Raw genomic sequence first — 144,179 nt, forward strand, 5'->3', positions numbered from 1 at the left:
CGCATTTTGATAACACAGACAACAATGCAGTGAGAAGGATATACATTATACAAAGCCCCTCTCACAGAAAGTTCTGAAGCTTTGAAAATCATCCTTCCACTCGTATGTACTCGCAGTGTAATGTACAAGAACTCGAGCTTTTGTTTTCACATATATGTATGAATGCATTCACGCGTGCATACACGCATATGTACTCGCACTGTATTGCAACACTTTTGTTTTCACATCTGTTTCGTTTCTGTACATTTATAATTGTTCTGAAGCTGTCTGATGCCGTTTAATTTGTTTGAATGTGTGTTGTCCGTCTCAGTCATACCGTTGCCCAATGAGACTGGCAGCTTCACTGCTGCTGTTTCATGAGTGGAAATTAACGCATCTTTTCAGAAGATCTGAGAGCAGCAAACTGTGCAAAAAAAAAAGGATTACAGGTAGGAGTTGCAGTTGCCTATTAGAAGTAGTCCATATATACGCCAAAGAACGAAAAAAAAACGATTGTGTAGACTGTACAAGCGAAACAAGATTTGTTCATTTAATGATTGTACAATAGAGCAGTCTGGAAAGAAGCAATGTTACCTAAAATGACCACAAAAACACAGGCAAACAAATTTTATCTTAGAATGTACTTCAGACGAAAGCAAAATCGCGTACAAAAACCGACCGTACTACCCGCTTTGAGAGCACCTGCTCTCGAATGGCACCTACTGTGCACGCACGCCGTGCCAGATGGTCTGCAATCTCATTCCCTATCGGGCTGGAGTGACCCCTCACATGGAACGAAACAGTGACAGCCTGCCGGAGAGGAGAGAAAAAAGGTGACGCAGCTGATCAATTTCCTCATCCCGAGTGCGCAGGGAGCTAAAAGCACTCAGAAGCGACAAGCAATCAGTGTAGATATGAATGGGCCGGAGTGAAGTGTAGCCAATAAATGAAGAAAAACCTCCTTCAAGGATACTAGCTCTGCGCCAAAAGCGCTTCTTGCCTTCGTAAGCCGAAACCGCTTGGCCACCACAAATTAACCCGTGTGCGTGAAGTCCACGAAGGCCCCACCAACGGAAAGGGATGAAAATGCGCCAACTGAATAAATGTGCAAGCCCGGCACACGAAATTGCTGAAATGCCTGAACCATAGAAAGAAGCTGAAAATAACAGACAGTTCTGTCTGCGGGGTGGCTTCTCCACGGATCGTACGTCAGCTGCACCTGGTAGGGAAAAAAGGCAGATTGTGATAAGAAACATCCTGCCGCATGACAAGCAGCAAGTGCCGCTGTTGCATAGCAGTTAACGTCTCCCGTACGGGAATCGTACCAGTCAGTGCGTTGGGCACCTAGAAACGAACTGCCTGTACAGCCTCCGTTACTGCCAACAATGGAATGCGCTGGACAGATGTATACTTAGCCTGCAAATAGGGGGAATCCGGCGTCCACGCTGGAGAAGCATACGTTATTTAAAAGTCGCGACACCATAACGACTTAGGAGGCTATGTAAATAAACTAAAAAAAAAACGACATTTCGGCTGTGACACGTTCGCAGGACCGCCAAGCAGGCCTTCTGGACATAGAAGACAATATGAACATCCGCATCCGACGAAAAATTGTGGTAACATTACTGGGCATGTCAGGATAAATGTGCGGACAAGTTTAAAAGTGTTGGTTATATTTTAATCACTGCGTATCAAGTTTCAATTATCAGAATTTGTGCCGTAGCCATAGGATGTGCGCCAAACACCAGGAGGGTTTGTGGCAGCTTCTGCGCATTTAAAGAGCTATGATTTGCATTAAGAACTATGACAAAACTTGGGCAGTCTTTATTTCAGGTCGCATAAACATTGTGTCCTGTTTTTTTTTTGCAGTGGCTCCACAGAAGAAATGTGTTTCATGTTACTAGAAGTGTTTTAATATCGGGTAGTGCGGTGGGCGTTTCCGGACGAAAGCTATGCCATTTGAAAGTGCAACCTTGAATGAGCCTGTGCCGTAAAATACCTCAATAAAACATACTCTTTTCTAAAGAATTGTTTTGAATGTTTATGTTTCATTGCTCTTTCTCTCTTGCATTGTGTTGTTTGGAGTGTTCAGGCATGCGTACGGATGTGGTGTTAAGCACTATCAATGAAAAAACGGAGTTCGTTTCACACTTTTTTTGCATTCATCTTGCACTTTATAAGTCAGGAGCAAAATAGACTTGCTTTCAAAGCGCTATTTGGGTCTGAGTTTTTCTCCCTTTCATTTTTCTTTACCACAATAGAGTCAGGCAACAACAGCAGACGGCAGGCTGCGAAGGCTGCCCGAAAATTGGTTAAAGGTTGACTACTGGATGTTGAAAGTAAGTTCAGAAAATAGCATACACCTAGGTTCGTAGAAAATAGCCGGTCTAGTTATTGTTATCGTTCGCGCTGAATTCGCAAATGCCTATGCAGGACTGTTGGGTAATCTACGAGAGTAGCTTTTCCCCGGAATTACTGGTTTAGGGAGGTTTTTTCTATAAACCTCTTATTTCAGAATTCCTCCATGTTTTGGCCGGGTGGCTGAACCTTGGGACAGACAGACAGACATAAGGGACATAAAGCTAAAGGGCTATAATATAAAATAAAAGCCCACCCCGTACCACATACCTATCACGGGTGACGCCAATTAAAAATAAACAAACTGGACCGAAAAAGAATAGGTTTAAGGAGCCCAAGAAAGACTATTATCTTAAAAAAATCTGCTGACACTTTTTTTTTTATTTTGGCCGCACGTCATGCATTTGGGAAATCTCTCCGTCAGAGGCAGCGGGACGACTGGGATGGTCGGGTATTCAGGAGCGGCAAGAGCCTGCAATGACGATTGTCCAGTTTAGCCTTGCCGCCTTCATCACTTGTGAGTGAAAAGCACATGGCGTATGCCGGACAACACAAAAGCCATAACTTGCCAACTGTGCGCACTGCTGTTGTAAATTATTCTCTCCACGCGGTAAAAAACGAGTTGTTATAGAAAGAATGGTTGGGTGGCGGTGTCCGATTTTGACGGGACAAAATGCCCAGAGGACTCAAGTAATTTGTCGTTAGAGCAACGCGGTATAGGGCAACTACAGTCAAACCTTGTTTTGGCACAGTCAATGTTTCTTGTATTTGCAGTTAACGACAACGTTGGCACCTATTTGAAATTAATAAAATGAAAGGCTCAAAATTATGGACTAGTGAATGGCAGGCCACGGTAAGGGGCAAAACTATTATTTAAGGTTCTACGAACGCTTCAACCACTATGCTCATTTTTCGATTTTTTGATTCAAGTTCATCACACCACCAGTTTAAGCGAACCTGAATCCGGATGCTATCGTACATGCAGCAAATGGTAAGCGGGTGCGTGACAATATTACACATGAAAACGAACTGTTTTATAAAAATCTGTGCTCAAATGCAAAGTTATGTTGAAATAAACTGAAGAACTATCAACTGCCATAAAATTGTAACATTCACTGAATGGCATCATTGTGCCTACTTTTGTCATGACTAAAATTTTGTCTTTTCACGTGAAGGAATCTTGCACAAATTATTTGTTCTACAGCTCCCTCAACTCGTCTCCGTGATGTCTTTAAAGCAAATCTGTGCTGTAAAATCATACCACCCGACTGAGCCTCTAGAGCCGGTTGTGTCGGCTGAAGTATCGCGCCACGTACGGCATACATCTCCGGGGTCGAGAGCTTTCAGCAGCGCCATTGTCCGCGCTGCTCGCCCTGCGTGGTTCTCAAACTTCGACACTGTTAGCGCCGCTTCCATACGGCATGCGGGAGCCCTCCATCAGGCTGTTGAGGCGTGTCTGCACGCACGAACAATCGGTCTCACGTTCCTCAGCTCGTGACTTCAGTTGACTCGCTTTTGAGCTGCCGCATCCTGGAAAAGCGTCCGTGTATATGACCCCCTGGATGCTGCTAAACACACGTCGTGTCCTCTTTCCCGGTATTGTGCATTCACAGGAAGGGGTGCATTTGCAAAATTTTTATGCATTCTATTTCTACGGCCTCCGTAAAATGCACCACTTTACACGTGGTGCCGTGTGAAGTGATGTAATGTTAGAGTGTGAAAGTTATCAGAAATGAGCGCTTTAATTGACAGTGAGGTGCCAAAACGTGGTGCTTTATGTGTCTTGAACTGAATGTGATCTCAAATATACCATTTTTTTTGCATCTTCGATATATATTACACCTAAATATGATAAATTGAGTTATTGATTAAGGAAGCGCTTGGTGGTAGAAAAAAAAAACAGCTGGGAGTTCATATTTGAAGCAACAGCATCTGTAGACTAGTTGAAGGCGGAACCATAACATTAAAATGCCACACTGTTTTCTGCGTAACTGGGGATCAAGAGTGGGCGGAGTCCTGCGAATGGTCATTTATGGTGTGGTTACACGATGTCATGCTTATGTTATATTAACCTGCTTACACAGGTATACGGCTGTGCACTTTCAAGCGGAATGTACAGGGAAATAATTAGGTTCCCATGATTGTTGTTTTAACACTTGGGTTCGGGATAATCAGCTCACCTACGCCAACAAATTTGGCGACCTGGGCTATGCGGGGCCTGCTAATCAGCACCATTCTTCGTTTAGTCATTAGTCAGTGCGGCTGCAGTAAATGTAGCCTAGATTAGTTCACTTACTACATCCTGTATAGCTTGGAAATATTGCGAGATATGTTATGTTTATGGGAAGTCCACCATGCGCTGATCGACGCAAGAAAACAAATGCACCTGTCAATAGCAGTTCCCCGTGTACCAGGCCTTTTCTCTGCGGAGTTTGGGGTTAAGATTATCGCAAGACATCTTATGTTGTTACTTTGTTCATTGAAGCATGCTATGTTGCATATTATAATCATGTTAGAAGCTTTCCGCGAGCCTACCTAAGAATCCGTTTTATGTTTTTTTTTAATTTCTAAGACGCACCCTTCAGATACCAAAGATGTATCGGCAAAGGTGAAACGTGCGAATACACTGGTTCCTTATTTAGTTAAAATAGCCACAGGTACAATAGCACCCAGCCATAAAAATCTGGAGTGCATCAGCCGGTACACTAGACATCGGTACAAAGACGACAGCAGAAATATACAAAGTAAACTAGGCTTCACAGTGGAAAGCTCGCACAGTAGTAATACAACTACGATAAATATTTTCGCGGATATTTCTTCCTGGTGAAGGCAGAATTCTGGCGAGTGCAACAATATTCACTCTTAGAAGTAAACAACGCCATGACATCCACGCTGTATTATCACATTGTTGAATCATATATGCAGAAGCAAAGGAAATGATGCAAATTCGGCTTGGCAATGCCTAAAATGATATTGCTTGAAAGTGTTTCTTTTTCGCGACATATTAAAGGCCATGACGTAAGAAATAACCTGTACTGCGCAGAGATGAAGCCCTCCATACCCTACTGCATTCACCGACCTGCAATGTGCTTACTGCGAGGAGATTGCAACAAAATACTGCTCTGACAATCGAAAATGAGGAGATAAAATATATGGTCTATAGTTACCAGTTTTAAAATCAATGCAAGCGAACTCTGGAGAAGTGAAGTGCGTTTAAAGCTGAAGAAATGCGTTGGTGGCAGAAACTCCGTTGACTGCTGGGTAAGGAGAACAATAGCTTATGTTCTAACCACAACGGAAATAGTAACAAAATATGTTGTGCAACATATTTATTTTTTCAATTTTATGGCCCATAGTCTATGGCGACCCTCAAAAAGTAGGGAAGTCCAGTAGAAGAAAGAACTTTTGTTTTGTTATTCGTAAACGTGCGCTACATTATAAAAAAAAACGCCACTTTTAAAATATCATTTGTCATTATATCCAGAACACATTTTTGTGCAGGATATAGGCCAAGTCTTCAGCGTTTCTGAACTTATATAAAGGAAATCTGACGCTTCCTAAAGAAAACCGTTCGTGCAGTCCGATAAACACAGAAGTTTGATAAGTACTTCGTCATGTACGCCGCTTTGTTTCTAATGTTTCTCTGCATACCATGGCTTGTTGACAGTCGAAGTAAGTTGATCTTTCTAAAAACTTGCCTCAGATCGTTTTAGTAAAAATTTACAGCGTTTCCTCAAATTAAGGGTATAGCGCATGCCACCAAGAAAAAAAATGTGCATATTCAAGTGCATAGAAGGTGACGGAGGTAATTTAGGGTGGATGGCCATACACACAAGACTCCTTATGTCATATATATATATATATATATATGACTATTTTGGGGGTGCAGCTTTGATGAGAAGTGAAGTGCACACTTCGATCGATTGTTAACCAATTTGGCGTAGCTACAAGATTCTACTTTTTGTAGTTCAGTTCTGGTTGTTCATACGTATATTTTCCAGCGTATATTTTCCGGAAAAGAAAGAAAAAACTTTTTTCTTTCTTTTCCGGTCTTAACGTTCAACGAGCGCTGGAATTACGTCATTAAGGCCATGTAGCGGCTGTTGTAGCTTTTCTTTCAGTTGCAGCAATGAAGGCTTTTCGATAGCAACTTTAAAACTAAAGTCACAAAAACAAGCCAGAAACGAAACGCGTATCTGGTGCGACGAGCAAATTACGCAGTGCCGCTCCGTGCAGGGTGATAACTACAGCGCTCGCAGTGCTTCCAGACGCGAAGGAAAGAGCGAAAGCGTTTATCGAAAGTGTTGCAGGGCCCTTTAAGCCTTTTCTGAGTTGAGGACTCCCTTTACTGCATTCCGTTTTTAACGCACGTTCATTTAACATTCTTTATTGCGGCAGCGATCCATGTAAATATGGTGTACTTTGCTTCCTGCTGGAGAGCAAATAGGGCTGCTAGTAACCGTCAATAAGTGTTTTAAGCAAAGCTTTTTAAAGCAAAGCTTTTAAAACAAAGCTCTCTACCTCTACGAGCCAACGGTTTCGTCTTGTACGCCACAATAAAGTCCCAATCAGCCTAACTAAAACTACTGGAACCGCCAGGAACCAAACCTGGGCCTTAAGAGAAGGTAGCGAGAGCCCATCGTCTTAGCGACTAAGTTACGCCCATACGTGGAGACGGGGAGACAGACGCTGGTTTTGATTCAGCGGCAGGTGAGGGAGAGGGAGCTGTCTGCCCAGAGGGAGCTGTCTGTCGCGAATCCCAGGTAACGGCTGGTAGAATCTCTGGTTTTACTCTTTGTAGAGGCACGTGTGTGAATTCAGGTGACGTCGCATGGGCGATTGTTGGGGGTGTCGTTTGCGGCTTTTCTTCCCAACCAAGTTCACAGCGCGAATTGGAGCTAATTTTTGTTTGGAACATGTAAGGTTTATTTTGTTTGTCCATCACTTCATATAATTTAGCGATGTTAGGACCAGGCTTGCTGGTCGTCGAGACTGCGACTCCTTACTCCGCCATAAAATAATACGCAGTGAAGAAATACATTTTTTCCGGCGGGAGCAGGGAATGGGACCTCAAATCTTTAAATATATTTTGCGCTGTTCGCCCATAATTACGAAGCCTTCTTTAATTACCAGCGCTTGGGCTCTGCGATAGGATTACCGTTCAAAATAAAACAAATTCAATTTCAAAGGTGGGCTTCTCACGAGGTGCACGTTTACGTGTGTTCGGTACTTTTTCTTGTTTTTTTTGCGTACACTTTTTGCTAACGCCACCCGACCAAGGTGGAGCTCACACAGCTCTGCTGGTAAAACAGGAACAGGCGTGTCTGCGCCATATTGGTAAAATCTGCAGTGTGTGGGGGTTCAGATGGATGGAATATGAAAAAATGAATCCAGATAATAATGCTCAGACACATAGCATTCGGCTTAGCCGGTATGGCATTATTATATCTCTTCTTCTTTGGCGCTCTTTGCCCATAGTCGGCCTTGCGCCAATAAAGCCCAACCATCATCATCATCAGCATTATTATATCTCGCTTTCAGTATCCCAGCCCTGAACCCTGAACGGCAGGGTTGTCCGACCATCCGCCAACTGCCCCGAAGGCTCCGCTCCCGGGATCGCAATCGCGCACCGGCGCGAGACCAGACACTCGCGTTCGGTCTCCCGAAACTTTTCGCTGTCCGAATAAGCTGAGCGCCCCAAGCCGGTATCGGGCGGTGGCTCCTGAACCCGCGCGGCAGCCGCACCGCGTGCGACGCACTCGCGCCCTAGCGCCTCGGAAACGGCCTCCTCGTCGGTGCTCGGCCGACAACACGGCGTCGCCTCACACAGATTTTGTACCGCCGCTCCCCGCCGCGGCAACTGCTGGGCGCTTTCGCGCTTTTTCATTAGCTTGAGCTCCCTAATGTTTTGTCTAATGTTATCCCTAATGTTTTCTAAATCCTTAATGTTTTCCCAAACAGCCCTGAGCTCCGCTTCTATCTTTCTACTGAGCAATCTTTGCTAGCCATGATTAGCTGTACAAAATGAATCTGTACAACCTGTACAATAAATCTGTACAATAAAGCTGTACAAACAAAATAACATTTTAAGCTAATGCATGCCCTAACCTAACGGCAGCGATCGCGCACGGGTGAAGGCAAAAGGGACTCACCCCATGACGCGCTGCGACCGATGCCGTCTTCTTTCCGGTAGACTCCATTCGCTGCTGCTTCTCACCGCACGATCCCAGCTGATGATCGATGATGATGATTGCTATTGTTTTCCCGTTTGTAGCGGGGTGATGACATGTCATCTTACCAAAAACACTAATATAGCTATGTTTATACTCTTGGTTTAATACTAGCGCTGCTTACGCCAGGCACAGAAAGCTTAGTAGGCCCAAAATTCTTTTTTGTTCTGTAACAGGTGGTAACTGTCCTAGGCAATATTCCCCTCTCTTGCTTTTCGTCCACCAGCATTCTAATCTTCTTTTCGTCCCCTCGACAGCCTTGAAGTTAACTTCCTCTGTGCTACCCTTAAATCCTAGGTTTTCTGGAAGCCCAATATTCCCTTCATGTAGATTTGGATGGATACCCTCGCATTCTAACACTATGTGCCGCATAGTTTCTGTTTCTTTTCCGAAGACCACGCATACCCCATTATTTTGTAATACTTCCCTAGAAAACTCTTAGTTTGCAGGCAACCTGATCTAGCCTAAGAAAGCAAAGCACTGCCCTGGGAATTATCGTAGAAATTTTCCTTTCTGATGTTCAATTTCTCAGCCCTGATATCTCTAACGACGTTTTAGCTTCCATTTTTTCTCTCCATTTATTCGTTTCAATCTGCCTTGTCTCTTTTTTGATTACCTTGGCTCTTTTGGATTCTCCACCGTTCTTTCCGTATTTCATCGTTAGCCTTCGAGTCTTCCGTAACAACTGCGTGTCCACGCTTTTCAAGTATAGGTACCTAAAAACCTTAGCTGCCCACCTTTATTGAATTATTGCTCTCAACCTCATCTCAAAACATATTTTACTCTGTGCTTCTCGAACTCCAAACGACGCCCAGCGCATATCTACCTGTACTGATTCGTTAGTTGTTTTTCCATGCACGCCTAAGGGGAAACATCCTACCGTTCTCTGGTTTACTTCAAGGCCTGATAAAACGCCTGACTGTAAGCACAGCACAGCATTCGCAAATGTGAGACCCGGAACCATTATTTCTTTCCACATTCCTCTCATTACTTCATATTTGGTATAGTACCCCTACAGTGCCCTATGCTTCATTATAGCTGCGTTTCGCTTTCCCTAACCCTTAAGTTGCTCCTCGTTAGTCCTTAAGTAGTTATCCCCTTCGTTTATACACACTCCCATGTATATATATATTCCTTCCCTCTGGGTAATTCGCCTTGCTGAATCGACACTGTGTCAGTGGTAGCGTCATTGAAAACCCTTATTCCTGATTTTTCTGCACTAAAATTTAATCCGAGGTCGGTGGCTCCCCGGCCGCTAATATTTATTAGCCGTTGCATATCGGTCTGGTTATCCGCTAAAAGAACACTGTCGTCTGCGTATGAAATTCTCGGAATACGCTGTTTACCACTTCGTCTTGCAGCATACGGGTTAGGTTAAACCCTACTTGACTTTCTTCCAGTTTCTTTTCTAACCCTGGCATGTAAAGCACGAACACTATTGAGCTGAAAGGGCATCTCTGTTTCAGTCCCCGATGGATGTTGACCTGCTGGGTGCATTTCGGTCCTTCCCATGTAAGGTGCACTGTATTGTCTTTATAGATTACTATAAGGAGCTGTATTAACTCGTCATCTAATCCCGGGAGTTTCAGCATTTTTCACAGTAGTTCTCTGTTCGCTCTGTTCGGTAGCGTCCAGTCAGTGTCCTAAGTCACACTTGTGATGCGCTGCTTCCCCAGTAGTCGCTCTGACGCCGGCCTTGTGCCGACACCTCCGTTGCTCCTGCTCGTCCCCTGAGAACTCGCCGTCCCGCTGTCTGCTTGGGCTTCTGGTATACTGTCTTCCCCCCGCTGCGGATGCGCATCTTACTTGTTTTTGAGTAGTCGCCCTCCTTGTCGTCGTGACTCGCAGATCCTTGCCGTTTGTGCCAGGAAGTGATAGTTTCGATGGGATTCTTCCTGTTTTGATGCCTCGCCGATGTTGTGGCGACAGACAGCAGCCTTGTTGATGATGTGCGTCGGTGCCTGATGGTGCGGCTCTGCTGACACGACGGCGATAGTTGGTCAGGGTTTTTATAACTGCATATTTAAACAGAAGGCATATACAGAATATTTACAGACTGAAGATAGAGTTAACGAAGTCAGAAATAAAGTGGGTGTCTTGGCCAGCTAAAACTTTGTGCACGCGGCACGCCCGCCGGCGGCGGACTCTGGCCTAAGACTACCGAGGTGGTGAGATCCTCCCTAGCCGAACGTGGCTATCCCGTCAATACGCCCACCGTGCAGAGCACTTGAAACCCTGAGGATCCGACCACGAGACCTCGCGTCTCGTGATTTTAATGGGTCACTTATTCTCCACCCCCGATATACAGGCTAATAAGCATCCCCTGGCGATCTGATTTGTTGGATTACCACATCCAGGCTTAACCTGCGGTGGGGCAAAACCTGCGGTGGGGCAACGCCCCCGTAACCCTGAAACGATGGTCCCTCTCTCTCTCTCTCTCTCTCCAAAAAAGATCAAAAGCAAACAAAGCAAATACAACAAACACTCAGGAACCCAACGAAACATGCGCAAGTGCCAGGGACAAGCTTCTACGAGCGCGGCCTGCGTTGCCTGTTCCCACGCTTCTCGTCCATGGCCGGACAGCCACTCTACGTCAGCTGGAACCCGTAACAGTCTATGTTAACGAAAGGCGGCACGCATCCAAGTCTGTCCGCTGTTGACAGGCGATGCCCCTTTAATTGAACCCCGCGCCAGAATCAACGCATACAGAACACAGGATGTGGCGGCCGCCGCAGGCGTCGCATCTTACGCACCCACCCGGGGCGCGTATTCCCAAACAATATCCCGTAGGGACCCAGGCCAACCACACCCCCTTCAAATGGTGACGTCACAGCGTGACGTCACTTTCTGTTCGTGCGCGACTTTATCCAACGTGGATTTTTTTTTCTCTCTCGTGTTGGGCGGCGGCCGCTGGTTTCGCCCCGTGCGCGAGGCTGGGGCTGCGGAGCTGGGGAGCTGACGCAAAGGCCCAACCACATGCGGCGTACTTTCGGAGTTTTCTCGCGTGGCGACGCGAGCTGACGCGCGAGCAACGCCGATGTCTACTCTCGCCAGATATCGGCGTCGACGCAGCGCGAGAGAGCAGCGGAAAGCTGGCAGCAGCGGTCGGGTTTCACGTCCTTTTCGTGCTTTGGGGTCATTCCTTTCAGCTGAAGAGAAACAATTTCTTTTAAAGACAATAGTCTTTCTTGGGCTACTTAAACCCTTAAATTTTGGTCTGTCTGTCTGTAACTCGATTCAGCCACCCGGCCAAAGTAAAATGCTTACTGCGCAAGTCTTATATACTCACAGCCAAATGTAAACGTCTAAGCCTGGTTTATATGTTCAACTTGTCAATTTCGTTGAACAAGAACAAGACATTGCGCAAATATCAGACAGGAAATTAGTACAGAAGGGATATTTACAGTGTTCCTTTATTAAAAAATTCCTGGATGTTCGGCTTTTCGATAGCGAATGATATTCTACATATACTGCAGAACAACGCGTACTGCCTGCTGTTGCCTGCGCCACCTCCTGGCGGCATATGAGAAATCACGCGGCAACAACAAAGAAAGCGAGTACGGCCACGCGGTTCTATAAACCTTGTAGTCGGCCGCATCGATTCACGCGCGTCTCCGACGTACTGCAGCCCTGGCATCGAGGAACCCGGCCTGTAGCAGTGTAACGCGGTAAATTCAAATCGCCTTGAGCAAACCTTTAGTGTGTTTACCTTGGGATGAGTGCGACGGAACAGGAACAGCATGAGAGGTGAGCGGGAAGGCGAAGGGGACCATTTCTTTGGCAAATGTCTACAAAGACTATCGTCTTTTGGCGACATTTGCAACGAAAGGAGCGGATACGCGGCCAATTTTTTAACTTGCGGTTATCGGCTGCCTTGAGACAAATTGCAAGCTATTTCTGTTCGAAAGCGCTCATTCATTTGTGGCTTGTTTGGATTTCATCGGGGAGATCGGGTATTTGCGATAGCTTTTTTGAGTTAAATATGGGAGCTCTGGCTACGTCGCTTGTAGTATTAGCATGATGGTGCTTGGGCTTGGCTGCAAGGTTGGTGCGTGACGACCAAGCCTTATCAACGATAGAATGCTAGCGGCGCATGCCATTCCATTCGTAGCTACCGCGGCTGGCGTGGGGAAGACCGAGGTTTTGCGATAGCTTTTCATGACTCAAATAAGAGGGCTGTGGTTACATCGCTTTTAGTAATAGCATAAAAGCCCTCGGATCCAAGATGGGTGCGTAAGAAACAAGCGTTACCACGGCTCAAATCTCTCAAACATGACCAAAGCAAATCACTCGACAATATTCGTTGGTAGCCTATGTTAGGGTACGAAATTCTTGGCACTCGCATCTTCCCCTGGCGTAGTTGAGCGGTTGCACGCTTGCATGCTGGCGTTTTGTTTTGAAAGTTCATGGTTCGAATCTTGGCAAAACCTCGTTTTTTTTGCAGTGAGGGTTTTACCGGCTTTCCTTTTTTAAGGCAAACAAAGGGGGCAGGGTGCCTTGCCGTTTAACCCACAAAAGACGTTCGACGGTAGCCTCAGTATCAAGGCATCCCAAAATTTGCTTTGCTCACACTTTGAATTCATGAAGCTGCAGTCGGTACATAACATCAAGGTTAAATCAAGTAGCAGGTAAAGTTGTGCTAAGTGCGTCTTCGTTCATAATCTTATTTTGTTCAGATTTGACGGTAATGACACAATTATAAAAACGGATCAACACGCACGCTGATGTTAACAGCAGATGAGCGACGGACGTACGCGTGTGCTTTCGACCGATTGAGAGCAAGCGTTCTGCGCTTCGGTACGGAATCCAAAAGACCACTCAAGATCGAAAAAACATTTTCGTCTTCACTGTAATTATCGGGAGTGTTCGCTTTCAGGAACGTAAACAATGACTACATGTACGTAAAAAAGCGTCCGCCTGCGCGCGCACTTAGAGCACCGTGCCTAGCGCTAGCTTAACTAGGAACAGGATGGAAGACAAGCGTCTGCAGGCTCGCAAGAGAGTGCGGAGAGTGAGAAGCGAGAACAGGTATGCAAAGGTATACTTTGTGCTTGAAGCTTCCCAGCGCGTACGTCATGCTCGCGCACGGAGCGAAACCATCGACCGCCGCGAAGCAGCGCGACCACAAAAGACCAAAACAAATTTTTGTCTTTACTTTAATGAGATTGCTTTCCTGAACGTATAGGTACGAGAAGTTTAAAGTCCTAACTACATGGACGCGTAATCACGCGTCGCGCGAGCGTCGCCGTCGTTCGGCGGCAAAGCGCAGACACGGGCACCTTCAATCGCGATTGAAGTGAATCGCGATCGAGTTTTCGAACGCACTCGACGCACTGATGCTGCTATTGGCGGTGAGATCTTTGAGTGGCGCCTCCTGGCTCTGACGTCGGCTTAGGGATTCGCGCCGCTGTCGTCTGCTACACTCCGCTTGTGAGGGGCAACAGTGCCTGGGCTAGAAATCACCCGCTTCGTTGCTGTAGTGCGTTAAAAAGCGTATTTCTAGCGACACAGTTATTTTGCCAGCTTCTGACGCATCTGAATAATTTGAAGCTGTATCCCCCACAAGTTTGCAACACACGAAGAGATAGAGAACAACTTTCTTCAGAGTATCGGTCAGAAGATCGTGTGTAACTCGTCCTTTCTTGCTTATTCGCGAGGATCAGCGATCAGAGCTTCTCGATAAGTATTCAAAATGCGTAGGCTTCCCTGCAGTATTTTTGAGATGCTCCTATGAAGACTCAACAGTCTGATACTACGTACCAAGCAGCGGCCTCTACACGCTCATCGCACAGCAGGAAATAAAGCGGCTTTCTTCTGTTTAGTATCGGATTAATGTTTCTTGCTTTTTTTTTTCTGCCCAACGCAATAATTTTTCTGCGCCGTCATCAACTTCTTATTACGAGGTTTCGGGATGTTTGGGAGCCTCACAAAGGTCGTGTGGATATTTCGTTCATTTTGTATGGCATACATTCCCTTCTTCACAAATTGGCTTTCATTACGGCTGCGTGCCGTAATGAAAGGTGCATATCCGCAGCGTGCTTTGTTTATTCACATGCAAATACAATGAGAAGGTTTGTGCTACGCCACCGCGATCGCGCCCTAAACAACGTGGTCCACAGTACTCGAAGGCGGCTTTTGTGCTCCGAATTTATATCGTAATTATATCGTTATCATAACGAACTGACTCTCAACTCTAACAATGATGACATGATTACGGTGTTGAAGGCATGATATACTCGCTAACTAACGTAATAAATAGTATACCTGCATATATTACAAGACTCGAATCCGAAGAATTCCAAGTAGCTCTTTATTGCTTTTCAACCCTTCCAGGCGCGAAGAACAAATCCTATTCTACTCGGGATGATTACTTTTACTCTCTTGTCCTGGACTGAGGACCCGGCCCACTAACCAGATCGATTTAATTGTTAAACAAAGTTTTCCCCTCCTCCGCTTACTCCTCCTCCTCCTCTTGAGTGCAGTTTTCTTGTAACGCATATCCGAATATCGAGAAGATATGGCTGTGCAAAATGTTCCGAAATATCCCTCCAGGTCTTAAACATATATGTGTTACTATAAATTTAACGAAGACGTGACTCGTTTTGCTCAATAAACCTCCATAATGGTTAGATGCCTGGTATAGAATCAGCACGCGCGTATATACACACTGGGTTATTTGGAACTCAACCCACAGTTTTTGCAGTCTATAGTGCATGTCGGCAAACTTTCATGCCTTGACAACGTAAAGTGATGTGACAAAACGCGTTCGAGCGTTCGGCAAGGTTGGGAATCGTGATGCCTTCTGCCAAAGCCGACAGCCCTGAAGGCCTAGAATTTGTTTGGGTCTTCCATTTTCGCTGTTGTCGGTTATTAGCAGCTGACTGTTCCTTTTGTTCGAATGCTTACATGAGAAGCTGACGCCTAGCTCCGGCTCTTCGCGCTCCGCACAGGACCGGCTTCGCAAGAAATGGGGTGGCGCCGGCAATGTTTCTCCCGTAGCGGTATCCAAAACTATACTTTGACACCATGAACTAGTGTATGCGATTTTAAGCCTAGCTATTATTATGATAAGAAGTTACCCACACGCCAATTCTGGTGCGGACAAGCATCAGACGTTGACCGAGCGCAGAGAAACAGCCGGGAGAGCGATCCTGAGTGAAGCAGACGACAAATGCGAGAATCCCTAAGCTGACGTCACGGAGGCGCGCTTCGCAGCGCCGCCTGTGTTCGCTCTCACCGCCAATACGGCACGTTTCAATCGCGATCGAGAAATGGCACCGGTTGCATTCGTGTACGCCAGATGGCGCTAACAATGTACTTGCGGCCGGCGTCTGGTAACTACGCGCGGCCGTAGGTATACGTAACTATGTAAATGTTACCGCACGCTCGTTTGGGTCGAGTTATTTGACACAATTTGTGGCGTTAGTTGAAGTTGTCACCTCCTGTGCCATTACTTAGCGGGGACGAGAGTATCGCCGCTTTCGTTCGATCGCGCTTGGAAGCGTCGATCGCGCTTGAGAAACCAGGATTGAGTTCCAGCGGGATCGAGCTCGATCGCGATTGAAACTGCCGTGTCACAGAGGCATGAGACCGGCGATGTCACGCTATAGTGTACTAGTATAGTCACGCGCTAGCCGCCGCGTCGTTGCGCTGCTGGACACGTTTGTATTGAACATGCCATTACTTGAAGTCATTTATGAGCAGGTATTCTCGATTGTTGAACTGCACTTAACAAGACCTTAGCCTTATAAAAAATATTTGCGGGCAAATGTTGACATCCTGCGAAATGTATTTCAAGTCATTAACGTCAAATCTGAACAAAATAAGATAGGATAATGAATGAAGACGCACTTAGCACAACTTTTCTTGCTACTTGATTTAGCCTTGATGTTATGTACCGACTGCAGCTTCATGAATTCAAAGTGTGAGCAAAGCAAATTTCGGGCTGCCTTGATACTGAGGTTACCGTCGAACGTCACTTGTAGGTTAAACGGCAAGGCACTCTGGCCCCCTTTGTTTGCCTTGCAAAAAAAAAGGAAAGCCGGTGAAACCCTAACTGCAAAAAAAAAAAAAAAACGAGGTTTTGCCAAGATTCGAACCATGGACTTTCAAAACAAAACGCCAGCACACAAGCGTGCAACCGCTCGACCACGCCAGGGGAAGACGCGAGTGCCAAGAATTTCGTACCCTAACAGAGGCTGCCAACGAATATTGCCGAGTGATTTGCTTTGGCCATGTTTGAGAGATTTGAGCCGTGGTAACGCTTGTTTCTTACGCACCCATCTTGAATCCGAGGGCAGTTATGCTATTACTACAAGCGATGTAACCACAGCCCCCTTATTTGAGTCAAGAAAAGCTATCGTAAACCCTCGGTCTTTCCTACGCAAGCCACGGTAGCAACGAATGGAATGGCATGCGCCGCTAACATTCTGACGTTGGTAAGGCTTGGTCCTCACGCACCAATCTTGCAGCCAAGCCCCATCAAGCTAATACTACCAGCGACATAGCCAGTGCTCCCTTATTTAACTCAAAAAAGCTATCGCAAATACCCGATCTCCCCGATGAAAACCAAACAAGCCACAAATGAATGAGCGCTTTCGAACAGAAATAGCTTGCAATTTGTCTCAAGGCAGCCGATAACCGCAAGTTAAAAAGAAATTGATTCTCATTTGCTGAAAGGAATGACCCCAAAGCACGAGAAGGACGTGAAACCCGACCGCTGCTGCCCGCTTTCCGCTGCTTTCTCGCGCTGCGTCGACGCCGATACCTGGCGAGCGTAGACATTGGTGTTGCTCGCGCGTCAGCTCGCGTCGCCACGCGAGAAAACGCCGAAAGTACGCTGCATGTGGTTGCGCCTTTAACTTCCACTAAATGTGCATCAGCTCCCCAGCGCCGCAGCCCCAGCCTCGCGCATGGAGCGAAACCATCGGCCGCCGCCCAAAACGAGAGAGAAAAAAAATCCACGTCGCATGAAGTCCCGCAGGAAGAGAAAGTGACGTCACGCTGTGGCGTCGCCGTTTAAAGGGGTGTGGTCGGCCTGGGCCCCTACGGGATATGCTTTGGGAATGCGCCCCCGGGGCTGCTACACGAACACCTTCGCACGCCCCACTGCGCGTGTTGACGGGTCAACAAGGGAGAACTATCGCCATAAACCGGCCACTGTCCAACTACAGCTGACAGCTCCAAGCTCTGCTGTCTCCGCTAGCGCGACGTACTGAATGGATTTAGAACCGCCCATTCCGCTAAACACCCACGCAGGTGGCCCCGGAGGCGATGGCCACCGCGTCCCCGAAGAGGTAAGGGAGCCGGCGGACTAACGTTTTCCCACAGTCGCAACCGCCTTGAGAAGGTGACTGCAATGAAGTGAATAATTCCCTGTTCCCGAGACCATACCCACCGTGCGCCCGACAAGTTTAGCGTCGGTAGCGCATGGATACCTTACAAGGGGGTGCACATCTTTGTTGGTGATTTTGCTCAGTCGCCCGTAGTCAACGCAGAACCTTAATGTCCCGTCTTGGTTCTTCACGAGAACGACCGAACAGCCCATGGGCTTTTCGATGGCTTTATAATGCCTTCACTGAGCATGCCTTCGACTTGTGTCCGGATGGCTTCCCGCTCGTGTGAAGAGACGCGGTGCGGTGGCTGTCGGTTAGTTCGGGATCCATCTTCGATTATTATTCGCTGCTTCGCTAGAGATGTCTGAGGTAATTTTGAGTTCGACTAAAAACACTCGCTGTAGCGTTGCCGCAAAGCCAACAATTTGTTTAATTTTTCTTGTGGTAGCGCCGGGTTTACGTTGAAGGAACGCGGAAGCTTGAAGGCATCTTCGGGTGCGCGTGGAAAGTCAGCGACGGCGATCACGTCACTGGATTCATGCGTTTTCTTGAGGAGCGCAATTACAGCGTCCTCGTTTAAATGCTCGTAGTCCTCGGTAAAATCAGTGACCAAGACGTGACGTTTACTTTGCCTAAAGTGCTCAATGCCTCTGGCGATGGAGGCACCCCGGTCGAGAGCAAACTTTGGTCACTCTCTACGATAGCGACGACGACAGGGACAGCATCTTCATAGTAGGCGATGATCATCACGTTTTTGCGGGGTGGCAGGGCGACATGATCGGGGTTCAGTTGCGTCATCCAGTGTTCGGGGTTCGGGGTTCAGTCCCCCCCCCCGAACCCCGAACCCAGTGTTCGGGGTTCAGTTCCGCCATCATGGAGAGGCCGGAGGAAAAAGTTATTGACTTGGTCTGCAGATCAAATATTGCGCCGTTGTCCGTCAAAAAGTCCATTCTGAGAATTACGTCCCGGGAGCAGGCAGGCAAAATGACGAACGCAGTAGGGAACGCGGCGGTACGCAGGGTACACAAACACACACGCACACACACACACGCACGCACACACACGCACACAAACACACTCACACACACACACCCACATCCACACCCACACACACACACACACACACACACACACACACACTCACACACACGCACGCACACTCGCACACACACACACTCACACACACACACACACGCACGCATACGCACACGCACACACACACACACACACACACACACAATACAGGGTCTTTTGAGCTGCAAAAACAAAAGCACCGCGAAAATGTGTTCATGGGATAATGCATTACCACTGTTCATTTTCAGAGCAATTTCACCCACCCCATTTTTGTGGCCTGAAACGTCGCGCTGGACCTTGCCGAGGATATTTTCCCATGTGGGGCTTTGATGCTGCAAGTGGAATATGCGTACAATTTATATACGGTGGATGCAAAGGAAACCGTAATCGATTCCCTACCTGTTCTGACTGCCTAAGAACATGCACAGGTAAGTAATACGTTTATGAATGGAATAAAGCGAGACAAAAACATTCGCAGATGATCACCCAATGAGCCGCTACCTACTGAGACAGCTGTGGACGTAATTCTAAGCAATTAGAACTGGGTAGGCTGTGCTGTAGGGGCATTAAAACAATGATAAAAAATGAAGAAAGCACGCAGTAACGCGTGGGACTTGAAGGTAGCGAAGCTTTACGCAACCTTCATGACCATCAAGACAATTGACATCCACGATTGCAGCCGATTTGCTTATTCTTCGCTGCCGCAATGACGTTTACTCCATTATTGTTGCTATAAGTGTAATCTTTCTTCATTTTTTTGAAGTGATATTCATTGCAGATCACCCTGGAGGGGTGCACGCTATGACATCTCTTCCTCGTTCCGAGCAAGCGTTTCCACGATTACGGTGAACCCTGGAGTTTATGTTTGCTAATCTTGGCCAATCTCTTTAAATTGGTATGCTTGGCTTGAAATACGTGTGCTGGTGACCCTGGGCGTTCTCCGCGAAGCACGCACACACGAGTGCTCTTTCTTGTTGTTGTTGTGTATGTATTTATTAATCATAATTACACTCCGCGCCTTGACCTTTGTCATCGCTCGAGTGGGAGATAGGGTAAGGGAGTTGGAGGAAGGGGGGGGGGGCAGTGAGTATCCCGACTAAATGTGGCCCTGCACGGTGGCTTCACGAACATATACCAGAAGAGAGTCGAGGACCATCTTCCTGTGTTATGTAGGCCCCTCGGGATGGGTCCACTCCCGCAGCGTTTGTGGCCTGACTTGGGGAAAGGCGCGGTTTCTCTGGTCCTTCAAGGCAGGGCAGCTCCATAGCGGATGGTCAGAGTCAGCGACGTGGCTGTCAGGTGATCCGCACTGTTTGCAGGTACCGTTGCCGGGGTGTAGACGTAAGCGTGCCATGATGTGTGGCGTTAGGGCAGTGTTCGTCTGAATACGTCGGAGTGTGACGGTTGCCCACCGGTTATAACCGGATGGGATAGGGTCATCTTCTTCAGGTAGACGAAGTCGAAACGCTGCACGTCGCTGAGCACGTGCTTTGGTAATAGCTTCCTCGTAGTCATACTCTTGGTCATTCCCTTCCTGTTCCAACTCGTCGGCCGGCAACCCGAGAGATGGAGGTGACGACGCTTGGAGAGCGGCGAAGACGTTCGTCGGTCGCGACGGAGGTTTCTGGCAATTATTAGGGTTGGAAAGCATCTCCTGTGCTGCCTTGTGGGCCTCCTCGTTGCCCGGTATCCCGTTATGGCCAGGGACCGAGCGAATCCTAATTGTGTGGCCCATTTGTCGAATGTCTCTTGGGACTGCACTAATTCTTGCAACCGTCCGACTGCGCGTATTATTTTTTGCGCATTCTCTCACGGCTTCCTTGGAGGCCGTACAGATCAGAAAAGTGGTTGGTGCCTCACTGGGGCTTGTGGTAGCAATTCTGTGCGCTTCTTCCGTCGCTAATAGTAAGGCCCTCAGTTCCGCTTCCTTCACACATGGGGTACCACGGAGAGCCTTGGCTTCATTATGTTGGTCATGTCGCAGCATCACGCTATGGCGACCTGATCATCTTGAAGAGCTGCGTCAGTGTAAATCTTGCGCACTCCTTCATCCTCATCTGTACTCTGGAGCTCTTTGAGGTGTGTCATTGCTGCTCGTTGGCGGCGTGTCGGATGTGCTGTGCTTGTGGTTTTGGGCATGGGCCGGTGATCCATGGAAACCGCCTGAACCATGGAAACAAATAGCCATCGTTGAGCGCTCTTTCTCGGTTTTAAAGTCGATAGTCTTTCTTGGGCTATTTGAAAGGAAAAATTTTGGTCTTTCTGTCTGTATGTCTGTCTGTCTGTTTGTCAATCGATTCAGCAAGCCGGCCGAAGGAACACAGATACTGCGCAATAGTCATATATACTCACAATCAAATCGAAACATCTAAGTCCGGTGTTAATGTTCATACTTGTCAACACTGTTGAACAAGAAGACGACATTATGCAAATATAAAACAGAAAATCAATACATGAGTGATATTTGCAGTGTTCCTTTGTCAAGAAAATTACGGATGCCTGGTTTTTGCTATAGAAATAAAATACTACATGAACTGTCAAAAATCTCGCCTGCTGTTTCCCGCGCTACCTGCCGGAATTAAAAAAATCAAATGGCAACAGCAACGAAAGGTTCCACTAGATAGGTTTCGCGTTCCGCTTGGAACACTCATGGAGTAAAGCAACGTGGTTCAATCGACGTTGTAGTCGCGTGCCTCGATTCACGCGCGTCTCCGCCGTACGTCCACGCTGGCATCGAGGCACCCGACTTGGAGCAGTGCAACGCGGTAAATTTAAAATGACTTGAACAAAGCTGTAGCATGTTATCTTGCAAAAAACGAGAAGGGAGAGCAACAGCATGAGATGTGAGCGGGAAAGCGAAGGGATGCATTTACTTGCCAGAGGCGGAAGTCGACTATCGTTTGGCGTCGACATTTCAAACGAAAGGGAGGACTTGCCACCAGGTGGCCGACCTGTGCGGACTCGGGTTCGCTACGCTCCTGCTTCGGAAGCTCTATGAACCTACCGCAGCGTGCCAGCCGCCCAGATCCTGCCCCACGACCTTCTTCTAGACGTCCGCTTTCACGTCATACCATTCAAGGTGCGCCCCGATCACCCACACCCAAGATTCGACCCGATTCTTGTGGGACCACGTTTTCGCCGGACGCTAAGCCTAACGCTACCTGGAAAGACCCCGGCTCGCTAGCAGCGGCGGCGTCTGCCGGGCCAGCTGCGCTCGCCTAACACCGCATCGCCCCGCGTGGCCTGGCGCGCTCGCTCGCCTCCCCGACAAGCGCAGCCATGGCGTCCGCTATGGAATGCGTCGTAGAAGGCCAGGCCATCGACCCCGCCGTCCTCGTCGAGCCGGTCTGGGTACGCATCCGCCGAAAACAGCTCGTGCACCAAGACCACCCCACCCCCAACTCCCCCACCACGCAAAGCCCCAACGTCACTAGCGGCGGTGCGCCGCCGCCACGTCGCTGCAAACGCCAGCCCGCCCCAAAGCCCCCGCAACCAGCTGAGCCCCTTCCTGCAGACGACATCAAGATCATACTCCGCCCTCAAGGAGGCCTGGCGCTCCACACCATCTCTGCACCATACCTCGCTGACCTAATCCACGAACAGGCGCAGGTACCCCGTACGCCGGAAGACCAATTCCGAATACACCACCGTTACAAATTCATCATACTCAGCACCCCTTCGGAGGAAAGAGCCCATAAATACCTTGCCCTCTCCTCCCTACGCTATCAAGACTCAACGTATCCCCTGGCCAACCATATACCTCCCCCCGCCAACACCACCGTCGGCGTGCTCTTTGACCTACCGCCCTCTGAAAGCCGGACACCATCCTTCGCAGTCTTGTGGACTACAACCCGGCTATGAAATTTTTCTCGACGTCAAACGCCTGCACAACACTCACCTTGTTCAAATACGTTTCAACGGCGCCCTCGTTCCTTACTGGGTACGCTACAGAGCCGCTCTCCTCCGCTGCTACCCCTTCAAACGCAAGTCTGAAGCATGTTTCAACTGCTGGACCCCCGGACACAGGAGAGACGTTTGCCCAAACCTGCCACCTACCCAACGCTGCACTACTTGCGGCACCACCAACCCAGTCGAACAGCACCCCTGCAAACGGTCATGCATTCTCTGCGGAGAAGGCCACAGCACAGGAACAACAGGCTGCGCCAAAAGGTTCCAGCCGCGACACACCCAGAAACCACCCCCAGACCGGAATTCTCAGTCGGACCGAGCCAGAAACTCCCCAACTGAATCCGGCACGGCACCCCTTACCCCTCCCCACTCATGGAAGACCTACAGCGAAGTCAACACGTCAGGAGCAGGACCCAACAGCGGCTGCGCTTCAACTCTGGTGAGCTCCCGGGGTCTGCTCCCTCCCTAAACCATCCCTCACGCGAACACAACTACCACACCCACCGTCCCCTCACAATATGAAGCATATCGGTGCTTCCTATATCGGTGCTTCCAACTCTATCTAAAATATTCGAAGGCGTAATCCATGAGCGACTCACTTCTTTTTTTGACAAGCACCAAATAATAGCAACCAACCAATACGGCTTCCAAAAGCATAGGTCAACTGAGCAAGCTCTTGCATATATCAAGGAAAAGATAATCGTAAATATGGAAAACAGAAAATACACACTCGGTCTTTTCTTAGATATTCAAAAGGCATTTGATTCAATACATTTTGATTTGCTGTTAAAAAAAGTATCTAGCTGTGGAATTCGTGGGATCGCATTACAAATTCTGGAAAACTACTTGCATGATCGATATCAAATAGTTGGCATCAATGACATATTATCTGCCGAAATGAAATTGAAACAAGGTGTCCCACAAGGATCCTTACTTGGCCCGTTATTATTTCTTGTGTACATAAATGATATTGTTAAAATACCAGGTTCTTCTGATATTATTATGTATGCAGATGACACGAATATTTTTTTCTCATCAAACAGTTTAACATTCCTGGAATCTATTGTAAAGGAATATCTGGTGCATCTTTCAAACTGGTTACAACAAAACAAGCTGCGAATAAATGCCACAAAGACAGTCTATATAATTTTCTGCCCAATCAATAAGCCCTTAAACGAAGATATCAATCTCAAATACGGAGGTCATCTTATTGCACGGGTACATGAGCAAAAGTTCCTTGGTGTTTGGTTCCAAGAACAGTTAAACTGGTCAGTACACGTAAATAATTTAGTTGCGGCTCTGGCACGAACAGTTGGATGCCTTTATAAAATATCACACTTAGTACCGCTATGGCTAAAAAGAAACATGTATTATTCTCTATTCTATTCAAAACTAACCTACGGAATCTTGGTGTGGGGAACAACCTCACGAAATAATTACAATAAGCTTGTGGTCCTGCAAAAAAAGATATTACGGTGTTTCGAAAATTTTCAAGGGAAATTCCAAGACCTGCCAATTTCACCTTTGTTTTCAAAACACTCAATACTTAGAGCTTACCAGCTGTATTACTTTAGACTCCTGCAGATGGTACACAAAAACAAGTTATATGTAGATGGTGACGCAGAAAACCGTCATTACTGTGTACGGCGTCCAATAAGACGTACACCTAAAACTAGGACTAATTACGGCAAACAATCGGCCACTTATCAAGTACCACATGTTTTGAACATCCTAGCGGATAATTTAAATTTTAGCACCAGTGCAACCGTATTTAAGACTGAAACCAAGGTGATGTTTATAGAAAAGAAAGTGAGATATGACAATCACTAGGCTTGTCTCACTCTAAAGAATTTAAACTGTACTGTGTGAAGACGTGAGTTTTTCATAGACATGAGGAACAATCAGTAAGGAAACATTTCGTGTTGTATTGTATCTGCTGGCAACAGGTATTGAATAAAAAAGTTCTATGTATATTGTATAACTTGTGATTCTCATTATAGGAAATGTACGATTTTTTGTATTTTTCTTGATTTTCTTATTTTTTTTCTCTGTATTGCTGGATCTTATTGCTAAGCACGCATATTTGATTTGAACATGTCCTCTACTGTGAACTCCTCTATTGTGGACTCCAGAGGGTCAGGAGCCCTCGTCAGGCACTCAGTGCCTTTAGCTCCTGCCCCTTCAGCAGGGATTGTAACAACGTCTGCTGAAAAATAAAGTCTTCTTCTTCTTCTTCTTCTTCTTCTTCATCAAGTAAATCCAATCACTTCGAGCACAGGTCACCCGCCTTCGACAAGAAAACGCACTACTCCACCAGGAGCAACACAGCCAATCCCAACCCCCTCCACTCCCCCACCACCAGCCCAACCTCGACCCAACCACGGTCCCCCCCCAAACGCCACCTGTCAAACGCAAAGCCCCTTCGCCAGAAGAGGGTTACGACAAGTCAGACAAAATCCTCCCCCCCATCTAGTACAAGCTCTTGAGACACAACGACAAGAGTACCTAAACCTCCACCAAACCATCTTAGCCAACCAGGCAGCAATGCAAGAATCAATTACTGCCCTCCATACGGAACTCCTTACATGCATGAAGGAACTACCACCTTCCAAATTCGCCCCATCACTCTCTGACTCCACCCACACCGCCTCTCTCCCTGACGAAGATGACTTGGAAGAAGATATATCAAGCCTGCCACATTTGGCAATGGAATTGCAGGTGCTTCGCCCACAAAAGAGCAGTCCTACATACCTTCTTATCCACCCTGCGCACGCCTCCGGTAGTAATCGCGCTCCAAGAAACAGGCCCTTCTACTAAAGTCAAACTCTCTGGGTTTCAATCATTTCCATCACCCGATTTCCCATCTATCGCCACTCTGGTTCACCGCAACCTCCGCACAGCTATTATCACCCTTCCCACCTCTCCTATTCCACATGCGCTAATCGCCGTTTATCCACCCAAACCCCCACAGACCATTCTGTACATCCTCAATATTTATAGCGCCCCCAAAGAACACTCACACAACTTGCATCACCTCTTCAAAACAGCCCTCCACGTCGCCAACAAAAAACCCCTCCTCTTGCTAGGCGACCTTAATGCACCGCACACCGCCTGGCGATATGGCCACACCACCCGCAAAGGGCGCCTACTTTGGGAAGCAATCCAATCCCTCCGTCCCGTCCTCGAAACCGACCCCTCACACCCCCACCCGCATCGGCAACAGCGCCCAACGAGACACCATCGCAGATATATCACTCACCAGCCACCTCCCACACACCACCTGGCTACCCACCCCCAACAACCTCGGAAGCGACCACTACATCATCCAAACGACACTTCAGCTTTCTCATCGGCTATCATCTCCGATCACCCCTCACCACGTCACGGACTGGGACGCTTTTCGCGCCGAATGTCCCGAACTGCCACCTCCAGAAACCTTTTCTGAGTCGGAGTTAAACGGCTGGCTCGCAAAAATAATCCGCGTCAAGACTTCTCATGACACCGCCGTCGACCCTGAAATACCCCCTGCCCTTGCCGACACCCGCATGACGCACCTCTTGGAAGCATATCGTAGCATCGAGCGTAGGTGGCGCACCCGCAAACACAGACGTGTCCTGCGCCGCAAGCTTGCGCACCTCCAAACACAAATTCAAGAACACGCAGCAGCACTCACCCGAGCTCACTGGTACCAAATATGCGACGATATGCGCGGTGGACTCTCCATGAAGCGCACGTGGGTGCTACTACGACATTTACTCGACCCCACCACTACCAAAGAATACACATCACCCCGTATTCATTCCCTTATCCACACGTACCCTGGTACCGCAGCCCAGCTGCTCTCCGAACTCCGGTCCCAATACTTCCCCCTCCGTACCACCTGTACTCCTACGGGTACATACGCGGGCTTACCGAACACCACCCTCGACGCTGACATTACCATCGCAGAGATCGAACATGCCATCACAGAACTTCGGCGCCAAACAGCCCCTGGAGCAGATAACATAACTAATAACCATCCTGAACCTGTTCAACCACCACTGGCGATCTGGCACCCTCCCTACTTCCTGGCGCCATGCCGACATCTCCCTGATATCGAAGCCCAATAAACCCGTCAAAATCGAACACCTCTGACCGATATCCCTCACCTCATGTCTAGAAAAACTTCTTGAACACATTATCACAAGCCGCCTCACAACCTAGTTAGAAGATCATGACCTTCTCCCACGCAACCTCACTGGCTTCCGCCCCGGCCTCTCCACTCAGGACACCAACCTTCAATTGCACAATGACCTACTTCTTTCCCCATCCAAGAGTGACAGTGCAGCCATCCTAGCCCTCGACGTGCACAAAGCATTCGATAACGTCTCTCACGCAGCCATCCTAAGGTCCTAAGTTCCTAAATATAATGGAAAGAAATGCTACCCAAACAGCCAAATTAATTCGCAGAATCACAAATCATCATCAAGGCGTGCAATAAAACGAAAAGGTCCGCATTCTACAGGCGTTCGTTTTAAGTCGACTCCTGTACTCTCTCCCTTACCTTCGCTTGACTAGGCAAGATATTTAATGGGTCGATGTACTTATTAGGCGAACGCATAAACGTGCACTTGGCCTCATCCCCGGCACATCCACTGCCCGCCTCGAAGGATTAGGCCTCCAAAATAGAGTCAGCGAACTTATCGAGGCCCACTTAACGATCCAGTACGAAAGACTATCACGATCATCCGCAGGGAGACACATACTCCAAGAGTTAGCTATTGGACACCGCACAAACTACACACACCTCTATCCTATACAACCACACATCCACGCAAGGCTAATAATAAAACCACTACCACGCAACATGCACCCCGAACATCACATAGCCAGGAGAAAAAAACGGGCTGAAGCGCTCCACAAAATACACAGCAATAACCCAAGTACCATCTATGTGGACGCAGCAGAATACAGGCACCATGATGCATACGCAGTCGCTATAACGGACCTCTCTAAAAGACTTCTAAACTCGGCAACTATACGAACCACCCGCCCAGAAACGGCGGAAGAGGCGGCCATAGCCTTAGCCTTAATACGGAATCTCACCCCGAAGACAATCATTTCTGATTCAAAGACTGCAATTCAAAATTTCGCCACTGGCAGATTATCGCGAGTGGCACTCAGAATTATGGGAAAATGTGCACCCATATCCCCAGGCCAGACAATTCACTTGACCTGGGCACCCGCATATTCCGGCCTCGAGGGAAACGAGACAGCCCACGAACACGCCCGAGGGCTCACGATCCGGGCAGAGCCTAATCTCTATCCCTATCACGGGACGCGGTCTGCGAGGGATCGCCTGGTCACATTTAATGATATCACCACACACTACCGCCTCTCCCGCCGGATCTACCCACCGGCGGACCAGCAATTAAATAACCGCAAAGCTCACATTTGGCGTTTGCTACAAACGCTTTCCCCAACCCAGCCCGTCTTACCCACGTACACCCAAGTCTCTACCCCACTGCAGCCTGCCACCTGTGCGGTGAACACGCCACCCTATCTCATATAATATGGGCATGCCCCCAGGATCCGTTCCCACTAATCACCACTGAGGAGCACTGGGAGGCCGCGCTCCGCAGCTCCGATCCGGACCTTCAGGTCCGGCTAATCGACAGGGCTGAGGAGGTCGCTGGTGAGTGGATGCCACCGGCTACAAGCGCGACCTGAATGGCATTAACCGAAATAAAGTTTTTCTGTCTGTCTGTTACTACTATGTCGCCTCCTTTCTCAGTAACCGAACAGCAACCCTTCGCCTAGGGCCCCTTACCTCAGACCCCTTCCCCCTACCACCAGTCGGCACCCCTCAGGGTTCGGTTATATCCCCCCTTCTCTTTAACCTTGCTATGATCCCCGTGGCCACCGCCCTACACACCATCCCCAACCTGCACACTTCTGTATACGCCGATGACATCACGCTCTGGATGACCAGTGGCAGTGACGTTCACATCGAAGAGACGCTGCAGCTAGGAACAGAAACTGTGAGTACAGTCGCCCGCACAATCGGTCTATCATGTTCACCGCGCAAATCAGAACTTATCATTCTACATCCCACCCATTCACGCACACCCACTGCGCCCCCCCTCACCGTCTGGATTGACAACACACGAGTGCCTATCGTCCCCTCCATACGTATACTTGGTATGACTATACAAGCTAACCGCGGTAATACGCTCACCTTTCAACGACTCCGCTCACACACACTTCAGACTATAGGACTCCTCAGGCGTATTGCATCTCGGCACCATGGCCTCACGGAGCCCGAGCGACTTCGGCTGCTCCATGCTTTCGTAATTAGCAGGTTCACGTACCACCTCCCATACTGCAGGCTCACCGTAAGAGACAAAGCCAAATCGGACTGCCTTCTCCGCAAAGTCTATAGGGCTGCTCTTTTGCTTCCACCAAATGCCCCCACCGACCGCCTCCTTCAGCTTGGCGTACATCACCATGTCTGAACTCATCGAAGCCCACCGCACGGCCCAAATCCACCGACTGGCCCGCACCCACACTGGGCGTTCCATACTCCCTCGACTTTCCATCTGAACCCCTATCCTCCCCCCATCCTCCGACCCCATTCCCCGAGAATTTCGCCAAATCGTAAGAATTAAGCCACTACCTCGCAACTGCCACGCCACATTACATGCGACCAGACGTGCTGCACGCGCAGCGAACCTGCAACGCCCGCACCCCCCTCACCTCATACCATCTACGTAGACGCTGCTAGCTATCCCTCCTGAGCTGCATTCTCTATATTAGTGCTCTCCGAGGATAGCAAACCTCAGGATTCCCTCACTATCCTCACGAGTTCAGCCACAGCGGCGGAGGAGGCGGCCATATCCCTCGCCCTAGTCCAAGACCCCTGTCCAGACACCATCCTTTCAGATTCACAATCCGCAATCAGAGATTTCCAAGCTGGCGGGATATCGAAAATTTCCCTCCAAATTCTACCCCGAAAACCACGTCGCCACCCCGTGGTCTTGTTGTGGGTCCCCGCCAATACGGGAATAGGTGCCAACGAGGCGGCCAACCGAGAAGCTCGAGCTATGACTACCCGAGCAGGCCCTTCGTTGGAGACCAACCACGGCCTTCCCAGCTCCCGGGACATCCTCATTTCGTACCGGGAAATCACAAAACATTACCGCCTCCTCCGCCGCCACTATCTCCCCCCGCACCCCGGCCTCACACAGGAGGAGGCCAGAACCTGGCGCCTCCTCCAAACGCACTCCTTCCGCTGCAGAGCCTCCCTCTCACACTCACACCCTTCCCTGTTCCCCTCCCCACTCTGCCCACTCTGCGGCGCCCGGGACTCTCAACTACAGTCTCTCTGTGACTGCCTGCGCTCCCCTTTTCCCCCCTTTCCCCACACCCACCCACTGGGAGCAGGCCCTGCGGAGCTCGACCCTGGAGACCCAGACCACGCTCGTCTTCAGGGCCCAACAGGTCGCGGAGACCCTCTGGGCCCCCGCCACCTCCTCCCCCTGACCCAGCCGTTAAATAAAGTGGTTCTCTCTCTCTCTCTCTCTCTCTCTCTCTCTCTCTCTCTCTCAAACGAAAGGAGCAGATACGCAGCCAATTTTTTAAACTGCCTTGCGGTGTGAAGTGCGTTGTTGCCTGCTTCATAGCTGATTCGACGTCCTCATAGAAGCTGTGTACGGTTTCGTCATCATAGCTTTTTGTTGGCGCATAGGCCTGTACTATCTTTCACCTGTATCGCTCGTTTTACTTGTTCACAACAGCCCCTGCTGTCTCGCTAATTCTGAAAACGCCTGCATGCTTTCTGATATTTCTCTGTGGATCAAAAATCTGACACCTTGTTCTTCTCTTCGGGTACACTGTACCACAGAATACGCCCGCTAGTCAGCTCCATTAAGCGTTCTCCTGCCCTTTTAAACCAATATAATATCCCACTTGATATCCCAGAGCTGCTCTAGTATTACAGCTAATCTTCCCTTACTCGACAACGTACGTGCTTTGAACGTGGCCAGGGTCAAGTTACAATGGCGGCCTGTTCGAACCCAGAGAGTTTTACCACCTTCGGCTGCATCGCTGTTCGCTACACTGGCAAGGTCGAACCATGCTAGGAAGGTTCTTAGGTACATGAACAGAACTCCGTCACCAGAGAAGGATCTGGCCACCCTGGTGTAGTAGTTGGTCGCCACGTACCATGACTAGCCAACTGAACTGTCGGCCCTCAGTCCCCAGCAGCTGTAGATCACATGTGCACGGCGGCGGTAAGAAAGGGATGCAGCGACATTGTAAATACATACTTCTATGTAAGGCACTATTGCTTCGGTATTTAGAGTATTGTTCGCTCACAGTAGTGTATTGAAAAATTCACGAGTGTTGTGATAGTATAAAAACTGTGATTTTTTCGTTATGCTTTTTTGTGAATAGTTTGTGCACAATGTGCGTTCGACCCGCATGACTACAAGTGAATTAGTTATACCACCGTTTTTAATTTTTCTGTTACATGTAACTGCAAGTGTGCATGTTGTGCTAGTGTTTCTTGTATATTTTTACCCGCAGGATATTCCCATTGGGAGCAGAAGGGGCCCTATTTAGGCCTCAAGCCTCTAGCTTCTTCTCAGATTTCTGTAAACGAATTAACAAAGAAAGAAAGAAACAAGGAAAGAGGAAAGAAATAAAGAAGGGCAACTTTTCTTATAAAGGGCCTATTTGTATAAAATATTTTGAACACATAATATTCTAAATTTTCACATGACTCATGCCGTGCTTTCTTGGTTTATTAAGAGGAAATCTTGTTGGTGCATTCAAGTATGTTTTTTGTCGATTCTTGTATTACTTTGTTACTCAATCTACAATTAAGAAGCCAAGTTTAGGCAGAACACAGGCTACGGGAGCACAAACTTTCAAATAGAATTATAGAGATCACAGAGAAATAAAAGGTAATAAAACGGTCATGAAGATGGGTGCCTTTGCAAGTGCTAAGAGGCCGAAATAAGGAGCTATTGTAATGGACAAGCAATGCTGGCATTTACATTGTGGCTGTCTGGCTCTCTTCTCGTTTTCTAGGGCGCCCGAAAACAAAAGGCCGCTGCAAGCATTTGCATCACAGGCCCCCTCCAATCACTCCGCACGGCCAAAGGGACTAATGAATTGACAGTTTTGACTCACATCCGCAAGCGTGTTTTCCCAGGTTTCTTTTTGTGAAGCTTCGAGCAAGTTAAATAATAAAATAACATGGCGATGCCGTCAAATTCTTGTGGATGAAATGTTTTCGTAAATTTTGCTCTTACAGTATCGCAATAGTGAAGATAGTGCCGTCTATGCTGCAGCGACGAAAGCAGCGTGAGCAAGTAAGTGTAACACAACCATTGAGTAAAAGGCATAAGAGCCCACTGGTACCACTTGAGCAAAGCGGCTAGAAAACAGCAAAATAAGAGAAAGAATGCGAAAGGGGAAAAAGTAGAAGGATGGTGAAAATGATTTCAAACAAAACACAAGAAAAGATATGGAGGAGAGTCTAGGGAAAATGTAAATAAAGGTGAAAGTAGCAAAGGAAGGATTTAACGATGAAGGAAGAGTAGGTGAGGCAGAATAATACAACATACATTACGAAGCCAGTAGTTTCAGAGAGAGGAGGTAACACAACAATAAGTTACACGACCTTCTGAAATGCAACGTAGCCGTTTGCACAGAAACTTGCAAGAAGAATACAAGGTGGATGCGGCAGCTCCCGCCGAAAGTAGCAGCGGAGTCCCTCAATGTTTTCCTGGTCACAAAAATCCGGCTGCGGCTTCATACAGGAACAAAAGCTGCCGCTGGGGTCGCCGCTGCTAGCGAGGGGGCATTACCTTCCCGCGCCACCCGCGCGCATAGCGCACCGCTGATGCGGATGCACGTTTGAGGCAGTTGTTGATAACGCATGGAATATTCCGCTATCACTAATAAAATGTAGATTGACATACAATGTAGTTTGGTGGATTCGCGTGTGAAAAAGTTTCCTTCGCTTACCTTTGTTTGGATAACAACGTTTCGATGGAGAAAGTCATGCCTACACAACAATTATGAAATTGTTGTCGCAGTAGTTTTTTATTTCGTGCAAGGCGGAGTAAGACAGTGCTTTTTTTAAGCGAAGGTTATTTACTTGGGTTCGTAAAACTGGCGAAACCTGAAATTAGGATCTCGTAAACAGAAAGTGAGCAGCGTTTCAGCAGCGATGCCGATCGCACGAGTTATATACAATCCGACCGTCTACGCCGCCGGTGTTCGCCGCGACTGCGGTACCAAAAATAAAGCTATAGGTTTCCCGTGCTTACAGTTTATTGTAGTTCACTTCAACCCTGGGCGCTTATCGCATATAGTGTCAGGAAAATTTCAAAACGGGAGTGATAACCTTTGCGTTACCTGAATACAGGCTGATCTCTCAGGATCTAACCCAGCTTGACTTGGAGTTCGTAGCTACCTTCTGTTAATTTCCATGGAACCTCATCAGGGTAATGCTACATAGGCACTGCACGAGCAAAAGTGCGTCACTCGTGGACATTCCGGAAGCTGTGATCATTCCGGACACTCAAGGTCATTCCGAAAGCTCCGATGTCAGAATACGTTGCCCTACCACAGAGGTCTCCCCCTCGGGGGCAAATCCCACAACAAATTCTATGTGCATGCTTCATATTTAACAGGGCGTGTTGCTACGACCGACTATGTTCGCAAAGGGTAGTGCAATGAAGACAGCACCGGAAACACGGGATCTACTGAAACGAAGCCGTGGTTTTATTATGGGCGTTTATTTTGCTGCCGGGAATAGATGAGGGGGTAGGCGTTTATGATGACGAAAGGTGATTAATCTCAAAAATACGCACACGTCTTTATGAGCGTGATGATACTGCTCCCAGTGACGCCGAAACTGCTAGCAGCTATTTATTGCTATTTATTGTTTGCAAAAAGAAACATTCGGAGGCTGACATTGCTTCCCACGCCCGATTACAAGGTAAGAAACTACACAGTTGTAATACCACATGAATAAACGTATGAAAAATATTAACATAAAGCACATATGTGACAAAATCAGGGAATACTTTTTTGACAATCTAAATTGTTGAAGTTCTCGCACTTCGAGAGAAAAAATGGCTTAAAACACTGAAATCCCAGATAATTTAATCAGAGCTGTTCACGCCAGAGAAAAACCAAAATTTGCATGCTACAAACACGTATGCAAAACCTACATGGGAGATGTACAACTCGCAAACAATAGAAACGAGAAAAAGAATAATAAAGCTGGTACAGTAAAAACAAACGCTACAGTATTATCGACATTGGCGTACAAACACTACGCTGTACATATAAATGAAGCCCATCTTGGAATGTAAGTCGATTTCTACTGCTCCTCAATTCATCCAAAGTTTGAGAACCATGTTTTGAATCGAGTGGTCGCCATAATTTGTTCTAGTAGGACATAGTGTCCAATAATCAGTTCGGCTCGTGTTGTAGGAATGCTGTTTAAAAGTTAGGTTGGACATAGTACAAATAGTGAATGTTTGCGTTATTCGTTCAGCAACCCACGCCTTCCATAAACGGTAATTATAATAATTGTTCGTGTTTACTAAACCACACGATTTGAACAAAGATCTAGTTGGCTGGTCTGCTGCAACGTTGTGTACAAATTGAACAGCTTTATTTGCAACCTAGATATTTTAGGAATATTTGTTACCATTTTCCGGCCCCAAACAAGAAACAAGGCGTCAGTAAAATATGCTGTTTGGCTAGTTGGTGCATATTGCTTCAAGAAAAAGAGATCTACAAACTAAGGCAGAAAAAACAAAGAATGACGAGACAGGTGCGCATCTGTCTCGTCGTTCTTCGTTTTTTCTGTATTCGTTTGTAGCGCTCCTTTTATTGTAGAAAACAATAGTTTACACACGACAGGTGGAGCAAATAATAAATGACTAGCTTTGTATTCTTCCGAAATAGGTCAGTATTTGTGGAAAGCTGTATGGTTATTCTCCACAGTTTGTTGACAACTTGGTCAACGTGCAATTCCCAAAGCATGTGTTCGGTAAAAATACTCCTAAGGTTTTGAAGCTGGCTACAATCTCTACAGGGTGCACTTATTTAAAACAAGTATTGGTTTTATTGACATATTTACCTTTTGCACAAAAAATAATTGCCTTAGATTTTTCAGCGTTATTCAAGAACCCATTGCAACAAGCCCATACGGCTAATTTTCGAAGGACCTTATTACGTCGTTGGAGTAATGTCTCGCTAGCCTCTTCTGCGATAAACATAAGATCAGAGCAGGCTGTCGCGACTCATGAATTAGGGGCAACGTGTGAGCAAATTGATAAGAGCGTCTTATCCAACACCTAATAGAAAATGGCGACTATCTTAGCTCACAGACAGCGTCAGCGGACCCAATGAATTTGTAGTTTAGCGTGTATAAGTGACTAATTATCAATGTCCAAAAGACTAAACAGGCCTATTATGTATGTCCAAAAAGAGGAAGACTAAACAGGCCTACCGAACTGATAATAATTGTAGAGAATGGTATATACCGTAGCGAGCGCTGTCTGCCGGTCCTCTGCGAAGTAGGACAGCTTCGTAAAACCTGAACTTGCTTATTTATAAATTGCGTGTACGCCACACTCTGCAAACCACCGCCGAGGTTCTGCCTGTCGTTTCGTGGTTTCTATAAACAATGCTGTCCCATCGGAAAAGTCAAAGTTCCCCTCTCTCCAGCACCACCCTCGAAAGGGGGACACGCCTTGGGCGCACTACAAGACGGCATACCCCCAACAAACACACACACACACACAATGCCCGTGCCGCTTCGGCAAAACGCAGGAAATAGGTAAAAAAGGAGGACACACTGCAGCAGCTTTACCTTACACCGTGTTCAACGCCGCGGCATCGTTCGCTCTATTCTTTGTAGTTTAAGGACCTGGACCTCGTGCGAGCCCTTCCGCCGCCACAATACACATAATGTCGCTGGATGCGTTGTTGTTGTTGTTGTTGTTGTTGTTGTTGGAGGAAAACTTTATTGACACACACAGAAAAAAAGAACCCCAAAGACTGGGGTTCTGAAGGGTAAAATAATTGCCTATACAGATGGGAGGACCTGACGAATGTGAGCCACCAGAGCGCGCCACCAGGACGCTCGGTGTGGTCCCTCCGGCGGCGCGAGCCAGTATTAGAGAGAAGAGGGAGGAGGTAAAAGGAATTTAAGATGAGTTGAGTGTGATGGTTGCGAAGGAGAACAGTCCCAAAGAACATGCGGCGTGTTGGGAAAGCTAGAACACTTACAGCACCGTGCAGGGCTGCGATGGCCTTCTAATCGATGCAGTATGTGTGGGGTTGGAAGGCTGTCTGTTTGCGCTTGCCGGATAAGACAAGCATCTGCCCGGGGTAAGAGGTGAGATGAAGATGGTAGAGTCTGCCTATTGCTGACTAACTCGTGCACAGTCTGGCGTCGATGTAGACGGGCTTGTCGCGCCTGCGTGGGTGGGTGGAAAGGGGTTGGCCAGGGCGTCTCTGAGTCTCCCGGTTGGGACGGAGCACGGGAGAGCTGATGCGCCAGCTCGTTGCCCGGGACGCCTGCGTGACCACGAACCCAGTGCAGCACGTACCTAGTACCAGTATGTTTGGCCAGGTGAAAGTGAAGTGCACGAATCATAATCAGATATATACTCAACAGTAGATTACAGTCATGCATCAATCAAAAATAGAGAAAACCTCGGAATATAATAGAACTGTTTTCATAGCATTTATAGCTTCAAAAAAAAAGTTTGATTCAGTAGACGTCACAGCATTACAGGAAGCATTAAATGACTAGATAATAGATAAGACGGATACAAGAATCTTGATTGCCATAAATAATCAATTTATGTGCCGCATATTTTTCCACAAGGAAAAGCGGAAGTTCCGCATCAGAAAGGAAGTAAGATAGGGGGATACATCTCGGCCATTTTATTCACAGTGTGACTGGAAGAAGGCAGGATTGCAGATAAACTGGAAGTAGTTGAGTTGTTTGAGGACGTCACAGTCTTGGTCAGGGAATGTAGACAATGCCTGCCAAATATTTTCGAGGAACCACAGAGAGAAAGCGTGGCAGGCGCGTTCAAAATAAATAGAAATAAATCTCAAGTGATGGTCAATAAACATGCTGGAAGTTCCCCTTTCTTGAGAGGTAACAAAATGCATGAACTAGTAGACGAATATACCTCGGGCGCGTTGGCAGTGCTGATCCCAACCACCAGTTTAATACTTCTAAACCAGGTTTTCACAAGAGAAGTAAAAGAATATGCACGAAGTGTTCTATTCGTGGAATTGTGCCTTTGACTCAGGTTCTGCAGCTGCCGTCTAGCTATAACTTCTGGATGATTGTGTTCATCATTTCGCTTTCGCTGAACGGCACGCATAGACAGCTCAGTCGACGCGCAATTGATTGCGAGAGTGAAGCACTGAAGGGCCAAGCGCCGATAAAAGAGCCGGTAAACTCTCGCATAGTTGCATTGTTACTTTGAGGTGAAGCGCATGCGCAGATGGCCCAGCTGGCGTGAGCGATGAAGGGCAGGCTAATTAACTGTTTTACGCTCACCGAGTCACGTGGTGCCACAGAGGCGAGGCTCCGAGTAAGCGAAGCGAAAATAATGGCGTAGCTTGTCCGCCGGCGGGTGAAGGTCACTTGCGACGCGATTAATGACATTTAAAGATGTAGCGTAGTAGGGATTTCTTCTAAAAATCTGGCGTAGAGCAAGTGTGGCTTGAGACGAACTCAGGAAGAACTCCTGAATAATGAAAAATAGGCTACCTCGACAACTGAAAGGTGTAGTATACGACCAATGTTTATTGCCGGTGCGGACATATATGGAGGAAACGCGGCATCTTTCCAAACACCTGGAAATAAAGCTTAGGTCGGCGCAACGCTACACGCAAGGACGGATGACAGCAGTAACGCTTACGGAAAGGAAAAGGAAGTCATGTACTCGTGATCACACTCGAGCAAAAGATACCATTGCTCAAATTAAGAAAAAGTTCACTTGGTCTGGCAATGTGGTGAGACAAAATGACAACCGGTGGACCGACAGGATAACCCAGTGGATATCGAGAGACAGGATTAGAAGTATGAGAAGTCCGTTAACTCGTTAGAAGGTGAATTAGGAAAACTTGGGGACAGAGATTGGAGTCGAGCAGCGCTGCAGAGGAATGGTTGGAAGTCATTGGGAGAGAGACAGAGAGAATGGGGGGCCTGCGTCCGACAGCGTACTTTAATAGGGTAATGACGATGACGGTAGTAGATGTTGTGTAGTTTCATTAAACGTTCGCACAGCAGACGGTCGCAACGGTTCTCCTTTTAAATGCCAGGCTGATCACTGACCCCAGCTTCCCAACTAGGCTAGGTAACTCTGTAGAGTGCAACACGACCCCGGACTTAACATTTGTCTGGAACAGCCAGAATGCTACATGGGTTAACCTGCAGGAGATTCCGGACAGTGACCACGTAATACTCGAAAACAACGATAGAAGTAACTACTGCCAACCCCGGTACCAGGAAGCACAAAATCAAAGACTGGACGCCTTCAGAAGAAGACGCAGAGATGTGAAGCGGGAGGTCAATAATTTCACCGAACTAAAGCGTCAAAGCGGTCACGAAAGAAATTGAAGCACCGGCGGAGTACGAAGCGATGGACAATAAATGAGCGCACCTGCTAGAAGCCAAAAACGCGCCCAGAAAGAAATGGGCAACGCAGAAGCTCAATAGGAGCCTTCGCAAGAAAAGCGTGCCCCTTAACAAGCAAATAGAACATTATGCCGGGGAACTTAACCAGCAGAAGTGGAATGAAATATGCACACAACTGGACGGCCGTATGAGGGCGGGGGGGGGGAGATGGAATCTCCGCAATTGTCTCATCGACGGAACGCAAACCAAGAGCAATGAACAGATATCGATTGAGAGGATCCTACACCAACAGCGCGAGAAAGGGATAACAGACGACGACATCCTACAAGAACTAGCGAATACCTACCCCCCCCCCCCTTGGTACAGGCGGAGAAGAAGTCTACCCGGAGTACAAGGGTGAAGCGAACCCCGGACTGGACGAGCCGATCTCGGAACAAGAGGTCTGGGAGGCCGTGCAAAAGCTAAATTGAAGATCGGCTCCGGGACCCGATGGGATCACCAACAAGGTCCTCCACAACCTGGATGCTAATTAAGTAAGAACGCTGACGAAAGTGGTCAACCAGGCCTGGGTAACCGGAGACGTTCCTGATGAATGGAAAGCGGCGTCAGTGATACTGATCCCCAAACGAGGCAAACCTCTGGGCCCCAACAACATGAGGCCCATATCGCTTACGTCCTGCACTGGAAAGGTACTTGAGTACGTCGTACAAAACAGAGTATCGAACTACATCGAGAAACACGAGATCTTCAAGCACAACATGTTGGGTTTCCGGCCGGGGTTATCGACCCAGGACGTGATGCTAATGGTGCGCCACCAGATTCTGAACAATTACTCCAAATACGTCAGAGGCGTCCTAGCACTCGACTTAACCAAGGCATTCGACACTGTTAAGCACAAATTCACCCTTGAAGCCACTTCATAAGAGAACATGGGGACGAAATTCCAAGAGATCGAAAAGCAACGATCGAGATCGGACTTCTCCAATCAAGAAAATTCAAGCTGGGGCCGCAAGAAACACCGCGGGGAGCCGTCGTGTCTCCCTTGCTATTTAACCTCACCATGAAAGGACTGTCAGACAGACTAAGTACAATTAAAGGAATCAACCACGCCATTTACGCAGGTGACATCTCGGTATGGGGTCTTGGAGGATCGGAAGCAGGAACCGAACACGCCCTGCATACTGCCCTGAAGACAACGGAGAGCTACTTCTGTGACTCGGGTCTCAAGCTGTCACCGGCGAAATCGGAACTGCTCCTGTACAGATCTAACAGGAAGGGCGGTAGAGGTCAACCACCCCCTAATCAAGCAAATAAACCCGCCATCGCAGAACAAGTGGCGATTGCCCTGGGTATGGCCGACCCGTCGAGACCGAACATCTACTCGGACTCAGGGGCAGCAATCCGTGCGTTCCTAAAAGGAACAATAGCCAAGGAAGCAGAGCGAATAATTAACAACAGAAGCGAGGACGACTATCACTACATTACATGGTTCCCTGCCCACATGGGACATGAAATACACGAGAACATCCCCAAAGCCAACGAGATGGCCCACGACTGCACGCGTAATATCACCCGCCCCGGCAGCGTATGACCCTTAATGACCAGTGACTGGGAAGAGTATAGGGATACACTACAAACTTTCAACGAGCTCATGGGACACTACAAGCTAGAGAGAAAGAAATACCCAGCCCCGCGCGCCAAGCTTCAGCGATCACATTCTACTGCCTTTAGAATGCTCAAAACAGGCACATTCCCCTCGAGAAGCGTATTTAGCCACTTCGCACACGACATCCAACCACACTGCACAAAATGTAGTAGCACCACATGCTCCTTAAACCGCATGCTCTGGCAATGCCCTGCGTTACACCGAGCTGACTTTATAACAGAAGAAGAGTGGGAGGAAGCCCTACAAAGTGAAGAGTACGCGACTCCATTCCGGGCTGTCCAGATTGCTTGCGAGAGAGCGGAGGAACAAGTATTTCCGCCCCCTGCGCAAGTGCGGCCTGCGTCCGCAGGACGCAGTCTCTAAGACTGCCACGAATTTTCTGGACCTCAATAAAGTTCTGTGTCTGTCTGTCTGTCTGTCTGTCTGTCTGTCTGTCTGTCTGTCTGTCTGTCTGTCTGTCTGTCTGTCCGTCCGTCCGTCCGTCCGTCCGTCCGTCCGTCTGTCTGCCTGTCTGTCTGTCTGTCATAAATATATCATGTAGATGTCTCATGGACGGTCAGATTGCGCCCAATGACTTTTAGTGAAAACCAAGCCCAAATTACAAAAAAAAAGAACGCAAAGCAGGCAATTTGTCGTATCACGGTAAGCATAGCTCTTGGAGTACTAAACGTTGCTTCAGCCGAATTGATAAGACATGTTTATATCTTGCTCCGTGGACATGTTTCCCGTAACTTGTATTGCTTGCTTTCTTGGAGCGCCTAGGAATGTGATGTGAAGGCTAAATGTGAAGGCTGGGGCGTTGAAGTAGCATGGCTAGGCTAGGCGGAATAATTGAAAAGAAGGTGTTTACTTGCCCATGGCAGTACACGAACGACTACGCCGGCGGCGGGGACAAAAGAACCATAGTGTTTCTCACTAACTCACCTAGAGTGGAATCTGGCGCTAGCGTCAACGTGATTCGGCGAGGGTGCTCTACACCTCCATGAGTGCCGCCATAGTATGTAGTTCGGCCGGAAGTTCGGCGTGGCATGGCCGGCAACGACTTTGTGGCTACGCAAATTGAGTTTTTGTTTGAAAAAAATTGCTGCCAAAAGTGCCGCTGTTAACAAATTTTACTTTGTATAAAATTCTGTGTTCCAGTGCTGAAACTAAGAACTGAATTTGAGGGTTAGAAAGAAAAGGAAAACAAGAGTCCTGCATATCTCTCACGCCGCCAGGTACAGCGGGTGTTCCAGGATATATTTTAAAATTATTACATACTCCAAACTGGATGAAGTTTTCTTTGGTTTCTTGTAATATTAAGGTGATAAAAATATTTAGGTTATCCTAAACTGTGTTCTTGCTTCCTCTCAATACAGTATCATTATCGTATGCTACGTGTTTTGGCAGGCGAACCTAGAGTTCACTCTAGCGAAGCAGATGCAACATAGAGATACAAGAATGATGCAATCACGTCGTATTTATTTGCTTTGTCCAGGCAGATATAAATAAACCTAGAGGCGGAGCCTATTACCGCAAGTAAGACGTCAAGCACGCGCGAAAACATCATGAAATTTCATGAATGCGTTAAATGGCAAATAAATACTGGCTTGTCGAGTATCTATGTGTGTTGCCTGATTGCGCCTGCCCAAGGCAGTGGAGTAAGTACTTCAAGGAGTAAGTAAACGCAGCGGCGGCGACGAGCGATGCCAAAATCGTAACTGAATGTGTGCAGAAAACGGATAGTGTGGGCTAGCGTAGCTTATTTTGTGGCTGTAGTGTGGGCGGCGGTGGCAAGCGGTATGATGCGGTATATAACAGGCCGCTGGGACCCTCGCTCGCTTTTTGCTGGCCAGAAGCAGCCCAGAAGCGAGCGGCAGCGGCGATTCAGTGAACTGTGGTGACGACGACAGACGACATTGGCGGCACTATATTAATTTTTTTTGCTTGTCGCTATACTCTGCTGATGTACCTTTTGAGTTACGTTTTCGGCGTCGCTTGTCGCCGTCATTGCATGTGGTCACCCCTTCATCATAAGAAACTCGCCGCTAACGCGAGCACATGCGTTAAGTGCTAATCACGCTGTTATTTAGACATATTGTCACGAAGACAAGGACGACGCAGGTGTCTTGAAGGAGAAACAAGTTTATTGGAGCGAACTTGTGCTCCCCTAACAACTCAAAAGAATACAGAGGCGGCGAAGCAGCGTTCAACAAAGTGACTTCGTCGGCGAGCGCCGCGGAATAGAATGCCGCGGCGTCTGCTGTGCAGGCTTTTATCTTTCGGCGCGAGTGTTTCTAGAACCGTCGATTCACATCCAGAACATTGTAGATCACAGAAGATTATTCTGGTTCGTATAACGGACCAGACTAGTTCGTATAACGGACCAGCTGCTGGTCCGTTATACGAACTCGAGCGAGCTGGCGGGCCTCCTCCGCACGCTGAAGGCATCCTTGGACGTCGGCGTTGAGGTCGAAGTCTTCTACATGCGGAAGCATGGCGTCGAGCATCGTAGTCGGCCGTCTTCCGTAGACAAGCTCGAACGGTGTCATCTGCGTAGTTTCCTGCGTCGCTGTATTGTACGCAAACGTGACATATGGGAGGGCTTCGTCCCAAGTCTTATGTTCAACGTCGAGGTACATGGACAGCATATCCGCAATCGTCTTGTTCAGACGTTCCGTTAGTCCGTTCGTTTGGGGGTGGTACGCCGTCGTTCTTCGGTGATCCGTGTTGTTGTAACGTAAGATTCCTTGCATCAGCTCCGCGGTAAAGGCCGCTCCGCGGTCTGTGATTAGGACTTCAGGGGCTCCATGTCGCAGCACAACCTGGTGGTTTATAAAGAACTTGGCGACTTCTTGTGCAGTCCCCCTCGGAAGAGCGGCGGTCTCTGCGTAGCGCGTCATGTAGATTGTCGCAACGACAATCCACTTGTTCTCTGATCGTGACGTAGGAAACGGGCCTAGAAGGTCCATTCCAATCTGTTGAAAGGGCCTCGACGGGACGGCGATCGGTTGCAGAAGTGCGGCGGGTCTTGTCTGCGGCGTTTTTCGTCGCTGGCAGTCCCGGCAACTCCGAACGTAGTGGGTGACGTCAGATGTATGGCGGGGCCAGAAGTACTTCGCCTCAATTTTTGCAATAGTGCGAGCTGTGCCGAGGTGTCCGGAAGACGGGTCGTCGTGGGACGCTTCCAAAATTTCGTCACGAAGGTCTGCGGGGACGACAAGTAGATAATTCGTTCTCGTTACGGGGCTGAAATTCTTGTTCACGAGGAGGGAGTTTTTGAGGCTCAATGCTGGTAAGTTCCGCTTGAACGCTTTAGGCACGGCGACGTTTCGTCCTTCGAGGTAGTCGATCATTACGAGCAAGTCGGGGTCGGCACGCTGCTGGGCGGCAAGGTCGCTCTCCGTAACAACTCTGAATAACGCGCTGTCTTCATCGGAGTCTTGTGGTGGTGGGTCGACAGGGGCGCGGGACAAGCAGTCGGCGTCCGAGTGTTTCCTGCCGGATTTGTAGGCGATTGTAACGTCGAACTCTTGCAGGCGCAAACTTCACCGCCCAAGACGGGAGGAGGGGTCCTCCAAATTGGCGAGCCAACACAGCGCATGGTGGTCTGTCACAACCTTGAATGGTCTACATAGAGATTGAATGGTCTACATACACGTATGGGCGAAATTTTGAAATGGCCCATATGATTGCCAGTCACTCTTTTTCGGAGGCAGAGTAGTTTTTCTCCTCCTTCGACAGACCACGGCTTGCATAGGCGATTACCTCTTCGCACCCGCTTTGCTTTTGGACGAGGACGGCCCCCAAACCTATATCGCTGGCGTCCGTGTGCATTTCTGTTTCGGGGTTTTCGTCGAAATGAGCGAGCACGGGCGGGTTTTGCAGGCGCTGTTTCAGATCGCAGAATGCTTTTTCTTGTGCGTTTTCCCAGGCGAAAGGGGTGCCATCTTTTGTCAGGCACGTGAGTGGCTCTGCGATGCGTGCGAAGCTTGCGACGAAGCGCCGGTAGTATGCGCACAGTCCGAGAAATCTTCGCACGCTCTTTTTGTCTTTCGGTCTTGGGAAGTTCGCTATGGCTGATGTTTTCGCCGGGTCAGGCAAGACTCCCGCGGCGTTAACGACGTGTCCCAAAAACTTGAGTTCCTCGTAGGCGAAGCGGCACTTTTCGGGCTTCAGCGTTAACCCCGACGTACGGATGGCCTCGAGTACAGACTCCAACCTTGCAAGGTGTTCGTCGAAAGTCCGGGCGAATACCACAACGTCGTCGAGGTATACGAGGCAGGTGTGCCACTTCAGGCCAGCTAGTACAGTGTCCATGACTCTTTGAAACGTTTCTGGCGCCGTGCACAGCCCAAACGGCATCACCTTGAACTAGTATAGGCCGTCCGGGGTGATAAATGCGGTCTTCTCTCGGTCTCTCTCGTCCACCTCAGCCGATCGCACGGCCGATCACACCTACCGTCGCTGCCCGTACAGGAGACTCGGACTGCGTGGTTTCTCCGTCGACGCCCCACGTCGCCCTACCCATGCCAGTCGCCCAACCGCCGTAGCAGTGCTGATTTCGCACCTGGAAGGTCCCCCAGCCCACGCGGAGGAAACTAAAAGCAGCAACTTCTGGAGGTAAAGTTGCACGATCGAGGAAAAATGAAAACCCTCCAACGACGCAACGACTCACGGAAGAGAGTGATTCACGACATGCCAACATCCCGACGACCCGACCTAACCGTGCATGACGAGACTCCCGAACACGACGACAACTACACGGCGCGACGCGTACCCGACCTGACCGAGACGTCCGCTGAGAAGACGACGACAACGACGACGCGCAGTGCCCGACCGTCAACACACACAAGCCGAGATGCGACGCCCCGACGAACCCGGAACTCGAGGAAGGCGGCATCCGACGTCAAGGTGTCCATCAACGGCTTTGACGTAGTCGCCCTCGCAGACACGGGAGCTGACTACTCGGTAATGAGCGGACCATTTGCGTCTAAGCTGAAGAACGTTATGACCAGATGGGACGGTCCGCACATACGCACAGCCGGAGGCCCCCTCGTGACGCCAAGTGGAACGTGCACATCGCGCGTCACCATAGACGGCACAACGTACCCAGCGGCGTTCTTCATTTTGCCTTACTGCTCCAGCGACGTAATTCTCGGAATGCACTTTTTGACGGACAACGGCGCAATAATAGATCTGCAGACGGAGTCGATAACTTTTTCCTCCGATCACTCCATGAAGCCGGAATCGAACCCCGTACACCGTGCAGCTGTAAGGATCGCCGATGACCACATCACCCTGCTACCCCGCACCACCACCAGATGTCACGAAGACAAGGACGACACAGTTGTCTTGAAGGAGAAACAAGTTTATTGGAGGGAACTTGTGCTCCCCTAACAACTCAAAAGAATACAGAGGCGGCGAAGCAGCGTTCAACAAAGTGACTTCGTCGGCGAGCGTCGCGGAATAGAATGCCGCGGCGTCTGCTGTGCAGGCTTTTATCTTTCGGCGCGAGTGTTTCTGGAACCGTCGATTCACATCCAGAACATTGTAGATCACAGAAGATTATTCTGGGCTAGCGGCGTTAGGGCGAAGCACTCTGCTTATCTGAATGAGATAGCCCGTGCGGCATAAAAATAAAGAATGGAACACGCGCTTCGCATGGGACACAGATAACAGAGCCGGGCGCAGCCGGGCATTAAAAACAAACAATAAATAAACAAACCCGTACATGGTTCGCGGCAATATCTGTGATAGCCATTGAATGCCAGAAAGTGGCACCCCGAAAACGGAAAAGCATAACGAAAACAGAACTAACAAGCACTTCCGAGCCGAGAAGCCTAATCCATAGCCCTTTGTACTAGCCACTTTCTGCCAATCCGATTCGCACACTACCCATAATTCCCATGTCGGCGTGCGATCGCAGCGACACTTTCCGCTCTAGGTGATATTAAGAAACTCTATGAAAAGAACAACCGAACAAGTGCGTCCCCGACCTCACTTAGGCCTGGAGCTGCACCGGCGAAAAGGACGGGAAGGTGGCGCTACTGATAAGCTAGTTATAGTGGCATAGGCTGGTGCTCACAGTGAAGCTGTGCAAAAATAGTGCTTTTGTAGTGCCAGAAGCACCTGAGGCCGTTCACTACAGATTGTATGGCCTGCTCCCGAAATTAACTTCTTCAGCAGGAACATTTCTCACAGTTTCAGACGAGGTCAATTCGAAGCTGGTATAAAGGGTTCCAGAATATCGCCATAAGTAGTTTTTTTTTTAACTTAGACGTCCTAAGCGCGCGTTTCCCAGCAGGCCACTCCAGTTATCCGGCGCCTGAAATGTGTTTAACATGCACAGCCTTCGCAGTGGAATATATTTTGACGTTATTGAACTAAGGCCTGCCGGTAAGATAAAAAATTGTTGGCGTGTAGATCTTACACAAATCTTAAACAAGAAACATTCGAGTAAAATCTAATATTCTTCTCGACTTTTCTGTCCGTGATTATCTTCTGGTATTTCTTTCATCCGTATGTAAAAGAATATTAACCAAGGTTTCTGCAGTATCCTCAAGTTCCATGCGAGCACTTGCTACTACCCTAGGTAGACTGTGAAGGAAAGTGAGAGAAAGAGAGAGGAAACGTTTATTGAAACAACAGGGACGGGGTAGGGGAGAAAAATAGTTAGGAGCTATGGGCGGCCATCCTATTCCGGTAGGCCGCGTTCCGCGGCTGCCATCCTCGCCCGAGAGGTCAGGGCCTCCTGGTGTTCAAGCTGGAAGGAAACGAAAAAATTGTGCCAAGACTTTATTGTTAGCACCAGTTCAAAATTGCTTACTTGGAGTGTCCTATTCCTATATGACAACATGAGAGCAAACAAAGTGTGCCTTGAACCTTACTTTCTTTGACAATGCATAATGCATGCGTTCTAAACATGCTTTGACACTTTAAAAAACAACCCGATGCTTGAAAACAGAGAAGCGTATCGCGAACAATAAAACCTGAGAGCTGTTTTGAAGTATTGTGTTTAGGGGTACGTTCTGGCCCAGGGTCGTGAAATACTAAGCACGCAATGAATATTACGTTCGTTCGATTTTTGCGTACTACATAAATTTTAGTAACAGGTTAACATAAAACACAATTGTTTGGCGGAACTATAATAAAAACGAAGATAATGAATGCAGTCTACTATTTTCGCTAAGGAAGAATGTGTATGACAGCAGCATTTTACCGGTACTCACGTACGGGGCAGAAACTTGGAGGCTCACTAGGACTGTTCAACTTAAATTGAGGACGACTAAGCGAGAAACGGAATGGAAGACGATAGGAGTAACATTAAGCGACGAGAAGAGAGCGGAGTGGGTCAGGGAGCAAGCGCGTGTTAAGGACATACTAGTAGAAATTAAGAAGAAGAAATGAGCGTGGTCTGGGCTTGTAATGCGAAGGCAACATAAGTGACGGTCATTAAGGGTAACACAATGAATTGCTAGAGAAAGCGTGGCAGGGAACGGCAGGAAGTTAGATGGGCAGATGAGATCAATAATTTCGCGGGGATAAATTGGTTGCAGTTAGCACAGGACCAGAATTATATCAGATTGATGGTAGAGGCCTTTGCCCAGCAGTGGGCGTAGATAGGCTGGTGGTGGTGATGATGATGATGATAAAAACAATTATAGCAGGCTTATGCACCCTTGGAGAATAATACAATCTGCAACGAAGCTCTTTCTACGATTAGCTTTTTGGGATGTCACGAAAACGGCCCACACATGGGCGGTGCAGTTTCAAATCTCGTGCCTAATAATCCCCTACAAATTGTGACTTGGCGCCGCATGCAGCTGTTCCACGCAACAGGGAAAGTGGTCAACCCGTTTTCGAGAGTGTGCATTGTAAAAGTTTGGATGAGTTGCATTGACATTGTTTTTTATCCTTTTCATAAAGCTCTCTGCAGTCACTAATCTGAGCCACACTGCTTAGACTTGTCTTAACGCTGGTGTGTACGCAGACGCTCAAGGCGTAAATGAGCGTCTTGGACTCGGACTCATGAATATGTAGGTACTAAGGTCCCGCTGCCAGAGAAAAGTTCCGGCATCACGGCAACAGTGCTTAGTAGGTTTGCTGTATCAGGCTTCCTTCCTTTATGTGCTCGAGCTCGACGTAGTGGGGAGCAGACATGTTGAAATGAATATCTCTGTGTACAAAAGTTACGACATGCTTACGTAACTATGAGATATCTGGCATTTTTGTTTTCATTATGACGGAAACCATACACGTCACTATAAAAGGAATGGTGGGAGAGGCGGTGATGCAGGGGAAATATATCACCGCAAGAGTGAACTATTTTCTAGCGTTAGAATAAGATGAACAGATTTGATGATGAGGTTTCACGTGCAGACGCTAAAGAGGCGATAAGGCGTGCTATAGTGGAGGGTTCTGGATAAATATTCACCGCCTGGGAATCTTTAACGTAGAACAAACTGAGTATTGATGAAACCGAAGAAGCGCCAGAAATTACAAGGACAGTTATCCATTCCCCGTGATGTGGTGACTTCGAATGCATCAGTGTGCAAGTACCTAACATGTAGTCTCATTATTAGGACAATTCTTTTGCTTTTACCCAATGTTCTGCTCTCGGAAAGTATTAAAAGGCATGTTCCTGCGTTCGCCTTGGAGAGCAAGAAGGAAATCTAATGGCAACGTACTTTTCTAGTTTTTTAACTGACGTGAGCCTCATTACAATAACCAAATGGGAACGGCGCATTAATTAGGACCAGGTTGGATTACGTGGAGTTACAGTACTGTGAATTTTTTTGGAAACGCGTGCTTGCCTCGGTTCTAATTTAGTTGAGGCACCCACACAATCCAACAATCTTTCTGCTTCAACCACTTAATCGGGGCATTTATTAACTTGAGTGTTTTATCCGGGTCGTCAGAATTTTTGAGTGCCATCCGTCTGCAGTTTTGAGTGCTATCTGTGCTTGAAACCAGAGATTTTTTACCCTACTAGCTATATAATGCTTTCGATTTAGGTATATAGCCCTGTACTTAGGCAGTCTTAAAGCTACGAAAAAAGTTTACATCCTCTGAACTGCTGAAAGAAGAAGGCGCCATGTGCTTCTTTTAAGTATGAGGGGAATGTTTCATGTATCTCTCGCTAACATCTTCTTCTTATGAAAAATGTTAGTAGGCTTAAAACCGCAGAGCCAGAAGGCATGTGTATTCCCAGAAAGCAAAGTTAATATATGAAACGCAATGCTGTACACAGCCTTGTACACGTTACAGAAAATAAGTAACCGATTACAATTACAATTATTTCCTTTTAATTGATTATAGTGGTCAGATGCAGCCCCCAAAAGTAATTGAGCAATTACAGAAATGTAATGGATTACTTTAGCGTTATTTTCTTCCATAATTTTATTTTCGTAAGATAATAAAACAGGTTTACTAGAACTACAACGAAGTAATGTGGCTGGCTTGGTAGAGAGAAGGCTGGAGGCTTACTGTGGCTGCTGTAATATAGTGGTACACATTGTCAACTTTCTACAGGAGTTGTTTTTCAAAGTTGTCGCGGCTGATTCCTCCCCGTTTCCTCGTTAAGAGTTCAACTGCTACAGTGTCCACTCTATCAATTCCCACGTTGGAAAGAAGGGCGGTATTATAACGTAGGAACACCTTGCACACCAGCTCGTAGTAGGGCGGTGGTTCCATCCTAGTGTCCATGTCCTTTATCAAGCGTCGCGCTCCGTTGTTGCCGCTTTTGCCCGAGGCGCACCGTGGCGGGACCGCGCCTGCGTGCAGTGTGTGGAGGATTGTGAGTTTGGTGTAATGGGGGGGTGAGCTGCGGTGACATCTGACAGGTCGGGGGGTCCTTAAAGAGCGGTCACATATTTTTCGACAAGGGAACTGCCTTAGAAGGCTGGTTGCAATTTGGTTTGGGAAAAAAAACGGAATTTATTAACGGTAGTCAATTACATAAAAAATAATTGAATTACGCAGAACATTACAGTTTCAAAAAGTAATCAATTTTATTACAAAATTACAAGAAAATGCAATTGATTACAAGTAGTCGATTACTTTTAACGAGTTATGTACAACGCTGGGTGTGCCGCAAAGGTTTTGCTCAATTTTTGCGTGAGTATTATTTTACAAGTCACATCGTTGTGCGATTGGTTGAAGCACTGAAAACAACTTGTTCGGCCGGTTTTGCGAAAACTTTTATGGCCCTTGAAGCATTCCCACTGGTACTTGCAGAGTTGCGCTACACTTACCGTTCTCTGTAGCACGGTAAGTATAATGCTTATAATTGTGAAGTAATTATCAGCCATCGCCACACAAGCAGAAATCGGCCCCGTATCTGCTTGCTTCACTAAGAATATTGTTGAAGGACCATAGTCTTCTGCCGCCCCTTATATATAAGTCCTCGAATCTCCCCGTCCACCGGTAAAGCTCTTCAACAACCATTTTCGACGTGACATAATATTTGCAATGGAGGTTTGTTTAACGAGAATTCAATTTTACCGCGTTCGCTCTGCTGGCGTGCCATGTGTTGGTAACTCCCGGACATTGCAACGTTTGGCTTCCGTGCGGTACTGTTTAGGATTATAGTTTTCAAGGTGAAAATACTTTTGAAGCATGAATGTATATATTGGGTGAAAGAGTCACTGGCTGTCCGCATGTACTTAAGCTGCGCCAAAGTACACGCCTTGCCGTCTGGGGTAACGCAGGGGTGTAAGGCCAGAGAATATTTCACGGTCACACTGGCACCGCTGGCACCTTCAGTGTCAACATCACATTCCTCGCCATCACATTCCTTGTGAAGTACTAGGCATGCTTCAGTAGTCTGGCGTTCTTTTGGCCGCGTTCAAAGGCGTGGTCGGGAGACATTCGAAACAGGGTTGCAGGTAAGAACGCCGGAGCGAACCATCAAAGATAGTGCTGGCGATACGGGTGGCACCACCCGTCAGAGGCTTTGGGAAACACACGGAGTTGCGAGTCCAGGGCCACTGCCAGAGGGCACCGTTACATTCTAGGAGTGCCCCGCTGTTCGCATTTGTACAGTGACTAGTATTTCATTTTCTGTCGCAACAATCAAGCACCGATGCCGTTTTTCATAAAGGAACAACGCAAATATCACCTATGGATTGATAATGGAGGACCTGAATGCTAAAGCAGGCAAGAAGAAGACTTAGAACAAGGCAGTTGGCAACTATGGTCTGGGTTGTAGAAATATCAAAGGGGACTTATTTTTTTGAGTTCGGAGAACGAAATAATTGGAGCATCATGAATACTTTCTTCTGTAAACGGGAAAGGTGGAAGTGGACGTGGCCGAATGGGTAGTAAAAAAATGAAATAGACTTCATACTATGCGACAAACGTGGCGTCGTGCTGGATGTGGAACGGCCCGGAAGGGTGAGGTGTAGTGACCACCGTATGGTAAGATTTCGAATTAGGCTAGATTTGAGGAGGAGCCGTAACAAGCTAGTACAAAAGAAGCAGATCAATAATCTAACCGTAAGACGGGAAGTTGGAGAATTCAGTAGAGTGCCGCAGAACCGATATTCAGCTCTAACCGAGGAAGCAGAGTTTACGACACAGGAAGCCAGCGACAGTCTTACACGCATTATCCCGGAGGGTGCAGTAGATGTCTCAGGTCCGATGGCTTGACAAGATAATGGTAAAATTTCCCAGGAAACGAAATATTTAATTTGGAAACAGCCAAGCATCACAATCTCCACCCCAGCCGAGAGAATAGAACTACCGGGGCTTTTGCAGTTAATCAATACGCGTAAGGCAGCTGACATACGGAAGTACATCATGGAGAGGATCGAGCATGCTGTAAAGAAAGGTTGCAGCCTGAAAGCAGAGAGGAGGTGCCTACCGATGAAGAAAAATAAGATGTATGCACTTAAAGACAAGACTTAGTCTGGCTTTAGTATTGCTGTCTATTTGTAACTGGGACGTACGTCTCGCTAACTCGTCTCGTCCCAATACATGTTCGTCTTCGTCTTATACGCCCTTCTCCAGCGCCTGTCTCATTTCTGCGACGCGCATTCCGAAGACTAGCCACTATAACACCACAACAGGCGTTCGCGACAGGACCTCTTTGCTACTATCTAAAAAAAGCGAAAGCCTAGAATTCGGGAGTAGCGGAGCAAATTCGAGACAACGAGATGGAGAAGCCAATGACTGCCGGAAGTCCCTTCGCTACTTCTAGCATGCTGGAGAGATAAGAACCATCAAGAAGGATTGTTGAGAATGTGCAGCGTCTCAGAGCGGGAGCAACTGGTTAAAATTTGCACTGAGCGTCGATTGAAAGGTGCCGAACTAAGTTTGTGGTTAGCGTGAGCGTCAAGAGCTCTCAGCAGTACGAACTGCCAAATTGAAGGCACGCTTTCATGCCTTAGATGAGGAATACGCCAGACTCACTCAAGAATCTGACGCTTTAGAGCAAGAATATGCTGCGCTACGAAAACAATTGTGAAATCTGCAGCTTGCATTAACGCAGAAAACAAAAGAAGGCGGATGATTGTTTTGCAAAAACAGGTTGTGTTTCGGCGCCACGGTGCTGCCTAACCTAATGTTGAGTATGGTGTAGCCTTAACTACCAAACGCTCAGATGCAGAAACAAGCTGTGGCATTTTCGAGCTTTTGTTTAACAGAACCTCACAACATGCTCCTGGAATGTTGACTTCTGTGCAAGGTTCGACCATTCCGCAGCAAGATGTTGGCGACGAAAGAGGCAGGTACAGGGTCTTTTCTGACAGCCACAAAATTAAAACGGCATCCTCTATAAATGGAGAATACACTTTTCAACCAGGGTGCCTCGCCGAAGGGCTTCAGTGTAATGCCCAGGACCAAGCTGCAGACCACAGCACTGCATATGAATTCGACAACGCTCGTGATTTTAGGAGAAACCTGTTATTCTCGGGGGTTCGAATCACACAGAAACAGGAAAGGACGGCAGTGAATTACATTTTGTAAGGCCCGTGGAAAGGGATCAAGACAGGTCGAAGTACCGGTTCCAAGACGCCAGAAAAAGTCAAAGACCTCCAGAGTGTTTGGAAGAAGTGTAGGAGTCTGCGGGGAGCAGTAGGGCCATCGGAAACATGTGATGCTGAAGCTAGGCTTAGCTGCAGTAGAAACAGTGAGCTCGTTAGAGCAGAAGGCTACTCCTTGCAATCTCCTATCAGTTCGTTTCTGTGGCAAGTAACAAATATAGTCCCAGAATGCGAAAAAGACCCGACATGATTCACGGAAAAGCGCCCTCTACACTAGGAAGTAAGTCAATGTTGGGCCACCTGAATGTGCGCATAATAAGTGATTCCAACTTACTAGATCGACTTCTAAACCGCAATTCTCACCGGTCGCTTAATTGGAATTACAGGAAAAAACTTCTGGTTCATACCGGATGCTTTTGCCGTCGTTTAAACTTAATGCTATGTGTAAATTTTTTTGTGAACCAACCGCGTGGAGGACTTCATTCACAGGACTGCCCGTAATGGACATTGTTTTCCGGCATTGATCTAGAAGTGTGTGTGAGTGTTCGTCTGTGTTCCCACGACTTTTCCTCATCGCGTGTTTTTTTACAAGTGTGTTGTGTATCCCCAACAACTTTCTTAAGGGGGGAGCCTTGTGATGAGGTAGAGGACAGTGGTGCTGTGTGCGTCAGAGGCGTACATGACAGGGAAGTTTTTGAGATGAGATAGCTGAACGGGAGCAATCGCCCTCTGCGTATATGCCGGGTAGGTGCTGCCTCAGAGGGACTGGCAGAATAGCCCGAAGAATAAGAGTGACGCGAGCAGAAGAAGAGCACCAGTAGATCATGGCCTGTGACGGAGCAGATTGTGTATGCGGAGGAGAAGGGCGTCTGAGGGCTGCCCGAAAGATGCGGTAGCCTTGGTCTGCCGAGGCCGCTGTCGAGGGCGCCCGGAGACCAAGCCAGGCTGGAGGGCCAGGTGTGTCTACTAGCTTGCAGTCGACGAAATCGCCGGCATCGACTGGGCGACGTGTTGTTTCCCGTGCCGATCTACTAACAGCCACTGAAGACCGGAACTGTTTTAAAGGCTCAGCATCGAATGCGCCAGGACACGTCGGACATTTTATCTATAACGGGCGTGTCTTCAAACGGAACTGGGAAGTGTTATTTCTTTTACGCACTTACAGAGCTCAGGGTCCTAGTGACTGACTTTAGTGTCGCCGTCTATTTGTAACTGTGACGTACGTCTCGCTAACTCGTCTCGTCTCGATAAATGTTTGTTTTCATCATATACGCCGTCCTCAACTGCTTGCCTCGTTTCTGCGATGCGAATTCCGAGGACTTGCCACCAATAACACCGGACCTTCATAAATTGTGAGAAAGCATTGGACTCGGTAGAAACCTCACCAGTAATTCAGACATCGCTGAATCAGGACGTCGAGGAACATTACGTAAGAATATTAGAGGATATCTACAATGAGTGAACAGCTACCATTGCCCTTCTTAAGGAGAGCAGTAAATACCTTCAAGGAAGGGCATCATACAAGGAGACTATCGCTCTAATGTTATTCTAAGCCTGTTTGGAAGAAGTATTCAGGACATTGGATTGGGAACAGGTGGGAGTAATTGTTAATCGATGACACCTCAGTAACCTCAGATTTGTTTATGACGTTGCCTTGGTAAGTAACTCGGTGTTTCAATTGTACAGCATGCTTAGCACACTGGACCGGCAGAGTGGAACCGAGGACGTGAAAATAATTATGCAGAAAACTAAAGGAATGCTCTCCAACCGAGGGAGAGCACATGGGTTTGAGATAAGTGGCGAGGCAGTGGATGTGGTACGGGAATGTATCTACTTAGTCCAAGTTGTGACCCCGGATCCCAATGATGATGTAGAGATAATTAGAAGGATAAGAATAGAGTGGAGTTCATTCGGCAGGCATTCTCAGATAATGAATAGCAGCCTACCATTGTCCCCGAAGAAAAAAGTGTATGACACCTGCATATTACCGGTCCTCACCTGCTGCACTGAAACTTGAAGGATCACCAAGAGGGTTAAACTTAAATTGAGAAGGACTCAGCGAGCAGTGGAAAAGAAAATGATAGGTGTATCATTGAGGGACAAGAAGAGAGCGGAGTAGGTCAGGGAACAAACGCGTGTTAAGGACACACTAGTAGAAATTAAGAAAAAGAAATGGGTGTGGGCAGGGAATGTGATGCGAAGGCAAGATAACAGTTGGTCATTAAGAGTAACAGACTGAATCTGTAGAGAAGGCAAGTGCGGCAATGGGTGGTAGAAAGTTAGATGAGCAGATGAGATTAAGAAGTTTACGGGAATAAATTTGTCGCAGTTAGCATAGGACCGGGATAATTCGAGAAGTATGGGAGGGCCTTTGGCTTGCAGTGGCCGTAGATAGGCTGATGGTGATGATTGATGGTTTGCCTCAAAGATGTGGCATGTTTTGTTTTGGTCAAGAATGTTGACAAATATAAGCATTGGCACTAGATTTAGATGTTAAGAACTGGTTGACTTATTCAACATCTGTTCTACTTTGGCGGGGCGGCTGAATCGAGTGACAGACAGAGAGACATACGGACCGACAAATATTTACGCGTTCAAGTAACCCAAGAAAAGCCATCTTCTTTGAAAACGTCTGATCGCATTGGGTACATAAAGCGCAAATTTATATCGCTTGATAGGGTTCCCAATTAACGTCTTACACCCCATAAGAATCGCAATCTGTTTATTAAGAACGGTAGTCTTTTTTTGGGGCTAGTTTGACGCGGAAAGTTCGGTCGGTCTGTATGTCAGTTTGTCTGTATGTCTGTACCTCGAGAAGCCGTCCAAGCGAAGTTATTTCAGAGGTTGAACGATACGGTTATATAGCCGCAGCTATTTTTAAACCTCGAAGTTCACTGGCAATGTTCACACTTGTCAACATTGTTGAGCGGAAACAAAACATTACGCACATCTGAGGCAAAACACGAATGCATAAGTGACGTTTGCAGTGTTCCTTTAAGAAAAAAACATGCATGCTTGATTTTATGATACCAAAGGAAGCAGTACAGCCAGTGTATCAAAATTGCCCATGCAATTACCCGTGGAAAAAACCGCAACACCGACTGCACCATGGCGGTACCGCGGGCGGCACCAGCTAGTGGCCTTGGGTACACACGATTCCATGGTAAGGGCCAGGTGACGCCAGCAGTCAGTCCCCACTCTTCGCCGGTAATTTTCACGCTTCGTATTGTACTCATATTAGTACTCAGATTGTACTGAGTCATGAATCAGTAATACATAGTGCACTAGTGGCGCGTGGAACGCGCGTGGAGGAGGGTCTTAGCGTGGGGCAGTAAAACTCAGTAAAAGTGAATTGATTTACCTGGCAAGGGCGGCAGACGGACTATCATCTTTAAATGACGTTAGCCTTGAAGTGAGCGGATGCGTGTGCGGGTTTTGCAATGATTCTTGTTCACATACGCACCTTCTACAAAATATTAGAAATTCCCGCTTCCCTGTGTTCTGTCTTCGACAAGGTATGGTTTCTAAAATCATCCCATAACATGCCTACGGCTCTTTAACAAGTCCAGTTAATTTCGAAAGAATCAAATTTTTTTATGACGGGCAAACGTGAAAAAGTCCGTAATTCTTCTTATTGTATATAGTGAAGCAGCGAGTGGAGGGAAGTTCTAAAGGCTTAATACTGGCTACATACGGCCACGCGAAAGTACTCCATGGCGTGTAGTCTCCGCGCGCCCTGGAGAGCTTGCTTACAACTAGTTTTCAGCATTCCTGACCTATCAATAGTGTCACTTGGAGACTTCGTTTTCAGGATATCGTCAAAGAACATACACACCATAAACACCAAAAGTATTCCGCAGCTCCGTAAGGTGACGGTTCACCATGCAAAACTTTCACCGAATTTTCAAACCAGCTTCCGTCGCGAAACAATTGTTCGTCAGCAGAGGGTACATGTCCGGTGTCTAATCTTGGTATTGTAACGGTTGCGATAGTGCAAACTGGAGGTAGTTCAAGCTGCAGCAAGAGCCTGCCCGTTTGTTCGCCGTGCTTAATTTTTGTTCCCTTGCATCTGATTGTAAGGCGTACTTCCGTCGGTAACCACGCCTCACAGCACACAGCTGCCGCTGAGGTAGTCCGCTTAGGTACCAGCATACATTCTGTCACAAAAACATATTCGGGACGTGAATGTCTTGTACCGTGCAACAATCCGGACAATCACTGGGCTCCGTAAACATACCCGCATTGATATCTTCGAACAGGTCGCTCAATTACCGCCACTCACCAGCATAGTGGAGGAAACGCAACTTGTATACCTGTGACACGCGGAACCCTAGATCTCCTTTAAACTAAACCGCTTTGTCCACGTCAAAAGACATTTTGTGGAAAGGAGTGGCGCTCCTGACACACACCAACCCTTGGTTTCCGTTAAGTAGCTTCCGTTACTGACACATCAATAGAGTGGCGCTGGCAGTTCTGTTGAAAAAGCATGTAAAATAGCAAACATAAAGTGTGGCTATTAGGTCTTCTTTATTATTTTAAAGAGTAACCGGGCGTTTTATTGTTGTTCAGAAAACATAAATGGGTAATTTCAGATATTTGTGTTAAACAGCAATGATGTAGTGCTTTTTTAGCCTATGTTCCGTGCCTAATCTGGCAACAGTGGGCAGATGTTTACAAAAAAAAAAAAAAACATTGCGATTGGGCTTGTTTGGTGCAATTTTTTTTATTGAAATGTGAACATTTTATGAAAGTATTATGAAATCGCATTTGGTCTCATTAAGTTCTGAGAAGCTCACGATTTGCAAGCGGCTGCTTACGAGGCTGCACGGCTAGCTGCTCATTTTCTTCCGGAAGAGGAGATGGCCGAACAACCCTTACGGGAAATGCCCGCTGCGGTGAAGGAGATTCTCCTTTGTCGTGTGTAACCGAGGCGAACCCCCTTTCGGTAGCAGTCCTTCTCTGCAAAGGCCTTTTAGGCACCCGTGTGTCAGGGGTAATAGGCACCAGCAATGCCTTGGCCTCACACCACAAGGCCAAACACTAGACGATGGAATCTGCAAAAACAGGGAAATCGACCCTACGTTAATACCCCCTTCAATCCCACCCTGGGATCGTCGAGCCACCGGTATCGTGCGTCGGAAACCAATCCCCCTGCAGTCATTGACTTCGGGACCTCCTCCTGTATATACCCTTTGTATGTTGTTTTTTTGTGATAAATAAACCACCATCGAATCGAAGACAAAACACGGCTGTACGGGAACGATATATACGCAAACTTAAGCGAGACAAATGTCCTGATAAATTAGACATCTTCACGGATGCCTCACTTGACGATGAGCAAGCGGCCATTGCCTGGGTATGCCCTGAACACCCTGCCCTCAATGGCCGCCGCCAAATTGCCCACACCTATGGCCTCGGCAAAGAAGCTAAACTCCTTGGAATACTCGGGGTGGTTCAACAACTGCAACGCTCTGCAACAACTAACGTCACCCAGTTCAGACTAATTACGGACTCTCATCAGTGTTACACAAGCTCAAGAAGGCCTGCACTCACAATGCAACTGCCAATCACATCATAGCACTAATACAAATCCTCCAGTAACAAAGCACGATTGTTCGACTTGCGTGGACATATGGTCACACGGTTGGAGCAGATGGAAATCAGCAAGCCCACAACGCGGCAAGGGAGTGCCTCCTAACCTCTCCGCCCATGATTTCCGCTCCTCCGCCGGCGCCTACTCCAGTAACATTGTATTTGCAGCGCCAACGCTTGCAACTAGAAAGCCGTAAGCAGCTCCAAGACATTACCCCTCAGGGCTTCCTGCCTGCTGGAACCCCGTCAGACAGTAACAAAAAATGTTTTTTAACAAGGCCTACGCAAACGCGGCATATACCCCAGACGTAATCGGAAAATGGTATAACGGCACCACTTCCTTTACATCGGCATCCACGTGTACCTTCTGTGGGTAGGCTACAACACTTAACCTGCATCATTTAATCTGGCGCTGTACGGCATTCCATAAGGGCAGAGCCGCTCTTCTTGATAAATGGCCACTGCCATCTGAAGGTCACGCGCACCTATAGCTACTCCGGAGTAACGCATCCTTACTCGGAACAATAGTCCAATACGCACTACAGAGTGGTCTAGGCGAAGCAGTATAGAGCGAGCCTGACCACGTGTTTTTTTCGGCGGCACAGAAGAACGAAGACGCCCACAAAAGGACCTATGATCCCACAATGAACTTTAGCGGTATCCCCCTTCATGCCCTCCCTACTTACCTCCTCCCCCCCCCCCCACAAAGCGCTTCGTGCCTCCTTTAAATAAATCATATCATTCATTCATTCATTCATTCATTAATTCTTTCAATCTCTGTAAAAAACAAGAGAGAGAAAAGTACCCAGTGCTGTAATTGCGTCGTATTTCTAAAATTGTCTTCATTCTTGTAAAATTCAATCATTCTTTTTTTTCTGATTCTATGATTAAGAGGCTTCAGCCGCCGCTGGCATTACCATTACACATACGCTTTTAAATTAAATGTGCGTTCGTACCCTGGTAAGTTGCATGCGAAAATTACTCCCGTATGCATACGATGAAGCCATTCTGTGTCCGCTTATTACCATCCTCATAATCAATTGTGCGTCGTTTTCTTGCCTTTTCTTTTCTTCTGCTTTCCCTTTGTAAGCCCAACATAATCGCTATTGGTGCAAAAATACTTTGCTACTTTTGTATGTAGTCAAAGCAAGTTGCCCGTGGAAGCCTTAATGCACGTGTCTCACACATGTATTTAAGTTGCAGACTGCGACGGTTTAACTAGGTCCACCTTTTGGTATCCTAAGAAAAGGATCGGTAAAGGTGCAGGGGAAGCGTGCTGTATCCACTTCATATTATTCGTGCTCGAATGCAAGAGCCAACGCACTGAGTTTGTTTTTATTCATTTATTCTTTTCAACCAGTAGCCATCATAAACGAAGCATATTAGAAATATTTCCGCCGATTTATTTATAAATTTGGTATAGTTACCCCGCTATATGAAACTCTAGCTTTCAAAGGAGGGACAGGACTTACACTCCACAACAGCAGTTCGCTAGCTGTTGAAAACCGCGAACAAAGCTTTTGCGAGTGATGTTAGGAAAGCCGAAGCGAAGAAAAACAATGGCTGATCCTTCGCACCGCATCCTGGCTTCGTAGAAAACAGTTGCGGCCATGTGGTTGTTTCCCTTTGGTAGCATATAATGGAAGTGTCACAGGTAAAAGACGCATCGAGCTACATTGGACTGAAAAAAAAAAATGTCTCTTCATGAGCGTAAACAACGCGCCACTGTGAGAAATGCAGCCAGTTTTAATATATGATTTGTTGATGTATCAACAACGCACATTTTTTTTTCACAGAATACGCCTCTCCGGTTATATATTGGGCATCTCTCTACTTTGCGTTCAAAATTAGCTCTTGACTTTGTTTGGACGCATACATCTCGGCCATACAGCGTTATGCACACCGCCTACTTTGTGATTTTGCTCTGCGTACCATGGCTTGTGGACAGTTGGCGTAAGACGTTCTTTCACAAACGATTTCAGACAGAACTCCAATTTGAAATTCCTACAGAGAGAATTGTGTACTGGGTTAGAAAAAAGTGCTTTTGTTAATTATGCGGGTACTCTGCGGAGGGAGACTAAAAACAAAAGAATTTATTAAAAGCAACCAGTATGACAAGTCATTATTTCAAGATTTTCTAATATTTTGTGGACATTTTTCACCGATATAGCGTTAACGCGGTAATCGGTTACCTATCGAGTTTCATTTTTTAGTACAGTTTGTTCTTGTTCTTTTAAGACTTTTGTTTTGTGTTCCGCAGAACCTAAAAGTTTGGCGTATTTTCACGAAACGACCTTGGAAATAACTGATATAAGAACAGTAGTATCACGACCGGCTCTACGTCCTTAGGCCGAGTTGTTCTGGCATTTATGACGCATTTGGAATGTGCGCTGGTTATGAGCCGCCAGACCTATAGAGCCGATTCGGCAAGGTAGCCGCTTGAGTCAGCCCGGCCGGAGCAAGCGGAACGCGCAGCTTTTTCTGTCAGAATAGGCGGAAATGTGGCCTACAGGATCAGACTTCTATACAGAGCAGTAATCTCGTTCTGACGACCTGCACAGATGTGGCAAGAGTGAGGAGGCCTGTCTGAGGACTGGAATTGAAGGAGATAGACTTCTGTAGGTATAAGTCTGGGCCTCGCTGAGCAGAACAGGATGTTCTCTGATAAGTGCGGTGGGGAGCGTAATTGCCTTCATTAAATCAGAGTTGCTCAGGGAGCACTTCAGATAGGGGAAGCCAATACACTTGGAGCGTGTGGCGTACGGAGCCGTATCGTACGAGAAGGCATGTTTCTTCCTCATTGCCACTTACCTCAACGTGCCCTGGGGTACCAGAAACGTCGCACTAATTCCAGTTGACGCATCGTGAAGGCGCAAATTCGAGCATACAAAATTTAACTACAAAATTTAACTTAGTTAATACAAAATTTAACTATATTACTTGAGAGAAAGAAACCAGCTTTTTGTACAAACTCAAATCATGCGCCTAATGACGAAGAGAAAAATATGATAATATGGAGGATATACTGAAAATTGGGGACAAATTCTTAAGAAACGCGTACGCGAGCGACCCTGAAGCAGAAAATAACATTAAAATTGCTCGCTTCACAGGACAGTCATAGTAACTGCAGAGGAGGTGGAAATTACGCTGAAATGAATGAAAAAGGCAACGCCATTGAGACGACGGCAATACAGCTGATTTATTATCATATGGTGAAAAATTGTTCGAAAAAGGTCCCGTTTTTGTAACTCTGCTTAAGAACTTTAGCGGTCCCAGAGGCCCAAAAAATGTGAACTTATTTCATGCTCGGAAAAGCTGTCGAAACTTTAATAATTACAGGCCGATAAGTGTTTTATTTGGTACTGGGAAGCGGTTGCAACTGTGTTCCTTAACCGTGGGAACAACGCCTTAAAATCCTGAAAAACTAGACTCCAAGGCTAAAGACCATATTCATGCCATTATATACATAAATGAAATTCTATCACGTTTTCTAAAACTGTATTATGCCATTTATATTTACGGAAAAGGTGTTGGACTGAGTGCCCACCAATGCAGGGTTCGACAGGCAGGGACAGGGAACAATAGCCTCGTTTGAGAATATTTACTACGGATGCACTGGACGATAATCCTTTCGGCGAGGAGGAACAAGTCTCTAACAAAAACAGGTGTCACACAAGGTGACACAGCATCTGTGAAAATATTTACAGGCTCTAAGGAAGAGGTATATCGGAAGCCGAATTTGGGAGAATGGATTTATTATGGGATTTAACGCAACTCAGCGATATCTGAGCCATGAGGCGCTCGCCGTAGTGGAAAATACCAATGAATTACGAGCACCTGGGGATTTTTAGAGCGCCGAAATATCAACAAAAGGGCGTTTTCGCTTTCCGCCCCCATCTGAAATGCAGCCACGGCGGCCGGGATCAAACCCGCGTTCTTGGCCGGAGCAGCATAACGCCATAGAAACTGGTTCACCACTGCAGGTCTAATTGGCGAAAATCACGCCTCGGGAAAATGGGGAACACAAGGCCAACTGAGGCTTACAGATGTCATCGTGTTGTTAGGTCAGTTCGGTACAAATTGCAGAATATGCCTTGATGACTTTTTTAAGAATTGTAGGTGCAACGTTACAAACAGGATGAAGAAATCACAAGTTAACCTTAATAAAACTGCAAAGAGACGGACTTTCAAAACACGCAACTACAGAATTGGAAATTTAACCGAATATATTTACCTTGGTCAAGTAAACAGTGTAAGTGCGAATCATTGAAAGGAAATCAACCGCACAATAAATATCGGGTGGACTGCATTTGGTCAATGCTAGATTTTTTGCAGTAAGCTTCCTTTTTTAACTTACAAGACTGGAGTGCTGTGTATAGCTCACAGGGAAGAAACGCAAAGCCTCAAGAAGGCACTTTAAAGAAAACTTCCATCAGCCTAACCGGATATGCAACACAGAATGCTACGGGTAACACTTAAAAATGAGAAAACAGCTGGATTGTTTAGGGAAAAAAACTGAGAGGGAGATATATTATAGTTTAAATTAAGCGGAGAAAGTGGGGCCGGGCAGGATATATAACGTGAATGAAAGACAACAGTATTGTGTGTTCAACGGGACGGTTACTAAAAGACAGCAAATTAACCGGTACAACAACAAATGCTCGATAGATGGATGGATGGAGAAATATTGGTGGTAAAAATTTAAGTTGAATAGTTTGCGGCTGGATTCACTAGAAATCTCCAGGAGAGGGCATCGTCCTGGTGTGCACATACGGCTGATAGTATTGAATATTGGTGCCCGTTATATTGATTCGCTATAGGGTCTTGGAATGGGTTATTGAGACTTTGGCGACATGAGTCTCGAGAATAAGTGAATACAAAAAAGTGTGCTGAAGACGTGCAGGAGACCTATGGGGAGTGTGTGTCACGGTATTATGTGGCATTGGTACCAGCCTGAAGCTCAACATAAGTTGAATATATTCAAATAGGCCTTCAAGGAGACGTTGCTCATTAATAGGGTACGAAATAGAGCACGAGCGCATTAATAGAGCACGATTAATAGAGCGTGAACGCGCCGCCAGCGAGCTTGGCCTCAGCAATAATTATGATCAAGTACTGGCGAAAAGATGAAGCATTACTTAACAAGATACCAAATGATATTATATACAAGACGCAATGAGTGAAATACGTTAAAACTGACGATTACAGTGCTTACAATACTGCCGCGAATGATGCATTCTATTTGTTTACTTCTGTGTTCTGTTTTTACTGTCCGGCGGCGCCCGGCTGTGTTATCGGCGTTTAGAGCGAAGTCCCTGCATCCTTTTTATTCTTTTGTACACCGCATAAGCTACCTTGTTTGATAAATAGAGTGTTTCGCCCTGACGTCACTTGAATAGAATAATCTTCGTTGATCTCCAGGGTTCTCGATGTGATTCGGCAGTTCATGTAAGAACCACGCAGAAAGATAAATGTTCGCAGGGTAGATGTCACGGCATTTGTTTCGTTTATGGACTGCTGACTGCTTCGTCAACGCTTCTCTAATATTTAGTTCTTAGCGGAGCGCAAGTTCGCTCCAAAAAAATTTACTTCTTTAGGAAACTGCGTCGTCTTTGGCTAAGTGACCTCTGGTGGAGGTGCGGGGTACCTGTACGATAAACCATCTCTAAATCGCCAACCAAACAAAACTCGCGCCAGTCGCGGCAGCAAGGCCTACAACCCGAGTTCGGTCTACTTCTGAAAAAAGTAAAAGTAAAAAAAGAAGATGTCGCGACAGGCACCATGACCAACGAAACCACTGCACCATCTTTCTGCAGCAGCCTCGGGAGCCACTATCATTTCAAGTATCGCCTGGTGAAGACCCCGAAGACTGGCCGTAGCAGGCGAAAAGCGTCCGGAAATTTAACAGGTGGGATGGTGAGGAAAAACTCCGGTATGTGTTTTTATACCTTGAAGATGGGCTCATTTGGTTCGAAAACAGCTTGAGCGCCCTTACCACCTGGGAACTGTTTAACAGGGGACCTTCACGACGGTCGTAAGAAAAAAACGACCTGAACATTTCCTTTAAACGCATGCACAAAACCTAGCGAAGCGTAGTCATTTTTTTTGAGAGATAAAACAATTACTTTGCCGTGCTGATCCGGAGATGAGCGAAGAGAAGAAACTGCGGTATCTCATGTGCGGAGTTGGCCAAAAACTCTTCGCTGGCAACGTTGGCAGGCTACCGAAAATCGTCGATGAAGTTTTTTCAGAGGCCACCATTTTTGAGATGTTTGACATCCGGTCAAGGCACTATAACCATAAATTCGCTCTTTCGGTGCGCATCCCGTCGATGCAGCTCATGTACCAACTGACACATTCCAGCGAACGATCCACGCCGTTGCGCGTGAAGAACTGCGGAAACGTTTTCGAAACACACCGCAACTTCGTCACCTCCCTCACTGAAGCTATACACGAATAAGTGCTACAGACACTAGGGTCTTCAACGTCGAAAGGACTACCCAGCGAGCCGCAAGCCCTGGCGTGGTTGTCCGCCGCCCCCGCCCGCCGGGTGCTCGTAGGGCAGGAGCCGTCCTACAGCCACCCACAGTAGCCCGCCCCACTTCTGCGGTGCAACACTGCAGCCCAAGTTAGACCGACGTGTGGCGAACACCCAGCCATCATCTGCTGTACGACCACCGCGGTGTGCTACCACTGCTGTTCACTGTGCTACCACTATGTAGAAGTGACTCGGAATGCGAGCTTTCATCACCGACGCACCTGGCGCATTGCCCGGACAATACCAGAACGATATCGATGAATACCTATCCGAGACCCGCCGACTCCCGCTGCGGTTCAACCGTTCGCCGTCGTCCTATCCATGCCAATAACCCAGCCGCTCCAGCAACCCTGAATCCGCACGTAGATGGTTCCACAGCCCACGTAGAGGAAACTGAGAGCAGCAGCTTCTGAGGTGAAGTTGCACTACGGCGAAAGAACAACAACCCTCTAGCGAAGCAACGCCGCACCGACGACCAACATTCAGGACGTGACCACAGCCCGACGCACTGCTCCAACCCAGGCGTAATCTCCGAACATGGAGAAGGCCGCACGGATTCATGCAAACTTGACGCGACGAAGCCCGCCCTGAAGAAAACGAGGACTCGTAGCGACCGATCGTCAACGCGCCTCAGCCTTGAAACGATGCTCGATGCACCCGAAATTAGAAGACCAGAACGATCCATGTTCGGCTACCTGTCGACGGCCTCGACGTAGTCGCACTAGTTAAACATTGGAGCCGACTATTCATTGATGATTCTAGAGGTGTTGTTTGAGGAATTAAGTACATGAAATGGGATGTCATTGGCTTAGTGGGGTTAGGAGGACAGGTGAGGCCTTTACGGTACTGAAAAATTGACACGTCCTATGTTGCCGTGGTCTAGAACACAGAAGAGAACTGGGAGTGGGATTTCTAGTCAATAAAAGCATAGCTGGCAACATAAAAGAACATTATAGCATTAACGAAATGGCAGCAGGTCATGTAATTAGGCTCAATAAAAGGCACAAGCTCAAGGAGGTACAGTGGTACGCGCCCAAATCCAGCCACGATGACCAGGTAGTGGAACGCTTCTAGGAAGATGCGGAATCGGCAATGGCTAAAGTAAAAACACAGTATACCGTAGTTATGGCGGACTACAATGCTAAAGTAGGCAAGAATCAGGCTGGAGACAAGGCAGTTGGGAACTATGTTCTGGGCTGTAGAAATAGCAGGGGACACCTACAAGTCGAGTTCGCAGAACGGAATAACCTACGTATAATGAATACCTCTTTCTGCAAACGGGAAAGCTGGAAGTGGACCTGGAGGAGCCCGAATGGGGAGCACAAAAATGAAATAGACTTCATATTATGCGATATCCCTGGCGTCGTGAAGGATGTGGAAGTGCTCGGAAGGGTAAGCTGTAGTGACAACTGTATGGTTAGATCCCGAATTAGGCTAGATTTGAGAAGGGACCGTAATAAGCTAGTACGAAAGGAGCCGATTAACGAGCGAACCGTAAGACGTAGAGTAGAAGAATTCAGGATCACGCTGGAGAACCGATATTCAGCTCTTACCGAGGAAGCAGAGTTTACGACTCAAGAAGCCAGCGACAGCCTTACACGCATTATCACGGAGTGTGCAGTAGAAGTCGGGGGCACGGTGGCTAGACAGGATACTGTTAATGTTTCCCAGGAGACGAAAGATCTAATTAGGAAACGGCAAACTATGAGAATCTCTACCGCAACTGACAGAATAGAACTAGCCGAGCTCTCGAAGTTAATCAATAAGCGTAAGCCAGCTGACATACGGAAGTATATTATGGAGAGGATCGAATACGTTGTAAAGAACGGAGGTAGCCTGAAAGCAGTGAAGAGACGTCTTGGCGTGGGGAAAAATCAGATGTATGCACTTAAGGACAAGCAAGGCAATGTCATCACAAATAGTGATAAAATAGTCACAGTGGCTGAGGAGTTCTGTAGCGATCTGCACAGTAGCCGGGACATACAGGATAATGCCGAACGAGACAGTAGTTCAGAGGAGATAGACATCCCACCAGTAACGACCAAAGAAGTAGGGAGGGCTTTGAAAGAAATGAAAAGGGGGCAAAGAACCTGGTGAGGATCAGATAACAGGAGACCTCTTGAAGGATGGCGGAGAAATTATACTTGAAAAAGCGGCAAACCTGTATACGCAATGCCTAATGACCGCAATGGTACCGGAATCTTGGAAGAACGCGAACATCATCCTAATCCATTAGAGATGTGTCATGAAGAACTTGAAAAATTACAGGCCGATCAGCTTACTGTCAGTCGTCTACAAGGTACGTACCAAGGTCATCGCTAAGAGAATTTCTGCAACCTTAGATTTCAGTCAACCTAAAGAACAAGCAGGGCTACATAAAGGCTCTTCAAAAATGGACCATATTCACACTATCAATCAGGTGATAGAGAAGTGCGCTGTGCATACTGAACCCCTATATATAGCATTCATAGATTATGAGAAAGCATTGGACTCGGTCGAAAGCTCAGGAGTCATTCAGGCATTACGGAACCAGGTGTAAATGAGCGTTACGTAAGAATAGTAGAGGATATCTACAATGGGTCCACAGCTACCATCACCCTCGATAAGGAGAGCAGTCAACTACCTATAGGGCAGGGCGTCGGACCAGGAGACACAATCTCTCCAATGTTATTCACAGCATGTTTACAAGAAGTATGCAGAACGTTGGCTGGGGAACAGGTGGGAGTAAGGGTTAATGGTGAATACCTCAGTAACCTCAGATTTGCTGATGACATTGCCTTGCTAAGTAACTCGGGGGACGAATTGCAATGGATGCTTTCCGCACTGGACAAACAGACTAGAACCGTGGGCCTGAAAATAATATGCAGATAACCAAAGTAATTATCAATAACCTCGAGGCAACACAGCGGTTTGAAATAGGTGGCGAGGCAGTGGAAGTGGCAAGCGAACATATCTACTTAGGCCAAGTTGTGACCCGGGATCCCAACCATGAGGCAGAGATGATTAGAAGGACAAGAATGGGGGGGCGGGCATACGGAAAACATTCTGAGATAATGAATGGCAGCCTACCTTTGTCCCTGAAGAAAAAAGTGTATGACAGCTGCATCTTACCGGTACTCACCTACTGGGAAGAAACTTGGAGACACACTAAGAGGGTTCAACTTAAATTGAGAACGCCTCAGCGGGCAATGGAGCGGAACATGATAGGTGTAACATGAAGGGGCAAGAAGAGAGCGGAGCGGGTCAGGGAACAAACGCGTATTAAGGACATATTGGTAGAATTTAAAAAGAGTAAATGGATGTGCGCAGGGCATGTAATCCGAAGGCACGATAACCTTGGTCATTAAGGGTAACAGAGTGGATCCCTAGAAAAGGCAAGCGTTGCAGGGGGCGTGAGAAAGTTAGATGGGCAGGTGAGATCAAGACGTTTGTGGGGATAAATTGGTCGCAGTTAGCACAGGACCGGAGTAATTGGAGATTAATGTAAGAGGCCTTTGCCCTGCAGTGAGCGTAGATAGTCTGATGATGATGATGATGATGATGATGATGATGATGATGATGGTCATTTACCGCTCGTCGCCTGCTGTTCGACCGTAGCCTATTTTCCCAAGATGAAATTTTTAAAGCGGAATTTTCTAAGCGGTAGTGCGCACCCAGTTTTGTTGTCCACGGCGCAAGCAAAAGACGCTCCGCGGTCGCCGCGAGGCACGCGCTCACGAGCGCTCGGCATTTTCTCGCAGATTTTTTTTTTGCTAAAGCCTTTGCGTGCGCTGGGGACGCACTCACCAGCGCTCACCAATTTATTGGTAATTTAATTATTCATTGGCAATTTATTGGTAATTTATTGGCAATGTTTAACACGTTACACGCCGCACACGTTACGCGCTACACATTACGGCCAGCTACAGCAGCTCCGCGGTTCAAAAATGCCAGGTATGTAATTTATTTTTCAAGTGTTTTTTTTTGTCGTTTGCAGGTTTCCTCTGCGTCCCAGAGGATCCTTAGCGTATAGCTATATCGCGAGTGCCCCCTCCCCCATTTCAACCCCAGGACAGCCCGCAAGTTTTGAAGCGTTTCAGGAATGACCTCCTGAGAAACCCGCAGGATGCGAACCGACACGAACGTACTTTCAAAGCCAAAAAAAGAAAAGAAACGCGATAGCCTCCAACAGCTCCTCTGCCGGTGCTTCCCTGACTGCTTTTACGATGCATAATGCGTATTTACGAAGTCGCCCGCAAATGTGGGCAACAGAGAAAGGTCCACAGATCACTCGTCGCTCATTTTGCTGCGCTTAAATCTGCATATAAAAGGATCGCCAAGCCGAGAAAGCCCCTCACATGCTCCGTACCAAGCAATCCCGCGACCGGCGGCCTCCAACATGGCGTCGCGTGCTCGTTTCGTTTTTCTTCCGGTAGTTGGCGGCACTTTTGCATAAGGTCTATAGAAGCGGCAACGCGCACTCGAGTCCCATTTTGGGCACTGCAGTTGTTCATGTAAGTTAGTTTCGCTCAAAAAACGTAGCAGCGCTTTCGTCGCCTTCTTCGAAGTCAATGGTGGAGACCGATGCCCTAAGATAGTCTCTACATTATATGGTTGATTGTCCAATCTGTGGAGTGCGGTGGCAAGGACGCTTCTCTCCTTCGAGTTATTTGGCACAGCGACATATCTCAGGCCCTATTGTCCCTTCCGTCGCACAGGGGTCACAGTGGGCGCTGCTGGCCATCTGGATGAGGAAAGAGTAGGCTTTCGTGAAGGCCACTCCCAACGACAGTCTACGAAAAAAGGACGACTGGAGTCGATACAGCCCATACCGAAGACGGAGCTGGAGAACAGAATCTTGGATATAGAGACAGAGATTTGAATGTCGGGTGTGTTTCATTGCTTCATGGTAATTGTACATGCAAAGGAACCAAGCGTCTTCGCGGCATCGGTCCTTAAGAGCGGAAGCAGGATGGTGCCTTCGCTCTCGTGGCCTGTACGGGGAGCGTCTTCCGCCAATAACTTGCCAGTGATTCCGCAGTGACCTGTAAGCCACGGGAATAATATGTGATGGCCGTCTCTGATGGCGTGATGGAATTTTTCGGTAATATCAATTACCAGTTGATGCAAGGGGACGTAGCACAGGGCTGCGCGTAGAACAGTCCTGGAGTGAGAGGTGCCAGTAACGCCAGGTTCACACGGTAGGCGAAATTCGGTAATATCTTTAAATAATGACGTCATTTAACGTTTCACCCAACCTAACTGCGTGAAACGCCATTTTTTTACGTCCACAGCTCACGATATGGCTGTTAGGTCGGTAGTCTGTTATGTCGATAGTCTGACGCAAGGTTCCGTAGTTGGTCCTTTTCCTTTTCTTATCAATATAAATGATCTGCCTTCTGAAAATTATTCTCACACATTTGTTTGCCGGCAATGGCGTTCTTTTTTGAGAAATAACTTGTAATGAGGAAATAGCCGCCCTCGAAGCAGACCTTAATACAATTTTTGTCTGGTGTATTAATTGGTCAATACAACTAAACACTAGCAAATGTAAATTCATGAGAGTGTCGAGGACTTGTAACGCTCTGTTTTCTTACTTCCTTAATAACGTTTCTTTAGATACTGTTAACAGTTATAAACATTTACGTGTTGATATAACCTCCAATCTTGCCTGAGGTTTTCACATTGATTATGTCACCAAAAACGCTAACAGGATGTTGGATTATTTGCGCCGTAATTTTTCTAAAGCCCCTCCCTCATTAAAAAAACTTTTATATAAAGCACTAATTCGTCCGAAACTGGAATACGCCGCCTCCGTTTGGGATCCAGCCCAACATGACCAAATAAATTCACTTGAAATGATCCAAAACAACTCGGTCCGTTTTGTACTTACTAACTATAATCGAAGAGCCAGCCTAACAGCAATGAAATTTAGTCTTAACCTTCCATCTTTAGCATCTAGACGCAAAATCTTTCGCCTCAGCCTGTTTCATAAAATATTTCACCATCCAATCCTACGTGATGAGCTCATTAATTTTGCCTCCACAGTATACATATCCTCATTTAGATCCCGTTCATAAAGTAGCAGTGTGATCATGCCGAACCAACAGTTTCTTTCATTCATATATACCTCGTATATCCATTGAATTGAAGCACCTTCCCGCACTTACGGCCACTATCTAAGATCACGATTATTTAGGAACGCCTTAGCTAACATTGCATAAGCTAGAAAATCTTTTGTATCTTATAATTCACTATTCCTGTTCTGTTTCTGTTTATTAGCTAACATTGTATAGGCAAGGAAATGTTTTGTACCGTATAATGCGCTACTTCTGTTCTGTTTCTGTTTATTCCCTCCTAAATAAATAAATAAATAAATAAATAAATAAATAAATAAATAAATAAATAAATAATAAAAAATAAACTAAGTAAGTAAATAAATAAATATCAGGAAGCTTCCTTACGAGCAGGGCTGCGCGTAGGGCAGCCTTGGAGTCAGAGAAGATATCCCAGTTTTGAGGACTAGCTTGGATAAGGTCATCAAGAGCTCCACGACTGTCTGCAAGTTCTGCAGCTGTCGAGCTCGTGGCATGGGCAACACGAAATCTAGTCGTGGTAAAATCTGCTGGTACATCCACCGCACCTGCCTACATGCATGACATTAGTGGGCCATCCATGTATATAGATTTCCGGTCATTGTAACGTTCATGCAGTAACAGCATCATAATATGTTGAAGGGCCAATAATTTATGATTGGACTTGCGCAAAACAAACGGGGACGAGGAAGGAACGACAAGGACGAGCGCACTCGTCCCCGTTTGTTTTGCGCAAGTCCAATCATGAATCGTTCCCAACTAGGCCGGCTTGCTGTGAGGCCAATAATAGTAAGTAGGCTTTTTTTTCAATGCCCGGAACGCAGAAACGAACCTTAGGTTGTGCCAGGCTCCAGAACCTCGGTGTAACCGCAGGGGCGTATATTGACAGTATTTCAGCCCTGTGCATTCTGATTATGTCTGAAAATGTAGATTATGGCCGACCCTGAGAGAACTGCGCTAGATAGTGAGATGGCAGCCTTGTGAAGACCTTCATGTACAGGTGTAGTGTTGCAGTAGCTACATAAGTTGTAATTGGATGTTCCTGAGCGATGCCAGCGCGACAGAACGTATTATGCGAGCAGCAAAATTGCCTACTGCGCTAGCCTGCGCTTGCACATTTCGACGAGTTCGCCGAAAAAGAAATGCACAAAGGTGCCAGTGACGTTGGCTTGGGTGCGGTCCTCGTCCGAAAGCAGAACGGCAGCGAAAACTGATTACCTTACGCAGCCGCGGCCCGATAAAATTAGAAAGGAACTACTCGGCCTCCGAAAAAGAGGACCTCCGAGATTTCATATTCAGAAAGCAGGGCGTCCAGCGCCCCATCGCGGTTCCCCGGTAACGAGGATAATCCGCGTCCTCCGAGGGGCCCAGCGGGAGGTATCTGTCCGCCAGCTTTTGAAGTAGGGCTGCTTCCGATGCTCCCCTTCTTTTTGAACAAGCCTGTAAATCTAAACAAGCCTGTAAATCGCCAATCTTTGATTGCATTTAGTTTGCGAGTCATCAAGCAGTTGTTTCAGGAGGTTCCACTTTCCCTCAACACGCTTCTGGCCGTCAAACGAAGAACATATTTCGTTCCACTGCTGTTTGGACAGTTCCTAAGAGGAAGCCTTAATCTCTCGACTAAGCTCCGCGATCCTCTTTTGAAGCCTGCGATTCAGCCTCTGCGTTTTCCAACGGGCAAGGACGGATTTCTTAGCCTCTAAGAGGTGCGCAAGATGCGCGTCTATCCTTTCCACCTTCAGATCTGTTTTGACAGCCTTGGTCGCAGCTCTGGCATCCTCCTTGAGCCTTACCAAGAGGCTGTCAAGGCAGTCATACTCCTCTAGGTCCCCTTTCCGCAATGTCTGGAAGGCATCCAAGTCAGAGGCTTCAAACTCCCTAGGTAGAGCCGCGTTTACGTCTAGGATGGATGCGAAGAAGTCCTTAGATATCTACAGGATCGGGAAGCAGGCGATCACAAGGGAAAAATTATTCGATAATACCAAAGGGAGTGCATTGCTTTTTGAAGCCTGATCGGGTTGCTTGCGGACCAAAACGCTTATCCGCGAGCCGGTACAGGAAGAACTATGCGCAGGCTGCGAAAATGAGCCGGATACAATGCCACGTATTGTAATGGAGTGCAAAAGTATCCGTCCAGTCCTCAGTGATGGAGCCATCCAGCTTCCGAAAGCCCTTGGCTTTAAGGTTAGCGGAAGAGTGAACTGGACAGCAGTAGAGGTTAGTAAAAGAAGGTTAGAATGTTGGTGGGAGAACAGCAGAGAACAATCTGGGAAGACATGCGAACAAAAAAGTCATACTAGCACAAAAATTTCGTAAAAGTATTTTCTTTTTATTTTCACATTATTTTTCATTTATTTTGTATTTTTTTGGCGAGGTGATTGTACAGTGGCGTTGCGACTAAGGTCGCTGTGCAATGCCACCCCGTTACAAAGGAGAAGCCACTAAGCATTATCATCATCGGGTGATTGAGATAATAAAATGATCGCTGCCTAGATTTCCCTGCAAATTCTGCCACTTGGCACCAGTTACGTTCTTGACGAACGCCAAATCCGGAGTTGTATCGCGTTGGACCGACGAGCCCGTGGGCTTTGGGTAATTCGGGTCCGTGAGAAGCAGCAAAGAGCAGTCCTTGACTGCCTGTAGTAGGTTAAAACCCTTAGCAGATGGTTTAGTGTAGCCCCAGGCGTCCTGCGGAGCGTTAAAATCCCCTGCCTCTACGAGAGGGCAAACGTTTGCCAGCGCAACCGCATTTCTCAAAATCGAGGCATGTGCCTGAGGGTGGTCGCCGGCGAGCGGTATATATTTCAAATAAATGCACTATTCCTGAGCAAGTTAAAGGGGGTGATTTCCACCAACATCCTTCTTCCCTGTTTTTGCCTATCTGTAATTTATGTACCTGTGCGAGCATTTCCTTGCGAACGAGGTTGCCAAATCTCGCTTACCCTCCTCGCGCTCCGTGATGACCCGGTAGCCTGTGAAGGACAGCGCCTCTCCAAGAGTTTCCTGTAGTAGAACTACGTGCGGTTTGATCACATGTGATGCGACAAACTGGTGCAGCCGAGCTCTGCACCTCCTAAAACCGGCCTAGTTACACTGCCACATGACCAACTCGTTAACATATAATATTGCGCGCCATGGGCGTTGCCCTGGTTTAGCCACTCGATAGGAGCGTTTGCTTCTACCGCGCCTGCTAGCGACTGTGCCTTAGTCGGAATTTTCGATGGCGTGCGTGGTGAAGCCAACGGCGCCTGTATGCTCTCCACTGTGGACACCCTTTTAAGGAGTGATATGTTACTTTCCACCAGCTGTTTAATCGACTGCTGGATGCTTCCTAGGACTTTGTTACCAGACTCGGTTTCCATAGAGTCCCATTTCCCTTGCGGGGTCGGGGCCCTAGTTTACCTGAGGGCGCTTAAGCCTCAACCAAAGGAGGCATCTGCTGTTCCACCTGCGGAAACTGCAACTTTCGGAATTACTCAGTCAGCCCTCATTTTCTGAAGCTGCGATTTCAAGCGGGCATTTTTTGGACGAGTTTAGCTACCCTGGCGTGTTCCCTATGCTCTGGCAATGCTACCTGCGTTTCCTTTGGTGGTTCCTCTGGCTTCGGCTTGCCTCGATCCGCCCAGGTAGGTCAATTCTGGACCAGTTCCCGAGAACGAGAGCGTCCCCTGGAGTGGGAGCACCTCCGGTAGAGGCTGCTCCGGCAGCCATCTGGCTTGACGCAGCGCCCCTGCCCGGGAACACTTGCCAAGCTGTAGTCACGTGAGTGGGCGTCGTGGGCCAGCTGTTACTGAGTCATTCTGGCGTGCTTCTGGCGCACTCTTCTGCGTCGAACGAGGTACAAAACATCAAAGCGTTGTTTGTGCAGTGTGTCCGGCGTGGGGTGCGGGCCCCCACAAAAACCACATTTGGTGAACACGGGTGGTCCTCCGTCGGGGAAACGAGCCCACACCCCCGGCACACCTCCTTGCTGATATTGGGGCAAACGTCAGCCCTGTGACCGAGGCCCCCGCAACCGTAGCACACGTCAGTCTGTCGCCCGCAGAGCGTCCAGCGCAGCATGCTGGCACCACACATTACCTAGGTTGGCACCTTCATGCCATCGAGGAGTACTACTACCGTAGTGGTCGTCTTGATTCGTTTAGCCTTTAGAGCCTTCAGATTCCGTTGGTTGACGACCATCGAATGGAGCTGAGCTGCACGAATATCGGTGTCCACTCCATGACTGACACCCTTGAACGTATTGTCTTGGCCGCCATGTAATCAGCCACCTTGAACGATCCTTCACCTAACCGAACCTGGTGGATTTCTGGGTAGGCCGGCGCGTTCCTCTTCGCCGCCGTTGAAACGACGAGAATGCTCTGAGCAACATTAGCGCAAACGATGTCACCCTCGGTTTCCGCCGGTGCCAGAGCCGCTGCCACGGCCAGAGCCTGTGCTAGCCAAATTCTACTGACTTTTAAATGCAGAGCATTTCTTAGCCTCGCCTCTTCCTGCGTCGGACGGCGTCCACAGCTCCGCGTCCGCAGCAGGTGCGCCTCTCCTCCTTCCCTCCTCTCAACAGCAGCTGGCGCGCGCATGCATCGTAGTCAGCCCGTTCGCTCCGTCGCGGTCTCGGCGTAACAGGTGCGTGATAGCAGCGCGGTGGGGCATGGAAGGGCGCGCGCTCTCCCCATCGTACTGCTGTCCCTCTACTGCGCGCGCTCCAAATATAAAGCGGCTAGCGGTCACTCGTGCTTCAGTCACTGCGTTGCTCCTTCCTTCCTTGGTTGACGCTCGCTCCACCCTAACGTTACTTTACTCTCCTCTCTCTACCCCAAACCAACACCAACGCAACGACCCAACTACCCACCCTAACGCGACTTTACGCGGCGTTAACGACCCCCAATGCTCTGCATTTACTCGTGTTCCCCTCGCGGGAAGGCGCGGGAATTTTTTTTAATGTATCGGCCGTCCCTCGGCCTGACGATGATGCGTATGTGGTCCCTCGGCCACGCAGGGAGCCTCGATGTGGCTGCGATGCACCTAGCCACGCCTAGTGGGGCTGCCGCTCGGCGGACACCTTACACGCCTTCGTGTGGTACACCACCCGGCGAAGCCGGGGTCTCCGGGCGCACCTTCTTACTTATGGACACCGCCGTAGTCCAGCCAGGGCTGTTCACTTCTTCGAGGGAGATTTCTTCTCCCTCCACCATCTCAACTTCGGGCATGGCGCCTCACTTCACCGGGTTTGGCTTGAGCCTACCTATTCCTCGCTTCCGGCGTCGTCGAGCCCGTTAGGGTTAGCAGAGTCACGGCATGCTCCGACAGAAAAGTTCACACAGTTCGGTAAATGGACCACTCACCGAAAGAAGACCGGTATCGATGTAATCCTCACACCATGCCACACCAATGATGCACACTTTAGCGACAAAAACCACAAATTTCCGACCATAGACATTTACAGAAGTGCGAGCCGATATTTTCCGGCCGCACCTGTCGGCGCCCCATGGCGCCTTCTTGTGATGCGAGATGTCCACTTTTCGTAAAAGCTTTATTATTCTGCCTGATTGAGATACCGTTAGGTTTCTAAGCTGCCTTTAGAAGCATTGAATCAGTTCAATTCTCTGTATTTCCTGCCCCTTGGAGACAAAGTTTGACTGCAGAATATACAGCTTGAGACCATCGAAGTTTTCGTTGGGCTTGTTAAAATGTTTCGGAAATGCTATGGCGGACATGTTATAAGTGGCGGCCCGTTGTCCATTCAGGCTTAAGTTCATAGGCTGGCTCATTTCTCCGACGTACTGCTTGTGGCAGAATGAATATTCTAGCACATACACAAGGTTAGAAAAATACCACGTGAAACTTTGAATAATCTTGTGAACATATTGACTTGCAGAATAACAATGCAGTCCGTCCTCTGATGTTTCAAAGTCTTGCATCTAGGACGGAGCCAGGGCCGTATGACTGGTTGGTGGGAATCGCCAACTTTGTCATGCACTAAAATATCTTTTAGATTTTCGTTTCTTCTGTAGGTGACTCTTGGGGCTCCCGAGAACGTCTTTTTAAGTCGGTTGCTATTGGCGTGGATGTGGTAGTGTCTTCGCAGGACATTCATTGTTAGGGAGCGCGTTTGAGAATTTGGTTATTAGGGCTGGTGGCTGGGCGCCTTCGTTTAGACGCTGTTGCTTGAGCACTTCGTCCGTTTCTGTCTTGGATGCTCCTTCGTAAGCCAAATCCAGCGGGCTGACCGGGTGATTCCTGCTTGCTAGGGTGGATTTAGTTCATTACGATGTTTTGTATAGTCTCCGTTATTACTGCATACTCTTCTTAGTCATGTATCCTGTCCTAAAAAGATAAATTGTTTGCAGTGTCGTGGGTGATGGCTAGTGTGGTCTAGGTACTGCTGCCTGCCCATTCGTTTCCTATACACCGTTTTCCTGGCTAGAGGTGGGCACCGCCATTTGCTTTTTCAGACCAGACGGTAGCGCCGTCTATGATGCGACCGCCGAAACCGCCGCGCTGGGCTGTTAAGTGCTCCGTTCTCTCCGTGTGTCTACTCGGTACCCGTGCATTACCGAGTGAACCGTAGTAGTTTTACGTTAAGTTAGTGGTTGCAGTGCTTGTGTCTGTGTGTGTTCTGTTTTGTTTACACCATCTGCGGACAGATTTCAGGTCCTAATTTGCTACCCAGAGCAGATGATGCCGACCCCGGCTGTTGCGAGCAGCAGTAGCACTGGAGGCAGTGGTGCCGGTCGTGATCCGCAGTTCTGCGTTGCGAACGGTACCGGTGCGGCACCCACTGACAAAAATTGATATCGGCGAGTAAAAACGTATTTTCAATGCCACCATGCTTGTTATTTTCACTGATTCGTCATGTTTACGGAAGGGCGGACGTCGAATACGGAGCGCGCGCAGCATATGTGGGTCACGCAGGTCACGCTGATCCGCGCTCGCGATGGACTTTCGACGAAACGATTGCTACGCTGTTGACATTGCAATGCAATATATTCTTTCTTAACTAGACTTATGACGGTTTCTGACGAAACGAAATTACCTGGGCGGAAAAATAACACGACCGCACAACCAGTCAAATTACTATTCGAAGGTTGAGCAGAAGTATCGAAATTTGATAATGATCGTGATCATGAATGGCCTAATTCTAGGCAGCGAATGTGGCCTGTCGCTCGGAGCCCACCTTTGCGAAACCTCTAGCTTGCACTAGAAATACTTTACGCGATCAGCGGTGAGTTTTGTGATTGTAGTACTTTAGATTCCGTGACAACACAAAAGGATTAGAAGCTTTTCCTTTGAACGCGTTGTGAACAGGTTGGGCTATTTTCCAAATGAAGCGTTCCCGTATCTCTAGCTGCGTTTCCACATTGGACTGCCTGCTTATCCTGCTATCGACCAGCAGTGCGCGATGGAGAAAGTTATCCTTTCCTATCGTTTGGGAGTGCAGTGCGTTCGCCTGAAAAAAAGTAAACAAAACGTAGTGGTTTTAAAGCTTAGATTAGATCAAAAGGGGATTTTTTAATGCTGATCGGCTATAATGGCCTAACAAAAATATATGATATTTTAAATTGACTACAAGGAACCGACGTTACTGTAATGTTGTATTGTATCGGCGCTCGTGAAAGATCCCAATGTGGTAAAAATTAATCCGGAGCCTTCCACTACAGCGCACCTCATCACCTACGGTTTGAAACAAGTCTGAGAACGTGAAGAATTTGCTTGCTCATCTTTCATGGAGATAAACGTGCGAGCGCGAGGCGTTGGGAAACGAGTGTCCCGGTATGTTCTTTTACTACGCATTACGCTCTAGCCCGAGGAGCTTCAAAACGATTGTCCCGGTGATTTAGAACCATATCCACATGAGAATGCGACGACAACCCGAGCCCCTAAGGTGCTTCGACCCTAACAAAGCACCCGAAATTTTTTTTAAGCGGCAAGTCACAAGGTCCCCCTTGCTGATGTGCTATGTAGCCCAACAATTGTCAGGGCTGCATCACAAATACTACCAAACAAATTTTAGACAGCTCAACATAATAGGTCCTTTATTACAACCGGCTCTTTACCTAGCCTCACGATAAGTTCACGCGCTCGAGGCATGTCCCATGATGGGCGTGTCACAGCCGATGCTGGCATAATAGTTGTCCATGCACAGAAGCTCGCTACCTGATTAATTAAATGCTCGCTATATTTGTACCCACGGGGAAGACATATGTAATTTTTTTTTGTTGAAGCACGCCCAACTTGCGTCACCCGCGGAAATGTGTCCTTAGAGAACAGGCAGTCAGTTGTAAGTGCAGAGTACATTAGGGGCTCGGGTTGTCGTCGTAGCTCTTTCGCTGTCACGGTATCTAGCCACCACACTCAAGTGGGGTAGCAACGTAATGAATCCAAACAGAGCCCTGCGGCGCAGCGGCGCTACGGACCCAAACCGAGGGTTCGAAAAGATACCCACTTGTCCCTCGATACAGCTTTTGGGTCAGGAGTTAACGGCATACTTGAACAAGCGGGTTATATATTCGTAACCCTTCGAAACCCCTGAACAGCCGGCAGTTGTCACACGTCCCCATTATTCAGCCCAAAGAAACCTGCACCTACACCTGAGGCAAAATGTTCGTAAAAACCGGCAGCCTCCACGTGCATCCAGGTAGGAACGCTCGTTAGGTTGGTTTTTACGATAGTAAGCAGAACTGGCTGTGGAAGAAAAAAAAAACAACCCGCCTAAAACAGCGCAGTAAGGCTCCGGAACGTGGGAGATGAAAGGATGCACAAAAAGAACAGAACTCCCGCAAGTGCTGTTCCAGGCCGAGGGCGCGCTAGCACTGCAAAGGCGGAAAATTTGAATTGCATTGGACACAACCTCTGTTCTATCAATCAAGAGGCAGGTGAGACAGGGAAGGGACAGCGTGAGGGTCGGTAGAAATGAGCGGATAACGGTACCACAGCCCCACTGGCGGATTAATCACTGCCATGCACTTCCGACCGCTTTCAAATAGCGAGGAACTGCTTTAACTTTTAATACGAAAGTGTTTTATGTTGGAATCAACCAAGATCTGATTGACGTCATATCCGTCTTGGAAATGGCACTGCCAGAAAAAGTTCAATTACGCGGCTGCGCAAGGATTCAAGCCGGTATCTCAGTCGCCGCAAGGGGAGGTGCCGGGCGCTTTTCTTACTGCGCCTTAAGCTGAAGCTCAGACAGCTGTATGAACGTCCCACATATTCTTCCTATAACCGCCTACATTGAGATGGTGGTGCCGTCTAAGAGAGGTGTGCGTCACGATGCTGATGAGCATTGATAGGTGGCGCCAGACAAACTCGTCGCAACGCAATTATCCGCCGTGCACTGCACTGAGCAGGAACGCAGGGGTCGCGCATTTGCCAAAGCGACGCGCAAGCAGGTCGTCGCTCACGAAGCCCATCCACAAGACAGCCCCGCAAATCACACTCTTTTGCTGCAGCGGACCGTGAGTTCACCAAACGATTCGCTGGCAACCCGTTCGGTTTCGTTCGCATAGGTGGCGAGCGCGTGTGGTTTTATTCGTGTTAACGCAGTGCTCCGGCGCGTGCAATCCAGTGTCTAAGTTGATGCGTCTGATACCGATGAAATATAAATAGCGATGTGCAATTTCATATCGATGACCAATAAAAATTCTACTGATCCTGTGACGACATATTTCACTTTCGTGTTTTACCGATTCCTATGAAAGAGAGATCAACCCCATTTTTTACCATAGGTACCATTGGGGAATCAATGCACCCCCTCCCTCCCTGTTGCACCCGCCTGACACGGGGTCAGTTACTGCTGTGGAAACACCAAGTAAACATTTTGTTTAGTTACCCCGCTCTTTGATTATGCTAGAAGAAAAGTTTTGCCCACGCAGGGGCGCTTTTGGCGTCTCATTGCCACAGGCGTAGCTGTGCTAGCGCTTATTCAGTGGAACTTCGCCAATGATAAGCTTGAAAAGGCGGATTTTTGTTTCTGAAGGACGTAAGAGATTGAAAAGTTTCTAGAGTTACCACAGAATTCGAACAAACACTTCTCCTATCAAAGCGTGAAGCTATAAAAGCAGCGGGAGTAGCAGAGAACACGGCCCGGAGACACGTCTTGAACGAGAGATTTGGTACAAACAAGATGATGCAATAGGCTTTTCAACAGTATTGTTGGTGCTCTTGAGAAGTATCGTTTCCCCAATTTTGGAAGAAAATCGAAACAGGGTTCTTTTATAGTTATTTTTAGAAAAAGTGCGGCAGTAAATCTTTCTGCTGATATTTATATTTTTTCTATACAAGCAATATGTTACAGATATGTTAACGAATGTATGGCCGATATTACCGATCACTTACTAGTTGGTCACAATTGCAGTTACGGAGGAAGAGGGTGTAAATTAAGCGACAATCTACCGTCTGGCCCGAGTTAGGAATTGCTTCTAAGTTTTTGGTTCACCGAAGAACGCAAAATTTGTTTTGGCCTGTTTGTCATTTTGGTGTAGTTTTGTTTTTAAACAAATTTTAGTCAGAACGATTTGCCGTGCGCAAAGCCCCATAGTTGCAAAAATGCAGTTGATCCATCTTTCACGTGATCCATCTGTTGATCCATCTTTCACGAAAGTGAAATATGTCTTCACAGGATCAATTGAATGTTTATTCTGCATCGATTTGATATTGCACATCGCTATTTCTATTTCGTCGGTACGACACCGTCAGGCGCATCAACATTAGACACTGGATTGCACGCGCCAGAGCACTACGTAAACCCGAATGAAACTACACAAGCTCGCAAACTATAGGAGTGAGTGAGTGAGTGAAGACTTTATTAAAATCGCCTGCAGGCGGCCTCCGTTACCGAAGTGCCGTGACGCGGCCCTACGTCTTTCCGGCTGGGCTCTTTACTAGGCAGCTCCCTCGCTACTAGTGTCGAGGTCCTCCGGCCTGCCCGCGCTGGGCGGCCGGGCCCTCTCGGCTTTCGCTCGGGCGATGCTGTTCAACTGCCGCCAGGATCTGCTGGACGGCATGTAGTTGTACGTCCTTGTCACTGCTTCGCGCCGCGGTCAGGTACCACGGCGGGATGTTTGTCTCCATTGACGCTTATGTAGGTCTTGCCGAGCAGTCCCATAGGATGTGAGCCATCGTAGCCCGCGCACTGCGGCACACTTTGCACGTATCGTCCTCGTATTGCTCGGGGCACACATGCTTCATGATGACCGGGGTCAGTAAGGAACCCGTCTGAAATTGTCTTAGTACCACCGCTTGCTCCCTGGCCAGGCCGGGGTGCGGCGGCGCCATTTCTCTTCTTCTCATCCTATAGTATGTCGTAATTTCGTTATGTGTCCCCATCTTGTCTTTGGTTTCCCCCCACAGTTCTGCAGACGGGTTCGCGCGGCCAGTTAACACTCGCGCGGTAGAGTTCGCCGTCTCATTGTGGTTCACATATTGTTCTGACACTTCGTTCCCCGCGTGTGCGGGGAACCACTTCACTGTCACGTGCCTGTTCGCGAAGTCCAGCGAGGCGAGCAACCTCACTGCTCTACTACACACTCTCCCTCTGGCGAAGTTCCGCATGGCCCCTTTAGAGTCGCACAGAATGGTCCTGGTGTGTGGGTCCGCAATGGCTAAGGTTATAGCCACCTCTTCGGCACATCTCGCCTCACGTGCCCGGACACTTGCCGCAGTGACTGTTGAGCCGGTCTTGGCGTCGATGACCACCGCCGCGTACGTCTTCTTGCCTCGATACTCTGCCGCGTCCACGTACCTCGTGCCCGGCATCTCAGCGTGCATCTCGACCATGGCCTTGGCTCGAGCCTTCCGCCGTTCTCCGCTGTGTTCGGGGTCCATGTTCTTTGGAACGGGTTAGACCCACATTCCTCTCCTGATGTTTTCGGGTACGTCTTCTTGTTCGCATAGCTCTTCCTTGCTCGTACCGGGGTCTAGACCCAGTCTAGCGAGGATGGCCCTGCCCGTCTTGGTTTCCTTGAGCCTCTCGATTTGGGCGGCTCGCTGTGCTTCTCCGATCTCCTCGAACGTGTTGTGCACGCTGAGGGCCAGCAACTTCTCGGTGCTCGTGCAGTCGAGAAATCCGAGTGCGGCCTTGTGGGCTTTCCGTATCATCGCGTTGATCTTGTTTCGTTCGTCTAACCACCAGTTATGGAAGGCGGCGACGTACGCCACGTGGCTTATGGCGAACGATTGAACTGGCCGTAGCAGGCTGTCCTCTCGCATGCCAGCCTTTCTGTTGGCGACCCTCTTTGTGAGGCGTGTGGCCGCGGTGACCTTAGTCGAAAGGCGATTGATGGTTTCGCCGTTCGTGCGACGTTTCTCGATTAACATGCCCAGCACTCGGATCTTCCCGACCTCCGGGATCACCTGTCCGTTGCTGGTTCGGATTATGATCTTGTCTTTTGCCGCGGCACTATGGGAACGAAACCGAACGGGTTGCTAGCGAATGATTTGGTCAACTCACGGTCCGCTGCAGCAAAAGAGCATGATTTTCTGGGCTGTATTGTGGGTCGCTGGAGCGTCGCTTTGGTAAATGGGCTACCACTACGTTCCTGCTCCGTGGAGTGTACGGCCGGGTACGGCATATAATTGCGTTGCGACGAGTTCAGCTGGCGCCAACTGTCGGCGCTCATTAGCACGGCGATGCACTACTTCGCTTCAACTGTCTTTAACGGCACCACCCTCTAAATGGGGGAAGTTATAGGAAGGATATATGGCACGTTCATAGAGCTGTCTGTGCCTTAGCTCATAGCGCAATAAGTAAAGCGCCCGACACCTCCCGTTGCGGTGGCAAGGATCCCCGCTGGAATCCAGCCACAGCCGATTCAATTGAACACTATGCGGCGATGTCATTTTTGTGACGGATATGACGTCAGTGAGATTTTAAAACTGCAGCTGCCGGAAATCCCGCGTGACCCGCGCAACTTTTTTTGGAAGCCAGCGAAGCTGTAGCTATGGTGGCTTTTTCGATGATGTGGTTTCGCTATGGTGAATTTGCATATTATTTTTATGGCACACGTTATTGTTTTAGGCGGTCACGTTGCTCTTCACTTGTGAGGCATTCACAGCCCTTCAGGCGACAACATTGGCAGTTGCACGTCCTGCGGCAGTGGCTTTCCGTGGTTGTCGCGGGAATTAGTACTTCTGTTCGCTCCTTTCTTTTGCGATCGAACCACACGCGTCTATGCCGTATGGAGTTCAAAATGTATCTTCTCATAACGGTTCAACCGCTGTTATTAGTGCCACTTGTGAAAGAGGCTTTGGTGTTGGCTAGGCGCGATATTACGTTACGAGATTGGTGCAAGCCCGGAACATCCGGCACTACGCGTAACGGTTATTAAACATATTGGTATGCCGGGTCCCTCCCCTAAGCCGACAGGCAAGGTTCTTTGTCCACTAAATCATGCAGAGAAATTGACCAAATAGACAATGCAGAAGAAAAAAAGGCTGCGGCTTAGCTGAGCTAAGCTTGCAATTGAAAAGCAAAAGTTTGGCTTAATCTGTTTGAGTCTTGGTTTGGCTTGGTTAACCGTTGATGTAGCTGTATTGTTGACCACAGCTCAAAGCCGTTCGGTCCCGTGCAACACTTATAGGAGGTCCGGCGAAGGAGGCGCTCGCCGGGGCAAATGAGGTGAACGCGCCGTTCATCTATAGGATAAACGAGTCATGTAGCCCGAGACGACCCCGAGGCGGATGCATGGTAGGCTTCGGGGGTGGTCAGCTGCCGATCAGCTGATCGGCCCCTACAGCGGCAGCAGCCACTGCTCATATGAGCAGAACGATTGAAAACGAGACCTTGTGCGCAGCGCCGAAACCGGGCCCGATGAATCCCGCGATGCGCTTCGAGGGGTACGTGCATTGCCGCGGGTGTGTCTCCAGTCAGCAGGTTGACTTGCGCATCCTCTGAGAAGCCGCTGAACAAAAGCAGTAAAGCCTTGCTTTAAAACGCCACAGGTCGTGGGAGAAGAGCACTGCTGGTGCTCAAATCTACGCCGCTCACTCCAAAACTTGCGACTCTCCGTATAGGCTACTGAGTCAAAATAGCGCGGTGCGAACAAGGAGCGTTGCCGAAACACCATCACTTCTGGAAGAGAAACCCCAGATACTAGTCATAGAAAGCTTAGCTATAAAAATACCAGCGCATGTTCGCAAAATGAAGAATTTCATATCCTGCAGCTGACTGATTAGTCGACATTACCAGATCCTACATGGCTGTAGCTCCAGGAATATGACGGTACTAAATGCAACAAAAAGGCCGAGAGAATAACTCGGGAAGAGTATTGTATCTTACCCCGAGGAAGGCGCGAAAACGAGACATGGACGAAGAAAGCGCTACCACCTTGGCAACGACCGAGCGGAAGGCAGTTCATTTAAACAAAGCTTAGTTCGAAACCAACGTGTTGTTCCTCGGAATCCGCTTTGTGGTTTGAAAGAGGCTTCGTAGCTTAACAACGGAAGCGGCCCTTATGCCTATTAGGCTCGTCTTCTAACAGCCAGGGAAGCCCACACAATCCACCCCCCTACGGAAAATCTCTGGGCACTTAACAGGTGTGAATGCAAAATCTTTATTGTTCAGTTGAACATTCCTGAGTTTGGCGATGGTAGTAATTGTGGCTTTTGCGCCGCCGTGTGAGGTCAGCGGGCGGATGCTCTGCCGCTGCCGAACACCTCCGAACGTCGCACTTGCACCCACAGCTCCTACTCTCCTCTTTGGGTGTGATTCTGCGCACATTCTAGCGTTGCCTGGCAGCGGGATTCTTCCCTTGTGTTTCGCAGCGGAGCTGCCATCAGCTGTGGTTTTGTTTTGGTTTTATGTATGGGAGCGAAAAATCACCGCCCCCTCTTTACTGTCGGTCCACGCTCGTGCGCGCATAGTTTCCTTCCACTTTCCCGGGGTAACGGGTATGTCGCGTGTATCTACGTAATATAGATTCATTCATTCATTCATTCATTCATTCATTCATTCATTCATTCATTCATTCATTCATTCATTCAGAGTACCCCTAAAGGCCCTCTAGGCGACGGTATTACATAGGGGAGAGGGGGGCAAGACAACCTTATACAAAAATACTAACAAACATACAAAACGCATTATAACCAGTAATTAGTTGCAACGAAGGGAACAAACAATAATTACAACATAACATATACATATACATGCATACATAACATACAAGATAACATAAAAGAAGATGGAATCGTCTAAGGCAGGCAGCAAACATGCGGCGTAGCGTGTGAAGCGGACTCGTTGTTCTTCAAGTGTTTTGGGACTCTTTTCCGGACGTCCCGCAGACTTGGTTGCCGACTTGGTTATACGTCCCGCACACTTCGTTTCTTACGTCGGGGAAGTCGGACACCAAGTGTGACAAAGGTATAAAAATCCCCTGCTTATAGGTGCGGTGTACCGGTTTTCTGCCGCGAACAGATGAGTCTACCACCCAATTACAGGCCAACTACAAAGATTGAATAACGTCGATGAATGCGTAGTCGCGCTACGACTTCCTTAGGACATCGTACCTTTGTCGAAAATCCTGTTTTCCCTCAGCAGTGGAATGGCTTATAAGTTTAGATATTGAGATTGCGGCCCGTCCTATGGAACGCTGCGTTCCGCTTCTGACGCTGCCGCCAAGACCAGTTTTCTGCCTGAATTGGCAATTTCTTGGTTTCACCTAAAAATGCGATACCAGGGCACTTAGCAATGTGCGTCATTTGCTGAAGTACTGTTGCTTGCTTACTGTTGGCAAGTAACGATACGTGAGGGCACTGGGCCTGCTACTTCCTCCGCGCTAGGAGGCCACGTTTAAATCGTTCGGAGACTCGGAGATTAGCCAATGGGACAGTTTCCTGGTTAACCTCCGTTCCCTTCCTTCCTTCCTTCCTTCCTTCCTTCCTTCCTTCCTTCCTTCCTTCCTTCCTCCCTCCCTCCCTCCCTCCCTCCCTCCCTCCCTCCCTCCCTCCCTCCCTCCCTTCCTTCCTTCCTTCTTTCCTTCCTTCCTTCCTTACTCACTTACTCTCTCACTCACTTACTCACTCGCTTACGTACTTACTTACATACTTACTTATATTTCCCTGAAAGCACCTGCATGGGGTTTTGTAGAAACTATCAGAAAAAAACTGCACCCACGTACACCTTCTAGTTAGTTTCCTTTCACACCCTAATTTCCCTCCTTACATGGCTTCATATCCCATTTCCGTATCTTTGCCCTCACCATGGGCCACAGGAAAAAGGCTCCTCACGTGAAACGTGGGCCTATTTTGTCGTATTTACAATTGCATAGTGGGTCCACATTTAGCAACTGCCAACCACTACGTTTAATAAATGTTCTTAGTACTAGAGCAGCCGCGCGGGCATTGTGTTGGGGAGGATACAACTATGTAAATAATCTTGTTGTCAAATGCTCAAACAAAATGACAGAGGATACTGATGTAGCACGTAAAACAATACCCTCTTCACGTTTTCAGATCGAGGTCACCGACCAAAACTTTGTTTTCTTCAACCAGTAACTGGGCATTGCAGAGCACGAATTCCTATGTGGTTTTATGATCCAAACACTCGCACCTGCAGACCATTCACGTATGGTGGTTGTGGAGGAAATCGTAACAAATTTCGTACCTGCTCGTCTTGTCGACGAACATGCAGGGGTAAGTATGACTTGGGCAGAGGAAACCACGGAAGCAAGAAATCTCGGGTCATCCCTGTTGCAGATCCGTGATATAATGCCTAGCATTCGTTCTTGAAATGTTTTCATCGAGTTCGATATCAGCCTTCCTGTGACGGAGTTGACCACTTACGTCGGTTTGAAGCAGCTGAAAGCCGTTGCTAGGGCCAGATTGTTTTTATTGTGTGATGGGGTTCGCAACAGCGCAGAAAAGGTCCTGTCTGTTTATCTGTGTAGTTTGCTTTTACCTTCGCTTTTCCAACGCGGTTTTAACCTAGCGGGAGCATTTTTCCTTTTTTTTTAGTGTATCACATGAGATCTCAACCAAGATAACTGTGATTCACGGCTATGAATGAGGCTCTCCTAATTTATTTTCCATGGCGCTAGTCTAGAAAACTACCGGATTGTTTAAAACGTGGAGTGCTGAAACATATTTAATGCAGGCTGCAATTTAAAACCCGGCATTGTTTTCAGAAAGTCAGCGCTAAAAAGGTTTCAGTTGTTGACTCGGTTAAACTGAAGCGAACGCGCGCAAATTTGAACTGCAAAAACAGGCAACCTTGCACTAAGCACCGCAAGGCTTGCAACGTAGGAAAGCTGCAGGATTCTTTCTACGTGCGCAGTGAATGACGCATCACCACGCCTTAGTAGAAGTTCGAATTATTCATTTACATGTTCCGCCGTCGGTTGGCGCTGTGCTAGGAGTAGAAATCGTCATTTTAATCGATATCGCCGTATTCCTCATGGAAACCATTACACGGAGTGGGCAAGTGTTCCGCAAGCTCATCAACGCTACTGTAAACTTCCATCAGTTCCTGTTCGTCAAATCGAGGAAGCGGGATCTGCAAGGTGTCCTTGTAAGGCGTTGCGCACTTGTAGCCCTTTGACGTTGGGTCTTCACCAGCTTTTGTTTCGCTAAAGCCAGTGCGCGTGCCGGGGACCTTTGGCGGTGGCTTCGAGGCACGCGCTAATGGGAACTCGGCATTTTCTTGGTATTTTTAACGCGTTATGCGCCACACATTACGGCCCGGTACAACAGCCCCACTGTTAAAAATAGAGGTGGCTTGGTGGAGTGGGCGCGGTTGGAGGGAATGGCAGTGAACTTGGATGCAGCCAGCGCCACCTTGTGTCCTTTTATGGCTCTATCGCGTCCTTACTTTTTCCCTTTATCCTTCTCTTTGAAGCTCAGAAAGGGGGTCAGCAACAAGGCTATCAGTTTGCTTGGCCCCTAAACGGCAAAATGTTTCTGCGACGCAAGGACGGTGATCGAAACCACCTTATCAGTATCGTGGACGATCTTGCTCTGACTCCCTCGGACAACCGATGATCTATGTACATGACTGGAACTGCTCACATAAAAAAACGCTAGGATCAGTAAAGAGAACACACACAACGCAGTATGTGTTCTCTGGTCCCGCTTTTTTGTGCGCAGTTCGAGTCATGAACCATTTTCCACTAGCCCGGCTTTCCACTCTGATCTATGTACGCTGCCTTAATTAAGTTTACTTGGTAGAGTTCTTTAACATTAATGCAAGCCACTGCATAAATCTAGGTCGAATTGACAGCTTCGTGGGCCCAGAATTTCACTCATCGCTGGAGTCGTTTACACTCAGCATGCCTTCTGCTAGAAAAAATTAAGCGCCTTAGAAGTTTTGCTTAGTGAACTAAAAATAAAATTCCATAGAATCACGTTTACCGAAACAAGATATGACAATAATGAAGTACCATGCAGTGCGATAGGATATAACACGCAGAACCTGTACCAACAAACCGGTAGAGGTGGTGGGGTTTGCTATCTTGATCAGAAATGATATGAAAAGCGACTTAATGTCCTCTTTTGCGTGCTGAATTCGGGATGGGGAGATTATCACTCTGCAGTGCAGCCAATAGGTTTTTACAGCAGTACACCGGCATCCGGATGGCAATATATCTTTTTTCAGCTACGTAAAAGGTTTTTCTCTTATATCAATGATAATAAGGTGAACATTGTTTTGTGGTAATTTTTATCTAAACATCTTGTGTAATTCTGTACCCGTGAAAAATTTTTATCTCTCGTTTGAAAGACATTGTGTCATAAATGCTATCTTATTAACAATCAGCGTAACATCTAGCTGGTCTAGGGAGATTGATTTATTTCTAACCATTTGTAACTCTTGTCAAGCTGAAGCAGGAGTCTTGGCGTACTACATAAGCAATCCCCTTTCCATTTTTTGTGCGTAAATATGACAGTTGCACACAAACGGGTCAGGGAAGAAATAAATCACCAGGAAATTCTACCATCTCAAGTTCACCAGTTCTGTCCCCATATAATGAACAGTAATTGGTCAGATGTGTTTAATGTTCAAGATGAGAATGCTGCTTATGACGTATTTTTAAAGATATTTATAGGGATTTACAGCAGACACTTTCCTCTTAAAACGACTAGCATATCCCCGAGAATTAGGAAGCCGCAGAAAGCAAATATATCAGGTAAATTAAGATAAATATCGCGTGTAACATACTTTCATTGGCACGACGGATAACAACAAACTTCATGAGTTCGAAAGATACCGTAATGACATAAATATTGAACAAAGGAACGCCAAACTTAAATATTTCGAGAAGAGTTTTTAGCCAATCGGAAGTAACAGCATGGCTTTGTGGAGGAATAAAAACAAGTTTTGAACAACTCCCGTCGAAGGAAACGAATCAATGAACTTGTTATTTTTGGGAAAAAGCAACATCCCAGGACTTTTCAATTGCGTTCAATAAACAATTCACTAGTTTGCCTATACCTACAATGAGACATTCAACCAACACTGGAAATAATGACAGCCAGTTCAACAGCATGCTTCTTAACCTTGTTTCTTCTGAAGAAGTACTCTGCATGTTCTTAGCCCTAAAATATGTCAATTCTTAAGACGCTGACGACGTAAAAATCAAACCTGCACAATTTTTTGCCAATGATTTGAAGCGCAACAAAAAAAAACCGGACGAAGAAACAGAGCAGATGAGACAGGCGCTAACCTCTTTCTAGTACCTTGAAGACATCATTTGGAAGGCCTACATATTCAAACACAAACATCTTCCGAGTTCTTGTCTGCCTTACTCGTTCGGCGTTAAGCAGCTTGGATAGAGCCACCCTCCATGGCAGTTCGGTTGTCCATGCCGCCAAGCGCCTGAATTATCTGTACTTGTATTCAGCAACCACAGGCGGGTACTTGCTAAAGCACAGGACTCGGATCCAGTCATTATACACCCGTCTCTGGTGCCACATTTCCTATCTTAGTATTTTACACAGGTCCTTCCAGTGGCCAAAAGATGGCTGCTAAGGCCCAAACATAGTACTCACTTCTTCAAAAATTGTTCCTTTCGGAAGGCAGAAAGACAGGTATCTTCTGCGGTTTCCTGTTGCAGCGCCGAGAGTGACTAGAATGCTTTCCTTGTTGGTGCTGCAGGAGGCAGGGTTACAAAAGGTTGCTTCCACACTAGAAGAAAAGTAGCTGAGAAGAACTTCTTGCTGGGCTAGTTCGGGAATAGTGTGGCCTTCATTTCAAGCGCAACAAAAAAACACGGACGAAGAAAAAGAGCAGATTAGACAGGCACTAACCTTTTTCTAGGACCTTGGAGACATCATTTGGAAGGCCTACATATCCAAACACAAACATCTTCCGAGTTCTTGTCTGCCTTACTCGTTCGGCGTTAAGCAGCTTGGATAGAGCCACCCTCCATGGCAGTTCGGTTGTCCATGCCGCCAAGCGCCTCAATTATCTGTACTTGTATTCAGCAACCACAGGCGGGTACTTGCTAAAGCACAGGACTCGGATCCAGTCATTATACACCCGTCTCTGGTGCCACATTTCCTATCTTATTATTTTACACAGGTCTTTCCAGTGGCCAAAAGAAGGCTGCTAAGGCCCAAACATAGCACTCACTTGAAAAATTCTTCCTTCCCGAAGACAGAAAGACAGCTATCTTCCGCGGTTTTCTGTTGCAGAAGAGAGAGTGGCTAGAAGGATTTCCTGGTTCGTTCTGTACGAGGCAGGGTTACAATAGGTTGGGCCCACAGTAGAAGAAATGTAGCTGAAAAGGAATTTTTGCTGGGCTAGTTCGTGAATAGTGTAGCCTTGATTTTAAGCACAGCAAAAAACACGGACGAAGAAAAAGAGCAGATTAGACAGGCGCTAACCTTTTTCTAGGACCTTGGAGACATCATTTGGAAGGCCTACATATCCAAATACAAACATCTTCCGAGTTCTTGTCTTCCTTACTCGTTCGGCGTTAAGCAGCTTGGATAGAGCCACCCTCCATGGCATTTCGGTTGTCCGTGCCGCCAAGCGCCTCAATTATCTGTACTTGTATTCAGCAACCACAGGCGGGTACTTGCTAAAGCACAGGACTCGGATCCAGTCATTATACACCCGTCTCTGGTGCCACATTTCCTATCTTAGTATTTTACACAGGTCCTTCCAGTGGCCAAAAGATGGCTGCTAAGGCCCAAACATAGTACTCACTTCTTCAAAAATTGTTCCTTTCGGAAGGCAGAAAGACAGGTATCTTCTGCGGTTTTCTGTTGCAGCGCCGAGAGTGACTAGAATGCTTTCCTTGTTGGTGCTGCAGGAGGCAGGGTTACAAAAGGTTGGTTCCACAGTAGAAGAAAAGTAGCTGAGAAGAACTTCTTGCTGGGCTAGTTCGGGAATAGTGTGGCCTTCATTTCAAGCGCAACAAAAAAACACGGACGAAGAAAAAGAGCAGATTAGACAGACGCTAACCTTTTTCTAGGACCTTGGAGACATCATTTGGAAGGCCTACATATCCAAATACAAACATCTTCCCAGTTCTTGTCTGCCTTACTCGTTCGACGTTAAGCAGCTTGGATAGAGCCACCCTCCATGGCAGTTCGGTTGTCTGCGCCGCCAAGCGCCTCAATGATCTCTACTTGTGTTCAGCAACCACAGGCGGGTACTTGCTAAAGCACAGGACTCGGATCCAGTCATTATACACCCGTCTCTGGTGCCACATTTCCTATCTTAGTATTTTACACAGGTCCTTCCAGTGGCCAAAAGATGGCTGCTAAGGCCCAAACATAGTACTCACTTCTTCAAAAATTGTTCCTTTCGGAAGGCAGAAAGACAGGTATCTTCTGCGGTTTCCTGTTGCAGCGCCGAGAGTGACTAGAATGCTTTCCTTGTTGGTGCTGCAGGAGGCAGGGTTACAAAAGGTTGGTTCAACAGTAGAAGAAAAGTAGCTGAGAAGAACTTCTTGCTGGGCTAGTTCGGGAATAGTGTGGCCTTCATTTCAAGCGCAACAAAAAAACACGGACGAAGAAAAAGAGCAGATTAGACAGACGCTAACCTTTTTCTAGGACGTTGGAGACATCATTTGGAAGGCCTGCATATCCAAATACAAACATCTTCCGAGTTCTTGTCTTCCTTACTCGTTCGACGTTAAGCAGCTTGGATAGAGCCACCCTCCATGGCAGTTCGGTTGTCTGCGCCGCCAAGCGCCTCAATGATCTCTACTTGTGTTCAGCAACCACAGGCGGGTACTTGCTAAAGCACAGGACTCGGATCCAGTCATTATACACCCGTCTCTGGTGCCACATTTCCTATCTTAGTATTTTACACAGGTCCTTCCAGTGGCCAAAAGAAGGCTGCTAAGGCCCAAACATAGTACTCACTTCTTCAAAAATTGTTCCTTTCGGAAGGCAGAAAGACAGGTAGCTTCTGCGGTTTCCTGTTGCAGCGCCGAGAGTGACTAGAATGCTTTCCTTGTTGGTGCTGCAGGAGGCAGGGTTACAAAAGGTTGGTTCAACAGTAGAAGAAAAGTAGCTGAGAAGAACTTCTTGCTGGGCTAGTTCGGGAATAGTGTGGCCTTCATTTCAAGCGCAACAAAAAAACACGGACGAAGAAAAAGAGCAGATTAGACAGACGCTAACCTTTTTCTAGGACCTTGGAGACATCATTTGGAAGGCCTACATATCCAAATACAAACATCTTCCGAGTTCTTGTCTTCCTTACTCGTTCGACGTTAAGCAGCTTGGATAGAGCCACCCTCCATGGCAGTTCGGTTGTCCATGCCGCCAAGCGCCTCAATTATCTGTACTTGTATTCAGCAACCACAGGCGGGTACTTGCTAAAGCACAGGACTCGGATCCAGTCATTATACACCCGTCTCTGGTGCCACATTTCCTATCTTATTATTTTACACAGGTCTTTCCAGTGGCCAAAAGAAGGCTGCTAAGGCCCAAACATAGCACTCACTTGAAAAATTCTTCCTTCCCGAAGACAGAAAGACAGCTATCTTCCGCGGTTTTCTGTTGCAGAAGAGAGAGTGGCTAGAAGGATTTCCTGGTTCGTTCTGTACGAGGCAGGGTTACAATAGGTTGGGCCCACAGTAGAAGAAATGTAGCTGAAAAGGAATTTTTGCTGGGCTAGTTCGTGAATAGTGTAGCCTTGATTTTAAGCACAGCAAAAAACACGGACGAAGAAAAAGAGCAGATTAGACAGGCGCTAACCTTTTTCTAGGACCTTGGAGACATCATTTGGAAGGCCTACATATCCAAATACAAACATCTTCCGAGTTCTTGTCTTCCTTACTCGTTCGGCGTTAAGCAGCTTGGATAGAGCCACCCTCCATGGCATTTCGGTTGTCCGTGCCGCCAAGCGCCTCAATTATCTGTACTTGTATTCAGCAACCACAGGCGGGTACTTGCTAAAGCACAGGACTCGGATCCAGTCATTATACACCCGTCTCTGGTGCCACATTTCCTATCTTAGTATTTTACACAGGTCCTTCCAGTGGCCAAAAGATGGCTGCTAAGGCCCAAACATAGTACTCACTTCTTCAAAAATTGTTCCTTTCGGAAGGCAGAAAGACAGGTATCTTCTGCGGTTTTCTGTTGCAGCGCCGAGAGTGACTAGAATGCTTTCCTTGTTGGTGCTGCAGGAGGCAGGGTTACAAAAGGTTGGTTCCACAGTAGAAGAAAAGTAGCTGAGAAGAACTTCTTGCTGGGCTAGTTCGGGAATAGTGTGGCCTTCATTTCAAGCGCAACAAAAAAACACGGACGAAGAAAAAGAGCAGATTAGACAGACGCTAACCTTTTTCTAGGACCTTGGAGACATCATTTGGAAGGCCTACATATCCAAATACAAACATCTTCCCAGTTCTTGTCTGCCTTACTCGTTCGACGTTAAGCAGCTTGGATAGAGCCACCCTCCATGGCAGTTCGGTTGTCTGCGCCGCCAAGCGCCTCAATGATCTCTACTTGTGTTCAGCAACCACAGGCGGGTACTTGCTAAAGCACAGGACTCGGATCCAGTCATTATACACCCGTCTCTGGTGCCACATTTCCTATCTTAGTATTTTACACAGGTCCTTCCAGTTGCCAAAAGATGGCTGCTAAGGCCCAAACATAGTACTCACTTCTTCAAAAATTGTTCCTTTCCGAAGGCAGAAAGACAGGTATCTTCTGCGGTTTCCTGTTGCAGCGCCGAGAGTGACTAGAATGCTTTCCTTGTTGGTGCTGCAGGAGGCAGGGTTACAAAAGGTTGGTTCAACAGTAGAAGAAAAGTAGCTGAGAAGAACTTCTTGCTGGGCTAGTTCGGGAATAGTGTGGCCTTCATTTCAAGCGCAACAAAAAAACACGGACGAAGAAAAAGAGCAGATTAGACAGACGCTAACCTTTTTCTAGGACCTTGGAGACATCATTTGGAAGGCCTACATATCCAAATACAAACATCTTCCCAGTTCTTGTCTGCCTTACTCGTTCGACGTTAAGCAGCTTGGATAGAGCCACCCTCCATGGCAGTTCGGTTGTCTGCGCCGCCAAGCGCCTCAATGATCTCTACTTGTGTTCAGCAACCACAGGCGGGTACTTGCTAAAGCACAGGACTCGGATCCAGTCATTATACACCCGTCTCTGGTGCCACATTTCCTATCTTAGTATTTTACACAGGTCCTTCCAGTGGCCAAAAGATGGCTGCTAAGGCCCAAACATAGTACTCACTTCTTCAAAAATTGTTCCTTTCGGAAGGCAGAAAGACAGGTATCTTCTGCGGTTTCCTGTTGCAGCGCCGAGAGTGACTAGAATGCTTTTCTTGTTGGTGCTGCAGGAGGCAGGGTTACAAAAGGTTGGTTCAACAGTAGAAGAAAAGTAGCTGAGAAGAACTTCTTGCTGGGCTAGTTCGGGAATAGTGTGGCCTTCATTTCAAGCGCAACAAAAAAACACGGACGAAGAAAAAGAGCAGATTAGACAGACGCTAACCTTTTTCTAGGACCTTGGAGACATCATTTGGAAGGCCTACATATCCAAATACAAACACCTTCCGAGTTCTTGTCTTGCTTACTCGTTCGACGTTAAGCAGCTTGGATAGAGCCACCCTCCATGGCAGTTCGGTTGTCTGCGCCGCCAAGCGCCTCAATGATCTCTACTTGTGTTCAGCAACCACAGGCGGGTACTTGCTAAAGCACAGGACTCGGATCCAGTCATTATACACCCGTCTCTGGTGCCACATTTCCTATCTTAGTATTTTACACAGGTCCTTCCAGTGGCCAAAAGAAGGCTGCTAAGGCCCAAACATAGCACCCACTTCTTCAAAAATTGTTCCTTTCGGAAGGCAGAAAGACAGGTATCTTCTGCGGTTTCCTGTTGCAGCGCCGAGAGTGACTAGAATGCTTTCCTTGTTGGTGCTGCAGGAGGCAGGGTTACAAAAGGTTGGTTCAACAGTAGAAGAAAAGTAGCTGAGAAGAACTTCTTGCTGGGCTAGTTCGGGAATAGTGTGGCCTTCATTTCAAGCGCAACAAAAAAACACGGACGAAGAAAAAGAGCAGATTAGACAGACGCTAACCTTTTTCTAGGACCTTGGAGACATCATTTGGAAGGCCTACATATCCAAATACAAACATCTTCCCAGTTCTTGTCTGCCTTACTCGTTCGACGTTAAGCAGCTTGGATAGAGCCACCCTCCATGGCAGTTCGGTTGTCTGCGCCGCCAAGCGCCTCAATGATCTCTACTTGTGTTCAGCAACCACAGGCGGGTACTTGCTAAAGCACAGGACTCGGATCCAGTCATTATACACCCGTCTCTGGTGCCACATTTCCTATCTTAGTATTTTACACAGGTCCTTCCAGTGGCCAAAAGATGGCTGCTAAGGCCCAAACATAGTACTCACTTCTTCAAAAATTGTTCCTTTCGGAAGGCAGAAAGACAGGTATCTTCTGCGGTTTCCTGTTGCAGCGCCGAGAGTGACTAGAATGCTTTCCTTGTTGGTGCTGCAGGAGGCAGGGTTACAAAAGGTTGGTTCAACAGTAGAAGAAAAGTAGCTGAGAAGAACTTCTTGCTGGGCTAGTTCGGGAATAGTGTGGCCTTCATTTCAAGCGCAACAAAAAAACACGGACGAAGAAAAAGAGCAGATTAGACAGACGCTAACCTTTTTCTAGGACCTTGGAGACATCATTTGGAAGGCCTACATATCCAAATACAAACACCTTCCGAGTTCTTGTCTTGCTTACTCGTTCGACGTTAAGCAGCTTGGATAGAGCCACCCTCCATGGCAGTTCGGTTGTCTGCGCCGCCAAGCGCCTCAATGATCTCTACTTGTGTTCAGCAACCACAGGCGGGTACTTGCTAAAGCACAGGACTCGGATCCAGTCATTATACACCCGTCTCTGGTGCCACATTTCCTATCTTAGTATTTTACACAGGTCCTTCCAGTGGCCAAAAGAAGGCTGCTAAGGCCCAAACATAGCACCCACTTCTTCAAAAATTGTTCCTTTCGGAAGGCAGAAAGACAGGTATCTTCTGCGGTTTCCTGTTGCAGCGCCGAGAGTGACTAGAATGCTTTCCTTGTTGGTGCTGCAGGAGGCAGGGTTACAAAAGGTTGGTTCAACAGTAGAAGAAAAGTAGCTGAGAAGAACTTCTTGCTGGGCTAGTTCGGGAATAGTGTGGCCTTCATTTCAAGCGCAACAAAAAAACACGGACGAAGAAAAAGAGCAGATTAGACAGACGCTAACCTTTTTCTAGGACCTTGGAGACATCATTTGGAAGGCCTACATATCCAAATACAAACATCTTCCCAGTTCTTGTCTGCCTTACTCGTTCGACGTTAAGCAGCTTGGATAGAGCCACCCTCCATGGCAGTTCGGTTGTCTGCGCCGCCAAGCGCCTCAATGATCTCTACTTGTGTTCAGCAACCACAGGCGGGTACTTGCTAAAGCACAGGACTCGGATCCAGTCATTATACACCCGTCTCTGGTGCCACATTTCCTATCTTAGTATTTTACACAGGTCCTTCCAGTGGCCAAAAGATGGCTGCTAAGGCCCAAACATAGTACTCACTTCTTCAAAAATTGTTCCTTTCGGAAGGCAGAAAGACAGGTATCTTCTGCGGTTTCCTGTTGCAGCGCCGAGAGTGACTAGAATGCTTTCCTTGTTGGTGCTGCAGGAGGCAGGGTTACAAAAGGTTGGTTCAACAGTAGAAGAAAAGTAGCTGAGAAGAACTTCTTGCTGGGCTAGTTCGGGAATAGTGTGGCCTTCATTTCAAGCGCAACAAAAAAACACGGACGAAGAAACAGAGTAGCCGAGACCGGCGCTAACCTCTTTGTAGTACCTTGGAGACATCATTTGCAAGGCCAACATTACCAAACACAACCAGACGGATGGGCACGGAGCACTTGTAAAATCATTTTTACCACGATTCTCAATTGCGACACGCCGGACACATTTGTCGAGGGGGAATTATGTCAGCCATAAGTAACTGAAGCCACTAAAACGTTTTACTATATATACGCCGGTCTTCAGCACTTAATCTGGTGTTGCCACAATTCACTTTTTTACACAATTTTGAATCGTCCTCCCAGTGTTTCCTCCTTACACATCGACACTGATGTGTGAGGCGGGGCGCTGTCTCTCTCGCCAACGATGTTTCTCATTCCATATTGTTGCATATAAAGGAACCTAGCGCGGGTACCTAAAGAGCCACGAGTCTGCTTTCTTCACTCCACACTAGTTATTCCGTATTCCCAAGAGTCCCACCTCTCTCACTACGAAACCTCCAAAAGATTTTGAATAGGTCCCAAACCGCAAGAGCCCCAAACCCTACACCCCTCCCTACTTGACGTAGTGTACTCTTGCTCACATGAAATTTTCATTTTCTCTTCACCCCCTTTTTATTTTCCACTTCGATGCGACGTGCACGCATTTCAGGCCATACGTACTAATGTCGATATGCACACAAATATCGATATGTAGTTTGAGTAGAATTTATTTTATTTTTTTACATCGTGTAAACTTATTTATTTTTATTTATTGTAAATTTTTTTGTTGTAAATTTATCTTGCTTTACCGTCTTGAAACGAGATATGTGCGTGCACTGGGGCGTGTTCAAGATTGTTTTTTTTTTGGGAGGGCTTCTGATAAGACGAACTTCTGATTGAAGAACAAAGCACTAATGTCCCGTCGAGTTCGTCTTAACGGGATTTGACTGTGTAGATTTAAAGTATATGTGGGATAACTTTGGCGTGAAAGCGGTGTGTACCTTACGAAGCTTAGTGACTGTCCGGCAAAGTAAGCCACTATAAACCCGATTCCTGCCTTGAAATATCGCTCTTGGATTTTGTGGTTTAGTGATGCTGTTTTGGCATAAGCAATGACACCGGGAGTCAGAGCAGTGCGTGTTTTTTTAAAGTTTGTTTCAGCTAAATCCAGTAAAGTTAAACATTATTGTGACATGAACTATACAATGTTTTCCTTACATCTGTCTTTTCTAGGGATAGTGGGCAGTTGCATCCGTCCACGGCGTCCCATTCCGTACGGCGGACCAGAGTGATGGAGCTACAGTTTCGCTTTTTATGTGTCAGAATGATTGAAACTGAGCGCTTGCCATGTAATAAAGTACCATAGTTTTGAGGTTATCTTGTGCCGAAGCCAAAGATGACACAGTTGGCTTGAAGGAAAAACACGTTCATTGGAGGAAACTTGTGCTCCCCTAACAATTAAAAGAAAAAAAAAAATACACAGGCGACGAAGCAGCAGTCAACAAAGGGACGTGCGCAGGCGGGTGTTGGTAAGTTGTATGCCGCGGCGTCACCTCTGCAGGTACTTCCAGCGCGAGTGTTTCTCGAACCGTCGGATTATATCGAGAACACTGTAGATCAAAGAAGATTATTCTAGGCTAGTGACGTTAGGGCGACACATTCTCCCTATCAAATGAGGCAACCCATGCGGCATAAAAAATAAAGAATGAAACAATCTCATCACTGGGCACGCGGATAAGAAAGCCCGGTGCGGCCACCCGGCAAAAACAAAACATAAACAAACAAACCTAATACATGGTTCTTTGCCATCAGCCCACTCTAGGAGTGCATCCACCCAATGCTAAAATAAAACGACCGTCCAAAGAAAACACAGTAAAAAGTCCGTCACATTGTGTGGTAAGGTTTTGGATAAACAACGTGGACGACTTAAGGCCGTGGGCGTTGTCGTGATGTTCCCGAATCACCTTCGTGAATCCACTCGTAGGTAAGATGGTCAACACATCGTAGAACCCGGTAAGGTCTCAAACACTGCAGCAAAAACTTCTCACTTTGTCCGCGTCGTCGGATGGGAGTCCAAACCGACACTCGATCCCCTGGGCAGTACTCCGCGTCTCGGTGTCGGAGGTAGTAGCGTCTGGCATCCACCAGATCCTAGTCTGTTGTGCGAACTGGAGCGACTGCGGGCCTCCTACGCACATTGAAGGTATCCTTGGACGTCGGCGTTAAGGTGGTCGTCTTCTACGTGCGGAAGAATGGCGTCAGAATCGTAGTCAGCCGTCTTCCGTTGACAAGTTCCAACGGTTTCATCTGCGTAGTTTCCTGGATAGCCGTGTTCAACGCAAACGTGCCATAGGGGAGGACTTCGCCCTAAGTTTTATGTTCAACGTCGACGTACATAGACAGCATATCCGCCATCCTCTGGACGAGACGTCTGTTAGACCGTTTGTTCGGGGTTGGTACGCCATCGCGCTTCAGTGATCCATGTTGCTGCAGCGCAAGCTCCACAGTAGGCCCGTACGCAGTAAGCGCAATCCCGTTCCGCGGTCCGTAATTAGGACTTCAGGGGCTCCATGTCGCAGCCCAACTTGGTTTATAAAGAACTTGGGGAGTTCTTCTGCAGCTCCCCTGGGAAGAGCAGCGCTCTCCGCGTAGCGCATCATGTAGTCTCTCGCTAAGACAATCCAGTTCTCGGATCGTGACGTAGGAAACGGGCCCAGAAGGTCCATACCAGAAGGTCCAAGTTGGAAGTGCTTCAATGGGACGGGGCCGCAGAAGTTCGGCAGGTCTCGTGGACGGCGTTTTTCGTCGCTGGCAGTCACGGCAGCTTAGAACATAGTGCGACACATCGGTGCGAAGTTGAGGCCAGTAGTACTTCGCCTTGATTTTTTCAATAGTGCGAGCTGTTCCGAGATGTCCGGAAGACGGGTCGTCGTGGAACGCTTCTAAAATTTCGTCCCGAAGGTCTGCGGGATGGCAAGAAGATAATTCGTTCGCGTTCCGAGGTTGAAATTTTCCATCCGAGGACCGAATGTTTGAGGCTGAATGCTGGTAAGTTGCGTTTGAAGGCCCTAGGCACGTCGACGTTGCGTCCTTGGAGGTAGTCGATCATGACGCGTAACTCGGGTCCGGCACGCTGCTGAGCAGGTAGGTCACTCTCTGTCACAACTCCGAAGAACGCGCTTTATTTATCGGCGTCTTGTGGTTGTGGGTCGACGGAGGCAGTCGGCCTCGGAGTGTTTCCTGCTGGACTTATAGACGATTGTAACGTCGAATTCTTGCAAGCGCAAGCTTCACCGCCCAAGACGGCCAGAGGGGTACTGCAAACTGGCGAGCCAATACAGCGTATGGTGGTCTGTCACAAACTTCAATGGTCTACCATTGGCGTACGGGCGAAAATTTGAAATTTCTTATTTAATTGCGAGGCACTCTTTCTCAGAGGCTTAGTAGTTCTTCTCTTCCTTCGACAGACCACGGCTGCCATAGGCGATTACTTTTTGGAAACTGCTTTGCCTTTGAATGAAGACGGCACCCAAGCCTATATCACTGGCGTTCGTCTGTATTTCTGTTCTTGCGTTTTGTCGAAATAACTAAGCACAGGCGGGCTTTGCAAGTGTTTCTGCAGCTCGCACACTGCTTCCTCTTGGGCGTTTGCCCAGCTGAACGGGGTGCTATCTTTCGTCAAGCGTGTGAGTGGCTCTGCAATGCGTGTGAAGTTTGCGACGAAGCGCCCGTAGGAAGCACCTGCAGTCTGAAGAATCTTCTCACGCCCTTCTTGTGTTTTGGTCTTGGGAAGTTCGCTGGTAAGTACGGACTCTCGCGGCGTTGACGACGTGGTCCAGAACCTTAATTTCCTCGTACGCGAAGCGGGACTTTTCAGCCTTCAGCGTTAACCCCGACGTACGAATGCCCTGGAGTACCGACTCCAACCTTGCAAGGTGTTCGTGGAAAGTCCGGGCGAATACCACAGCGTCGTCGAAGTATACGAGGCAGGTGTGGCACTTCAGGACAGCTAGCACAGTGTCCAGGACACTTTCAAATGTTGCTGGTGCTGTGCACAGCACGAACGGAATCAGCTTTAACTCGTACAGGCAATCCGGGGTTATGAATGCATTCTTCCCCGGGTCTTTCTCGTCCACTTCAGTTTGCCAGTAGCCTGTCTTCAGACCCATTGATGAGAAGTACTTCGCGTGGCAACGGTGGTCGAGGGCGTCGTCGATTCGTGGCAGGGGGTACACGTCCTTTTTGGGGATTTGTTCATCCGCTGGTAGTCGACGCAGAACCTTAACATGCTGCCTTTTTTCTGGGGCTTTTCGATGGCTGTATAACGTCCTCGCTGAGCACGTTTTCGACTTGTGTCCGGACGGCTTCCCGCTGGTGTGAAGACACGCGGTACGATGACTGTCGTGTAGGTCGGGCTCCATTTTCGGTTATTATTCGGTGCTTCGCTTGAGGTGTCTGACGTAATTTTATTTTCGACAAAAACATCTCTAGCGTCGCAGCAAAGCGAATAATTTGTTCCGTTTCTTTTGCGATAGCGCCGGGTTCACGTCGAAGCAATGCGGAAGCTTTATGGCATCTTCGGGTGGGCGTTTAAAGTTGTGACCACTATCACGTAACTAGCTTCTTGCGTTTCTTTGAGAAACGCAATTGCAGCGCCCTTGTTTAAATGACTGTACTCCTCCTTGGAATTATTCACCAAAACGTGGGATTGGTGTTGCTTAAAGCGCAATGCCTCTTGTGACGCAGACACCACGCTTGAGAAGCAAACTTTGGTCACTCTCTACAATAGCTTCGACGTCAGGAGCAGCATCTTCACAGTAAATGGTGATCATCAAGCTCGCTCGGGATGGTAGGGTGGCCTGATCATCGGCGACCCGTACAGCAGCATGGCGTTTGAGTTCAGTCGGAATAGTGTGAGCAGAGAAAAAAGTTATCAATTTGGTCTGCAGATCAATAATTGCACCGTTGTACGTCAAAAAGTCCATTCCAAGAAATACGTCGCGGGACCAGTAGGAAAAATGACGAACTTTGCGGGGTACGTGGTACCGTCTATGTTACGCCGGATGTGCACGTTCCACTTGGCGTTACGAGATGGCCTCCATGCTGTGGCTATGCGTGGACCGTCCCATCTGGTCGTAACTTTATTCATCTTAGACGCAAATGATCCGCTCTTTACTGAGTAGTCGGCTCCCGTGTCTACGAGTGCGACCACACCAAAGCCGTCGATGCACAACTGAACGTTGGACGCCGCCATCTGCGAGTTCCGGGTGCGTCGGGGCGTCGTATTTCGGCTTGTGCGTTTTGAAGGTCGGGCACTATGCGTCGTCGTGGTCGTCATCTTCTCAGCAGCAGGCTCGGTCATGTCGGGTACACGTCGCACCATGTGGCTGTCGTCGTGTTCGGGAGTCACGTCAGCGTTAGATAGTGTTGTCCAACTTAGGGCATGTCGTGAATCCCAATCATCAGCGAGATGTTGCGTCGTTGGAGGGCTTTCTTTACTCCGGTTTTGTGCAACTTCACCCTCAGAAGTTTCAGCTTTGATTTTCCCCTGCGTGGGCTATGGGATCTCCCATGCGTGAAGTCTGCGTTGCTTCGATGGCTTGGCGATCAGTACGAGTAGGGCGATGGCGAACGGTTGAAGCGCGCTGGACGTCGGTAGTTATTGGACCGGTATTCCTCGATCTCAGTTGGGCGCTGGCCGGGTAGAAGGCGTGGTGCGTCGACGGAGAACCGTCTCAAATCGAACCTCTTGTAGGGGCAGCGATGGTAGATGCGGTCGTCCTCTTTGCAGTGGTAGCACAGCGAACGATTATTGGAGGTTCATCATACATTCGACTTCCTCCGTATCTGGTTCTGGACCTCGGGGGTCGGGCGGCGAGAGTGCGGGGTGGTACAACGGGGCCCTGCTACCCCGCACCTACACCAGATGTCACGAAGCCAGATGTCAGGACACCAGATGTCACGAAGTTTATTGGAGCGAACGTGTGCTCCCCGAACAACTAAAAAAAACACACACAGGTGACGAAGCAACAATGAACTAAGTGTCGTTCGCAGGGGAGTGTCGGTGAATCGAATGCCGCGGCGTCAGCTCTGCGGGTATTTATCTTTCGGCACGAGTGTTTCTTGAACCGTCAAATTACATCGAGAACACTCTACATCAAAGACGATTATTGTAGGCTAGTGACTTTAGGGTGAAACACTCCCTCTGTCAAGTGATATAACCCGTACGGTATAAAAAATAAAGAATGGAACAAGCGCTTCACTTGGTACACAGATAACAAAGCCCGGCGCGGCTGTGCGGCAACAACAAAACATAAACAAACAAACCCAATATATGGTTTGTGCCAACATTCTCTTAAAACTATCGTTGGCTTTGAATTCTTAACAAAAAATCGCAAGACTCCACACATTGCAGGCCACGCGAGAAGAGGGACAGTCCCGCGGCAGCCCGATTGCGTAGCACAAGCAAAATGACCTTAAATGTTGTTGAATTTTTGTTGAACTTGAAGATGTAGAAAATACATTCCACGTGGGAATAGTCGTACGAATGGGCAAGCCGCTCGCCCCATACACCGAACCCCTAAGGTCGCCTTCACTACTAACACAAAAAAATCTAGGCAGGACTTTTTCCAACGGAAATATGAGCACGTTTACGTCAAAGTAGGAAGGCCCCTGCACCTTTTAATAAATACCTCCGCATGACTCCCTGTAGCCCTACAAAGACCTCTGCACCGAACACTCTGAAAGTAAGCTCCACACTATACAAGGATGCATTGCTCTGAAGCCATTTTCAGGGTCACAATGAAAACTGGGATATTGAGGTATGATCATCCCACCTACTTTTATTAAATACAGTCATAAAACCCCACTACCTTTTTATCGCTATACAGCGAGTATCTTAAATACGGAGTTACTAAGTTACACCGATGCATTTCTGGGATCACATGTTTTCGGGGCAGTACAAGCGATCCCTTAAAACGTATGAAGCTTTTATTAAACACTTCGGTGTGGCCCCGTTCATATACGCTTACGGCTGGCTATACACCGAGTCCCTTTAACGGCAGCTGCTACTGCGGGCTAGCAATATCAAAAAAATAGTTAAAAAACTTCAGCGCCACATCAATATGGCAATCAAATCTATAGCTGAGGAGGCTGGACTCATTAAAGTTGATATTCACCGACTCAACACTTGGAAAGCCAAGACAAGAGAAGCTGAGGCTTTGGAATTGTTTTGACGGGTCGGCAAGGGTGTTGCTTAAGACAGGCGAGGACTATGACGACGAAGACGATGATGATGGTAGAAACGGCTTGGAAGTAATATTAGAAAAAAAGACGTACAATAAAGCATATTGTTGGCTAGTTGGTGTGGCATTTTGATGCAAAAAATACTGCAGGTAACGGACGGGACTGTGCAAAACTACCGCGAAATTTCACCCGTCTTGTCTTTCTTTACTGTCAAGTCTACTACAAGGTAGCTTTTAGTTATAAAAAAGAATCACCAGTTAAAGGAACGATCGGCGGCCTCCTGTCTCTCCCTACTTCTTTTTGCCCAGCCTTTATACGATACGATAGGAAGTAAATACAAATACATGGTCCGCAACATACTGTTCCGATCATCAAGGTGAGTGATCTTCCGTTTTTTGTGTGTTTACAAGCCCGGCATTTTCTGCGAGCACCCAGCGCCACCAACTGTTCTTCTGGGAACGTTCCTTCTATTCTTTTATACAACTGCTATAGGAGCTCTACTGGTAATTACTAAAACATTGGAGGTTTACACTTCAGTCCAGTCATGTGAGGGTGCTGGCATATGCAGATGACGTAGCTGTATTTTCCGATGACCAAGAAAGTGTGCGCACAGCGGTGAAAATCACGAACCCTTTCTGCAGACTGGCTGGCGCTGTTAATAATCGAGATAATACCTTGGGATTCTGGCACAAAAAATGAAGAAATGCGCCAGCCGTTTTTGAAATAATTAAATTGTCATAGGGGCCGGAGGAGAAAAAAAACTTTATTCGACTGAAGAGCTGGTGGGCAGGGTCCTTAGTCCAGGAGTCCGTTGGTTCTACCCGTCGTCTTCGCCCTTCCCGTCAGCCATAGTTGCCTGTTGGGGTCAGAGGGTGAAAATTCACACTCCCACTGCTCGTAGGAAGGACTGGGAATTGATTTCAAGCCTGGGTTATTCTGGCCCTCCCAGACCATATGATATAGAGTAGCGCGTTCGCGGCAGTAACTGCACAGGGAGGTGTAGAGTAATGTGTGAATGGCGTGTATTCTCGTGGGGTGTGGGAACGTGTTTGTTTGCACTGGGCGGAAGCTTACTTCTTGTTTTTTGGACATCGGGCAAGCTCCTGGCGGGTAAGTGCGTCGGGATAGCCTGTAGTGTTGCGTTATGTCGCGGACACTAGTGAGAGGGTGATCTTTCCAGTCGTCATCCTCCAACGATGCCCGCTATGCTGGACCTGGGGCGAACGCATGGGCGGCGTAATTTCCGCGGGAAAACGAATGGGCAGGCGTCCAAATTATTCGTAGGTTTCTTTAGGAGGGATTCGGGGCTGGAACCTGCATTACTTTTTTGGAAATTATTCCGGCCATGTGCGTACAAGCGACTTGGGACTCGGTGATGATGATACTGGCTTGAGTCTGTACAATGGCTAATGCAAATAGCTGTGTCTTCCACTTGGAGAGAGAGAGAGATCAAACTTTATTTAAAACGGCCCATGTCCGGGCTGCCGAAAATGTGGTTCTGGTGGGCCTGGAAGACATTCAGGTGGGAATTCCGTAGGTGTCAGGGCCCCGCACGTGGGCAATGTGCCGGGCGAGGCGAGGCCAAAGGATGGGGCGAAGATCAGGCGGAGGAGCGGCCCAGTTTTCCCATGAGTATGGAATGTGGGATGGTAAAAGGTGTGGATGAAGAAAGTGAGGTGATCTCCTGGCGCAAGGACAAGTCCAGTAGGTGTGTTTAACGTCGGGATAGGCACCACACACCTGACAGTGGGGCGTGCCATCTCGGGTCATGATATAGTGAAGAACGAGGTCACAAGGGAGGGAGAGAGTCTGAGCCTGGCGGATGTAAGTGCCTTCGCGGCGTGTGAGGTCAGAAGTGGGAGGAGGAAGATTACGGCGAGATCTGCGAAGGTCCTTCAGCTGTTGCCTCCGGGCCTTGCGATGGGCGGCGCGTTCTTCCTTGGGGCTGTAGTCCTGGGGCCAGGGTTGAGGGTCGCTCGGGTTTCGATTTGCACGAGCAAGGGCATGAGCCCTTTCATTCCCTACAATTCCCTGGTGTCCGGGGACCCATTCTAGAAATACGTGCAGGTGACTGTGGGCTGCCATGTAGCATGTCAGCTCGTGATGAATGTGCGCAGGTAAGGAGTTAGTTGCGAATTCTCTGAGGGCAGATTGACTATCCGTGCGGATGGTAATTTGGTCAGTTGAGTGGGGTTGCAGCATGATCGAGTCGGCAATGGCTTGAATTTCAGCAGCTGTAGAAGAAGGTACATTACAGTGTTGACGGATGGTTTCTTCACGTGGACCTACCGTGACAGTTGTGGCCATGTTGTCGGTAAACGTGGCGTCTGTGTAATATGTGTCATGTGATGGGCTGGAAAGATGGAGGGCTCTACTTCGGCGCCTGCCGGAGTCTGAAGACGGGTCCATGTGGCGTGGGATGGGCTGGGTAGTACACTGATTTAGACTGATGTTCGTGATGAGGGCAGAGGGGGTTGCGACAACTGCAGTCTTGGTGTTCGCGCGCGTGCACTCTTCTGCAGCCGTGTACACCGTGCAGATAGTCTCCGCGTAGTTTTTCGAGGACGTAGGCTCTGGCTGGTCTTCTCCCTCCATGATGTTGAGGGTTCATGTCCCGAAGAAGTGGGGGCACTCGCAGTATTCACCGAATGTCCAGTGGGATGTCCAGCGTTGTTTCACAGGCTTGTGGAAGTGCGTAGTCTAAGCGTTGGAGCACGTGGCGTCCAGGGGGGGTGGTGTAATGGCTAGCCGTGTTCTCTGCGCGGTAAGGTTCAGTCAATTCTTCTAGAATGTTACGCAGTCCAAGTGCTTGAAGTCGAGCAATCGTCGTACTTGTGGACAAAGCTAAGGCTTGCTTGTACGGTTTGTGAATAATTGTGTTTATCTCCTGCTTTTCTCGCACCTCAAACATAGTGTAGTCGGCGACATAGGTTATTCGAAAAACAATGCTTGGACCAAACGTAGCATGGGTTCCTCTTTCATGCCGTGTTTTTTATTCGAAATATCTCGAAGCATCCTTACTATTTGCGCCGAGGTTGCTTCCAGTTTTAGGATTAGATGGTTGTTGCGATTTCCTAGATAGGTCACGCCCAATATCTGAATTGTTGAAGAAGGAAGGATACTATGTTCTTCTAGTGATATTAAGTGCGAATGCACTTCTTAAGCGAGCCTGAAGCGTCCGCCGCCGTCCGCATAGCAACAGCTGCGGGTGCGCGTGCTCCTCGTCTTCCTTGGCAACGGGGGGAGATGGGCGCGCGCTGCCTGGCCGCTGACATGGCACATACCCACGTGGGGGATTGGCCAGGAATCTCCTCGTCTTCCTTGGCAACGGGGGGAGATGGGCGCGCGCTGCCTGGCCGCTGACATGGCACATACCCACGTGGGGGATTGGCCACGAATCGGGCGTGAGAAGGGCTAATGCACCCGCTTAAAGGAGTACTGACACGAAATTTCAAAGCTGAGATCCGCTCTAGCAATCAAGTTCAACGACAACACAAATAGGTGTCTGTGAATAAATGCATCTTTCTTTCTTTGTAGTTGTGTGTGTTTGTGTGATCTCTCTTTCGCGAACATTACCGAACCGCGCAAATTCAACTCGTGCATTCGCACTTTCACATTCTTCCCCTCGGGGAAATGCGGGGAATTTTTATATCTATGGCTGTTTAGCATGACCACTTGTGCACAAGTAAGAGCTCGGATTTTTTGGCGGGCGCAGGATAGTCCGCAAACTTTGCATATGCCTGAACTACGTTGGCGTCCTGTTGGAGGGGGTGTTGCATTGTTCCTGCCGATCCTTTGTGGATCCATATCGTGATGTCGTCGGCATATATTCCATGATGAATATTCGGGATTTAAGCCAGATTCATGGCGAGATTACTCAGGACTATGTTAAACAATATGGGGGACACGACTGTTCCTTGTGTTGTTCTCCTGCTCCCACACGAAATCATCTCGAAACGGAGGTCTTCAACCTTAATGACGGCTTTTCTGCCCGTGAGAAAGTCTCTAATGTAATCATACATTTTTTCGCCGATACCTAGATCGCTGAGGCTCTGGAGAATGGAAGCGTGTGACAGTGTCAAATTGTCTGAGTCGCCGAACAGATACCTTAGTGCGCCGCTTGAGCACTATCGTGAAAATTCGCATTATTGGGAAGAAAGAGAACAATTGAGGGGGAAAGTGTACAAGTGACAAGGACATGATCTGTCCATATTCGCACGAGCCACTGTGTCTAAAATGTTTTTTTTGACCCCAAAGATGTACTATTTTTGGCAAATATTGAGTATGTCACTGTCAATGTGCAAAAGCTGCACAGGGTATTCGCGGTGTTTATTCGGTCGTCTCCCTGCGAGCGAACTAGTCAAACAAACGCCTTTCACTCGGTGAAAAGGGGAGGTCTCGGACAGTGTAGTTTATTTCTAAGTTGTGTCTACCATTTTTTTCCTGCGCTATCATAGAGATCCATAAAGACATGGCATATCTTAACACGTTAAATTAACGTCTTGCATTGCACGGCAAGTGCGGGGCTTTGAAGTATCTTGGGACGGGCTATCACTCGCGGGGAAGAGAAGAAACTGTACCAACATAGAACCTTTCAGAAGCAAGATTCCTGTCTAGGATCGCGTCTTACTAGGCTTGTTAATAAAGTTTGATCTATGCCCCACGTCAAAAATGTGGACATTTTGCAACCCGCCAGCATGCACGAGCGACTTTCCGCTCGGTATGTGGAACTTCTAAAAATGAAAGATATATCTTCGGCCAGTTTTGCGCCAATGAATACAGGACCGGCATTTTTTTAGATGGGGAAATGGGAGGGCGTAGAAAAGGGGAACAAATATTAAAGAATTTGACTCAATATACTGATCGGTCGAATCTCATATTTTTCTTCTATGTGCTCTGAGTTTTTTTCAAATGAGACGATGATTTTGTATTTCTAGAAGCCAGCGTAATTTTTCTCGGCATCTGAAATAAAAAAAATGTATTCAAAGGGGTCCGCCTTGCTTTTGCTGCAGATTCAGGAATGAAACACAATTTCATTTACGTGAGAGTTCGTTATACAGTTCAAAGATTCTATACGCACCTAGGGAAAAGCAACCGTATCCTCTGCGTGGTACTCCAGGAGCACTTCTGAGCACCGATCTTGTGTGGTAAAATCGATATTCCGAATAAAATTACAGGAACGACATCATTTCCTTCGCCTTACCGTAGCAGCAACATCATAGTGATAGTAATGTGCCAGTAACAACCTACAAGAACAGTTAAAGCGAGGTGAATAAGGAGTCAAGTAACGATTACCTTTGGAGGATGATAGGTCGGGCGTTCTGACAATGCTCATGTGTTTTGAGTCTTGCGTTTTTGACGATTCTAGCCATTTTTTCTTTCTGTTCTTGAATCATCCTTTTTCTCATAGTGCTATGAACATGTAGGTAAATGAACATGGGCTTTACGCTAAAAAGACACCACACACAGGATGGACGGGACGACACCACACCACCTGTGTGTGGTGTCTTTTTCGCGCAAAGCCCGTGTTCATTCACCAAGATGCACCAACTCGCCCAATAACAAGTTTTTCTAAATATGTAGGGAGCAGCCCCATAAGCTGTGAATTTTAGACCATTCTTCGACCACGTTTTTCGAGATCCCGTCGAGTATGCAAAACTGCCTACAATTCTGAAAAAAAAAAATGTTTGTTCAGGCGGAAAATGACTCCACTCAACACGGATTTTGAAACACATGCTACGCGGTGAAACCAAAAAGTTTGAGGGGCTGTCTGCGATTGCTGCGAACATGACATGTGGGTAACCAGCGCAAGAAACACCTTTAATTCTCTATTAGATTAAGGTAGTAGCAAAACTACACAACTAAACAAGTTCAAAGCAGTGTCGTATGCTTGGAATGACTTCGATGAAGAACTTTTGCAGGACTAACAACAATGTTATGTGGGTGCTCACCCCACACAACCGCTATCTATTATTTGGGTAACCATATCCGGAGTGGGACAAAGTTACCGCCGTTGCAGCAGTGCGGGCGGAACCATCAGGGTCACGCAGCAAATCCGCCCCCCGCATCGATAAAGACTGTAACAATCTGATTTTTAATCTGCATGATTCATTATTGAAGCTTTCACCAATGACCTGAATAACTGCAGAGGCTTTGGCAGCTCCCTGTCGGACTGGAAGGCAGTCAAGAACCCCCCGAAACCGACACCCGAAAAGAGCCTCCGTTTCAACAACTTTCGGCCCATCTACCTGTCGCCATGTGTATGGATTGCTATGAAGGACATTTCACTGGCCCGTCTTTATAAATACATAAACAGTTCTCTTCTATTTCCCTTTCTTTACCCGTCTTTTGACGAAGACTTTCCGCGCAATATGTCATGCTTCGATTACAAACATCACATATTTACGCCGAAGCATGTCCAGAAGGGGTCCTTTCACTGATGATGGCACTCGACCTCTAAGGATTTTGATTATAATCGGAAATTTCGTGATCCTGCGCAATCGCTCAGCTTCCGTGTAGTCTCGTAAATTGTAACGAGGAGGAAGACGGGGCTCCTAGAACATACCTATCGAATCCAGTTTGCCTTATTAAAATGGCAGCTGGCATTCGTGGTCCCACATTGGTGCTTTTCGAGACATGGGGCCCAAGTCCGCGATAAGCGATTGTTAAAGACCTGGGACACTTAACGAGTGCCAGCCCTTTCTATCTCTACAAAAGAAGATTCTGCAGGTGCTCAACCTCTAGGTGGTCAACCTCTAGAGCCGTGCCCAGGAAAGTCAACGGTTGGAGGCGTGATGGGGACTACTAACCCACGAAAATGTCAGCCGTGGGGCGAGAGGCAGAGAATCACCCGTACCGACGCAGAACGAGCTTGAAGCACCTGGCAACGACTCAACGGGATGGATTTGCAAGCGCATCATCACTGCACAAAAAATAGCCACAATCGAGTAGTCACATTCCAGCCCTTTAACGACGGCGTATTTCGAGGCCACATGAAGAAATTCTTCGCTACTGTTCCATGACTTGCTGCCAACGGTATTCTGTATCTACGAACGTTCAGAAACAGAATGAAGGACCTCATCAACCAGCGATTTTAAGTACGTCACGAAGTCTCCGCAATTACTAAACGAGTTCAGGTACGTCTTTTTTCTGTATTACGTTTACTGATGAACCTGTAGAGGTGCAATATGATTGCAATCAAACGAGAAAAAATTACACCATCTTCCCGAGGGGAACCATGAAGGATGCGAAGCATCATGGGGGTTCCGCGTAGGTTCCATTGTGTTGCCGTTATCTTGTTTCATTTATCGGAGCACGAATGGGAACGTAGTGTGAACCCCCATGTAGCGACAGCGAAATGTAGAGAAATGTAGAGACAGCGAAGAGACAGACACCCGCGTTACCTGATTGAACACCTCCTGGTTCTCGTCTTTCTTTATTGCGTGCTCACGCTCCTACCTCGCTGCCCGCCCTCTTCGTCCTCTTCTGTAGTTGAGCTGCAAGGCGCGTGGCGCTTCCCGCCACAGCATTCCCGTGGGAAATTTACCATCCTCCTCTAAAGTTTTCAGTTCGTCGTTTCCGTTGACGTTCAGCTTCGCGTGCATTCGTTGTATGAGTAGCTTCTTGACGTAGATTGAATGAGTTTGAAAATGATAGTTTGATAGTTGATAGTTTCATAGTTTGAAAATGATAGTTTGAAGGACATAAGGCGCGTTCGTAGCACATGCTCCCGTCTCGGTTTGTAGCCCAGTGGGAAGAGCGCCACGTACCTCCCGTTGCGGCCAGAGAGTCGTGGGATCGAAACCGGGCGCTACTTAAGTATTTCTTTTTATAGTGGACTGCGCTGACGTCAGCCCAAACGCTGGCGGGGCTGACGCTCATGCGCAATAGAGTGCGTGCGGCGGACAACAACGAGGGAGGGAGGGACACAGCCCCGAGCATGAGATTCTCCGCATCTCAAAAACCCTAAAGATGATGGACAGCGACATTGAAGACCTCCTTAAAATAGAAAGGATCCTCAGAAACTCAGAGATGAAGTGTAAACCCGAAAAAATCTCACACCATCTTCCCGTGGGGAACCCTGATAAGGATGCGAAGCATCGTGGGGTTCCGTGTGGTTCCATTGTGTTGCCGTTATGTTGAGCGATCTGGTGTTTAGTAGCGCCAGAGGGAATTCCGCGTCCGGGTCCACACCGGTGGCAAAGGCACGCAAGTACTGTTGCGTGACGGTGAGTAGGCAGTAGTTCTCGAGGCGCCGAAATTCGTCCATCATGTTCTTGTCGATGTTGTCGTCTCTGTCGTAGAATCGGTAGTCTCCATCAGCGTTGGTGAGGTAAAGGTTGTTGACGTTAGTGCACCAGCTGAGAGCAACGTACACGCCCTCCTCTTCGCAGCTTTGTCTTCTTCTCATTCTTCTTCGTCAGCGGTTCCCCTACGGGAAGATGACGACGGGGGTTGAACGCGAAGCTATTTCGTGATGGATTCTTTGGTTGACCAATCCCTAGGGGCATCCTGCTACTATCATCATCAGAGGCGCTGCGGACGGGGCACGGACGCGGGACATTTCCCTGAGCAAGAGATGCTCCGCATCTAAAGTTATGAACAATTTGCAAGAGTGTCTAACAGACACAATTTGACAAGAAATGTTACGCAGCCCGGACGTAGTTACATCACTTCGTTCACCGAGTACCGCTCGAACTGTAAGAGCGTGTCGGATGACGTGTAGGCGTCGTCAATGATTGAGATAACTCAGGAAACATGCAACGATAATTTCAACGGCATCATCATTATAGTAGAATTGAAACTTCGCGTTACGCAAGATTCCGACCGCAGACAATCTCCATATAGCGCCTTAACGCCTTCATTACACCAAAACCTTTGCACTGCAGCCATTCTCAACGTAATTGATGGAATTTCAGGCAGGACACGGCGGAATCCGTCAAAATGGGCTGCAATAGCGTTTTCTCCGGTAATCGCAAATGGAGAGCTTTTTTGTATGATACATGGAAAGCAACTTCTAAGAATAAACCACGGACGCAACGACGGCGCAAGTTCAGTAAGAAATATAAGTAACCAAATTGCAAGGTGAAAGACAGAAAAGGCACACCTTTATTTCCCGTGAAAAAAAAGAAAACACTCTAAGACACGCACCGAGGAAGACTCCCAGACGTGCGAAACGTCAAAAACGACGGTGTTCCGGCATTATTTGACGTCATCTAAGAGCGATTGAACAACCAAAAAGTAGTCCTTCAAAAAATGGAAGCACCGTTTACCTTGGAACTGACATGGACAGCTCTGTACCATACTTAAAATAGCGCGACTCAACACTGCAACATTGGGGCAGTCGGTACAAGCACCGATGGCGGATGAAGTCATTATGGTCTGCACCGGAATGACACTTAGGACTACACTGGCTTGTCTTGGGTTACCCATGAACATTGAAACGATAATGCTGTGTTTATTCTATTGCTTCTTGTCTTCCATTTTTTCGCACACAAGGCACAGAAAAGGCAGCAGTGACCATCCTCACGGCTTCCATCAACAAGGCCGAACAAGTTGCCATCGTTCTTGCTGCCACGAGTGGTGAGGAAATTCTTACCAACATCACCGACTACCAGAAAGCCTGCCGGAACTTTAAAATTCGTCGCCTCTTTCAACCACCACTGAACCTTCTGTCACAAGCAAAAACACTACCAGAACTTCGTATCATCTGGTAACCAGGCCACGAGTGCCTCGAATGTAACGAGGCGGCACACGCCACTATCCGCGCTCATGCACACCGGGCCATTTCTTCAGAATAACTCCACGGCCGATTCACCTCAAAGCCAGCATCACGCCACGCATGCACCGAAATCTTAGTCCAGTAAAAATAGAGCGCCGTCGCTTCCCACCACTACGTTCACAACTGACACGCCACCAAGAAACCACTTTTCGGCGCCTACAAACCAATTCGTACTCCCATTACCTCCTACTACACGCTCAGTACCCCAACCAATACCCTGCCTCCTGTAACCTCGATCCTGCTGCTGGCACCCTATACCACGTGGTATGAGAATGCCAACGGAACCCTACTCTAACCCCATATCCCAACCCAACCTATTAGCAGTGGGTGGAGCAGCTGGCCAGCTCGGAGCTCTCGGACAAGCGCCGACATGTGCAACGGGTCCGGACGGCCAGCTAGCACCGAGGCCTTTTGGACAAAGCATGCCTCCCACTGGGTGCAGTACCTAAGAGCATCCTCCTGCTCCCGACTATATTCAGTTTGTCTCTCTCTCTCTCTCCTTTTGCGGTCGAGAGGCTTTCCGAAATTGTAACGAGGAGGAAGACGTGGCTCTCCCATTCAGGGTCCCGTCTTGGTGCTTTCTGGAGGAGGAGGGAAACGTTTTATTCCACAGCATGTCAGTGCGAGACGCGTTGGATGAGAGTGGCTCCAGACGCGTACCCGTTACCCAGAAAAGTAACTAAATACCGCTAACAGTTACTCGTTACCTTACTCGTTACCTATTCCCATAGGGACCGCGTGAGTTACTCAAAAAGTAACAAGTTACTTTTCACGTTACTTTGATGACAAGACTTACAACTGTTTTGTTTTGTGGTTCATTGTTTTCTTTTTAGTAGTCGTTGCACCTAAGCAGTCGCTGCGTCTCGAACTTTTCATCGGTTGTTTCTCCGCTTTCTCGAAAATACATCTCCGGCGACGCTGACTAGTCGTTCTAATGAGGCGCACAAAGAAACGACAGTATTGTGCGTCAAGAAGAGCTGGTGAATATTCGGGAACTGCGCCTTCATTCGGGTTAGCGGGTACCCATTAGTCACAAAGAGAAAGCGAGAAAGTTCTTCAGGGTCATCGACGGATGTTGACAGCGGAAAACTAAAAAAAGTCGTCCGCTAGATTATTTGACTGGGCGCGTAGTTCCATGCTTCCTTCGTTAAAACTTTGAGATTTCTTCCTTCATCATGCTTCTAGTATCAGAGCGCCGTAAGCTATCCTGTCTGGCATCGTTCACAATAGAAATAACCGCCCGAATCACCACAATGCAGAAAACGGCGCTGATGCTTTTGAGGAAATCATCAGCGCAACGTGCCTATATACTCATGCACAGGTTAGAATAAAAAAAGGCCGTTAAAGCGGTGTTGTAATGTTACTCCTCAGAGGTTACGAGATACCGTTACTCGTTAGTTCGAAATAAAAAGAACTAAATACGTTACCGGTTCCTTTTTAAAAAGTAACTAAACGGGTTACTCGATACCGGAAATAGTAGCTAGGTAGAAGTAATTCGTTCCTTGTAACGCGTTACGTACACGTCTGAATGGCTCCGCCTTCACAGGATTCCATATGTTGCCTTCGCCACCTAGCCCTTGGTAACGAGCCGTAGCCGATCCCACAAGGCGGGGCTGGACAGCAATATCTCCCATCGCTCTCTGAGGGAAAGGATGGGCATATTAGCGGAGAAAGCAACAAAAGTGTACCCATGCCCCTGAGGGTTGGTGCGCCCATCTTAATAGCAGTTACAACGGGGCAACGTGTTCAAAACGCCAGGACAGAAGCCACATCACCTAGAACAGGACGCCGCACCACTGGAGGCTCGGAGTATGTTGGAGGAAGAAGGGGCCGTATGCTCATGCATCGGCAGCTGGCGCCCAGCACAGCGCGCACCAGTGTGGTAATCATTGTTAAGATGGTTATGATCCTTCACGATTAAATCGGTTCGGTCGGGTGTCTCGCGGCTTCGTCTTTTTGGCGGCGCAATCTTCAAGAGGTGGGCGTTCCGTGACAAGAAACACCAAATATTTGTGCATTACGTCTGACCCACCAACGACACGGCATGGAATGTGCCATTATTTCTCTACGTAATTGCGGCATCCCACTGGGAGCACCCTACCACCCTTTCTAATGAACGAAGCAATCGTAGATAACTTTGTACTCTCTACTCGCTCTCTTTAATTTACTTATGTGTGTCACAGTATATACACAGATGGTATCACAATATGCACTGCTGGAGGTAGCGCTGCGCACATCTAAGATCAGCTACGGCAAGCTGTCTACAAAATGGAAGAATACCTCGGACTGCATGCTTTGATCGTCTCTTCGCAGACATCCAAATTGATTACCTGCCGAATCTTCAGTAAACAATGTCATCCAGGTACTTCTGTTCTAGAGAATCAGTGAACACTGCAAGCCTGCGACACCAGCTTGTGCCTGTACTTCGCATTCATGGGCAGACTGCAGTAGAGACACTATGAAAGTCCCGTTGTGAAAGTACCTAATCAATAAGAAATGAGCAGTCCTGACGAATTGCGCACCGCACGACATACTTAAAGCGCGCAACTTCAACCGGCTAATCCAGACCGTAATTATCAGTCAAATTACATTGGTCACTCCATACTTCGTCGTCAAAAGGCTACCAAAATAAAGGTGAGTGCACTCTTCGACGGCTCTTCGCATCAGCCGGCAGCTTTTGGAAAAGGCACCCAACATTGAAAAGGCTTTCTTTTAGATCTGTGTCAGGGAAGTCTACAGGGATGCCCTCCGGTTACCCTGGTTTAAAAGGCTTCTAAAAAGGACGAACCCGAGCTGGAAATAGAAGTTTATAGTAGGGGAGAGTCCCATTCGACACAAAAGCTATTACGTTCCTTCTCAATGCAACACTTCAACAGCAGCCCATCTACTGTTACCGTCCTTCTACGTGGATAACCTACTTGTTCAACCTACTAAGAAAACACAGGATGTTACCCTCTTTTGCGAAGCTAACGACATTATTGAAACTGGTCACATGAAGTAAAGGAAGGGCGCGATGGTTGTAAAAACATTTTGGTGTCTTCGAACTCGCAGCACCTACCTTAGCTCTTTGTGGGGGGTAAAGGATGAAACTCCTCCGAAACCACCAAAATCCGCGCTCTTCTATGGGATTCTGAGAGCGATATCAAAATATTCGCCAGAGAAGGACACCGTATCCTCCTGGGATGAATATTCTGATGATGCGGGAAATAAAAAACACCAGAAAAAGAAATCACATTTTCAGGAACCGTCTCAATCACCGATTGCCTTTCCATGTGTGCTTGTTATATCTAGTCTACACATTGCCTCAATCACATTGTTATGTTGTAACTGCTGGTGCTATTGATTGCGACTCAAGTACGGCGCGTATGTTAAGGAAAACGTGCTTTACGCCCCCTCAGGAGCCGTTTCTTGAGCTCTGCGGAAGTAGAATGCGAAGGTAAAAAAGGGAAGGATGGAGGAGGGAGGCGCATTATATTTTTTTCACTGCAGGCTATAACGGCAGCGATAGCCAGCCTTGATGAACTTAACGAGCAGCGTGGGTTTTGGTGCAACATAACTGAAAGGCATACTTACAATGACAAAACCACTACCGACCGACCGACTGATTCATCACCGCTCAGCCGAAATTGCTGTACCTAGGAATTATAATTCCAAAAGCAAATTTGTATGGTGTAGAGGCTGAATAACGTAGCTGTTTTAGACATTACACCGGTGAGGAAGTTGAAGTGATTAATGGTGTTATTACGAATTTTTCGTGTGTCGCTTGGCCGTTATAATATCGAAGTAATTTTTGACATTTATTGATTGATTGTAGGGTTTAACGCGCCGACGCAACGCAGGCGATGAGGCGCGCCGTAGTGGAGGGCTCCGGATTAATTTTGACCACCTGGGGATCTTTAACGTGCGGCGAAGCGAAATGTCGTACACACGGTCGTTTTTGCTTTTTGCCTCCATCATTTGATGATTTATTCAGACCCTAAAAATATCTAAAAAGTTACAATGCAGTTTAGTTATAAGCAACCTCTATGAGGGGAATCTGGATATAAGAATGAAGGGCGTGCATTTATATGTCCCTTAATATTTGTTCGGCAGTTCGATGCATCAAGGTAGTTTTTGATCTCTAAAGACACAAATACAAATGCAGGAAAAATATTCGGCCGCGTATTTGGTCACTACGCTGCAAATATCGTCGAAAGGCGATAGTATCCTCCCACCCCGACCAAGTAAATACGTTTCTTCTCTTGCCCACCCACCTCTCCCGCTCTTATCCTCCCGTCTCGCTGTTCCCATGATAACAACAGTGAATGCTTGTTGAATGTGATCCGATTTTACCCCCTTCCAGTGTTAGCGCGCCATCAATGGGCCTTTCCCAATGATGCCACTACGCATTCGCCACTGTCAGCCGCGCAGTGCGTGACGGGAAGGGCACCGCCGCCATCACTTTGGGGGCTCCGTCAGCTCTGAGTCTCTGGGCCGCGGACGCGCCATACTGACGCTGTGTGTGCCATCCGGAGCTTCGCGTGATGCCTCAGCGTTGTGCTGCGGTCGGGTGCACTAATGCAAGCAACACAATTGCTGCAACTAGATTTTTTTGGTTCCCCGCCGCTTCGCTGCACGCATCAAGAAGGGTGAAATGGGTTCAGGCGACGCGTAAACTTGGATGGTCCGCCATGGCAGCCAACAGCGAACCCCCGCGTTTACAGCCAGCATTTCCTCTAGTAAGCCGCATATAAGGTGCTGACCTTAATGAGAAAGTTGCAACGCCTAGTCTTTGAATTACCAAAGCGAACACGTTTTTCCTTTCAATGTGAACTAGCGTTCGTAATCCTCCTGCCACTGTAATCTGAGCACCAGGTAGTTATTTAAAGATGGTATGAAACGATTATCCGAAGAACTAGAGTAAGGTTTCTTTTTTTTAGGAGAACCAGTGCCTTTCGTCAGACACCCAGACTACATGCCATCCCTTTTCGCCCATAAGGAGGCGAGCCACGCTGTATCGGTTGGCCGCTTCGAGAAAGCGCAGAAGAGAAAAAGTAAACCAATTTTTTTCGTACTTTCGGTGATTTTCTTGCAGCTGTGCTGGAATCTCGAAAGGGCCTTGTGATTTTTCGAGCACGTCATTCGCAAAACGGTGAAAGATCTTGCATCTCGCACGATCATGCAAGCAGACGAAGCTCATCTGCGCGCGTCGTAACCTTTTTTTGTTTTGCGTGAGTTCCTTGCTGCTCGTGTTGCTATTACTGCTCATAGGTATGAAGTTTGGCCTCTTTGAGATGTCCCATCGCAGGGGCAACCCAAACGTCTCTACAGCGACTACTGCGTTGCTTTTTTGCGATATACGGCTTAGTCTACTTCCTTACTTCCGCATTGAGACTGCTTAGTATCTGCGACATTCAGCCAAACACGTTAAATGGTCTGCTCATAACGAGTGCCTGTCAGTCTTGTTTGAGCCAGATCCAGCTTTGCACTCACAGGGTAATTTGTAAGAAAAAGTGCACAAATCAGCAGTCTCAGTGCTTGCTAGTCCTTCATTTTATTATTAGGAGTTGCAATCAGAGCCTGCTGTAGGGCTTTCAATGATTTCGGCCCAAATGACCTAAGAGCTGATTTTTGTTTTTAGGCTCGCAAGCTGGGGTCCTCCCCAAGCGACCGGCGCCTTCTGAAGGCACACCGAAAGAGGTTCATGAGGGAGATGTGCTTAGTGGAAGTTGAGGCAGTGCGAGTGAACCTTCGACGTTTGAGCGAGTAGCCGAACCGGGGCCCTCAAGTGCCTTCAGGAGTGAAGGTGGCCAGGAAGCTCCAATGCTCGAGAAGGCGTGCCAGGCTGATTAATTTCAAAAGCGCATTGAGCAGCTTGAGTCGCTGTTAGCACAAGCAAGGCAGAAGAATTCAGGTTTGAAGTCTGCATTAAGCGCTCCAGAAAAACACGCCAGGGTGTGGCAAGAATGCCACAAAGAGCTTCAAACAAAAACCTTGAGCCTGAGCATTATTGAGTCGCCCAAGGGCATAATTTACTACACCGGCCTGCCCTCTGTTAGTGTTTTTAAGCACTTCTTGAATTGGTACAAAACAACCCGCAACTAACAAAGTGTGCATATTTAAAGTCTCACACTGCTGAGGGGCAGCTTTTTATGGTGCTCGACTGCCTGCGAACAGGGATAGGAACCAAAGAAATATCCCGAACACTTGGAATTTCTATGGCCACGTTCAGTCGCGTGTTCTCTTCATGGAAACTAGGGTTGGAGAGGGTGCTGATAAATATAACAAGCTTCCATGCACTTGAGAGGTGCAGCAGAATATGTCGTCACATGCTAGGCGTACCCGAACACACGGCTACTTTTAGACACAACTCAGGGGTGCGACTACAGAAACCGTCAAGTCATGCTGCCCAGAGGCATATATATTCGCCTTACAAGCATGGCAACACAGTCAAATGGCCGGCGGGGGCGACACCAGACTCCTATGTGAGCTTCTTTCAGCCATGTACGGAGAAGCAACGAGCGACAGAGCGATTGTCCAGCAGTCAACAGTTTTAGATCTGCTTGAGCCTGGCGATGCAGTCATGGTCGACAAAGGTCGACCACTTGAGCGACGACTTGCTGCCTCAAGGTGTCTCCGTAGGCATGACGCCATTTTCTATTCCAGGCGAGGCCCAGATGAGCAGAAAAAACGTTGAACAGACGAAGCGCGTAGCAAGTGCACGAGTTCGCATTGAAAGAGTGATTGGAAGGATTAAGGAGTTTCACATTCTGGACGCACGCATACCAATCAATATGCTTGATTTGGCAGATGCCATCTTCACAACTTGTGCATTCCTCTCAAACTTCAGAGGACCACTTATAGCACAAGAGAACGATGAAAATGAATAAATCATAGGTTGCGCATGAATGACACAAGGAGTGTACTTTTCAAAACGTGTTAGTATTGATGTCTGTTTATCAAGTACACGGTACTGCATCTGTACAGCAACTGCGTGCCGTATATAGTCATTGACTGCACGTAAAAACTGATCTTGTATCAAAAAAGTAAAAAATGTGTGGAATAGTATTGTTCTAGGCCACAAATAAATGTATCAGGAAGCTCCATGACTCCAAACAAATTGCTGAAATTGCTATTTGAGATGTCCTGTAGCGCATATTAGCTGCATGGCCAAATGACTGTCATGGGCACAAGGACATTATTTTTCAATGAACATGAGCAGTCTGCTGCCCAACCAATACACATGCTGAATGAAACATGCAGATACCAACAATCCTTTGTGACTAAATGCATTTCTTCACGTTTGTTCACTCAATAAAGAAAGACAGTGTTGGCTTGATCTGGTTCAGTTCCAGCTCCCTCAGGTAAAAAGCAGCACACTAAATATAAAAAAGAAACCAGGAGCTTGTTGGGCAATACTTTGAACACACATAATGTTACACAGCTCATATGCACAGCTCAGACGCACATACTCCCAAGAAAATTTCAAAGACGGTACTTGAACTTCCTTATATTTTTTCAACAGTTCATCATCACCAATGACGTAAAAGCCTTCTTTGAACTTCTGATATAAAACATATCGAGACCCAGTTGTGTAGAGGAATCCCAGCCATCTGATTCGCTCGCCAGGATCTCGGGCAAAATTACTGCTTTGTAGAAGTACAAAAAGTTGTGTACAGGAATCCCAGCCATCTGATGCACTCGCCAGGATCTCGGGCAAAATTGCTGCTTTGTAGAAGTACAAAAGTCCTTCAACAGTAGCATCCCACACTGGCTTTTCAAAATATATGCGCTGTATGGACACACAATGCTGTAGCTCTGGATGGTTTGTCCAGATTACAAAATCGCCTATGACTTCTTTGTCACTCCAAGTTGTCCTTCCACTTCAAGAAGTTAAGGGTGGTCTTTTTTCAGTTGCACTTCACCGTCAACAATGGTTGAGCAAAAATTGCTGTCTTCGCATGCCTCAAAACTGTTTTCCAAGCTTTTGTAGCAGGGCACTTCACTTCTAAAATGCCCTTGTCATCCCCGTGCCTCAAAACTGTTTTCCAAGCTTTTGAAGCAGGGCACTTCACTTCTAAAATGCCCTCGTCATCCCCATCCCGCACCAAACAGTTAGGTGAGGCGGCAATAAAACTGAATGTTGCATCTACATGCAAGCCCGTTTCGTGAAATGCTACGTTCTTGTTGTAAAACTTCATTAGCTTTTCATAGGCTTTCACAGCACAAGCTTCATTTTTCAGCTCATTTGCCCTTGGGTCATCAGGATGCAGTGTGCTGTGCTTTAGCGGGTACAAAATATCTTGACGAGGCTCTCTGGTTTGACGCACTTCAGGACCCAGCAAAATTTGGAAGCTGTGAGCCTGCCGGCTCTTTCTTTGACCCATTCTGGGTTCTTGCTCTGACCCACTGTCCTTCCACAAATGTTTTTTTCTTTCTGTGGTGGTTAGTGGGACCTTAAATTTAAAATGATTGTCCGCAATGGCCAAACATCCTTTCGAGTGCAGATCTTGCACATCGATATGCCGGTATCATTGCGAACAGGTGCTGGCTTCGCCGTGCGGTACCTGTTCCAAAGCAGAGCTGGTGCATCCTTGGCAATGTTCGTTGTGAACTGTTGTACACCATCTGGGTGCAGTGGTGGCAGGCCAGGTTGCAGCTGGCTTTTTACTTTTGCAGTTACTGCCTTGTTCACTTTGTGTTTCTTGAAAGTGATGTCTGCCAGTTGTGTGGGGGGCAAACGGTTTTGACCTGCAAAGGGACATCGTTGCAAAGGAATGAAAAGTCATCCCTCACAAAAGCTGTTTAGATGTTTTTTGTGACGCCAATCGCCGCTGTGCTTCTATGCTGTTTCAATCTCCTCTCCAAGCAAAAGAAAGGCAAATGCAAAATAAAAAGTGTTCTCCCTGGCCCTTTTTTGGTCAGGACTGTATCTTAAACCGTGATTTTCATGGCATTGCCTACTAAAAAATGCATGCAAAGCTGCTTTGAAAAGCAAAGCTTGCATGAAGTGTATGTAACAACTTGAATACCGGAAGAATTCAGTGAGGACAGCCCAAGGGTCTTCTCGTGTTACCTCTTTTCTCTCTATGTACTCCTTTTTATTTATTTATGGATTGCGAATACTACAAGCCATATTTTCTGGCCCAAGCAGGAGGGGCAACTGGCAATACACAATACATTCATACAAGGATCAAACATGTTTTTAAGTAAGAAAACAAAACCAAAAAAGTAGAAGGCACATCGGAAAAGGCATAGCCACCGTATAATGCAGATACAAATGCTCTCATGGAGCGCTTCGGAAAAATGTTTGGCCTGAACAACCGTTTTCGGAAGCGCATTCTATTCAGAAATGGTACGTGGGAAAAAACTAAGCTTGAACTGGTTTGTTTTTGCGAAAATAGGCTGAAGAGATTGAGCATGCGTGTGTCGCGTCCTTCTTGTGCTTAAGGGTTGAACTAAAGTCGATGGAGTTATTTGCACTTTAGACGCAACAATATTGTGCAAGATGGTTAAACGGGCCAAGCGTCTTCGAGATTCTAGAGATTGAATGCCATTGTCAGACATAAGCTTTGAATGAGAATCGTAACGCCATACTTGTAAAAAATAAACCGTACTGCTTTTCTTTGGACGAACTCTAGCTTGTAAATATCTTTTTTAAACTGCGGATCCCAAATCACGGAGGCATATTCCAGTTTGGTTCTAACAAAAGTATTGTAAGCTAAACGCTCGACGTGACTTGGAGCATGTCTTAATTTACGCCTCAAAAAACACAACTTCGTAAATGCAGCTGAACAAATACGTGATACACAGGACGACCAAGTTAAGGAAGAATTTAAAGTGAGGCGGGGTATTTATACTCTGGAACTTCTGCGATTGCAGTGTTCTGCTAGAAATACTGGGAACGAAAAAAACTTTTTTACATGTTATTCTTAAAAAGGTACATTTTCTGGCGTTCAGCATCATTCCCCACTCTTCACACCACCTCTCTATTTGTACTAGGGATTCTTGCAACACAACACAGTCGTCAGGTAAGCGAATTTCTCTTAAAACAATACAATCGTCAGCAATCAGCCTAACAGAGACCGCTTCAGTAATTACACACACCAAATTATTTATATAAAGAGGGAACAACAGTGGCCCCAGTACACTGCCCTGGGGTACACCAGATGTGACAGCAAGAGAATGAGAGAAACAACCAATAATATCAACATACTGTTTTCTGTTTGATAAATAGGCTCTAATCTAGTTCAAAGACAATCAGGAAGACCAATGAGTTCGAGGGTACACACAACCTTATCATGCGGCACTTTGTCAAAGGCCTTACTAAAATCTAGGAACACCACATCAACTTGTCCGGAGTCATCCAAAGCCGCAGATGAGTGATGAACTGTAGTGACCAACTGCGTAACATTAAACATTTTCTTCCTACAGCCATGCTGATAAGGCGACAAAATGTTCCTTTCAGCACAAAATTCATGAATAAATCCCGCAATAACATGTTTTACATTTCGCAACAGCTACTTGTAATTGAAATTGGTCTGTAGTTTGAGATTGCAAGTTTATCTCCACGTTTAAAGAGTGGTTTGACCCGGGCAACCAGAAAATCATACGGGACTTCACCTGATTCCAGGGAGGTCTGAAAAATCCTAGTTAAGAATACTGATAACTGGTCAGCATACCGTTTCAAGAATCCATCTGGAAGACAATCGGGGCCGGGGCTTGTTCTTGAATCGAACTTACGTAACATTGCCAGAACACCAAAATCCGATTTAACAGGTATATTTGAATCAAATGTTAGGCGTTTTTGAATGACGCTACCTGGTGAAAAAACTGATTGAAAGTTTTGCTTTGCTCCTTTCAAGTTCCTCGTTCATATCACGTGGCTTAGATCACCGCAACAAGGTTGAACCCATCCATTGTAACGCTAATCCGTTCTATCACTCCTTTCTACCCCAAGCAATAAACCACTGGAACCACCTTCCCGAACCGATAGTTCTAATTTCTGACAATCATTTATTCAGATCTGCTGTATCGACTTACATTTGTAGCCAGTCATGAATGTGCCATCTTTTTCCCTCGAACATTTGTGCCTATTTGTTTTCATTTTGCTGTATTATTATCTGCTATCATGCTTCACTTGAGCTACGTTCCCGCTTGCTGATTAGATGTCAAAATATCCTGAATATGTACCGTTTTTTTTTCATCTGTAATCATTTTATTTACGTTAGTTTTGCATCGTTTGCCTGCTGTTATGGCACACAAGACTTGAACTTTACTGCTGCATTTTGTTTGGGAACTTGGCCTGATTTTATTTTTCACTCTTCCCTGTGCATTCTCATCGTTTTTCCTTCCTTGCTGTGTCTGCTCCTTATTGCATTGTTTTGGTAATGACTGTCATGTTCCCACTCCTCTCTGTAACGCCCTACCCGGGCCCTGAGGGTAATGTAAATAAATAAATAAATAAATAAATAAATAAAGTAGTAATTGAATGATCGGTTTATTTCCTTACAATCACTCGCAATGTTACCATTTACAGCTATTTCTTTCAGAACATTTTTTCTTTCACCCAGAAAGCGCCAGAACTTGGAGGGTCATTTTTAATAAACTGAGGAAGCGATACGTAAAAAATAATGAGCCTTGGCTGATTTCACCTTACATTCCAAGGACTGCTTTAGGCTTTGCAGATGTTGCTCACTTGGACTATTTCTCTTAAGACGTTTTATTTACGCTTGGTCTCAAATATATCTCGGGTTATCCATTCATTGTACATTTTACTTCTAACCTTTCTGAATAGTACAAAATGCTCAATATAGTATTTTACTGTTGCCTGGAAATGCATTCATAACATGTGGACATCATTGTCCATCTGATAATCAAATTGCAACTCTAAATGATCAATGATAGAAGCGTCATCAGCGCGGTCAAAATGTTTCACATGTTTGACTGGATGGTCCTCAACACTGCCATGCTCGATAGAAGACCAACAAAACTAGATGAGCAGGTGGTCGGAAATACCAGTATCTACCTTTACTATGCCACTATAAAACACTTCATTAAGAAAAACAAATCTAAAATGGCATTAAGACGGGTAGGCTCAACCACTAGCTGATTCAAATTCATAGCCAACATCATGTCTAAGATACTATAAGTCTAACATCATGTCTAAGATACTATAAGATAAGTGCGGCGATTCTAGTCAAGACTTGGCAGATTAAAATCACCCGTTAGAACAACCGCACGCCCACTGTGAGGCAGAAGGGAATCGTACAATCCGCAAAGAAACGAGTCAGTTGCATCAGGCACTCGATACGCCGCACAAAGCAAGAATTTGCACCATTTACACCCACTGCAAAATAAACAACCGGCCCATTTTAAACATTCATGTACTCCTTGCAACTAGACCATCGCACTTACGCGACGACACAGGCAAAGCCGTGAAAGTGGTTTAAGGACTTCACAATGCATAAAGTTTCCCTACCTTGCGAAGGTGCCAGCCATTTGTATGGCAAGCTTGGGCTTGATGGCGTTTGCACGTGCAGAACGGCAAACAGCAGGGCTGCTACATGCTGGCATCTCTCACTCAGGCTGCAAGAAAAAAAAAAGGTGTTGCAAGCAGAAGAGCCCTTACTTTCACTCGGTGGATGAGCTGCAAAGATTAAGACGGCATGTATCTTCCCTTGCATAATAACGCTGCACACACAAATGGGGCCCTGGCCTGTTTCTCTTAGACAGCACATGGACGTTTCCTGAAGCGTGGGTGTTTAGGTTATCGTTTCATTTTACTCGCAACTGTCACCCGTGCACAGCGACAATAGTACACGCACTACACACGGATATGGTTGCGCATATTTCTACAGGCTGTTCAAAAACTATGAAACACAAATTTTCGATCTTGCACACGCCGATTCTACACACCAGCTTTGCGGCATGACGTTTCGGAGGACTACAGGTAGGGACCTTAACGTGCCCGAAAATCAGGAAACAAGCACTTTCGTTTTTCGCCTTCGCCAGAAAAACGGCCGTTGCGGCCAGGATATGCGCGCTTGGGCTCAGCTTCGCCAAATTCACCGAATTCGCCAACTTACCCATGGAGATTCTCATCGTCCCAAACAAGCCCTACATAATCACCACAAACATCCACGTCGTCGACGAGCTTGTCAAGGGAGCGGTGGTAAGCTTGACGTGTCGAGTCTTTATACGATGTGCGGGCGAATCTTTCACGATTTTACCGATAAGCATTTTAGCTTCGCCCCTCTCATCGTCATTCACTTCGTGGAGATGGCGGGATTTTTTTTTTTTGTAATGGCGTGAATTACTCTAACTGGCTTCTTAACGCCTGAGTGGTGTTTACTTTTTCCTTCACTCTCGTTTCTCCCTAATTTAGCCCAACTTTTTTCGAGAGGTAGACTGTAGGTAACATTGTCCGTAACACTGTCGGTAATTGTCGGCAACACTGTCATATATAATGCAGCAATCAGCGAACAGGCGGATTTTACAGGATACGTTTGAGGCCGAGTCATTTATGTATATAAGAAATAAAAAAGGAACAAGAACCGAACCTAGGGATACTCTGGACGTTACTGGAAAAGGATTACAGGTAACGTTGTTGATATTAAGAGACTGGGAGCGGTTTGTGAGGAATTAGTTATTCCAGTTTAATATGTTAGGGTGAAGATTTAACTGGGAAAGTTTCAATTACAGTTATTAATGGGGTACTTTGTCGAACGCTTTGGAAAATATAAGAATGCGGCATCGATGTGTAAGTTACAGTCCAGGTTAGCATACAAATCATGAACAAATAAGGCCAGTTGCGTTTCACCAAAGAAACCTCTGCGGAACCCCCACAGAGCGGGATGAAAAAAAGCTGTTTGAATCAAGAAAGTTTATGATATGCGCGCAGATGACGTGTTCCATGATTTTACAGGGCACGCTGGTTAGCGATATGGGACGCTAGTTGAATGGCGAGTTTTTGTTACCTGACTTGATAATTGGAACAACGTTCCCATTCTTCCAGTCCTCTGGTAGATATTCTGTTAAAAATGCTTGTGAGAAGAGCAGGCATAGAAAAGGTGCACAAATATATTTTGTATTCTGAAGGAACTTAGAGTTGATTTTGTGCATCCCGAAGCGGAAAAAAGTTATAACTTGTCGATTAAGCACAACATTCTATTAGTAGCAAACGATGCGGATGGCATAGCACATTCTAAAAGAGTGGATGGTACTGTGAATGGCACGTCACTTTCTTTGGTAAACACGAATGAGAAAGCAATGCTGGACATGTTAGTGCATTTCCTATCGGAGATTACGTGACCTGATTCACTGGTAACAGTAATTGGGGTTGTATGCGGGGGGTTCAAAACCTCTCAAAACTTGTTTGGTTGTTAGTCAGCATGTTTGGTAGGTCAATGTTGAAAAAAGAATTCTTTGCGTCTTGTACTACACATAAACATGCTTATTCAGCTGAGTAGTATTTCTGCCACTTTGGCGAGTCTTGTCTTTTTGCCAACCGAAGCAGGCGTTTTTTTCTTGTTGTCTAATCTTTTAGGAGTGTTAGAGAGTTAGAGTGTTAGATGATTGATTGATTGTAGGGTTTAACGCGCCGACGCAACGCAGGCGATGAGGCGCGCCGTAGTGGAGGGCTCCGGATTAATTTTGACTACCTGGGGATCTTTAACGTGCGCCGAAATCTCGTACACACGGGCGTTTTTGCTTTTCGCCTTAGAGTGTTAGAGGCTTTGGGCAGTTTGCGCGGAAATGGGATTTTTCAATAAATCTGACAGTCCATTCATTGACCTTGTCTTTAAACAGTGTCCAGTTTTTTTTTTTGATAGACGGGGAATTAAAAACTACATGTGAATACGTTAAACTTCGAATTTATTGCTTCAGAATTTGCCTTGTCGTACGCCGAATGGTTTTCTGGGTGGTTTTACGAATGAGAGGTTTAAATGCAAAGTCTGCATGGATGACATTGTGGTCACTTATTTCGGGGACATCGGTAATCGAGAGCAAGCTCTCAGGATGATTGGTAAAGTCCAAAATATTTTCACACTCGAACTACGCAGGCTGCTGCAGTTACCATTTGTGAAAAGTTAAAATTGAAACTAACGTGCAGGAAAGCCCCTGCTTCACCTTGGGCTTATGACGGCATGGCTTGCTTAAGCTAATCAATACCAGAAAAATTAAATTAACCGAATAAAACTACGGGGCATTGGGATAATTTTTGTAGCTTCGTTTATTACGTCATTAAGGTTGTTAGGAAAGTCAGGAAAGCTATTCGGGGGCCTATAACAGACGCCAAGTAATATTGACTGGGGCTTAGCACAACAAAGAATCCAAATTATTTAAAGGTAAGATGAGAGGGTATATAACGAGCAGGCTATTTTCTGGCTTATGGCAATAAGAACCCCTCCTTCCCTCTTATCTTTCGATGCTTCCGAAATAGTTGAAAATCAGGCAAATCGACCAAGACCTCTTGATCAGAGACGCTGTCACTTAACCATGTTTTGGTTAATTAGGAACTCGCTGTTTAATGACAAAACCAGATTAGAAATAAGTTCAAGTTTAGAAATGATGCTTCTAATTTAAGGAAAGATCACGGAAACTGAGAAAGCTGATTTGGGGACAATTTGGGGGGAGGGGGCTTTGGTCGAGAATGGGATGATTGCAATTTTAATTCTTTCACTGACTGCCGTGACTCATCAAAGATGTAGCGTTTAGTTCCGAGAAACTAATTTGCGAATTCACAGCAGAAAACGGCTTTCGAGGGGCCACGAAGGCAAAATTCAAGCCTGGTTCATTGGAGAGACTGCTTTGTGCCACAATGCCACAACAATGGCACAAATTTTACCGCACGCTTCGACCATGTAATGGGCTACGGAAAACATAATAAGCAGTGACGTCTGCGCAGCCACTTTTTTGCGACTTCTCTATGACGTCACAGAATCTTATATGCGCGATTGGCGGCGCCGACTAAAGCCACCGCCATGAAACATGACTGGGAGATTGTAGTGGGACCTCTAGTAGTTTTGTTTCATCGTGCCACTTGAATGATAACGTGCGTCACCCTTACCCACAAAAAGGCAGCGTAAAGCGAAATGGGAGGTTTTCTTTATTCATTTTGTTTTTTCGGTCAAAAACGTCTTCCGCAGCTGCAATTGAGCTGACTGAGCTACCAAAGGCTAGTTATTTCAAAATTAGCAGTGTTTGGTTTTGTCTTAATCTGCACTTTTATTTAATGGCCTCTTTACCTTGGTCCTTTGGAGTAAGCGCCATCAAGTCTCTGGAGAAACAAAATTTCTTCATACCGTTCAACTTATTTCCGCATTGCCTCTGTGTCATGCAAAGAATGCTTCGCTGCTCAGTCACAATAAAAATTGCAATGGCTCAGCATTTTTTGTAACGCACGGATACAAAAAATCTACAGGAAGCTAGCGATACAGAGCTCCTCTGTATAACTTGTCTTATGGGTAATGGCGCTTTCACTGGTAATCTTGGCGTGTGGTGCAGGATAGACGCAGCGTTTCAGTCAGTACTGGGCGAGGATATTGATGTATCTTTTTAGAATGTCATCCGTGGTGGTCATCTATCCTCCTGCCAGCAAGGAAAAAGCCCTTAAAATACGGTCGCGGGTAGCAACGTGGGCCTCTACATTCTCATCTATAAACTGGTGCCCTGGAATATAAACTACGGGAAGTTCGAGGAAGCTTTGTAGGTTCTTCAGGATACAAAAGGCGTGTGCAAAAACAAGTCCTGTAGCTGGTAGCCGCCACACGTGGTTTTAGAATCGAAGATTGTGGTGAGCTAGTCAGGGCTTGGTGCAGCAAGAGCGATGATAATTTCTTCTGCAGAATCTGTGCGGCGGGATGTTTATTGTTGAGGATGTGAAGTGTTTGGCCGCCTATTGCCAACTCTGATGGCATGCGCGGACTGTCGATGTTGTCTGGCAACAAGTATGTAGCGGAATGGTAGTTTCCTGTCTCGGTAAGATTTTCGTACGGTGACAACCCTGGTTGTTTTCTGGTACACATTGCATACAAGATGCGCATTTCTAAGTATATGGGCGATGGTGATATCTTGCTGTTGGGCGAATGGGATACAAAGTATAAAATATTGTCACGAAGCAAAAGACGACGCAGTTGTCTTGACGGAAAAAACAAGTTCATTGGAACGAACTTGTGCTCCCCTGATAACTCTAAAATGTACAGGCGGCGAAGCGGCAGTCTACCGAGTGACGTGCGCAGGCAAGTGTCGCCGTATGCAAAAACGCGGCATATGGTGGGCGGACATTTATCTCTACACGCGAGCCTTTCTCGCACCGTCGAATTGCACCCAGAACACTGTAGATTAAAGAAGATTATTCTAGGTTTGTGACGTTAGTTCTAAACCGTCCTCTCCCATCAAAGGAGATAACCCGTGCGGCATAAAGAATTGAACGCGTGCTTCACTTGCCCCATGGATAACAAAAGTAACACAGTCCGCTGCAGCCGGTCGGCAAACGCAAAGCAGAAATAAACAAGCAAAATCATGGTTCGTGGCATTACCCCCCTCCCCTCCAAGAGTGCATCGACCTGATGATAAAATGATGGACAGTCCGAAGAAACAACAGAAAATGTGCGTCATTTTTTGTAGTAGGGTTTCAGGCGAACCACGTCACGATGTCGGGTCGCGTGCGTCGTCGTGATGTGCCGGAATCATCATCTGGGATCATTTTGTAGGTAAGTTGATTGATTGATTGATTGATTGATTGGGGTGTTTAACGCGCCGACGCAACGCAGGCGATGAGGCGCGCCGTAGTGGAGGGCTCCGGATTAATTTTGACCACCTGGGGATCTTTAACGTGCGCCGAAATCTCGTACACACGGGCGTTTTTGCTTTTCCCCTCCATCAGAAAAGCGGCCGCCGCGGCCGGGAATCGAACCCGTGACCTCGTGCTCAGCAGCGCAACGCCTTAGCCACTGAGCCACCGCGGCGGGTATTTTTTTTTGTAGGTAAGTTGGCCCCCACGTCGTAGAATCTGGTAGGGTCCGAAATACCGTCGCAGAAGCTTCTCACTGAGCCCCCATCGTTACAAGAAGTCCTCCGGTTGTGTGTATGTGTGGACCATCCCATCAGATCGTAACTATCTTCAGCTTACTGAGTAGTCGGCTCCCGAGTCTATGAGAGCGACTACATCAAAGCATCGATGGATAACTGGACGTCGGACGCCACCTTCCTCGAGTTCCGGGTGTGTCGTATCTCGGCTTGCCCGTGTTGACTGTCGAGAACTAAGCGTCATCGCGGTAGTTGTCCTCTCAGCAGCAGGCTCGGTCATGTCGGGTCCGCGTCGCACCATGTTGCTATCGTGTTCGTAAGTGACGTCAGGGTTAGATCGGATCGTGAGGCTGAGGGAATCATTTTGTTCTGTGCGTCCTTGCACCATTGAAGGGTTTTGCATTTCCGCTGTTGTGCAACTTCAGCTCCAGAAGCTGCTGCTTTTAGTTTCCCCTGCGTGGGCTTGGGGCCTTCTACGTGCGAAGTCAGCATTGCTACGGCAGTTCGGCAAGTAGTATGCGTAGGGCGACGCGAATGGTTGAAACGGGCTGCGCCGCGACTGGTTTGGGATGGATAATTGTCGATCTCACGTTGTCGTTGGCCAAGTAGAGGGCGAGGTGCATCGATGGAGAAAACACGCAGTGCGAGTCTCTTGTATGGGCAGCGACTATAGATAGATCGCTAACAGAATTTCTGCAACCTTAGATTTCAGTCAACCTCAAGAATGAGCAAGGGTCCCGTAAAGGCTATTCAACCATGGACCATATTCACACGATCAATCAGGTGATAGAGAAGTGCGCTGAGTATATTGAAGCCCTAAATATAGCCTTCATAGATTATGAGAAAGCATTTGACTCAGTCGAAACCTCAGCAGTCATTCAGGCAGTACGGAACCACGGGTAGATGAGAATTATATAAGAATACTAAAGCATATCTACATTGGGTCCACAGCTACCATCATCCTTCATAAGGAGAGCAGTAAAATACCTATAAGGAAGGGCGTCAGACAAGGAGACAAAATCTCTCCAATGTTATTCACAGCATGTTTACAAGAAGTATTCAGAACGTTGGATTCGGAACAGGTGGGAGTAAGGGGTAATGGAGAATACCTCAGTAAACTCAGATTTGCTGATGACATTGCCTTGCTAAGTAACTCGGGGGACGAATTGCAAAGCATACTTTCCGAAGTGGACCAACAGAGTAGCACCGTGGGCCTGAAAATTAATCTGCAGAAAACCAAAGTAATGATCAATAACCACGGCGCAGCACAGCCGTGTGAGATAGGTGGCGAGGGAGTGGAAGTGGTAAGCGAATATATCTGCATAGGCCAAGTTGTGACCCCGGATCCCAACCATGAGGCAGAGATAATTAGAAGGATAACAATGGGGTGGAGTGCATACGGCAGACATTCTCAGATAGTGAATGCAGCATACCATTGTCCCTGAAGAAGAAAGTGTATGACAGCTGCATCTTACTGGTACTCACCTACTGGGCAGAAACGCGGGGGCTCACTAAGAGGGTTCAACCTAAATTGAGAACGACTCAGCGGGCAATGGAGCGGAACATAATAGGTTAAGGGACAAGAAGAGAAAATAGTGGGTCAGGGAACAAACGCGTGTTATGGACATATTAGTAGAAATTAAGAAGAAAGTGACGCGGGCAGGGCATGTAGGGTGAAGGCAAGATAACCGTTGACCATTAAGGGTAACATAGTGGATCCCTAGAGAAGGCAAGTGTTGCAGGGGGCGGCAGAAAGTTAGATGGGCAGGTGAGATCAAGAAGTTTGCGGGGATAAATTGGTCGCACTTAGCACAGGACCGGGGTAGTTGGAGATTAATGGGAGAGGCCTTTGCCCTGCAGTGGGTGTAGATAGGCTGCTGCTGCTGCTGCGGACGGGCGGGTGGGCGGACGGGCGGACGGACGGACGGACGGACGGATGGATGGATGGATGGATGGATGGATGGACGGACGGATGGACGGATGGACGGATGGACGGACGGACGGACGGACGGATGGACGGACGGACGGACGGACGGATGGATGGATGGATGGATGGATGGATGGATGGATGGATGGATGGATGGATGGATGGATGGATGGATGGATGGATGGATGGATGGATGGATGGATATGGGCATCCTCTCCTCAGTGGTAGCACAGAGGACGATTATCAGGAGTTCGCCACACGTCCGTCTTCCTCGGCGTCTGATTCTGGACTACAGGGGGTCGAGCGGGCGACAGTTGGCGGCGGCACTTCGGGGCCTCTTGACTACAGCTTGTAGCAGGGCGAGGTCGACTAACAGCTTCGGCGTAGGCCATAGCTTGTGGTTCACGGGGTGCTTGCGACGGCGTAGGAGTTCCCAGTGCGTGTCGAACTTCTTCCCGGATCCCGTCGGTCAGGCAGGTGACTTGGGTCGCGGCGTTGTTGGGAAAAGTTTCGTCAGTTCCTCGCGAACGATGGCGCGTATTGTGTCCCGTATGACTTTCGTCTCGAATTCAGAAGCGTTGACGCGATTCGCCAAAAACGCGTTGAGTGGTCGATCGCACTACTTCGAAAGCATGTCCGGGTACCTCTCGATCATGGAAGCCTCGATCACGAACTCGGCGACGGTTTTGGGTGGGGGGTGGGGGGGGTGCGAATGAGTTTAGCGAAGAGCTCTTGTTTAACCACCCGCATCAGAACGCGCAGCTTCTTTTCTTCTGCAATATCGGGGTCAGCTCGTCGGAATAGCATCCTCATCTGCTCAACGAACACTACAACACCTTTGTTAGGGTGTTGGTTTCGCGCCTGCAAGAATAGCTCAGCTCGTTCTTTACGCACAACAGTTGTAAACGTTTTCAAAAATTCTGTTTTGAAGATGCACCATGATGTTAGCCAGCTCTCGTGATTTTTAAACCAGACTCGAGCCGAGTTTCCGAGGTAGAAAAGCACTTGCCTCAAGGTTTCTTCGTCATCCCAACGGTTGAAATTTCGGACGCGCTCCAGCTTCTTCTGTCATTGTTCCGGGTCTTCACCAGGGGATCATAGGAATAATGGGGGCTACCGAGGTTGATCCAGAACGACGGGAGTATGGGCTTGGTTGATCATGGTGCTAGCAGCGACGTCTTCCTTCATTCCTTTATCCGGTAGTAGACCGATCTGCGGTAGGAGGCCTTGCTGTTAGCGGCTGGTACGGGTGGGGCTTGCTTGGCGACTTGCAGATTGTTTAGAGTGCATGTATCCCGCACATCTACCAGATGTCACGTAGGGAAAGACGACGCAGTTTTCTTGACGGGAAAAACAAGTTCATTGGAGCGAACTTGTGCTCCCCTGACAACTTAAAAGTATACAGGCGGCGAAGCAGCAGTCAACAAAGTGACGTGCGCAGGCGAGTGTCAGCGAATCGTATACTGTGGCATCTGCTCTGCGGGAATGTATCTCTGAACGCGAGTGTTTCTGGAACCGTCGAATTGTACCCAGTACATTGTAAATTAAAGAAGAATATTGCAGGCTAGTGACGTTAGGTCGAAAGACTTTCCTACCTAAGGAGATAACACGTGCGGCGGCAAGAATTTATTTATTTATTTATTTCATGTACCCTCATGGCCCAAGGGAATTGGAGTGGGGAGTGGTACAGCGTACATTTTTAGCAGAGAACAATATTCAACAAGTTGCTTTACAGACATAAATTAAACGCAAAAAAGATAGCGGTATTATTAAATACCACACAAGGACAGAAAAAAACGGAACCACTTTTGATTACAAGCAATGCAACAATCAGGCACTTCAACCGTACAAAAAACTAAAAAAATGTACACAATGACAACAGTGCAAAGCAGGCAACTAATCAGCAGCCTGTACTCCAAAGTGCGCGCGCAGCCGATTTTTGAACTCTTCTACATTGTTAGCTTCAACGACCGTTGCTGGAAGGTGGTTCCACTCTGATGACGTCTTTGGAATGAAAGATGATAAGTAAGAAGCACTACGACAAAAAGGCGTGCCCACTTTGTAGCGATGATACATGCGCGATGAAACGTAGGTTGCCGGGGTGAACAATGCATTTCTTAGATATGAATTCATGTGATATATCTTAAAAAACAAGCTTAAGCGTGAAATTTTTCTGCGTAGTTCCAGGGGTGTCAACGATAAAGACTGCTTCATAAGTGTAACACTAGCTGTTCGAGCTGCGCGATTCTGACCAGCCTCAATAGCATTTGTTAGTGCTTTAGTTCGGGGGTCCCATATTGAAACGGCATATTCAAGCTTACTGCGAATTAACGACTTATACAGAAGAGTTTTAACAGAAGGGGACGTCATATAAAAATTTCTTTTAATATACCCCAGCATGCGGTTAGCATTGGCGATTACGCGGCTGACGTGACTGTTCCAAGAAAGATCGGAAGTGAGTAAGACACCCAAGTATTGTACGATGTTACTGTTTCTAATAGCGTGTCATTAAGGATCTAGGAAGCGTGGTCAGTAATTTTACGACGTGAGAAGTGCATTAGTTTGCATTTGTTAGTGTTCAGTGTCATTTTCCATTTGGAGCACCAGTCCGAAATCGCGTCCAAATCTGCTTGGAGTAACATGGTGTCATTAGCGTATTTAATCTTTCGGTAAACAGCACAATCATCAGCAAAAAGTTTTACAGTGGAGGTTAAGTTGCTTGGCAAATCGTTTATATAAATCAAAAAGAGTAAGGGGCCAAGGACTGATCCTTGGGGTACTCTGGAAGTTCATGGAATTGAAAAAGAGTTATAGCCATCGGCGTGCACAAATTGTGAGTGATCGGTTAAGAAAGATTTAATCCACGTAAGCATATTCGGGTCAATGTTAAGTCTACTCAATTTTAGAAGAAGCAAGTTGTGCGGAACTTTATCAAATGCCTTACAAAAATCCAAGTACACACAGTCTACTTCAGAACCACGATCAAGAACAGAAAGAACATCATCAGTTAGCATTAGTAGTTGTGTTTCGCAGGAATATAATTTTCTAAACCCGTGTTGCGAGGGAGAAAAGAAAGATGAAGACTCAAGAAAATTGACTAGCTGAGAATATATGACATGTTCCATGATTTTACAGCAAACACTAGTTAATGATATTGGGCGATAATTAGATGGTGAGTGCTTGTCTCCGGACTTATGAAGTGGAACCACCTTACTAACTTTCCAGTCTTCTGGTAAAATCCCGTGCAAGAGAGATTGTTCAAAGATTTTGGATAATATGATAGAGCTTATATGGCAGTGTTCTTGAGAACCTTTGTGTTAATATTATCAGGGCCACAAGATGACAATAGTTTTAGGCGTTCAATGATGGCGACAATACCTGTGTAGTCAATCATTACCGCATCCATTGGAAAGTCTAAGAAATAGTTATAATCAGGATATGGTGATCCCGAGATATCCGAAAACGTAGTGCCAAAGGTTTGGTTTAAAACGTTAGCACAGTCACGCTTAGGAATTGGATTTGAATGGGGATCGAAAAGGGATATGTCAGATCGTTCGTGTTCATTAATAATGCTCCAAAATTTCTTTGGGTTATTTGTTAACACTGAAGGTAACGTGCTGTTAAAGAAATTATATTTTGCTTGTTTGATTTCTTTCTTGTATTCGGAAACAATTTCTCTAAGCTTGGGCCAATGTTCGGGTTTGCCAGATGATTTGGCTTTGCGGAAAAATCTTTTCTTTTTGTTCGCCATACGTTTCAATGCCTGGTTATACCATGGACACTTGTGATTTGTTGTTATGTTTTTACGGGGAACATGTAGGTCGATAAGTTCTTGTATTTTATTCCTGAACATGCACCAGTTTGTGTCAACCGAACGCAATTCAAAGCCAATCACGAATTCATCCAGAAATTTTTCAAGTCCCTCATTAGTAGCAGTAAAATTTGCTTTGCCATAGTTAAAAATCGTTTTTCTATTGTTTGGCGACGTCCGGGCAGGTAAATTAGAACGCGAGCTTCACTTGGCCGACGGATAACACAGATAACACAGCCCGGCCCAGCCGGTCGCCTAAAAATACATAAATAAACAAACCAAATGCATGGTTCGCGGCAATAATAGGTTTCGCGTATACCGTAGCCAAGGCGACGTAGCGTGCAGGATCTGGGGCGGTATTCTCGAGTTTTGTCCCTTTCAACACTGTTCCTTTTGGCGAGCCCTGATTGGCTCAAAGCAAACTACCGGAAGTGACGTAACGCAAGCGCGGCAAACCTACTGTCAGCGCCCATTGCTTAACCGGAAGTACGTCACGATGAAAGGGACTCAAAAGGGACGTTTTCCAAAGGAACAGTTACGAGAATACCACCCCTGGTATCGTGGCTAACGTTGTCTGGTATTGTGGGCTTATGCGAGTTCCTCCGACGTATTCTACAGACTACGCTTTATAGTGTGTCAGTAGAAACTGTGAGTGATACATCAAGAGCTAGATCGTAGGCAATGCCGATTAAAATATTTAGGGTTTTGCACTCACTGTTCTTGAGGCTGAGCTATGGCGTGTCCTATGCAGTGATACTGATGATTACAGCTTGGGTCTTCCCTATAGTGTCCTGCTCTTTGTGACCATGGCGTCTGTTGAGATGCATGACCCGGTGTACTGGTCCTTGTAGTTTTTGGTGGGTTGCAAGGACTCTTTCCTCCCGCTGTAACGTTAAGCCGACTGTACCAAGGAGCACCGTAAAGAGATTTGGCGTTGGTGCAGGAAAACTCGCGAGCCAGGAGATATTGCTCTGTTGTTTTTATGCCTGCTGGGAGTGCATTTCGCTGCTCGCTTGAAAAAACAAAATAAAACGGCAACATAGTAGACTTATCTGGCCTTTTAGGATTACTACGCTATTCGCAGCGAAGCTTCCCCTTTGCTGGCCGTTTTTAATTTCTCTCAAAATTTACAAAATACTACAAGCACCGACTAGTGGGCCAAACATAGCAGAAAAAATGGCATGGGAAGGCATCAACAACAATTGTCGCTCAAAACCTGTTATCTTTTCATCCAGTTGGCCCAAATGATCGGAACGAGCATTTCTGTCTGTGTGGTTTCTACTCCGCACGTCTCGCAGACCAACATGTGCCGCCGTCCGGATGCATTCAGCTGTGTCGGTGCTGATTTCCTGAGTCACCCTCACCTACTGCGCGATCCGAGACCGGAGCATCTAAGGACGGCCACAACGACCTGGACAGAAACAACCGCGGACTACATAAACTTGAGTGGGCATGGGAAGGCAGCAGCGACACTGCTCGCTCAAAACCCGCTCTGTCTTTTAACCCAGGTTAGTACTTACAATCTTCATCCTATACGGTCAAACCAAGTACAGCCTCCCAAATTTTTAACAATATCGCGGGAGCGACGACCAACCGGCCTGTCAGCGCCTTATCACGGTGGTCAGCAGCGAAATAGGTGAGAGTACGCGCACGCGCATAGAGATATCTGCTGTATGAGTGTCGTCTGCTACGCTGTTTCTTTGAGAATGGTACACCCCCGGTGACTGCATCTGAATGCCTTTGTGCCCCATGCTGCATAGCTATTTTTCGTGGTAGCGTAACAGCCTTGCAAGATAAGAAAAACAGGGGGTGTGTTGCGCCTAAAAGAACAGCCGAGCAGACGACGCTCCCACAACAGATGGTTCTATGCCCATGCGCGTGCCCTCGTTTATTTGCCGGTGAACACCGTGATAAGGCGCTGACCGGCCGATAGGTCGTCGCTCCGGCTATATTATTATAAATGTGGGAGGCTGTACGCTTGCTGCTATTCCCATGCCCACATGTTTTGATGTCTACTGTTTGTGAATGCGTTCATGTCGCGAAACTGCTCTTCTTAGGAGGTGATGTTGAACTGAATCCTGGTCCCCCAAAACTTGATTCCAGGGTACAGCGTAACGAAGCCCTTTCCGCTATAAAGAACCCAACAGGGCACCTTGATGAGCGGCATGATAACCTTCTGGAAGCTATTTAACAGGTAAAAAATGATTGGGAAATCTTGGATGGCTAAGTGTCAGATTTAACAACGCCACTAGCAGATATTGAAGAAAAGGTGAATGATTTTGATAACGTAACCGACGAATCACCTTTAGAATGCTTAAATTCTTCAGCTGTTCATAGTGAGAATGCTGCCGTAGGCGTGCGACTGGACGACTACGAAGATCGGTCGCGAAGAGACAACTTAATTTTCTACCGAATTTCTTATAGTGCAGCCGAAACGTGGTCGCAGACAGAGCAGAAGGTCTGGGCAATTATTTCATGTTGTTTTAACATACAGGTATCTGAACAAGCAATATCTCTAGCCCATAGGCTAGGATCATTTGAGGCGGACAAGTGTAGCCCGGTTGTAGTACGTTTTGCATCATTCAAAATTAAAAACGCATTTTTTCCCAAAAAGCGAAGCTGTGTGGTACTAATATTATCATTAGCGAAGACTTCTGTAAAGCTACGCCAACACCCCGGAAAAACAACTAATTATATTCCGCAAAGCTTGCGGTGAACAGTTTTCATTAAAATACAACAAGGTCGTCATTAACAAAAAAACTACGTGTACTGCTCCGTCACCGACCGCGTGCGGCCACTTGATCAAATCGACAACAAGACCGAAAGTGAATCTAACACGCGCACTTCCGGCTCGTCCGCTCAAGCAAGCTCATATCAAAACAGAAAACCACGGCATTCTGTAAAGCATGATTGTTCCTGACTTCTTTCTGACGTAAGAAGTGTGACGGGCAAGCGAGACTCTCTCTCCTCTCTTATTGATACGTGTGCTGCAGACGTGGTCGTTTTAACAGAGACGTGGCTTTCCGTGAAAGTTAATAGCTCTGAAATTGTGACTTGCAAGAAAACGTATAACTTCTCTCACTGCGACTGTGGATCGCGTTCCGGAGGCGGTGTCATTATAGCTGTCGCAACCGAACTAGTTTCAGCACACATAGCCCTCACTTCCTCTACTGAGTTAGTTTGTGTTAGAATTCGTTTACAAAATAAGGATGTCATGGTTTATGCGTGCTACCCAGCCCCTAATGTTTCTGGTGGTTTTTCATCAGATTGCTTTGATATTCTTAACACGCTGAATGTTAGGTTCCCTGCCTCGCATACCATTCCTTTAGGTTACTTTTTTTTCCCCGAAATAAAATGGAACTTGCTTTCTAGGTTACCTGGTCCCGGTAATTCGGAAACCGCCTGTTTTGTTATCACTTGCTTAGACTTTAATCTCACTCAGATGGTAAATAGCGGCACCCATATCACGACTACTAGTTACACCATATTAGATTTAGTGTTTTCAACTAACCCTGATCTCATACAGTCCCTGTCAGTTGTACCAGATGTCAGCGACCCCCTGCCATTCACTTCGTTGTACCGAACTCAACGTCCAAAATCAACAAAACTACAAAACTCAACAGAGACTCTGGAAGGGGTGGTTACGAGTCAATTAATACCGAACGTGAGTCTTTTTCACGGGACTTTTTTTCTAGCTTTAAGGAACGCTCAATAAACTAAAATTGGATACGCTTCAAAGCTAAAATCGCAAAACTTATGACCGCTTCATACTAATTCGTAAAATAAACGACAATGCCCAGTTTGTCTGCTTCACCCTACTTTAAGACGGCTGCGCAACAAAAAAAAGCGCATCTTTCGGAAGGCCAAACTGTGAACTAACACCGAAAGATGCGAAGCATATCACCGTGTTGCAGAGGAGTACGCACGCGCCGTCTCACTTCCCAGCAGTCATTAGGTAATTGCTTGCAGCTGCGGCCAGTGCTTGCGTGGGAAACGCGTGAACGCTCTCATAAGGTACACTGTTGAGCTCATCATGCTTTCTTGAAGAAAGCCAGCTGACAGAAATGGAGACACAAAGAAATGCATTCAGCCGAACTTCTGATGGCACTGCATTGTTTTGCGTTCGTGGTGCCGTGGCGCGAGAATTGAACAATGAGCTGGTCGCCAAGAATGCGCCTTTGTTTGGCGGAGTCATGGCTGGGTCACTTCGCGGATTTGGTGCTCGTAGCAAATAATAGATATACCACCGCAATTCGTCTCCAATGATCTGCAAGCATTATGTGAGCTGAGAAAATTACAGGCAAAATTTTAATATTCACAAAAACTAAGAAGTTAGGCAGTTCCAACCATTCCATAGGCCAGTTGCCCTTGCACAACAATGTTGGCGGCCTGATTTTTTTCGCTTTTTTTTGCCAGGCACCTCATTGCTTGTAGAAATCTTTAGAGCGGGGACCACTGAGCACGGTTTGGGCGTGCCCCAGCTGTCCATCGTTGTTTGCTCAAGTTACTTCATTGCACATTCAAAGGTATGTCGGAAAAGTGACTCCGCCACACATAATAGCAGGCCCTCATGCTATCTCGCACGGCATCGCTAACAATTGCTTTGAGCGCTCTTGCGGCATGGCGACAAGGCAAGCATGCCAGCGAGCAGAGGGCAACACTTCGCAGTGGGACACGCAGCCTCAACTGCGTATCAACTGCGCATCAACTGCGACACGCATATAAACTGGGTATGTCCGTGCGTTTTACACGGCCGCTGCCGGGTGACGGCATCAGTAGCTTCGGGCGTGCGCTCGCCGGTTCGTATTTGAATTGTCCATGACTGTACATTGATTGGGTGAG

General features: G+C 47.3%; 2 long non-coding RNA genes across 2 annotated transcripts; both read left to right on the forward strand.

Annotated features, from left to right (window-relative positions):
- The first annotated feature begins 5,887 nt into the window (after positions 1–5,887).
- On the forward strand, positions 5,888–32,142 carry LOC144173486 (uncharacterized). Its single transcript, XR_013323291.1, has 3 exons — positions 5,888–6,009; positions 19,225–19,404; positions 31,958–32,142. It is a non-coding gene; the product is annotated as an uncharacterized LOC144173486 (long non-coding RNA).
- A 28,502-nt stretch (positions 32,143–60,644) lies between these two features.
- On the forward strand, positions 60,645–99,932 carry LOC144173487 (uncharacterized). The gene is made up of 3 exons (XR_013323292.1): positions 60,645–60,740; positions 87,849–88,028; positions 99,795–99,932. It is a non-coding gene; the product is annotated as an uncharacterized LOC144173487 (long non-coding RNA).
- Positions 99,933–144,179: the final 44,247 nt, after the last annotated feature.

This window comes from Haemaphysalis longicornis, unplaced genomic scaffold, assembly GCF_048455015.1.
Source record: "Haemaphysalis longicornis isolate Haplotype H1 unplaced genomic scaffold, Haemaphysalis longicornis Haplotype H1 scaffold_3, whole genome shotgun sequence".
Taxonomy (NCBI): Eukaryota; Metazoa; Arthropoda; class Arachnida; order Ixodida; family Ixodidae; genus Haemaphysalis; species Haemaphysalis longicornis.